Source organism: Cryptomeria japonica, chromosome 5 (assembly GCF_030272615.1).
Source record: "Cryptomeria japonica chromosome 5, Sugi_1.0, whole genome shotgun sequence".
Lineage (NCBI taxonomy): Eukaryota > Viridiplantae > Streptophyta > Pinopsida > Cupressales > Cupressaceae > Cryptomeria > Cryptomeria japonica.
Window position 1 is genome coordinate 805811403 of NC_081409.1, and position 144179 is coordinate 805955581.

The following is a 144179-nucleotide window of genomic DNA, read 5'->3' on the forward strand; positions in this document are numbered from 1 at the left end:
ATTCTTATAACCCATTCTAAATTAGCCTAATCCCCTTCCTAAACATTTGCACAATCCTAATTCCAACTTAATCCTCAACCAATCATCTCACACATTAAGGACTATTACAGAGTCTTAAGTGCTTTGCTTCTTCAACACACTAACCCACATGGGTTTTTGTCCCTTTGGTCAAAGCCTGACCATGGGTAAACTTTGCACAAGAGTTTACCCATTAGATAATAACCTTACCCTTGGATAATAGCTTTATCCCATAACCCCCAACCATGGAGGGTAACCCTCATGTCCTCACAAGCATTAAATGCTTCTTCCCTCTCCTCTCAAGCCCTCTCATGGTGACACTTGTCATCGCTGCATTGGTTTGAAAGTTTCACATGGATCAAGGATCATTCAATCCTAGCCCTTCACAAACCAAATCAATCTTGACCCTCCAATCCACTATTTTGCCTATAAATAGAGCCTCATTCCTCAAGCAAAGGAGGAAGCATTTTGAGCATTTTTATTATACTTGCATAGACATTTTACTTAAGCTTTCTTATAGCAATGTCACTCTTTTGCATTAGCATAGCATTAGTGTTTCACTTTTCAACCATTTCAATACTCCATTTGGCATCCATGGTTTTATGCTAAGGCTGAGATCTACACTCAAGCATAAATTTGGATCTTGGAGAAGAGAAGAAAAATGGAAAGCTATCAAGCAACATGGGAGCATCTTAGGGAGTCTCTTCTCTCTTTTGTTTTCTTTATGCTTCAATTTGTATGCTTAATCTCTTTTGATATGCATTTTGGAGGTTTTGGGTTCATTTGTTTTAGTTTTGGTTGGAAACTAACGTATTGACACTTGAACTTTGTTTGTGACTATGTCCCCTTTTCAGTGTATCACTAACACAGTAATTAAATTTCTTACCCATGGATGAAATTGTAGGCATAACCAGACAAGTTGCTACCTAATCAACTTATCCCTCACATAAGGTCCTTTCCATGTTTTCAGTTGTGACCAATTGTTATGATCTATAATAAACATTTTAAGCATCACATTTTTTCTTTTAAATTTGATCTTTAGCTCTTTGGATTGACAATTCTATGTAAACTTACTAAGGGAATGCAAGAATTAGACAACTAAGACCTCGTAAGTTTCTCCTAACCCTACAACTTAAAAACATCACATACTTTATAATCACTAATGGATAGTTTGAATTGTAAGATTATCTTGGTTTATGGAACAGTGAATGTGTTGGCATTTCAGTAGATAGAAAGATTGTTGATATTCATTAAGGATATTGAGAAGGTCGTTGAAGACTATTTGATATAACTGAAGAAGGATGATAACTATCTTTATAACATTATTTTGTCATTGATGTCAAGAAATTGATTTTATGATTCAGTATGATGTTGCCATATCTTGAGGAGATTGATTTGATGAGTATTAAGTGGTCGGTAAAAGACACATAAAGAATGTGATAAGAAAGGGGAGAAATAAGTTATTCAATGGGCAACTATTACCGAGTTAGACAATGATGAGATCATGATGTTTAGATTGTTTTGATATCCTACATATGTTGTTGATTGTAAGGTTAATACTATACTATGTCATCGAGCAAAGAACCTAGTCGGTAAACCCTAAGGAACCTAGTCGGTAAACCCTAAGGTTATCGGTATCGGTTAATGAAGGTGGAATGTCTACAGAGTAAAGTTTAGTATTTACCGAGTTGCAACCAAGTTATGACAGAGCACATTAGATGAATACAAGCATTATTTAATGAAGGACAATGATGAGTTGGAGATGTATAAATGATTGGAATGTCGTGCATGAAGTTTGTTAAGGATCTATGGCAATAAAAGATCTGCAGGAAGATCTACAACACAAATTGAACTGCAATAACCTTGTACAAGTTCCAAGAAAGGACTGCAAGTCCCGAGGCAAGGTAAAACATTTTCAGATCGAAAGATGCATTGAACTTAGTCAAGATTGAAGATCTGATGGCTAAGATTGATCATGGGAAATGTGATCAAGGAGATTAAGCGGTTGATCATGGGAAATGTGATCAAGGAGATTAAGCGGTTAGCAAATTGTTTATAAATAAGAAATTGTTGGTAAACAATGTATGCGGGCAAGTGTAAGCACAAGGATGCTACATAGTGATTACCGATCACAAAAGCTTGAAGACCTGTTTGAAAAACAGAGTACGAAGCCCAACAGAAGACTAGATAAGTCTTATGACATGATTGTTTTGAGCAAATAAGAATCTACTTTAGCATTTTAGATGTGAAGTTGCAGATATATTTACTACTGTTGTTTATTCTGAATAACAGAGAAATCTCTTAACCGAGTGGACTTAACAGTCTTATTTGTAAACCCTCTAGCAAGGTAACATTCTAAATGAGTGTTTGAAATCCTTTCACAAGGTCACTTCTAACAAAGTGAAGATCCTAACAGATCTGAGGGAAATCCCTTAACCGGGTCACATCTAGCAATGTGTTTGTAATCTTTAACATGATTTTCTTTTAACTGAGCATACTCTAGAAGAGTATATTTCTTAGTGGGTCTGAAATCCCACAGTGGTTTTTCCCTATTTGGGTTTCCACGTTAAATCTGGTGTTATATGTGTTATGATGATTATGTGTTTATGAGTTTGCATGTTTAGCAGTTTTTGGTTATATTGCTGAGACATATGTTACTGAGGTTGAATCTGTTGATTTCAAGGAAGTTTAAGTTTGTATGATTCACCCCCCCCCCCCCCCACTCTCATCTTGTTAGCTATTGGCATCAGTACTTTACAATTAGTATCAAAACTATCAGAATGTATTGACAAAATGACATTGAATATGACAATTTAAGTATTTTGATTTCAACCCCTTCTTAATCATCAATATTTTATGAACTTGTGGGTGGCCCCACTATAAATAAGAAATATGATCCATTGTTCAACTAACACTTCTTGAACTCTAAATGGATGATATCTAAGTGTTCTAAAATAGTTGTAAGTATGCCACTACTTATGCTTGAAATTTAAGCTATAATTATTTTGGCCCATGCTCTTATTTGATCGGTTGTGATTTAAGTTATATAGACTATATGTCATCATTATATACTGTTTTACTATAACGGACTTGGCCCATAATAAGCCATCTATAACCTGTTTCCCACATATCCTTGCAAGATAATCACAACTTCTTTCTCTTTAGTTAATTTCTAGTGTAATCATCCACCCTTTTTATTATAGATCAATGTAGTGTGAAATTTTTAGAATATGAATTGAATCATCGCTTCTAAAAATATTTATTTTGCTATCCAAAGATGAATGCTTTAGTTAAAGATAAACCATTATTATTTAACATAAAAAACTCAGTGTTAAAGCCTTCTTGATACCTTCTTAGAGTAAGGAGGTTGCAGAAGCCTTAGTGAGACCCTTAAGGGATTGAAATACATATTTCATAAAGAGAAATGTGATTCTTTTTCAAATACATTGGTAACATAACTATAACATGATAAAATTTGACAACATATAATTCTACTAATTTTTGTTGTGTGATTCTCGTAAGCTTCCTAAAATTCTTGTTTTCATCTTTCATTCAAAATGGTCCAAAATACTTTGGTGAAAATCCTCTAATATTTGCACAAGGTTATGGTCCTTATGTGACCAAACCATGGTTTCATCAGTTATAAATAACAACCTCCAAGTATAGAATGACAAGTTAGATAACATCTTACTCTCCCATAGGGCTACACGTAAAATAAATTTGTAATTTTTGTAACCAAGCTTGAATGTACATCTTGTTGTTTCCATCAAGGTTGGGAAATTTAATTTGCTTACTTTTTGTTTTAATCCTCCCTCCTCATCATTTTTGCTACCAATAAGGATCTTGCCACCACGAATACTTTTTTTTAAGAATTTTCAAGTAAATGTAAAAATATACTATGATTTCGAATGCTTTAGATTTCCCTTGATTCCCTCAAAATATTTTGTCAACCTCCTCTATGGGATTAGTCTCAATTTATTTTTCTTCATTCTGCTCTTTCTATAAAAACACAAGTTTGACAAATTTTGGTATGAAGCTAGCTATGGATCATTATTTACAAATGTGATTTCCTCCCATTGACATGCTTTTGTATGGTCTAAATCTCTCACCTTGCTTTGAAATTGTAACATTTGTGCCTTTGGTCCTACCATTATTTCTTCTCCTTAATGAATTGTGTGTGAGCTTGAATTTCATCCTCAGGATGTTACCTGTAATAAGTTAGTTTCACAAAATACAAATGGAAATGCTATAGGAAATCCAAATTCAACTAATGAAATTGCATGAAATATATATTAAAATAAAACATTATTTTAACCTTCATGGCTTATGTCCCATTGTGTCCTAACTTCACTGTTCCTGGTTGCAGATGGTGTGCTCTCAAACAATGCACTATTGGCTTCCAAGATGGCATATGAAGAATGGACTGATAACTTGTAGTTAACTGATACTATGATATACAAATGCTACATGATTATGCTAAAATGATTATGCTAAAATGCTATATGATAATTGCTATTGCTATTTGCTTCAAAAACTCACGGATGCATATGATTGATTGAAAAACTATTTTGAAGACTAACTCTCTCAACTGAAGTTCTTGATTTTATAGACCTTGAGAGGGTTAGATGATGTGGCTCAGATCAACGGTCATGATCAGATCTATAGATTTGAATGGTTATGAGCAAAGATGAAGGTTGAGAGAAAGGGGGAAGGAGAAGACAAGTGTCACTCATCTCACCTTGACTGGGTTGCTGACTGAGAGAATCTAGGGATGGTTGGAGAAGATTTAGGCATGAGAGGACAAGTGGACTCAAGTCCTTCCTAAGATGTAGGGGTGTTGGAGAGAATATAGAAAATGGTTAAGAAATATGTGTACGTACACAATTTTCATTGAGTTTGGAAGTTGGAGATAAATGGTGAATTAACTTTTGATAAATATTAATTTCCTTAGCCACATGTTGGATGAGTTGGCAAAGGGAAGATGAAGTGGAGATGGAAGGTGAGTTGGAAAAGAGATTAAATAATTTTGAGAATTATTTAATATTTGAGACTATAGGATAAGAGAATAACTATTAAATATTGGATATTTAATTGATTGGAGCAGATAATTAAATATTAGATATTTAATTAACTTGGTTAGAGGAATAATTAAATATTAGATAGCTAATTAATTAGAAGATTAGGATAAATCAATTAATTAATAAAATACTTCAATTAAATTAATTAATAGAAAGACACGAAATGAATTAAATAAATTAATCTTTTCAAATTAACTATTTAATAGAAGAATAATTATTAAATAAATATAAAATATTTATTTAATTGCTCATAGCCAATTTTTATATGTATACATTTTGCCCCTCTTTGAAATGATGTCGAGACAACATTGTTTCAAAGATTAAATCAAGTCTTGATAATGCACATGATAGAGATTGAGAATCCAGATTGTGTGCCCCCTCAGGAGATTGATCGTGAAATTGTCAAAAAGTCTTGTTTAAATGATTGATCTCATGATAATTGATAAAAATTTAGTCAATTAAATTCATTTGGAAAAAACAAATTAAATTGCCCCATTTAATATTAATTACTCTTCAAATAGTAAATATAAAATTAACCAAGACTAATTTTAACTTCATTGTTATCCTTGTCAGCTTTTTGTTTGAAAATATTCTTGTTGAGGTGGCGAAATGGTGATTCCCGTGGAGTGTCATCGTTTTGAGCGAGTTCGGCGATATCAGCAACCTGCCGAGTATGGTTTTCCGGTATGTAGCTTATCCCGAGCTTTGTTTTTAAGTTTTTGTTCAAATTTTCATGTTTTTAGGCGGTTGTTTCGTTTTTTGAATTTTTTCAATTTTTTCGGCATTAGTTTAGCGCGTTTGTAGTTTGTTTTAGCACATATGCAACTAGGTTTAGCGCAAATGCTTAGTTTAGCGCATATGTTCGATATGTTAGCGCTTATGTTGAAGATGTTAGTGCATATGCATAGGGTAGCGCTAATGCTTAGTTTGTTAGCGCATATGCCTAGAAAGGTAGCGCTTTTGCATGGATTAGCGTTTATGCCTATAGTTTTAGCGTTTTTGTTAAAAAGGATAGCACATATGCTCTAAGTTAGCGCATTTGCATGGAGGTTTAGCACTTTTGTTGTGATTTAACGTAAATGCTCAATAGGATAACGCTTTTGCATAAATTTGATATTTTTGATAAGTACAAAAGCTAAACAAATCACTTTGATGATTAGATTTAATGTGTTTAATATGCATTGATGATGAAAATAAAAGCTTGTTTGCAGGATTACGTGATTGATAGATTGATAGGTAGCTTTGATTAGCTTGATGTGATAGATTTGATAGATAGCTTTGATTAGCTTGATGAGATAGATTTGATAGATAACTTTGATTAACATGATTTGATCGATTTGATATATAGCTTTGATTAGCTTGATTTGGATTGTTTGATAGATAGCTTTGATTAACTTGATTTGGATCGTTTGATAGATAGCTTTGCTTGATTTGGATCATTTGCTAGATAGCTTTGATTAGTGTGATTTGGATCGTTTGATGGATAGCTTTAATTGATTTAGTTTAATTTGATTTCTCTTGACAAAATAGGAGAAACTTGATGTTCTTCAGTGTCGGGAGAAATTACCTGCAGTGCGTCATTTAGTTTCGAAGTTGACCCAGGCTGAGATTAGACACATAGATGCTTGTGGTTTACACCATTTGTTATATATGCCTGAGATTACGCATAACAGGGGTTTGTTGACAGCATTGGCCGAGAGATGGCATAGCGAGCATAACACTTTCCACCTGTCGACGGGTGTGATTAGTGTGACTCTAGAGGATGTCTATAGGATTTTGCATATCCCAGTTACTGGTGAGCTTGTATAGTATGATTATCTGTTGAGATACATGTGTCTCAACCTTGCAATTTTTAGTAAATTGTTCCAAATGTAGTTGGGAGGTTTTCCATGTGTCGGTGCCTTGGAAAAAGGTATGTGAGTTGTCAAAAGATGCTCTGTCCATAGTATAATATAGGAGGGCCTTTTTTAGAGATCATATGACACATTTCATGTTAGCTATGAGGGTCAAAAATAGGGGATAAGAGTTTGAACGTGAGTAACTATATTTAACCTGGTTTTCTTATCTTGGAAAAACAAATGTCAAGGGTGGGCAACACGTGTCATGGAGGTTATGCCCATGGTATTGTAAAACCACAAATGGTTTCCAGGTTGTAAAATTCCTATATAATGAGGGCTTGGAGAGGAGTTTGTATGATGGAGTTTGGTTTGCAAGGCTAGGTGCTAGAAGGATGCTAGTGAAGTCTCTCTGAGCTTGAGTTGAGGTGATGCTCTTGTAAAAACTTGCATTGCAAGTGTATTGTAATCTCTTGTTGATTTGTTAATATACTATGCAGGTTTTAGAGTGTGGGGTTTTTCACCCGTATGGGTTTTCCCCACGATAATCACTGTGTTATGTGTTTCTTGTTTTATTTCTACTCTTCTTGTGATCTCTGTGATAGTTATGTTGAAATTTGCAAAATTGTCCTCTCAAGATTAGCGTAGGAAGCATTTTCGCGCACCTTTGCTTCCTTACAAGTGGTATCAGAGCCTGACCAGTTTTGGTTCTAATTGTTGGGTACAGGGTTTTTTGAGCTAATCAAGGTTTGAGTGGGAGCTTGTGCAGAGTATTTCATTTTTGTATTACAGGATCGTAAAGATGGCAAGTATATCAGGGAGGATTGATGTAGAGAAGTTTCCTAGCACAAACTTTGAAATGTGGAAGCTGAAGATGGAAGATTTGTTGATTGATCGAGATCTATGGGATGCAGTCGATGAGAATAAGTCGAGGCCCGCAGATCTGACTTTAGCTGCACAATATGATGTAATGGATAGAAAATCTAAAGGTCTCATAAGATTGTGCCTTGCAGACTCAATTATGATTAATGTCCATGAAGAATCTACTACAAAGAAGCTTTGGAAGAAGCTAAGTGAGATCTACCAAGCAAAATCACTTGTGAATAAAATTTTCTCGAGGAAGAAGTTGCATTCCTTGAGAATGGAAGAAGGTGGATGAATTTATGAGTATCTAGAAAGTTTTAATATGTTGGTGACTCAGTTGACCTCGGTTGGGGTACCAAGGGATGAAGAAGAAAGGTGCCAAATCCTGCCATGTTCATTGCCAGACTCATTGGACAGCCTTGTGATGGCCATAGGGAGCACTGTAGTCGTCTTGAAGATGGAGGATGTTGTTGGTTCTCTACTTTCTGAGGAGATGAGAAGGAAGGTTTCTCTGAATGCCAAAGAGGCTCTGAGTGTTCGAGGAAGACCAAAAGAAAGAGGCAAGAATGAAAAGCAGAATGGCCGTTCTAAGTCCAAGAATAAGGGGAGATCAAAATCTCCTGGTAAGTCCAAGGTAATTTGCTGGAATTGTGGAAAGCCCAGACATTTCCGAAAGGACTGTAAAGAAGAAAAGAAGAAAAAGAAGAAGAAGCAAGATTCTAATTCTGAGTCCGAGAAGGAAGATGGAGATGCTTTTATTACAGCCTTGGCCACTCGTGCAGGTGACAATGCATGGTTGATAGACTCAAGTGCATCTTTCCACATGACTCCTATTAGAAACTGGTTTAGTAAGTATGAAAAGTTTGATGGTGGTAAGGTGTATTTGGGTGATAACTCCTTTCTTGATATTGTTGGTCGTGGAAGTGTTCATGTTAAATTTTCTGATGGCAGAACTAGAAGATTTGACGGTGTCTTGCATATCCCGGGACTAGCAAGAAATTTGTTATCTGTTAGCAAACTAATAGATGCGGGTGTGCATGTACAGTTTTCTAAAGCAGGTGTGAAAATGGTGAGAGGTGCTATGGTAATAGCAAGAGGAAGTAGAATGGGTACATTGTACCAGCTTGATGCATGCACAGTTCAATGCAATAGCACTTCTGATAAGAATGTGATAAAGACTATGTTGGAAAAGGAGAGGGTGTCTCTTTCAGCAGATGGTCATGGTTTTTGGGTACCCAAGGGTGCTCTGTCTACCGAATCAAAGTTTCCTGCAGAGAAGACAATGTTGTGGCACCTAAGACTCGGTCACATAGGTGAGAAGGGTCTACAAACTTTGAAAAATAAGAACCTTGTTAATGGGTTGAATGATTGCAATCTTGAATTTGATTTTTGTGAGCATTGTATTTATGGAAAACAAAACCGCATTCAGTTTTACTCCAGTTCTTATAAGTCTTCAAGTGTTTTGGATCTAATCCATTTGGATGTATTTGGTCCAGTTGATATTTCTTCTATTGGTAAATCAGTTTATTATGTTTCTTTCATTGGTGATTTCAGTAGAAGAACATGGGTTTATTTTCTTAAGAGTAAAGCTGAAGTTTTTAGTCGTTTCAAAGAATTTAAAGCAATGGTTGAGTTGCAGACTGGAAAGAAAATAAAATGTTTAACGATAGATAATGGCGGTGAATATTGCTCCAATGATTTTGACACATTTTGTAAAGATTGTGGTATTAAGAGACAGAAGACAACTCCGTATTCTCCACAACAGAATGGAGTTGCAGAAAGAATGAACATGACCTTGATGGAGAAGGCTAGGAGTATGCTAAGTGGTGTTGGTCTAGAACAAAAGCTCTAGGTTGAAGCTGTAGCCACTGCCTGCTACCTGATAAACAGGTCTCCTACATTAGCTCTTGTTGATAAAACACCAATGGAAGCATGGTCGGGCCACAAGCCTTCACTTAGTCATCTGAGAGTTTTTGGTTGTGAGGCATATGCTCATGTGCCAAAGGAGAAGCAGACAAAATTGGATAACAAAGCTGTTAAATGTATATTCATTGGATACAGTTATAGTGTGAAAGGATACAAGCTTTGGGATCCTGTTGCACAAAAGGTATTTTATTCCAGAAGTGTTATTTTTAGAGAAACTAAGTCTTCTTTTGTTACAGTGCAGCCAGAACAAAAGGAAGAAAAGAAAGATGTGATTCAAATGCCTACTACACCTGAAAAAGTTGAATCGAGGCCCTTAGAAAGACAGGAAGTTGATGAGAGCTCTACGAGTTCTTAATCATCAGAGGAAGAAGAAGAACCTGAACCTGAACTTGTTCGAAGGTCTACTAGACAAAGAAAACCACCTGAAAGGTATGGATATTCTCCTGATGATTGGAGATGCATATTCGCTTAAATGCTAATATTGATGAACCGAAATCTGTAGAAGAGGCTCTTGGTATGAATGATTCAGAGTCATGGAAAATTGCCATGGATGAAGAGATGGCAGCTCTTAAGAAGAATGACACATGGGACCTTGTACTATTGCCTGAAGGACGAAATCCTGTTGGCTACAAATGAGTGTTCAAAAGGAAGATAGGTTCAGATGGAAGAATAGAGAAGTACAAAGCACGTTTGGTTGCAAAAGGTTACTCCCAGGTCGAGGGAGTAGATTATGGTGAGATTTTTTCTCCTCTAGCCAAAATGACATCCATTCGTTTCTTACTTTCTATTGCAGCAACTTATGATCTAGAGGTCGAACAAATGGATGTAAAAATTGCTTTCCTTCATGGAGATTTGGAGGAAGAAATTTATATGTCACAACCAGAGCACTATGTGGTAAAAGCTAAAAGTAATTTGGTCTGTAAGTTGAAGAAATCCTTGTATGGTTTAAAAGAGAGTCCTAAGATGTGGTACGAGAAGTTTGATACATATGTATTGAGTTTGGGGTTTGTGCGGTCTAAATCTGACGGTGATCGTTTCCTGGTTATTGCCTTGTATGTTGATGACATGTTGTTTATTGGGAAAGGAAAAGGTTTGATTGCAGAATTAAAATCTCAACTCTCAGCAAAATTTGATATGAAAGATCTTGGTGCAGCAAGACACATTTTGGGAATGGAGATTGTAAGAGACTTACAAAACAAAAAGCTTTGGCTAGGCCAGAGTAAGTATGTTGGTACTATTCTGAGAAGATTTAATATGCAAGATTCTAGACCATTGAGTGTTCCTGTTACAATGGGAACAAAGCTTTCTAGTTCATAGTGTCCTACATCCCCATTGGAGATGGAAGAGATGAGTCAAGTACCATACCAAAGTGTTGTTGGAAGTTTAATGTATGCTATGGTTTGTACAAGACCAGATATTGCCGAAGTAGTGGGAGTTCTTTCCCGTTACATGTCTAATCCAGGAAGAGCACATTGGGATGCAGTAAAAAGAGTTTTTAGATACTTGCAGGGTACCTCGGAGTACTCTATATGTTTTCATGGATCAGGAAATGAACATTCCTTGGATATTAGAGGCTTTGTGGATTCAGACTGGGCAGGTGATGTTGATAGAAGAAGATCCACTAGTGCATATGTGTTTACATTATTTGGTGGTGCAATTATTTGGATGAGCAAGCGATAGGTTGTGGTCGCTTTGTCCACTACAGAGGCAGAGTATATGGTAGCTACTCATGCCTGCAAAGAAGCCATTTGGCTTAAGAGATTGTGTTTAGATATAGAGTTTAAACAGGGTGCAGTGACAATTTATAGTGACAGTCAGAGTGCAATCTACCTAGCAAAGAACTCAATTTTTCATGCCAGGACCAAACACATTGATGTACAATATCATTTTGTGAGAGATATGGTTGAGGATGGCAGGGTGAAGTTGGAGAAGGTAGAAACTTTGGTGAATGTTGTTGATTCATTAACTAAGCCCGTGAGCATAGAGAAGTTCAAATGGTGTTCAGAGTCTATGGGCCTCTTGGCCCCTGACTGTTGAGTCCGTGGTAATATGGATCCCCTGACTCTTGCAAGGTATCCGACAATTGGGAGAATGTTGAGATACGTGTGTCTCAACCTTGCAATTTTTAGTAAATTGTTCCAAATGTAGTTGGGAGGTTTTCCATGTGTCGGTGCCTTGGGAAAAGGTATGTGAGTTGTCAAAATATGCTCTGTCCATAGTATAGTATAGGAGGGCCTTTTTTAGAGATCATATGACACGTTTCATGTTAGTTATGAGGGTCAAAAATAGGGGATAAGAGTTTGGACGTGAGTAACTATATTTAACCCAGTTTTCTTATCTTGGAAAAACAAATGTCAAGGGTGGGCAACACGTGTCATGGAGGTTTTGCCCATGGTATTGTAAAACCACAAATGGTTTCCAGGTTGTAAAATTCCTATATAATGAGGGCTTGGAGAGGAGTTTGTATGATGGAGTTTGGTTTGCAAGGCTGGGTGCTAGAAGGATGCTAGTGAAGTCTCTCTGAGCTTGAGTTGAGGTGATGCTCTTGTAAGAACTTGCATTGCAAGTGTATTGTAATCTCTTGTTGATTTGTTAATATACTATGCAGGTTTTAGAGTGTGGGGTTTTTCACCCGTATGGGTTTTCCCCGCGATAATCACTGTGTTATGTGTTTCTTGTTTTATTTCTACTCTATTTGCTTCTTGTGATCTCTGTGATAGTTATGTTGAAATTTGCAAAATTGTCCTCTCAAGATTAGCGTAGGAAGCATTTCTGTGCACCTTTGCTTCCTTACATTATCAGGGTCGAGTTGGGATAGAGGCTTGCAGAGTCGTGTTTGTTGATGAGAGCATCAGTAGAGGAGAGATCAAATGGGTTGATATGGTGATGTATTATGAGGCTCTGCTTGTGATTCTTGTTGGTTTGATTGGAAGATTCATATGTCCTAATAGGAGGTCACGAGGTTTTTCCATTGGATGGGGTGAGATTCTCTAGAGCATGATGCAACATCGTACTCGATATGCTTGGGGTGTTTGCATGTTAGCTCATTTATATCATGATCTACATCAGGTAGTGTATGATGAGAGTGCGAGTTTGTCGACAGGATGCATGTTATTGCAGATCTGGTGTTGGGAGCACATTGCTATTACTCGGCCTGTCCATCATAGAGTTCGTGGAGAGAGGCAACCATATGTATATTTCTATGCAGGTATCCTTACTCAGCATAAGTTGGGTAAGATGGAGTATTGGCGTTGGGTGCTAGATTCTTTGGACAACATTATTTGGAGACCATATCTTGATTGTGAGCCATGGATGGATGATGCTTAGACTTTACCATGTATCATGCAGAGTAGATATCTCATTGGTTGGACACCTTTTATTGTTGAGCGATAGTTGATTGGTCAGATTTTGAGACAGTTTGGTATCATTCAGCCTATGCCTACTGGTGTGACGATATATGCTCGACGGTACAGAGATAGATGAGATTGGGGACCATCATTGTCATTTGAGATTGCTCGTGCAAAGTTTGTTGCTACTCCGAGAGTGGCATATGATATGAGATTGCACATTCTTGATCCAGGGGTTACTGTAGATTATGCCCAGTATATATTAGCTCATCCTTTTCCTCGTATTACTGATCCAACAGATCCTCCTCCCAGCTTAGGAGATGAGGATGATGATTCAAATGATCCAGTGTCTAGGAGATGGAGATAGAGATGAGAGCTTAGAGCTTCTCATGAGTTTGGAGGAGGTGGAGATGATGGTGGGGATGGTGGTGGTGGGAGGAGACCTAGATGGAGAGGAGGTCGATTTAGAGTCTGTGGAGGACCATTTGGACCGGCTGGCAGGATTGAGAGAGCACATCCTACGGGTGGGAGAGATGTTGGACAGATTGGGAGAGATCATGGTAGGATAGGCATGAGATCACCGAGAGGATTACCATTGACAGGAGGGAGGGTGAATGGACAAGATGGGGGTTGCGAGAGAGGTATTGATTTTGGACAGATTCAGCAAGATCTTGGGGTTATTTGCAGTGCATGGTGGGGATGATGAGGATCCCAAGGATCATGTTCCCTTGATTAGACGACGGGTTCAGAGAGTTACTCGTACTGAGATTCCAGTAGTTGGATAGGTTGGTGGTGAGGGGATTGGGGTTCATGTACTACAATAGGATGTACCAGAGCAGGATGCACTAGTGCATGATATGCCAGATGTGGTTATACCAGAGCATGATGTGTCATGGCAAGATACTATTGACAGTCTGAGAGTACAGATTGATCAGCTTCGAGCACAGGTGCAGACTCTTATTACTGAGTGGGATAGAGTTGTTAGGAGACAACAGGATACTCAGGGTCTTCTAAATCATATTTAGCAGGTTGGTTCAGGTACTCTCTCAACTGATACTGTTAGAGCATTGGTTCGGGCCAGGAAGGAGACTTCCTACTGGCGACGACGATATGAGGAGGTAGTTGCAGAGAGCCAGAGAGCAGGTAGTTATCATACCACCGTGTTGATGGACACTAGCAGTGGTGGGGTCATGGGACCTCCTCAGAGGAGTGGTGATCAGAGGAGACAGGCATCTGGAGGATATTCTTGCCCACAGCCACAGAGACGAACAAAGTCAGGTGGTAGTGGTACAGGACAACCTTGACTTGATTTGTATTTGATGAGGCAGTTGTATTGTTTATTTGATATCATTGTATACTTGGACTCTTATTGTTTATGATGATCTATGTGATGATGACGCTTTATTATGCATGTGACTCTATTTTATGATCTATATGCTTTGATTATATGGATGTAGTGATTAGATGGATGATGTTATGATCTTTATGCATGTTACTTTATTTGATGATGATGCTTTATACGATGAGGAAATGATAAATGCTTTTGTTGACTTTCAATTTTTTGATGATCTTGGATGCAAATGGAAATGATTTCTAACTTAAATGATATGAATGCAATGATCTATATGGAAATGTTTTTTATAAACAAAATGTTTTTTATGTTTATATGTAATTTTCATGAATCTAAGTGCAAAGATACAATTAAATGATCGTTATGGAAATGATAATGAAAATAATAATGATGATATGGTACATAATGAATGAAATACACTTAATTAAATGCAAACTAATGTAATTTTTTGAAATGCAACTAAATGAAATGGATAATGATAAAAAAATGATTCTAATATGAACGCACCTATAATGATTAAATGCAATTTTTTTTTGTTTGTCCAAGTATACTCAATCTTTATTTATGACCGTTGATCTGTTAATGAAATGATATGCTTATAATGCAACTGAAAAATGAATGCTTATAATGCAGACGAATAATGAGCCAATGAAATGATCTAACTAAAAATTATATTGCCATTCTGCATATACGATCTTGTAACAGTGCTTGATTTCATCATTGAGCTGTAAATGTTGTAAGAAAATACAAGCAACTTGACATAATGATTCAAGATGACCTGAGTATTTCTTGCATGGATTTTGATATAGCAAGTTAATACAAGCAACTTGATATAATGGATCAAGTTGATCTGAGTATTGCTTGCAGAACAAACAAGGATTATCTCCTTTCATGCATGACTTGGAACGTCCTCCTTGATCTTTTGTTGATCATATCTCGAGACAAGTTCATACTGTAGTAAGAGATAAACCACAGACAACAATCAAAGAAAATAATCATGCCTCATCATAGCTTCTCTAGTCATGGACATCCTTGAGTCGCATAGAGTACATAATTAGCAATAAAATCAAGATATAAACACTGAATCTTGCATGTCATTCACATGTTCTAATGGTCAGTAATTGATATAATCATCTGGATGAACGATCTTTGATAATCCTTTATAGCTTGATGGTCGGTTCTTCATTTTCTAAGTTTGACGATTCAGTTGTTGATGAGATGCCTTGATTGATTTGTTGCTTTATTGCTTGTTATTTGTTTCAAAACCCTAGATGTTTTTGGTTTTTCTAAGTTTTTTTGAATGTTTTGGGATTTTTAAAGATTCAAAAGATCACCTTAGCAAAAGGAATTAGGGTTTTGCCCCCAGTGGAAACAAAAATTTATTATGGATGTATGAATTGATCAAGATCCAAACCATGGCGAGATACAAATGCGGATTGGTTGATGCTGATAAAATCTAAGACAGTGACTACGACAAGTATGTCAAAGATTGATAATTGTTGGTAAGCTGCATATTTCTTGCTAATGGTTCAGAGCAATCGATGCGAAAGATGGAATGGATAAGCTAGGATATGATGGAAGCAATAGATGTGATATGATGGAATGGATAAGTGCGCAAAGCGATCTCATAGATGGAGGAACTCACTTTTTAGATAGTGCCTGTTTAGCAGGTTTTCACCATCTAAATTTATTGCATTTTGTTGATTTTATATACTTTTTTATTGATTTTTTCAGGACTTTATATCTCAAGCATAGAATTTCTTGAGATGGATAGAATTGATAGGTTCATCAAACCAATCACCCTCAGGGGTGGATAACTTGTATGCTCCTGATCCATATGCTGCTACTATGACAAAAGGTCCTAGCCAATTTGGTTCAAATTTTCCCTTCTTTTCTCGGTCTTGCTGATTTCTTGGATTCTCCCTTAGAACTATATATCCAATTTGGAAAATACGTGGCTTGACTCAGTGGTTATAGCTTCTTGCCATTCTTTGTTGGTATACCTTCAAATGTTCTGTTGTATTTTGGCGACGTTCTTGGATCAATTCTAGTTCTTGGAGTCAAGAAACTCGTTGTTCTTCTTCTAGTATAAGACCGTGCAAGGATACACGTAGAGAAGGTATCTCTACTTCTATAGGTAATATAGCTTTAGATCCATAGACCAAACAATAAGGAGTTGCCCTTGTTGGAGTGCGGATACTAGTTCGATATGCCCAAAGAGCAGGATTTAGCTGAATGTGCCAATATTTTCCAGCTTCATTGATTGTTTTCTTCAAGATTTTCAAAATAGTTTTGTTTGATGCTTCAGCTTGACCATTACCTTGTGGATAATATGGGGTAGAGATCCTATGTTGGATATGAAACTATTCACATAGCTATGTTACATCTTGATTTTTGAATGGTCTTCCATTATCAGTGATAATGGTCACAAGAACGCCATAGCGACAGATTATATAATTCAAGATGAATGATGATATTTGTTTTCCTGTCACTGTTGTTAAAGGCACTGCTTCAATCCACTTAGTAAAATATTCAGTAGCTATCAGAATGAACTTATGTCCATTAGAAGATGAAGGATTGATCTTTCCTACCAAATCAAGGCCCCACTGTGAAAATGGCCATGATCCCGTCATAGGATATAACTCTTATGCTGGTGCATGAATTAGATTCCCATGGATCCGACATTGTTTACATTTTCTAGCATAGGTGAATGAATCTATTTCCATAGTAGGCGAGAAGTAACCCATACGAATAAGTTTCTTAGCCAATGTTAAACCACTTGAGTGTGTACCGCAAATACCTGCATGAATGCCATTAAGAACTCTCCCAAATTCGTCTTTTTCAAGACATCTCAACAATGTACCATCTAGACCACGTCTATATAGGATATCAACAATAATGGTATAGCGAGAGGACTGACTGATAAATTTTCTTCGTTGATTACGAGATAATTCCAGAGGAAGGATATGATATTTCAAATATTGGTAGGTTTGACCGTATAAGGATTCACTGGTTCCTGATATATGGCAAATTCGATAGGTATGTTGGGATTGGATGGTAGGGGTTAAGATATCTTCCACGAGAAATTCGTAGCGTTGTTGATTCTCTTTATTTTGCAAGAGAGATGCTATTGTAGCCATTGTATCCGCTGCTTTATTCTCATTTTTGGGAATCTGGGTGAATGTGATTTCTTTAAAGTGTCCTTTAAATTCCTCTATCAGCTATTTGTATGGCATAAGCTTGTTATCCTTTGTTTGATAGTCATCATTTATTTGATTTATGACAAGTTGTGAATCACCATAGACATGTAGTTCTTTGACATTCCATTCAATGGCCATTTTGAGCCCTATAGCCAATGCTTCATACTCTGTAGTATTATTGGTGCATGGAAATCGTAGTTTATACAATTTCGGAATCGTATGTCCTTGAGGTGTGATGAAAAAGATTCCTGTGCCTGAACCATATTGGGTATAAGAACCATCAAAGTACAATTCCCAAAATTTTGTACTTACTGTCAAGATATTTGCATCAGGAAATTCGATGTGCAAAGGCATGTTATTGTGTAGAGGTGCATTAGCTAATTGATCAGTGATGACGTGTCCCTTGATAGCTTTCTAGTTAACATATTCTATGTCAAATTCACTCGGTATCATAACCCATTTGGCTAGTCTCCCTATCAATGTTGACTTGCTTAACAGATATTTGAGAGGATCTATCTTTGCTATTAGTTTTACAAAATGAATCAACATATAATGTCGTAGCTTCTGGGTTGCAAATACAACTGCTAGACATATCTTTTCAATTGAGGAATAATTTAATTCGTAGCCAACAAGTGTTTTGCTGATATAATAAACTGCTCTTTCTTTTCCTTCATCATCATGTTGAGCTAGGAGTGCACCTAATGACACACTTGTTGCTGAGACATAGAGTAACAATGGTTTCCCTCTGGTTGGTGATATTAGTACTGGAGGACTCGTAATATATTCTTTTATTTGCAAGAAAGCTTCTTCACATTTTGTATCCCATTTGAATGGAACATTTTTATGTAAAAGATGGGTAAATGGAAGACATCTATCGACCAATTGAGAAACAAATATCCTGATTGATTGCAACCTTCCTTGTAAAGATCGCAATTGACTTATGTTCTTGGGTGACTCCATCTCCACGATAGCTTTAACATTTCCAGGATCTACTTCGATGCCACGAGTTGATATAATGTACCCCAGGAGCTTTCCAGAGGTTACTCCAAATGCACATTTTTTTGGATTTAATCTCAATTGATATCTTTCCAGCCTATCAGAAATCTTGCTTAGAATGTTCAAATGTTCTTTTCTTGTGTGAGATTTTGCAATCATGTCATCGACATAATATTCCATGAATGTATGCATCATGTCATGAAAAATTGTTGTCATAGCCCTTTGATATGTCGCTCCTGCATTCTTAAGCCCAAATGGCATAACATTCTAGTAGTATGTTCCCCATGCACAGGTGAAAGTTGTCTTCTCTTGATCGTCAGGTGTGATTCTTATTTGATTATATCCTGAGAAGCCATCCATTAATGAAAACATCTCATGTCCTGTTGATAAATCTACTATGATATCAATGTTTGGTAGCGGGAAATCATCTTTTGGACATGCTTTATTCAGATCTCTGAAATCTGTGCAGACTCTTATGCTCTTATCTAGTTTTGATACTGGTACAATACTCGAGACCCATTCTAGATAAGCAACTGGTCTTATGAAAACCACTTCTAATAATTTCTTGAGCTCAGTTTTGACAAGGAGAGCAAGATGCGGATGCATGTTTCTTAGCTTCTGCTTAACAGGTTTTGCTTTTAAATCCACATTAAGATGATGCATGATAAGATCTGGATTAAGTCCTGGCATATCTGCATAAGACCAAGCAAAATTTATTTGTCTTTGCTTAAAGAATTCTAGATACTCTTTCCTCTCTTTTTCCGATAATGAGGTAGCAAAATGAAGCATTTTAGAATCTTTTGATGTACCAATGTTTATTGCTTTTGTCAGTTCTATTAGTATAGCAGATCTCTCTTGAAAATATGCAGAAAGAATGTCAAACTTTCCATCTTCTGGCGACTCAAGGAGGTTTTCACCATTAGATACGTCCTTTGTTTTCTCTTTTAATTGATCTAATGTTGCCATGAAATGGTTTTCAACAATAGGTCTCTTTCCTTATTTTATTTCACTTTTACGACTGGAAAGTTTGGCATTCTCTTGATTACAAGAAACATCACTTGATTCTGCAATGGAAGATATCTTAGGATGGATAGGTTCAACAATGTTAAGGTACACAACTAAGTCATGGTCATTGGAAAAGACATTCAGTTCGGGGTTGTCTAAATTATCCCAATCAATTAGTTCAGGATGTAGAAGGGGTAAATCACAATCACCGTCATCATTAGGTGTTTCAATGTTCATGACATAATGATCGTAGCTTGGCATAGAATAGGTATTGTCATGGATTAAATATTTTTGAGAATTGTCTTTCTCAAGCGTTTCTGAATTAGTCTTAACAAAGTTGATATTAGCATTTTGTAGTTCACACTCAAGTGGTTCTTCAACTGACGTTTGTCCCTTAAATGAATGGATTATATCTACATGCACATCTTTGATGCTGCAAATTCCTTCTTGATTGCCCTCATTTGCATTTAGAAGTTGACATATTTGTGTACATGATAAAGTAGATTCTTTTAATAGATTTTGTCTCCTTTCAAACTCAACTTCTTCTGGACTAATAGTTAGTCCAACTTGACTATCTCTTATTTCTTCTATGGTTCTTGCATATCTGATCTTTGTTTGCACTTCTTGTGGCATTGCTTCTCTGTCTTTGTCATTTCCTTTCCTTTTTGTATACGTCTCCTTTCTTTGGATTCTGAGTTTTTCTTGTCTTCTTTCTAACTTCATCTTTTGTTCTGCAATAGACAGGTCTTCTTTTGTGATAGTTGCTTGATCTTCATTGTGTTCTTTGCTTGATGTAGTGGATAAGGCATCTGGACCCCATTCATATTCATTGGAATCTGTTTCTGAATCCTGATCTAAGATTACTCCACTATACCATACTGGAATGTCGTATGGTGCAAAGAGTTCTTTAATTTCTATCCTCTCTATTTTTACCGCTTCTGGAATATCTTGTTCATATTTTTCCTTTGTTTTTATTTTTAGGACTTGTTGACAAGATTTTTCTTCATCTTTGATGGTAGTCTCCTCTTCTTTCTTTTCATGTTCTTCTTGCTTCTTTTGTTTATTGGCTACTATTTTGGCTGCTTGATGTAGCTTTTCTTGCCAATCTTCTTCTTTAGAGACTGATTTCTTTTTCCATTTTTGCTGCTAATGATTATGTTGCTTTTGATTTGATTTTAGATATCCCAACCCAGATTTATCTTCTGTGGATTGTGAGTGCAGATAAATAGGTTCTGAAATATCTTGATGTTGCTTGCCAATTGGTCCTTTTCCTTCATATCCCATCTTTTGCATGATTTCATATCCTTTGCCATATTGTTTTATGGGAATATTAACTTCTGTTGCTGTTGCTATAGTTTTATCTTCATCTTTGTACAACCAACCAAGAATATCTTTGTCTTCATTTTCTTCTTCAAGAGTTCCAACACTAACAAAGGTTCCTTTAAACATATGTTTTGATTTTTGTGATGCCTTTGATTGAATATTTGTAGGTTTTCCATATGATTTAGGGGAAAGTGGGAAATTTTGCAAAGAATACTTTCCCATTATTTCATCATTTAACTTGAGCTTTTCTTCAAAAGTTTCCCATAACTTTGCTTGAATTTCTTTGGTAGGATATATTGATTCTTTGTTATGTGGAACTCTTGTATCTTATGTAGGTTTCAAATTATTGCAATATTAACTGGAGTTTGCAATTATAGTGATCTCTTTTCCTTCATGAGGAAATTTTACACATTGATGATAGGTAGAAGGAACCGCTTGCATCTTGTGAATCCATGGTCTCCCTAGAAGAATGTTGTAGGAGAGGTTTAAATCTAAAACTTGACACAATGTATCCTTTTCCACAGGTCCTATCCTTATTGGTAGCACCACAGTTCCTTTAGAAGAATGTTCTGCTTCATCATAAGCTTTGATGGTTATTTTCTTTTTCGGGTCTATTGCATTCTCTGAATATCCCAAAGCTTTTATCAAACTTAATACACAAATGTTTAAGCAAGCTCCTCCATCTATGAGCACATGTTTGACACGAGTTTTGTTTATGGAGACTTCAACATGTAAGGGAGCATTATGAGGATGTTGTAAGGACGCATCATCTTTCTCAGAAAATGATAAGCAATGAGGAGCTATAAGGTGTCCTACCATATTTTGGAATTGATCTACATCCAAATCTTTTGAATCTGTTGTTTCCACTAAAGCTTTCTCCAAAATTTCCTTATGCATAGGTGAAATCTTGAGAAGTTATAGAATTGATATTTGAGCTGGTATTCGCTGTAATTGCTCTACTAGATTGTATTGTTGTGGATTGGGTGGTGGATCTTTTTCTACCCTTGGAAAGGTAACCTTTGCTTTGCTTCTTGTGATAACATTGATTGGTTTCGAAGATGAGTTTTCGTTAACAATGATTACATTCACCACATCATCGTATGTATAAGTGTAATTCACTTTGGTTTTTCCTTTGTCATCTTTTAATTGGGATGATTCGCCTTTGTCATAATTTGGGAGTGGAGTTTTGAAAGCCAAGTGTGATTCGTTTGTTTTATAGCTATCCATTGTGATGGTTCCATTATCAATTAGATCTTGGATAAGGTGCTTCAATCTCTGACAATCATTTGTTAGGTGTCCTTTATTCCAATGATAGTTGCAAAAATGATTGTCATTCCACCAATTAGGCTTGACTGGTGGTTCATAATTTCTTGCTTTTGGTAGATAAATTAATTTGTTGGCAAGCAAAGTTTTTAGAGTTGATTCCAAAGATTCTCCAATGTTTGTGAATTTCCTTCGAGGATTGGAGAAAAAGGATTTAGCTTTATTGTTTTCTGGATTGTTATTGCTTGGGTTTTGACTTGATAGATTGAAAATTGGTTGTTGTTGAACTTTGTATTACTATTATCGTCATTCACTTCATTGCTAACATTTCTATATTTTGACCAGAACTTGAGTTTGTCATTGTCATTGTCATTGTCATTGTTGTTGTTGTTGTTGTTGTTGTTGTTGTTGTTGTATGAGTTATTGTAAAGTTTTAGTTCTCCTTTCTTTACCATTGCATTTTCTATTTTCAGACCATTCTCGATCATTTTGGCAAAAGAGGGAGGACATTGCGTCTTTAGTTGATAACTCATTTCGCTGATAAGATTATCAATGAATATGTCCATTTTTTCTTGATTAGGTACATCTTGGGGGTACCTATTAAACATGCGTTTCCATAATTGTAAGAAAATCATAAAGGATTCACCATTCTTTTGTTTAACATTGCGAAGATCTAGCATTGTTATTTCATTCCTTGTATTGTAGGAATATTGTGAAATAAACCTATTCACAAGTTCTTCAAAGGATTTGATTTTAGATGGTAATCTTGAAAACCACTCCATTGATTGTCCATTTAAACTCCTAGGAAAAAGATGCAGAAGGTAAGTTTCATCATGAGAAAATTCCATGCTCATAGTACAAAACTCCCTAATGTGATCTTGAGGATCAGATTTTCCATCGTATTTGTCATATTTAGGAATCTTGCAATATTGCGGAAATGGTATCATATTCAGATTTTTATCAAAAGGATATGGGCATATATCTTGTAACGAATATTTCTTGGAGCTTGTCCCATTTTGCATGTCTTGTATTTTTTGTTGAAAAGTTTGTATTTGTTAAGTAAGGTTTGATAAGGGATTATCTACATAGTCTCTCCCTGTTTCTTCATGAGTCTTTTTGTCTACGTTCTTTTCTTTTATCATCCCTTTCTTTCCTTGTTTCTTCGTTGTGCATATCTTCGTTATTTTGCTCATCTGTGTTTTGGGTGTTACTTGTCTCCACATCTTGTTTCAAGCTTTCCGTGTTAAAGTCTTGTGGTAGTTTAGCCCCAAATTTTGCCAACATCAAGAGATATTTTTCTTTTTGTTTTGCCAACAATTTTTCCATTAGCCTATCAAATTTGAAATCTTGCTCTAGGTCTCTAATGGTGTTATTGACCGCTTCTTCGTCAACAACAGTAAATCCAAAAGTGTGGAATATAGGAGTATCTTTTTCCTCCATTTGTTGTTGTTTTCTAAGTTGTTCGTGTTGGGCTCTAGTCCAAACTGGCATGTGTTTATTTCAAAGTTGTCAAAAGTTCCCAAGGACAAGGTCAATAGGTGATTACTAGTTTAGGAAGATATGCTTTATTGATCTTACCACTATTGTTTGTTCGTTGGGATAAAGCGTCTCTTTGTTGAAAATCACATCTTTGTAGAGTTTCACCATCAAATTCTGTACCGCAACCACGTAAGTAGTGACAAAAATAGTGTAGGAATGTCCTATGTTTCAGTAAGATCTTGCGATTGATATACAAGAATCTTATTCTTTTATGAGTAGCTTTGTAACTGGGTTTTCTTTTCTTAAGGTGATACTTAAAAGTCATATAAGCATTTGACAATTCACAAGTTTGTTTGATTCCAATGTTGGTGAGATTTTGGTTTTGATATAACCTAAGTTCGAAATAGGAAAGATATGTCCAAGATTAGGAACCTAGTATGATTTGAACAAGCTTCGTGATAGAGGATTTGATTATCTTGATGAGAAACTTGACAAAGATGATGATTTTTGCACTTAAGATAGTTGAATTGATAGCTTGTTAAATGTTGATGTTTATAGAACCTTTTGAGTATAACATGTTGGATTAGCAACCTAGTTGTTTGAGCTAGTTTGAAAATACGTGATGGTTTAGAGACAAACCTACTTCAAGAATTATTTTGACATTGATGTTTTTGACACTTTGAATTCTTTTGATCTGATGTTTCAAGTGTTGGAAAGTTTTTGTATTACCCTTTGACCAAACTTTTTCAACAATTTGTTTTATTTTTGCTCATTTATAGATGATAAGTTTCTTCAATTTTTGACCATTTAGAACATGTTACAGACATAAAAGACACAATGTCTAATAAACAAAATGCACAAGCAAGTACAATCCCTATGGCAGGTTGGGACAATAGTTGTTGAATCTCACGTGGAGTTTCCCCCGAGGCTACGCTTATTCAAAGCAGATATTTAGATGCTTGACCCCACTGGCTACACCCTCGACACTCACTTCTTCGGGGCAGCCAAGCATCAATTTCCATGAAAACTCCCCATGACAAACTTTATATCTCTACTAGGAACCGTATGTATGTGAGCCGCTTCAGAGGTCCGACCTCCTACGCCAACAACTAGAAGGATTTTGGCAACTAGTACAAGTGGTTTTTAGTAAAGGCTTCCGGTCATGTGGCCATACATGTGACACTTTCAGCTCTATAAATACAGAAGGTTCCTAGCCTATAGAGGTTACGCTCCATAGGGTTTATGGGGAAATATAGTGTCGGTATGAACTTATCAGCACATGTTGTTTGAGACTTTCGTCACAAACATGATTTATTTATAGTGGATTGGAAGGACTCGGTATTAGCCCATTTCCACTTTAGGTCATTCCCTTCTCACTGGCCCCCTCAAGGCAGCTCGGGAAGGCAGACCCTCTAAAGGATTAATTGCTTGAAAGTAAAGAAAGCGTAAAAGAGTGGGTTTGGCTTTTTTATCACCCAATTAAGGGGAGAGCATATACCTACCACTTTCGAGACACGGAATACAAACTTTCTTTTAAACCTTTTCAAAGCAATTTGTTGGCTAAGTCCTATTTGGAGATGCTGCTCCAACAAGCATGGTGTTCATTTTAGCCTTTTTAAAAGTCTATGTGCAACTATTTTAGAGAAAATACCAAAAATGCAAGTTGCATGCTGTTAATTCATCCTCTTAGTTAAACTAGGTGAACAAAATATGGTATATTACTTCCCAAATGAAGATTTTTAATTAAGTAGATGAGGAAGTGCATAAAATTTGCCTTAAATGCCATCCTGCACACGCATGTTAGTAATCTGAAAAATCTGATTTCTTGGACTTTCGGACCTACAAAGAAATTTTGTCAGTTTTGTAAACAGAAGCGCTAACCTAACATATGCGTTATTTTTTTGTTCAAAAGCGCTAACCCGCGGATTAAAAGCGCTAACTTAGACTACAAAAATGCTACTCTGTGGATACAAAAGCGCAATTTCTTTGACATATGCGCTAACCTATGATGCAAATGCACGAACCTGCATGACATATGCGCTAACCTATGATGCAAATGCGTAGTTTTTCAGGTAAAAGTGCTAACTTGCATGACAAATGCGCTAACCTATTATGCAAATGCGCTAACCTATTGAACAAAAGCACTGTCAAAATTTACACATGCATGAATCTGCATTACAAATGTGTTGATTTAACTTTTTGTGAGATTTTTAAAGGTATATGCGAGGTCCTGCCCCACAGTGGGTGCGAAAATGTGTGAGCTTGAATTTCATCCTCAGAATGTTACCTGTAATAAGTTAGTTTCACAAAATACAAATGGAAATGCTACAGGAAATCCAAATTCAACCAATGAAATTGCATGAAATACATATTAAAACAAAACATTATTTTTACCTTCATGGCTTATGTCCCATTGTGTTCTAACTCCACTGTCCCCGGTTGCAAATGGTGTGCTCTCAGACAATGCATTGTTGGCTTCCAAGATGGCATATGAAGAATGGACTGATAACTTGTAGTTAATTGATACTACAATATGCAAATGCTACATGATTATGCTAAAATGATTATGCTAAAATGCTATATGATAATTGCTATTGCTATTTGCTTCAAAAACTCATGGATGCATATGATTGATTGAAAAACTATTTTGAAGACTAACTCTCTCAACTGAAGCTCTTGATTTTATAGACCTTGAGAGGATTAGATGATGTGGCTCAGATCAATGGTCATGATTAGATCTGTAGATTTGAATGGTTGTGAGCAAAGATTAAGGTTGAGAGAAAGGGGGAAGGGGAAGACAAGTGTCACTCATCTCACCTTGATTGGGTTGCTGACTGAGAGAATCTAGGGATGGTTGGAGAAGATTTAGGCATGAGAGGACAAGTGGACTCAAGTCCTTCCTAAGATGTAGGGGTGTTGGAAAGAATATAGGAAATGGTTATGAAATATGTGTACATACACAATTTTCATTAAGTTTGGAAGTTGGAGATAAATGGTGAATTAATATTTGATAAATATTAATTTCCTTAGCCACATGTTGGATGAGTTGGCAAAGGGAAGATGAAGTGGAGATGGAAGGTGAGTTGGAAAAGGGATTAAATAATTTTGAGAATTATTTAATATTTGAGACTATAGGATAAGAGAATAACTATTAAATATTGGATATTTAATTGATTGGAGAAGATAATTAAATATTAGATATTTAATTAAATTGGTTAGAGGAATAATTCAATATTAGATATTTAATTAATTAGAAGAATAGGATAAATGAATCAATTAATAAAATATTTCAATTAAATTAATTAATAGAAAGACACGAAATGAATTAAATAAATTAATCTTTTCAAATTAACTATTTAATAGAAGAATAATTATTAAATAAATATAAAATATTTATTTAATTGCTCATAGCCAATTTTTATGTGTATACAAATTGCTATCCAAGTCTCATGGAAGAAACCCTCCTTTTTTTTGTTTGCTAATTTATTTTTTCTCTTCCTTCTTCTACCATTTCATGCTCTTTATCTAAATCTCATGTTGGCTTAATGGTTCATAACAAATTCTATTATTCTCTTCTCAAATATATTATTTATTTTTCATTAGGTAGCATCGACACTTTTGTTTACCCTTTAGGTTGGCAAGACCAAAGCTTTGATAGGTCTATAGTGACCTCAAAAAGGTTTTATAAAAAAATATTTATGATTTTGATCACTAAGGTCCTTTTAAAGCAAGGTAAGGGCATATTATTATTTATCAATTTTTTATCACCATTATCCTTTGAGGATAAGATGAGAGCATATGGTGAGCGAAATATGCTATTATGACATTATGGTTAGCAACACATACTATTATGGGATGAATCAAATATGCTATTATGATATGTTTTCTCCAAGTACAAATGCTTAATAGGAAATAAAATAAAGATTTTGGCATAGATATAACACTTGAATAAGATTACTCGTAAGAAACCAAATGGATTTCATCCTCTCACCTCTAAAGATTTTAGTTAAACATAAAGCTCAAACTATGACATAAACGACTAAATAAATTGGTAAATGTTTGAAAGCAATCAAACACATCAATATATAACACTAACATGACACAAGTTTCTAGCATCCCTTCCCTCTTAGAGAGTATTTAAAATATTAATAAGTTTTTTTTTCCTAAAATAGTTTCACTTTGTTATTGAATACCAACTTGTAACTTGATATTAATTTCTTGTCATAGAATGTGTCATGAACAATAAACAAAGTACATAGAAATTAAGCACTAAAAAAAGATATATAAGAGATAACACAAACTTCTTAAGAGAAATCTACACTTTTATATTATTTACTATTATTTTATTTATTGTTAATAAATCAAGACTCTTTATTAAAATATTTTTATATTTCTATTATGAAAATAAAGATGGGTGTCAACGAGTCTTTGGTTTGCTTGTGGAGTTGAAAGGTTCTAAATGAGCCCACTAGGGATCAAGTCTTGTGGAATGCAAGGCTTTGACACCATAAGGGATGAGGTTGAGATCATGCCCAAAGCAGATTATAGTGAAATGGATACCCTAGCTGAAGGGAACCCCTTAGGGGTATCTCCAACAAAAAAATAAAATAAAGACGAGATCCACAAAGATCAAACATGTTCTAATCATTCATTTCTAATTTTGAACCTTATAAATAAGATAACTAGTATACCTATATTCTGAAAAACATATACGTAAAATAATGCCAAGAGATATCACATAATTATCTTGCATGTTTATTAGTTGCTAAGAAGGACATGGAGCTGAATAATGCTGCACTCTTTCACTTTCATTAAAGAAGTAACAATTTCATATACTTAGAGACAAGTGACAATGATTCTATTTTATTCAGAGTAATAAAATAATATTTATAGAGAAACTGAAACATGCATGCATTTACCTGTCATCTACACGTCAAATTTATTCAAAATCAATTTTTTATTTACGGATATTTGTATGTCATTGTAGATGCCTCTCGACATAACAAGTGGCAATGATTCTATTTTATTCAGAGTAATAAAATAATACTTATAAAGAAACTGAAACATGCATGCATTTACCTGTCATCTACACATCAAATTTATTCAAAATCAATTTTTTGTTTACGGATAATTGTATGTCATTGTAGATGCCTCTCGACATAATTAAAAAACATATCATCATTCTCACCAATAAAATTAATCAATTAAAACATTAAAACATAGGGGAAATGACCCAGTAGTTGTGCACCCTAACTCCGCGCTTCTCAAAATCCTACTTGGAAATTTCAAATCACTCCGATTTTTTTACAACAGCTTACTTGGCAAGTCCCCTGCTTATAACTAAGGTTTCAGGGCCACATCATCAAATATGATGCCACATCAACATGCTTTTTGCCAAGGTGTCCAAAATAGCCCCCAAAAAAGTGAGACTAATAGACGTGCAAAAGAGACCCCAATAGTTGTGCAACTGATATGGCATCACCTGATTGGTTACTTTTTACAATATTAATACATTTCTTAACAACTATTGGTACATTTCCTAACAACTTTTGGTACATTTCCTAACAAAAATTGATAATTTTTATTTGTTCAATAATTTTTGTTTGAAACAATAAATTTTATTTATTCAATTTTTAGAACAAAAGATATCAACAACCCTCACAACAATTGATACATGCTCAGCGGAATCCTTTCCCTACATTATTTTTTTCCCTTCCATATTTTGAAAAAAAAAAAACAAAGCCAAAAAAGCATGCAACGGACGCCCCCGGAGGAACCCCTAAGAAAAACTAAACGGCCATATGATTGAAGTTTATCTTATGACGTGTATCACTTGGGCGGCGTGCGGAGCAGAGCGAGGCAAAATGTTGAAGTTTCTGTCAAAAGTGAAGATCGATTTCAATGCATTCGATCCGCGAGCGGCATCGGCGCTTGAATTCCTGGCGCAGTGCAGCTCCCTGAAGGCCAGAGACTCCAACCCCAGCTGCCAGGTTATTGTCAACAGACGGACGGACGAGCACCATCCCCAAATAACCATCACATACAGCAATGGCATCGAAGAATCAATCGACGGCTCCATAACCAACGCGCAAACCATTCGCAAAAAGATTTTGGAAACGGGACGGATGTTGGAGACGCAACAGATGTTCAAGGAAGCTGGTCAATCATGGCCCGTTATGATCCCTGAAGAGGAGCTATATCAGTTTGCCAAGCCCACCAAGGCAAGGATTTAACTCCTAACACCTTCTGCAAATTTTTTTGAAATGATTTTCTTCAAGCATTTATTATTGTCGTTTTAGAACATTTGAATCTCGTACTAGCTTCGGTGGCGCTCAAGTCGATGTAATTCAATTCATAAAATCCCTTACCAATGAAAACCCTTAGCACTTGAAAAACCCAACTCATTAAAATCCTTGATGGTAATATATTCAAATCTACTTAAAACGCTGATTAGCTTAAGAATCTGGGCAAAACCCAGCCAGTCGTATGCTCAAATCCAATTAAACTAGTAAGTAGCTCTGGAAACTGGGCAAATCCAGCTGGTCATATGCTCAAATCCAATTAAAAAATTTGGACGATTATCTTAAGTAATTCAATTTTACATGTGATTATGAGCAAAAGTATTATATAGGAACAGAAAATGCTAATAATTCAGTTAAGAACTAGCAGATTCCATGAACTGTCTGATCTTATTCACATCATTAAATTTTTTTATTTCATTTCATTCTGTTGTATCGTATTTTTAACCGCCTTTTTTTGAAAAAAAATTAACTATGATAGAATGCCATTGCCTCTTTTCTAGGTGTTACTGCAATGTATTATAGGAGCAATTTCAGGCAGGATACCTAACAAATCAAATAAAAAAGAACTGGATTAGGGTGGTAGATTCTTCGTAATAGGCATGAACCCGAGGAACATTTTCTTCATTGTTACCCTTTTCAAGTAGAGATTTATCATCTTGCAAGAAGAACTGGAACATTTATTATAATCATGTTCAAAGAAGTAGAGGATTTGGTATACATTCACTGTACCTTTCAGACAGTTCTGGAATCTTTGAGTTCTTAACTGAACTATTAGCATTTTCTGTTCCTATATAATACTTTTGCTCATAACCACATGCAAAATTGAATTACTTGAGTATCTGGGCAAAGCCCAGCTGGTCATATGCTCAAATCCAATTAAACTAGTAAGTAGCTTTGGAAACTGGGCAAAATCCAGCTGTTCATATGCTCAAATCCAATCAAACTAGTAAGTAGCTTTGGAAACTGGACAAAACCTAAATGGTCATATGCGCAAATCCAATCAAACTGGTAAGTGTTAGTTTTAGCAATCAGATTTACGGTAAGAAACAGAAAACATGAAATGCACACATAACACAGTGATACCCTGGGAAAACCTCCCTCTTGGAGGTGAAAAACCCAGCAAGAAATGTCTCAGATCAGATTGAACAATAACACAGTGGCAGATTACAACTTCACCCGTCCTAGGGCACACATCAACTATAGCAAAACTTATCTGAATCTGGAAGACAGAGTGTATATGCAGGTCACTGTCAATCTGAGACAGAATTCGGCAGCCTTGACATACTTCACAAGCCCTTGAACAAGTTCGGCAGCCCAGGATGGTATTTGCTCAGCCTTAGGTAATGTTCGCCCAGCTTGGTATGCAAGTTCACTCAACCTTGAGGATGATCGCTCAGCTTGAGAACTCCAATTCGCTGCCTTAGACGGATTTGCCAATGCAGATATAATTCGCTTGATGATGCTGCTATTAATCAAAGATAGTTCGCATATGAGAGGATAGATAATCGCTTGTGTTGTTTCTTGTGATCCTTGGTTTCATTGCTTATATATGATATGATGCTCATCATTATCCCTTGGTTGGCCTTGCATAATTTGGTGCCAAGATATAATTTGAATTCACAAGTTACTTATGGGTCAGGACCCATCTACAAGATACATAACAATGAGTCTTACAAGTTACAAGTTAAATCAATCGCCCAAATAGGGCCTGCCCCAATTTGAGTTAACATACACAGTAAGCTACCAAGATGCTAAGGCCGACAGGCCAATTAGCATTTAGGTGTACTAGGTCGGCCCTAGAAGGGATCCGACCTAGCTACACATCAACAGTAAGTAGCTTGGAAAATGGGCAAAAGCTGGTCATATGCTCAAATCCAATCAAACTATTAAGTAGCTTTGGAAACTGTACAAAACCTAAATGGTCATATGCTCAAATCCAATCAAACTAGTAAGTAGCTTGGAAACTGGGCAAAACCCAGCTGGTCATATGCTCAAATCCAATCAAACTAGTAAGTAGCTTTGAAAATTGGACAAAATCCAGCTGATCACATGCTTAAATCCAATTGAACTAGTAATTAACTTTGGAAGGTGGAGGAAATGTGGATAAATTTGCTAATGAACTTTGGAAGCTGGATAAAATCTAGTTGGTAAAATGTTCAAACCCAATAAAGCTCTCTTGCTAGCTTAGAGAGCTGAATAACTGTAACTGAGCAAAATCATTACTAAACCAAAGGCGAGAAAGTAGCCTCAATCATATTTTGCTACCTTTTTGGGAAGTAACTATTTGTCACATGAAAATTGTACTAAATTTGATGGCCTTTAAGTGGATATTATTCAATTCATAAAAATCATAACTAATGAAAAATTCCTAGCTCATAAAACCCCAACTTGTCAAAGCCCTAGATGGTTGTGTTTTTAAGTCCAACAAAACTAGTAACTGCTTTCATAGTTAGATAAATCTTGTTAATGCATGGTAGCTTATGCAAGATAAGATCTTCCTAACCTTCCTTGTTCTGTTATTTATCTACATGCTTCATGTCTGATTTATATTGCATATGATTATCGGATTGTACAAACATTGCTTATCATTATGCTATCGGGCTAACAACCCGATAGCATATTAATGTCAATTGTTAATTGGCATTAATATGCTATCGGGGTATTAATCCAATAGCATATTAAATGCTATAAGTTATTGGGTTAAATTCGCCGATACATACTTGCTATCGGATGCATAAACATTGGCACCGATTCACATCTGTTATCGGGCTTAATTATATCGAGCATATTTGTTATCGGGTTTAATGAATACACCGCTTCATTTGGCATTAACATTGGTTAACAAATGCACCGGTTGGATTATATTCATCGTGCACTTTGAATCATCGGTGTTTATATGAACCGATTCATTAAATTGATCAGTCATTATATTATGATATTACAATATGCTATCGGTGGTTTTTGAACCGATAATCAGCATTGTGTTAATGGTATAATTGTAAAGGCACCGATCAATGGGTGCATTGATCGGTCATGCCTAAAAGGCATGACCGGTCAATACACCAATTGACCGGTTGCCTAAATGATATATATGCCAATTGAATTCATTTGGAGAAGACAGAGAAAATATTAAATGATCTCTCTCCTTCAGACCTGCAGATAAAAATCAGAATTATTAGACATTGACATAATTCCTCATATCCATATATAGCATTCATAGTTCATAACTTGTTCTTTAATTAAAATTGAAATAACTTTACATGGTATCAGAGCCAAGGTAATCGAACCTAAGGCTATTCAATTTTGACAAAATTCAAGGACTAAGTTACAAACTACATCACATTTCCATAATGGCCAATGCTATCAGATTCGAAGATAGACTCGGAGGTAGCGAAGATTTTTTAGCTTGGAAGTTTAGAATCAAAATGATTTTAAGAGAAAACAAAGTTGATTCATATGTCCAAACTGAAAGTGCACAACCAGAAGATGAAACCAAGAAATCCACATGGATCGAGGGAAATGATAAGGCTATTAAAATAATAGTGGATGGGGTAAGAAATAATATAATGCCCATCATTAGAAAGCAGGAGACAGCTTATAAAATGTTCAAGGCACTTGAAAGGACATTTGAGATATCAAATGCAAGTCGTACTCTGGCATTAAAACGAGAGATCAACCATATCAGTATGAACAAAGGGGAGACAATTAACTCCTACTTTATGAGGATATCAAGCCTAAGAGATGACCTAGCTTCCCTTGGATACGACATCCAAAGCAAAGAGTTAACACTCATTGCTCTAGATGGATTGCCTAGTGGATGGAACACATTCGTCCAAGGCATCAGTGCTAGGTCCAAATATCCTAAGTTTGAAAGACTAAGAGATGACTGTCTACAAGAAGAATCTAGATTGAACAAGGTAGGAATAAAACAGAAGAATATAGATGAAGACTTGCAAGTCCTAAATACAAACATCAATAATAAGTACAAAAAGAAGCAATTCAGGAAAAGAAGAGCTAAACAAGGCAAGAACACTTCTAAGAAAGACCTATCACATGTTCAATGTTATAGGTGTGACAAATTCGGACACTATGTTGCAAACTGTCCGGAGAAAGGGAAGCAAGCCACATTTGCAAAAGTGAGGAAATCTAGAAGAGAAAATGACTCTAAGAACTATGTCCTCTACTCAGCACTTACAAGCCATGCTTCAAACAAATCTAACTCATGGGTGATCGACAGTGGTTCATCCAGACATATCAACGGCTTTAGAGAAATACTAGACTCCATGATAGAGAAAGATGATGAGGAAGTAACCATCGGAGACGATTCTTCACATCTAGTCAGAGGAATTGGAACCTGCACCATCAAACTGAAGACAGGCATGTCACTACGACTTGAAGAAGTACTATATGTTCTAGGCATCAAAAGAAATCTAATCTCCATATCAGCACTAGAAGATCAAGGATACAGAGTGACCTTCATGGAAAACAAGGTGTTGGCTTGGCCAAAGAGATCCTCCATCAAAGACGCTAAGGTCATTGGTCGAAGACAAGGCTATTTGTATGAGCTATGTACAGAGCCCAATCTAGCATTGATCCATGAAGCAACTAATGCAAATGAAGTATGGCACAGGAGATTAGGCCATCTGAATTATAGAGCTTTGTCAATCATGGGAAACCTTGTCACAGGTCTACCTAAGTTGAAGCAATATCATTCAGAGGCATGCAAAGGGTGTGCCTTAGGTAAAAATACCAAAAATGCATTTCAGAATAGTACTAGGAAAACTAGCAAAGTTTTGGAGTTAATTCATTCTGATATATGTGGACCTATGTCCGTACCCTCGCTAGGGGGATTTTTGTACTATGTAATTTTTGTTGATGACTACTCAAGGAAGACGTGGATCTACTTTCTGAAATGTAAAGAATCAGAAGAGATCCTAAGTAGGTTTAAAGAGTTTAAAACATTAACAGAAAATCTCTCTGAAAACAAAATTAAAACCTTAAGAATTGACAATGGGGGGGAATACACATCAGGACTATTTAAAGACTTTTGTAAAAATTCTGGGATTAAGAGGGAGTTGACAATACTTTATAATCCACAACAAAATGGAGTAGCTGAAAGGAAAAATAGGACCATAGTAGAAGCTGCCAAAGCCATGATACTAGATCAAAATCTAAACTTGAACCTTTGGGCAGAAACAACTAACACTGCTGTGTACATACAAAATAGATGTCCTCATTCACACCTTGAAGATAAAACTCCTGAGGAAGTCTTTACCAAGACAAAACCAGATATCAGCCATCTTAGGATATTTGGGTGTCCGGTCTATATTCATGTACCTAAAGAGAAAAGACTAAAACTAGAACCCTCTGGAAAAAGGGGAATACTTGTAGGATACAGTGAAACTTCTAAAGCCTACAGAATTTATGTACAAGGGCAGAGAAATATTGAACTCAGTAGGGATGTAATCTTCGAAGAAGATTTAGCCTTCAAAAGGGCCCAAAATACAATAGAACTTGAAATTCATAATCCTACTCCTAACCTAGAAGAAGAACCTACTCCTGAGCTTCAGAGGGAGTATCTTGAGGAAAGTATAAGTGAAACACAAGACCCACCTATAGATAATCGCAAGAAAAGACCACTATGGGCCACCAAAACTATAGCAGAAGCTCAGAAGTTCGCTGCTCCTTCAGGAAACTTCAGGGAAAGCAAGAGGCCTAATAAATTCATCAACTATGTTGCACTTATGAATGATCTCTCTAAAGTTGAACCTAACAATGTTTCAGATGCACTCAAACATCAAGTATGGATAGATGCCATGACTGAAGAATATCAGTCCATTATGAAGAATGATGTTTGGGAGATTGTTCCTAGGCCAACCAAGAAGTTTGTCGTGTCTTCTAAATGGCTGTTTAAAATCAAGCATGCTGCAGATGGCAGTATTGAAAAACACAAGGCCAGATTTGTAGCTAGAGGGTTCTCACAGAAGGAAGGAATAGATTACGAAGAAACATTTGCACCTGTTGCCAGGTACACATCAGTAAGAGCTGTCCTAGCCATTGCAGCAGCAAAGGGGTGGAAGGTACATCAGATGGATGTTAAGACAACATTCCTAAATGGCGAGATCGTGGAAGAAGTCTACTTAGAGCAACCTGAAGGGTTTGAAATTCATGATGCAAAGTCTCATGTGTGTAGACTCAAGAAAGCTCTTTATGGGCTCAAACAGGCTCCCAGAGTTTGGTATGAAAGAATTGACACCTATCTCTCAAAGCTGGGTTTCTCTAAGAATGATGCAGATCTTAATCTCTACCTCAAAAGAAATAAAGACCCATGACCTCTCCTATGGAAACCAACTTCCATAAACTTAAAGAAGCAGCAGCAGAATCAAGACCTACTGACCCCACTCAATACAGGCAGATGATTGGGTCCTTGATGTATCTAGTAAATACAAGGCCAGATATCTGCTATGCTGTTAATGCCTTAAGTCAGTTCATGTGTGAACCTAAGGAGATACACCTGGTTGCAGTAAAGCATATAATGAGATATCTACAAGGTACCCTAAAGCTTGGTCTTAAATATGAAAAGGTTGACATAGATCTACATGGTATCAGAGCCAGGTCCAGGCTAGGAGCCCCAAGCACATGAGAGGTGTGGCTTAAGGGGGGGTGTTGGTGTTGGAAATAAGCCACACCCGGACCAACGATGGACTGGTCCAAGAGGGGCCAGTAGCTCAGTGGTAGAGCACTCCAGCAGTGTATGGAAGGTCCTAGGTTCGAGTCCTAGCTGGTCCATGTCTCAACAAATCTGAGCTTGTCATATGTTCAAATCCAATAAAATATCTTGCTAGCTTTGAGAGCTGAAAAAAACTCTCATTAAAATCCTCACTAGATCTACCAACACATGAAATTAACCTCAATCATATTTTGCAGTTTTTTATTTTTTCAAAGTATTTTTATTGCCATGCTAGATCATTTTGAATGTTGTGGTAGTTTTGGTAGCATGCATGCTGATATAATTCAACTCATACAAACCTTAACTTATGAAAACCATGCTCAAAAAAGCTCTAGCTGATCATTTGTTTAAATCCAATAAAATCTCTTTCTAGCATTGGTAGTTGGACAATCCCTAGCTTAGAATAGCCTAGGTCGTAAAAGTCCTCATTGAATCAACCAAGGAAAGATTTTAACATAAATTATCTTCTACAGTGATTCCACGTGGTAAAATTCAATGTCATATTGGCTTTGATATTATGAAAGTTGATAAAATTCAACTGTAATGTCCCCACTTGGGATTTCCCTTGATTTAAACCTGAGACATCCATTCTAACCTCAGTCACAAGGTTCGAATTCGAATTCGAATTCGACAGCCATGAAATTCGGATGAAATTCAACAAGGGAAAATTTCGAAAAAAAATTCGGATAAAATTCGCCTTCTATAATTTTGTTTATTTTTAAATATCAGAATAGCGACCCTTGTTGGAGAAAATCCGAGGGCGACCCAGCAGTTGCAGACACCCATGACCCAATAGGTACAAAGCATATACAAAGAATACCCACGACCAGCTGAGTTGTGTTTAGAGGCGGATAGCAGTGCTTTATAGAGGAAATTCGATTAAATTCGATTTTTTTTATAGAAGTTTGAAATTCGATTAAATTCGAACCTCATCCATGAAAATCGCTGTATCCTGTGACTTAGATTCTAACCACAAATTAGAATAATAATATATTAATAAATACAATTTTATCAGAATTAGATATATTTTACTATAAAATTTTAAGATTAATTCGAATAATGGAACTTATCTTGATCAGCTTTCCGGATTTTGACAGTTGACGATATGTTATGACTGATAGAGTTAATGATACTAGCAGTTCTGAAGGCTTCATTCATTGATATGAGTATGCAGTTTGTGTCTATGACTGATTTTGTAATGGCAACTGTACTGTTGTAGTTTGCGTTGTAGTTCTTTGTCACTATGCTACGTATATACTGTCATCCCTGACACCAGTCCATGTATTCATGCGATCTGGTTTACTGACTCTGTGCATATAGAACCACCCAACTGGGCAATGATGGTGGTGTTCTTCCGGTTTTCTATCCATAAGTATATATAACCACTTTATGCCAAAATGTGAATGAACAACTCAGCTCATCCCCACGCATACCACTAAGAACAAAGATGTTACTGCTTGTAACATAATAACAGTTCTGATCTTATCAATCCATGATGATCTTATTAGATGCTTTGATTCCTTTCCTTTATATATCTCAATGTGAGGGAGAGGTCACACCACTTCATCATGTATACCCTTTGGCAAGAGACACACCCTTTAAAAGAGTGCAACTCTTCATTATTTCTGCCCTTTGAAAGGGACACAACCTCTCATAATCAGGTCTGCACTTATTATTTAAATCCGATCTGCACCTCTCATTTTCAAATTATTCCCCCTCTCAAATGAGGTTCTCTTCTCCCTTTTATATATCATTGTTGAGGGAGTCACAACTTTTCCTTTCATGTCTTTTGACTTTTCATTAACTTAATTAATTTTTAATTAATCATATTTAATTATATTATTTTATATTTTAATTTAATTTTATTATTAAATTTTATTTCAAAGTGGGGACATTACATCAACTCACGAAAACCCTAGCCGTTCGTAAGCTTTAATTCAATAAAACCATTCAATGGGCTTGTTAGCCAGAGAAACTCTAGCTTGTCATTTTTCAAATCCAATGAAAGTTCTGAATATCTAAGATAGTTGGAAAAGCCCTGGCTCAAAATTTCCCTAGGTGACAAAATTTCTCACTAGATATGCTGAGGCAAGGATACAAAATTTTAATATCAATCATATTTTGTAGTTTGTTTTTTGAATATTTCTGATTTGTGATTCTAAAGCACTTGAATATTCTATTAACTTTTATATCATGCACGTTGATTAAATTCAATACACAAAAGTGTACCTCATAAAAACCCTAATTAACCATGTGTTCAAATCCAATAAATCTTCTTACCAGCTTTTAGTTGTACAACTAGATCAGAAAAGTACTAGAACATAAAAACCCTCCCCGATCCCACGAAGGCAAGGTTTTAACTCAATTTCTTGCAGTTTTTTGTCTTGGAAGTATTAATGATTCTAGAGAACACTTGAATCACATACTAGCTTTAATAGCATGCTGGTTGATAAAATTCAATCGAGGAAAATCCTTTGTAAGGAACCTAGCAGGGCATGTATTAAATCCTATGAAATCTCTTAATAGCTTTGATAATTGTACAAAACGTAGGTCATAGAAATGCTCACTAAACTGCCAGGCGAAGGATTTAGCCTCAATCATCTTTTGCATATTTTTTTTCTAACTATTTTGATTTTTGATGCCAAAGCACTTGAATCATGTATAGCTGTATTAACACTAAATTTTTTTTCCACCCTGTTTCTCTTATTGTTATTGAACAGAGATTGTGAAAATCCTAGCTTATATTATTGCTGACTTAAGCTACACCACTTAGCTCATATACTTAAAGTTATATATGTATATATTGTAGGATATTAGGCTAAACTCAGTTGTACGAAACGTAGGAAAAATTTAAATCATTGAACTTTGGAACTTGAACCCTGGACTTAGCTTTAACCTTTATTAGGTTTAAGGTGTTCAATTCATTAAAATAAAAAGTCATATTTCTGTATCGCTAAGCTGACATTTTGGGCACAGAGTTGGGTATGGGTTAGCCAGTATGGCAATGTTTTTCCCCTGGGTTTGGCAGTGCCCAGTTTGGCCATATATATATATATGTATGTATGTATGAAAATACCTATATTTTGCCCCAAAAGAGGTTCAGAATTGAAAACATAGTTGATAATGGTAAAAATAACTGAAATCAGTCATCCAGATAAAAAATATACAGTTAAACTTTATCCTCCAGAATGGTTGTGAAATATTGAGGGTAAGTATAAACTTTATAAGTCCTATGTGTGTGTGTGTGGGCTTAAAAAATTTCAAATTTTAAAACTGTTTCCTACACCATGATGTGTTGGTACTGTCTGCATCTGATGAAAAACTGGAAAAACAGACATACTCCTGAAACACCTGAAAATGGTGCTGTCAAATGCCATCATTTTAATTTTAATATCTGAAGAGAACCTGTTTACGAGGAATTACTATTGAGAAGTTGTAGTCACATTCATGACAAAAAGTGAGAGGAAAACAATGGATGCTGCTGCTACTGCAATTGGAACACTGCCACTTCTGCAATTCTTGACTGGCTCTCCTTTTCATTATCCACATTCTGCTGGTGCACAAAACATGTATTGCAAAGGTTATGCCCTTCATGCAATTCTGGGTGGTTTATTTTTAATTTTGGGCATGAGTTAACCCTGGCCTGCCCTGGGTATGCCCAAGGCATGGCCCTGCTATCTTGGGTACCTTGGGCATATCAAGGCTAGACCTGTGCCCATACCTGTATCGTCATGGTGAACCCAGTAACATAGCTTTATTGGATTCAAAGTTGGTACAGATGATTAGCTCAAATGAACTGGAGTGTGGAAAAACTCCGAGGAATGGTATTTAATTTCTGGAATAGGTTCATTTTAGTTAAGTTTGGCAAGCTGCAAATCAATCTCATTTCTCATTTTTTTATTCTTGTGGGATGCATTGGTAATTCCATATGGATTAGACTTGGCTATGAAAATCCTAGTTTGGTACATGTTGGACTCCATAGCTAAACCAACACAATGGATTTGGTGTAGTTAGGATAGTTTCAAGATTCTAGGTAGGGTTAAATGTTTTTATGGACTTGTCTTAGAGTTTTCTTTGTGCGTATAGTTCATGGCTTCCCCATTTGGGCCTTGTATGTAGTCTGAGTTCCGCCCTTTACCCATATGCAACTTCTATGTTATGGGTCATGCAATTCATCATATAGTCTTTTCACTTCTAAGAATCAAAACCTGATCCTTACATTTCATTATATATACAGTCAATACCTTGTTTGCTGGCAAGACCATGCAATCTTATGCTGGTGTTATCTAAGCAATTATTTCAAATCGTGTGGTGCAGGAGCACCTTGGTGGTCATATGCTTCTATAAGGTCATTACGAGTCATGTCAAGTTTCATGTCATGTCTAGATGGGAATAAGGTCATGAAAGACCATTCTTTATGTAATAAGGGTCCTTGAGACCATTATGTAATGTTTGAGTTCAATTTGTAGTCTTTATCAATCATTTCAAATCAATTGTAAGGCCTTTGATGCCAATTGTTGCCATAAAGACCTATAAGGTCCTAGTTGAGTCAATGATAGTCAAATCACTCAAATGTGTTAATGATGGGTGAAAATGATGTAACTTGTGTCTTGAAGTCATTTCTAGCATGTTGGAAAGGTTTTTGGTGGGTTTGAAGTCATTTGGCAAAATGGTGTCACAAAATGTAAAAGTTGCTTGAATGGTGTCACAAAATGTAAAAGTTGCAAGCAACTTTTACAAGTTGTCAAGCAACATTATTAAATTGTAACCCCAACGGTTAACTGAGTTCCAAAATATGGTTATAACTGTTGGAAATGGTCAGGGCATGTATAAAAAGCCTCCCTTGGATTGGGGAGTGGTTGTTGTTGTTGCCGTATGTGAAGTTTGGAGAAAGAAATCATTAAAACTAGAAGCATGTTCCAGCAGATTTTCTGCAACAGCGCTGCTATTTTGTTCATAACTTTTCTGTACGGTCAGATGAAGGCATGAGACCAAAGGCATTTGTTAGCACCGTGAATCACCTTTCGTTTGATACCAATTTTGTTTAATTTCATTGAGTTTTGAGCCCGGTACAAGTATCTTCCTGAAAGTGGGTCAGAAACCCTTGTTTTGAGGGTTGTTACAAAGAAATGAAGAGATCTCGCCATCCCACTAAGATCTGAAGCCCAAATTTGGTGGGATGGTAGGTGTAGAGGTCCTTCAAGTGGGTTTTCAATCATTTTTGCAGGAGATGTGTTTTGGGACAGAAATGAAGCATTGATTGCCTAACATCATCATGTGTTAAGCCAAGTAAGCATGAGAATGAGGGTTGGAGTAGGTCTAAGACAAATTTGAATGCTTGGGCACCAAAAGTTGGTGGAATTGGTGGTTTGGAGACAGAATACAAGTGTTGGAACCATTGGCTTGGTGTTTGTGTAAGTTTTTGGGGTATCTCCTTTGTAAAAGTGACCTAACTGCCCCTTAAAAAGGACAGCAATTTTTTTGACCTGTTTTATCTGAAACAACCCTAGACCAAATTGATCTATTTTGTATAAGTCTCAAAAGGGTATCCTAAACAAGTTTTCTTTTGTGTTTGTGACCCGTGGTTCAAAAGTTATTGCCCAAAAACCCCAAAAGTAGGGCAAGTAGGCCTAATAGGACAGTCTAAGGGAAGGACTTTGTGAATGACTTTGGGACCTTGTAAGTTGGAGTTTTTGTTGTATTTGGATTCTTCCCAATATCAAAATAACCCTGAGATTAGTGTGCCCAAGCAATGGAGATTGGTTTCTTTGCGTTGCTCTTGTAACCTTGAAGACAAGACTCCTCGTGTCACTTTAGAGACATGATTTTGAGTCCCACCATGTGTTCTATCACCTTGACCAGTTGCAAGTCTATTTTTTGATTTCAGATTCACCTCGAAGTCCTCTGCATCATCGTGGCAGATTTTTTCACATTTTGTTGTACTCTAGTTTTATTTTGTCAAATTTATCTTTATAGGGGTATGGGTAATAACTATTAAGCATTTCAGGAAACGATTCTTTTAGCATTCTAAAATATCCAGTACAGAATCTTCAATGTTTGGGACATTTGTTGAGGTTGACCATAATGCAATGGCTTCTACTGTATGAAGATATGTGAAAAATTCCTAAATTTGAGATAATGTTGAGCTGCTTTAACCCAAACATGTAATCTATAATAGAATCTACATCAGGTTTGTGAAATGTGGCAATGGGGAATTTTCAAATTTGGACACAGGAACCCCTGTCAGGAACATCAGTCCTCTCATCCTTGGGGCTTTTTCATCTTGGAGTGGATTTACTCTGCCTCTCGCTAACAGCACCCGTCTCTCTTGGGGAATAGAATTAAAATTGATTAAGTACTTAGACTGTGAATATATTTGTCTTTCAATTATTATGAATATATAGGAAATTAAGTATGACTGTCATACACGTTGCAGTCTATATTAATATTATTAATACTACTAGTAAATTCTGCATAAGAATATTATTAGGCTTTATATATTAAGCACATCCCCATGCATACCATCAAGAACCAAGAATGTTACTGCCTGTAACTTAATAACAGTTCTGATCTCATCTGATCGACGGTGATTCTGCATGCTTTGATTCCTTTCCTTTATATCTCTCAATGTGAGGGAGAGGTCACACCTCTTCATCATGTATGCCCTTTGGCAAGAGACACGCCCTTTAATCATTAGCACCCGTTGAAAGTGTGCAACTCTTCATTATTTCTACCCTTTTAAAGGGACAAAACCTTTCACAATCAGATCTGCACTTCTTATTTAAATCAGATCTGCACTTCTGATTCCCATATTATTCCCCTTCAAATGAGTTCTCTTCTCACTTTAATACCTCATATTTGGCGGAGTCGCAACTTATCATTTCATGCCTTTTGACCATTCATTAACTTTAATCAAATTTTAATTATAGTAAATTATATTCTTTTATATTATTTAATATTAATTTTTATTCTTTTATATTTTAATTTTATCATTATTATTTATTATTAAATTATATTTGAAAGTGGGGACATTGCATTTGTCTTTAAGTTATTTCGTTCTGATAATGATGATGTGTGTGTGCACAAAATACTGAGCCATCAAATCTACTATGTAGAGATAAAAACAATCAAGAAGAAGCCTTCTTTTTGATTGTTATTAGTGTTGGTAATTTGTCATTGATGTCAATTAGGTTCATTAAGTCTCATCCTTTCAGATTTCAGTCAGCCTTATAAATACAGATGGTATTAACAGTGATATATATCCTTGAAATGCTGTCTCAATTAAGCCTGTGCAACAGAGAAATGAATAATCAGATATTTGCATCATGTTAAAATATGTATCAAGTTGATGATAAATATGTGTACTCAGCAAAGACAAATTTGCAGTAATACCTGATCACAGTATGACTTTTGTACAAAGTATGTGTGAAAAGTTCTTGGACAATATGTTCAAATTAAAACAAGTCTCATGGTTGGTTGCAATTGAAGCAGTTATAACTTCTTCATTCGATGAGATTAAGTAATTTATCTTAAACATTTGTTAGTGGGCAGTTAAAACTGTGGAAGTTAAGTTTTAGTTGGAGGCAGTTTTATTTGAGTGGTTCGATTTTCTACTGATTACATTCACTCTTTCTATATATATGGTTTGGAGTTTGAATGGTTGAGTGGATTGGAGTATGTGAGAAAGAGAAATTCAAATATATTTATTATATCATCGCATCTACAAATAACAGAATCGGATGCTTACTGTTTGAAAGAAGCAGACATGCTGCAGTAGTACATGTGTGGAAAATGGTGAAACATAGGGAGTGGTGATATGTTTTGAAGAGGAGAATACATGCTCTGTTCTGAGAAATTCCTGTGCACAAGAAAGACATATGTATTTGTGACTGATACAAGATAATTACAGCAGAAAATGAAGGTGATATAACATGCTATATGCCTAAGTGTTTTACATTCTGTAGAATTCTGGTGAGATTGGATCATTTTATTATTGTGGATCAGTTTTCTAGATTCATAACAGTAACAGAAGTGTTTATTACAGTTTGGCTTTTTCCTGAATGTGTTGAGACAGGGGATATTGAATGATGTGTCAAAACAGGATACTGGACTTTGTGGAGACAGGATTATTACAAGATTTGCTTTAAGAACAGGAGTTATAGTATTTCAAAACAAGTCTTAGATTTTTATTCTTTTCTGAGTTTGTCTTGCAGAAAAACAAAGATTTGATTATTATTTTCAAGATAAAACTTTGCAAATATAAAGTATCATGATTATGCAGAAAGATATCTGATATACAGATCAGTTTCAGATTCAATGAGTTTATGGTTTCAGATCGTTCAGTTTGCACAAAAATCAGTTTGATTCTTCAGATTTGTAAAAGAATATTTGTGTATTTGCTTCTGAAAGTGATAGTCTGTTTTAAGACTTGAGTTGGTGTTCAATGGTCTTGGTATTGAAAGTGTTGGTGCACTTTGAGACGGGTTTGGTGACTCCTTAGGGTTGAAGCCCTCAAAACATCGTAATTGGAGTAAAGATTGTGAGGCTGGATTAGGACAGTAGATCCTAGCAGCATTTCTCACCGTGGTTTTCCCACATCGGGTTTTGTTGACGTGTATTTTGTACACCGTCATACACAGAATAAAATACCAATAGGCATCTTATCCTCTCTTGAGAAAATAGTCTCTAACTGCTGAAGATTCGCGTAAAGGATCAGTTAGGTAGACTCCAAGGTTCTTTGATGGCATTTGGTAATCTTCAATTTATCTTCAATGAGTTCATTTCATCTCCTTTCTTGCCTTCAAACATAAAACTTGCTTGATCTTTGCCCAGATCGTACCTTATGAAGAATTTCGCTCTGGTCCTTCAGTGAGGGACAGGAGCGAATTTGACCCTCTAGGCAAAAACTTCATCATTTCGTTGTTTTTGATCAAGTCTGGATGCTCTATCATGCTCATTTCGTCCTTCACCATGCCTTTGATGTCTCGATTCGTCCAAACAAGATCAGGAATGGCTCAACTAAGCATTTTCGCTCTGGTCCCTTGGTGAGGGACACGAGCGAAATTTGACTTTTCGCACTCTCTATCAGGATAATTTTTATGGAATATAACATTTAAGTATAAGAAAGAAGAAACATAACTTCTTATACTTTAAGTTATATTCCATATATACTTTCAGGATGTTTGAGAGTGGTTTCAGACCTCCAGGAGTTATATTGCAAAATCTAGTTTTTGGAGGTTTTTTCAGTTTCCAGACTTAGTCAAATTCAGGATCAGGGCATTCCAGACTTAGCCAAATTTCAGGATCAGGACCTCACTCAAGCCGGACTTGCTATCCTATGTGATCCCCTGGGCAACGTTCAAAATGCAAAGGCTAGCTAACAAAACCCTAAAAAACCGAAAGAACAAACCCTAAAAAGCAAAAAACATGGGTCCCCATTTGCAATGGGGCGATGTGTGAAAACGTCACAACAGGTTTCCACTTAAAATCTTGTGTGTTGTGCTCTTGTTGTTACATCTTTTCAGTTTCTATTGTTGCATCTTTCAAAGCTTTCATTGTGAGATTAAAGCTTGGTGAAAACTTTAAGATGTTAAAAAGAAGTAATGTGTTTTTGTACTACTGATTCACCCCCCCCATCTCAGTAGTACTTCTGTGTTCTACAAGTAGAGGGATCTATTGGGCATCCATTTTTTTGCACCTAAGTTATAGGAGCCGTTGAGAAATTATGTCATAGGACAATAGAACACGTGGATAAAATGGTTGCACTTGGGTGACTATTGCTATAATACCACCCACCACATGTCAATTAGGATGATTCCATTTAAGGCCTTATACGGATATGAGGCAATCTCTTTTGGAAGTTTGGTTCTCCTAGAAAGCTGAGTACTAGGAGCCAAGGATTTTGTGCAACAAAGTGTGGATATCATGAACACTCTCAAGGACAATCTTTTACCATGCCCAAAACCAGCAGAAGATCTATGCCAATTGAAATATCATCGAAAGAACATTTGAAGTTGGAGATTTGGTTTTTTTAAGGCCACAACCATAAAAACAGTTTTCAATGAAAGGTTAGTGGAGCATTAAAGCTAAATCCCCAATTTTATGGGCCATACAAGATCCTAAGAAGGATAGGTGAAGTAGCTTATGAATTGGAGTTGCCTAAGAAAAGCAGAGTCCAAAATGTCTTTCATGTATCCTGACTTAAAAAGGTCTTTGGGCAACATGTTACTTTGTGTGTGGAATTACCCCCACTTGATGACGAAGGCAAACTAATCTTAGAACCTGAAACTGTCCTCAATGTGCGAGAGGTGAGGTTGAGTAATATGACTATTTCTGAATTCTCGGTTAAGTGGAATGGTCTACCCGTAAAAGATGCTATATGGGAAGGAGAGGAAATCTTCAATCATCCCATTTTGAAATTGCTTGAGGACAAGCAATCCGGGGAAGGGTGGACTGTCACAACCCTACCATAAGAAGAACAGGTGCAGTGTAATGCCCCGCCAGAAACCCTAAGGAAAAACATCACAGTCTATGCAACTAAGGGTGAAATATATTTTTTTTTAAAAGAACAAGTGCACTAATTATAACCAATGCACGTTTAATAACACAACGGAAGACTAACACATGATTCCCTAAGGGTTACCAACGAAGATTACTTCGTAGATTATATTAACACCACGGAAAATCCTATTGCTCAACTATTTAGGAAAATTAAACGTTAAAGATAAAAACTACACATACATCTAAATTCCATAGTGAAAGAATCAAAGTACTCCAATGCATTCATTTTATAAATACAAAAGATTAAAACAACTGAATTAACATACATTCCAATGATTCCTTTTTACAATATCCATAAATACATGTTTACAAAAATACCATGAATTACAATGTTACAATATGAAGGTTACATAAAAGTTTGATGCAATGACCAAAAGGTTTCAACTGAACAATGATCACGAACAAGAGCTGGTACATGAACCCCGAACCAAGAACACCAACGAAGCCCTTTCTCGCCTGAAGATACATTCTAGAACATCCGATGGGAAGTGACACTACCACCCGACCATGTGATCCCGAAATGGAACCACCCCACCGTGCTAGGAGATAGTAGAAAACCCTCAAGCAAGAAAAGTAAAACAAGTACGAAAGAAATACATGACTCCGCAAACATTCATGTGACTCACTCACAAACACTAGTGACTCTAAGGAGAGAGTGTCATTGCATAGCTTAAGATGGATACCATGGTACAGCCTCCTAGGTCCCGTCTCTCTGTCCTAGTAACCTCTCCTGGCTTCCAGCTCCAATTAAGTCTCATGCGGACCCTACCATCCTTTCATGAAGACAAGGTGGTAAGTTTGCCATTCCACGGCTTCTTGTAACATTATGAACCCTGTACAAGCACTACACCTATGCACGAGGCACATTATCTTAATTAATGTTTATCTCACCCATCCCAAATCAATTTTTAGGTTATCACTTTTTAACTGACTTTCGACGGGTTATCCTATCATCCACTTCGGGCACGACCCCCGCTCGAAAGCCACTCTCACACATAGGACACTACAGGAAAGGTCTCTCTACGAGAACTCTATGGCGACACAGACAACCATACCTATTCCTGACAAACCACAGGTGAAAGAAACACAACTTACTAACCCAAGATTGACCATGTGGACAAAACACGCAATGGCTCATAAGGTTATACAATCTACACCTGACCAAGAAACATTGGACACTTATGACAACTTAATCCGAACTACGACAAAATTTAGACTTGACTGCAACCACCATTTAAACAAGGCAATCTTTTCGTAAAACATCCAAATACATAAATAACTTGTAGTAAGAATAAACGTTGCCAAAGAGATAATTTAACCCAAGACACATAGGATAGTTTAGACGGTATAAATTCAGAATTTAAAACCTTATAATATGATTAAGAGGTCAATTACTCTTATTAACTATTATAGGGAAGCAACATTATTTTATGGCAACCTCGATAATTTTCAATTCCACTTTATTCAAGATTATACCATAATTTAGGATCAAAATATTTATATTTATTTCTTCATAGAAGTCTTACAAGAAGACATAGTACATTACTCAACTTATAATAGAAATGATGGTATCTTTATTTCTTGACATTAGAAGGGATACAACACGTTACATCATTCTTCCGAAGAAGATGGGAAAGTGCATTCGTCAGACTCTATAGGATCTAAAGGAGCATAACTTTCAGATTTGCTTTCACTCAAGGAAAAATACCCCACGGATTCATTATCGCTTAAGGGTGTATACTCCTCCGACGAGTCAGAATTTATGACTATCGGCCTCACTGGCGAGCACTCTAGCTCAGGCTCTTTTCCTTTTACAGTAGTAATTTCTTTTGTTGGATATTGAATAGGGTCTTTTCCTATCACTTTGCTCTCTTCAGGAGTTGAGTTCACTTCAGAAGGGACGTCATCCAAGACAGGTTTGACAGGCGTCAGGGAATCTTTCTTGACTTTTAGATAATGGGCATACCTAGCTACGGATTTCCGAGCTGTCTGTTTGACACACACCATCTCTGTAATGTTTTCAATAGGAAGCTATTACTCTCCAACCTTATCTAGAGAAATGACTAAAAAGTCCTATAACCTAGGTTCTTAAAACACAAGCAAGAATTTCCTTCTATTTATCAAAAGTGTGCAATATGTTCCTAAATTGCAAAATAACCAATCATTTAGACTATTATAGTAATTAACTTAATTACATCTATCACCCAATGATTTTTCATTCATCTCGAATAATAATACCTTTCCATAACCATAACATAAGCAGGATCATACTCATAACTTACAACAAAAACTTTTGTAAATAATAATAAGCCAACAATAAAGAAAATTTCTAACCTCTTGTAATCTTGACCGGTTTGCAAGACCTCGACGCCCTTCCGCCAAATAGTAACGCGCCTTGCTTGCGAACCTATCTCCAATATACTCCCAACTCTATCTCAAATCTAACTCTCTTTGATACTTCAAAAGTATCCTCTCTATCTCTCTATCCTATTCTATTTTTCTCCTTTATTCTATTATTTCCTCTATTCTATTCTTTCCTCTTGAGTCTTCCGTCCTTCCTTGGATGCGAATGAATGTCTCTTTTTCCTTTCTCCGACCTCTATTTATCCTAAAATTCCTTATAACTTCTCCCCACTCATAGGCTCGATGATGGTGATTGATGAGGAGTCTTCAATGAAATACGTTGAGTTGCAATTTGACTTTATCTCAACTCTTTAATTATTCTAATTGTTTGTCCATCCTTTACCCTACACGTCTAACATGTTATTGCAGTTCGTAGAGCATGGGTCGACTATGCATCTCTTCCCATCGTTGGCTTTACTATTTTCATGGCACACGTGCCTTCTAACTCATCTCTCTGTGCAGTTATAAATCATTTTCTTGCAGTTGTTTACCATGATAGAGGTCTATCTCCATGTGATCTCCTCGAAATGAGTCCATTTCTATGTTATCTACGGCTTCTACTCTCCTTGATCGTGATTATAGCAGCTTATCGGTTGAATGGAGAGGTTGGTAAAGTGTATCAAACACTTATGTGTTTGTATTCGACAATTTTCTTGTTATATCTGCCAGGTCTACGCCTTGGCATACACGTTGAGCCTCACTATGCATAGTTTATGCCATTACTGAGTGTCTTCTTCCAGCTGCGTGGAATGGAGGAGTCTAACGTGTATGATAGCAGATCTATCCATGGCCACGTTTCCTATGTTTATGCTATAAACCGTTTGCATGCTATTACTCTACGTTGGAACTTCAAGATTCTGCATATAATGGCTGGTTATTGTCCAGTCTATCATTGTGATCTCATGTCAAATCCTCTATCTTCTGCGTTAACTATCATTTGCCTTCGTTTAACCTGCCATCATGGTGTCTACTGCTACGTAGTCGGTGTTATCGCCATGTGGTCTTGGTTTTATACAAATTGCCTTTAATATGCCTCCCACCGTATTCACCAACGTGGAGTTTGGTTTGCAAAATAATCGGTGCGTCCCACCGTATTGATTTGTTGACGTGGGGTATGAAAAGTAAGAAGGGAGGAGGGCATGTATAACAAAAAGGACACCGTGATGGTAGGTTAAACGAAGGCAAATGATAGTTAACGTAGAAGATAGAGGATTTGACATGAGATCACAATGATAGACTGGACAATAACCAGCCATTAAATGTAGAGTCTTGAAGTTCCAACGTAGAGTAATAGCATGCAAACGGTTTATAGCATAAACATAGGAAACGTGGCCATGGATTGATCTGTTATCATACACGGTAGACTCCTCCATTCCACGCAGCTGGAAGAAGACACTCAGTAATGGCATAAACTAAGCATAGTGAGGCTCAACATGTATGCCAAGGCGTAGTCCTGGCAGATATAACAAGAAAATTGTTGAATACAAACACATAAGTATTTGATACACTTTACCAACCTCTCCATTCAACCGATAAGCTGCTATAATCACGATCAAGGAGAGTAGAAGCCGTAGATAACATAGAAATGGACTCATTTCGTGGAGATCACGTGGAGATAGACCTCTATCATGGTAAACAATTGCAGGAAAATGATTTATAACTGCAGAGGGAGATGAGTTAGAAGGTACGTGTGCCATGAAAATAGGAAAGCCAACGATGGGAAGAGATGCATAGTTGACCCATGCTCTACGAACTGCAGTAACATGTTAGACGTGTAGGGTAAAGGATGGATAAACAATTAGAATAATTAAAAAGTTGAGATAAAGTCAAGTTGAAACTCAACGTATTTCATTGAAGACTCCTCATCAATCACCATCATCGAGCCTATGAGTGGGGAGAAGTCATAGGGAATTTTAGGATAAATAGAGGTGGGAGAAAGGAAGAAGAGACATTCATTCGCATCCAAGGAAGGATGAAAGACTCAAGAGGAAAGAATAGAATAGAGGACAGAATAGAATAGAGGAGAAAAATAGAATAGGATAGAGAGATAGAGAGGATACTTTTGAAGTATCAAAGAGAGTTAGATTTGAGATAGAGTTGGGAGTATATTGGAGATAGGTTCGCAAGCAAGGCGCGTTACTATTTGACGGAAGGGCGTCGAGGTCTTGCAAACCGGTCAAGATTACAAGAGGTTAGAAATTTTCTTTATTGTTGGCTTATTATTATTTATAGAAGTTTTTGTTGTAAGTTATGAGTATGATCCTGCTTATGTTATGGTTATGGAAAGGTATTATTATTTGAGATGAATGAAAAATCATTGGGTGATAGATGTAATTAAGTTAATTACTATAATAGTCTAAATGATTGGTTATTTTGCAATTTAGGAACATATTGCACACTTTTGATATATAGAAGGAAATTCTTGCTTGTGTTTTAAGAACCTAGGTTATAGGACTTTTTAGTCATTTCTCTAGATAAGGTTGGAGAATAATAGCTTCCTATTGAAAACATTACAGAGATGGTGCGTGTCAAACAGATAGCTTGGAAATCCGTAGCTAGGTATGCCCATTATCTGAAAGTCAAGAAAGATTCCCTGACGCTTGTCAAGCCTGTCTTGGATGACGTCCCTTCTGAAGTGAACCCAGCTCCTGAAGAGAGCAAAGTGATAGGAAAAGACCCTATTCAATATCCAACAAAAGAAATTACTACTGTAAAAGGAAAAGAGCCTGAGCTAGAGTGCTCGCTAGTGAGGCTGATAGTCATAAGTTCTGACTCGTCGGAGGAGTATATGCCTTTAAGCGATAATTAATCCGTGGGGTATTTTTCCCTGAGTGAAAGCGAATCTGAAGGTTATACTCCTTTAGATCCTATAGAGTCTGACGAATGCACTTTTCCATCTTCTTTGGAAGAGTGATGTAACATGTTGTATCCCTTCTAATGTCAAGAAATAAAGATACCATCATTTCTATTATAAGTTGAGTAATGTACTATGTCTTCTTGTAAGACTTCTATGAAGAAATAAATATAAATATTTTGATCCTAAATTATGGTATAATCTTGAATAAAGTGGAATTGAAAATTATCGAGGTTGCCATAAAATAATGTTGCTTCCCTATAATAGTTAATAAGAGTAATTGACCTCTTAATCATATTATAAGGTTTTAAATTCTGAATTTATACCGTCTAAACTATCCTATGTGTCTTGGGTTAAATTATCTCTTTGGCAACGTTTATTCTTACTACAAGTTATTTATGTATTTGGATGTTTTACGAAAAGATTGCCTTGTTTAAATGGTGGTTGCAGTCAAGTCTAAATTTTGTCGTAGTTCGGATTAAGTTGTCATAAGTGTCCAATGTTTCTTGGTCAGGTGTAGATTGTATAACCTTATGAGCCATTGCGTGTTTTGTCCACATGGTCAATCTTGGGTTAGTAAGTTGTGTTTCTTTCACCTGTGGTTTGTTAGGAATAAGTATGGTTGTCTGTGTCGCCATAGAGTTCTCGTAGAGAGACCTTTCCTGTAGTGTCCTATGTGAGAGAGTGGCTTTCGAGCGGGGGCCGTGCTCGAAGTGGATGACAGGATAACCCGTCGGAAGTCGGTTAAAAAGTGATAACCTAAAAATTGATTTGGGATGGGTGAGATAAACATTAATTAAGATAATGTGCCTCGTGCATAGGTGTAGTGCTTGTACAGGGCTCATAATGTTACGAGAAGGCCTGGAATGGCAAACTTACCACCTTGTCTTCATGAAAGGATTGGTAGGGTCCGCATGAGACTTAATTGGAGCCGGAAGCCAGGAGAGGTTACCAGGACAGAGAGCCGGGACCTAGAAGGCTATACCATGGTATCCATCTTAAGCTATGCGATGACACTCTCTCCTTAGAGTCACTAGTGTTTGTGAGTGAGTCACATGAATGTTTGCGGAGTCATGTATTTCTTTCGTACTTGTTTTACTTTTCTTGCTTGAGGGTTCTCTACTATCTCCTAGCACGGTGGGGTGGTTCCATTTCGGGATCACATGGTCGGGTGGTAGTGTCACTTCCCATCGGATGTTTTGGAATGTATCTTCAGGCGAGGAAGGGCTTCGCTGGTGTTCTTGGTTCGGGGTTCATGTACCATCTCTTGTTCGTGATCATTGTTCAGTTGAAACCTTTTGGTCATTGCATCAAACTTTTATGTAACCTTCATATTGTAACATTGTAATTCATGGTATTTTTGTAAACATGTAGTTATGGATATTGTAAAAAGGAATCATTGGAATGTATGTTAATTTAGTTGTTTTAATCTTTTATTTTTATAAAACGAATATATTGGAGTACTTTGATTCTTTCATTACGGAATTTAGATGTATGTGTAGTTTTTATCTTTAACGTTTAATTTTCCTAAATAGCTGAGCAATAGGATTTTCCGTGGTGTTAATATAATCTACGAAGTAATCTTCATTGGTAACCCTTAGGGAATCATGTGTTAGTCTTCCGCTGTGTTATTAAACGTGCATTGGTTATAATTAGTGCACTTGTTCTTTTAAAAAAAAAAATATTTCACCCTTAGTTGCATAGATTGTGATGTTTTTCCTTAGGGTTTCTGCCGGGGCATTACATGCAGTATGAGGAAGTTGACTTGATGCAAAGCCTAATGATTTCCCAATCAGAAATCTATACCAGCGATAATATCACTCAACAAATGAATGAAGGATTAACAGGTTTGATTAGGATTAGTTATGGTAGGGATTAACTAAAGGATTAGCATGTTTGATTAGGATTAGTTAGGGTAGGGATTAACTAACTCCAATTGGTGCGATTGATGAGAAGTCAAAGGGCATAAAGATAAGGCACAACCGTTGCAAGTAGTTACCCTTGTGGAAGAGACATGCCTCTTCAAGGCGTGAGAAGGTATAAAGGACAAGGATGAGCATTGGAAAAGGGATCATCATCAGCTAAGAATCAAGTACATCAATCAACGAACAATATGCAGACTCAGAAAATTGTGTAAACAGCAGAAATATAATTAGGATCAGATTCTTATCAACCTTATTCAGATCTGCTATAATCGGCATCTAACAATTTGAATAATTGTGCTTATGCTATATATTTACTTATAAGTACATCAATCAACGAACAATATGCAGTCTCAGAAAATTGTGTAAACAGCAGAAATATAATTAGGATCAGATTCTTATCAACCTTATTCAGATCTGCTATAATAGGTATCTAACAATTTGAATAATTGTGCTTATGCTATATATTTACTTATGCGTTAATTGTCAATATTTATTTCCTATATACTTATATTTATGATTGGAAATGAATTGCTTATGTTTGATTAATAAATCTGTTTGTAAGCCCCCATCATGTATTGAAGGAAGGAGTAAGGAAGAGGGGAATCACGAGGATTGCCATCTAAGTAGGCCACCTCGAGTGGATGTCCATGTTGCTTGCCACCAGGCCAAGAGGGCCAAAGATGTGCTCTTGGGCTTAGATAGTAATTGTCAATATTTATTTCCTATATACTTATATTTATGATTGGAAATGAATTGCTTATGTTTGATTAATAAATCTATTTGTAAGCCCCCATCATGTATTGAAGGAAGGAGTAAGGAAGAGGGGAATCACGAGGATTGCCATCTAAGTAGGCCACCTCGAGTGGATGTCCATGTTGCTTGCCACCAGGCCAAGAGGGCCAAAGATGTGCTCTTGGGCTTAGATAGGACAATCTGGAAACCCTCATTACGATCTCCTCTCCGACTCTACAAGTATGGCTATTGATCTTAGGAGATGAGGCATGGATAGGGAAAGTAGGTACAAGCACTCCACTAGGTAGGCCACCTCAAGTGTATGTCCATGTTGCCTGCCACCGGGGCCAAGTGGGCCAAAGTTCCGCTCTTGGGCTTAGCGTGGGATGGCTTCAGGCAGACCTATGACGCTTCTTCCCCCAAACACTAGTGTGTTTGTATAATATTATAGATATCATGTTAATATGATGTGGTCTTTTCTAACCCTAATAATTGGAAGTTTGAATATATATATTATCTAAAAATTCTTTTTACTTGGTAAGATATAACCCTAACCTTAATTTGTCGCAATTGTGATCTTAGGGGACATTAGGAAGGGGACATTACATTAAGGCCTAGGATGTCATGTTGCTTAGGTCTACACACTTGATCCCAACTAATTAGACTTCATTTTTTAGAATCCAAATGGCTTGTCAATAAGAATATCCTAGAGAGAGCATCATGTAATGCCGGCCTAGGATGTCATGTTGCTTAGGTCTACACACTTGATCCCAATTTAATTAGACTTCATTTTATAGAATCCAAATGGCTTATCAATAAGAACATCCTAGAGAGAGCATCATGTAATGCCCCCTAATGGGGCCCTCTTATATTCTGACCTAGAATCACAATTTTATTGCATAGTAAATATAATAGAGGGACACTATTGTCAACTATAGCTTGGTTTGGGTCTTGCACAACAGGTTACTCAACATTTCCATTATGTTATGATAGATCATATATTCAACTTACTTTATATATTGCCCAGTTTATATGAAGGATTCAACAACCCTTTCTCTCCCTACACCTGTCCCCATTATGGAGCTCAAGGAGAATCACACAGTGCGCCTCGAGTCTATCCCTCTCCAACAAGCCCAAGAGTACCAAGGACCTTGTCAACTTGGACTCTTGGCCCACACTTGGGGTTGGAGTACCTGCTGGAGCCTAGTGCTCTTGCTTCCTTGTATTCTTCCTCCATAATTGGATGGTGAGATTGAAAGGTATTCCAAACTCCATCATATAATTTACTTAATCGTCATATGAACAGTTAGTGATAGAAAGGCATTATTAAACTGTCATACATATTGCATTCTATATTAATATTATTATTTAATTCTGCGTAAGAACAATATCAGGCGTCACATATTAGGCATACATCTTAAGCACATCCCCAGGCATACCACCAAGAACAAGTATGTTACTGCCTGTAACTTAATAACAGTTCTGATCTGATCTGATCAATGGTGATTTCAATGGATGTTTTTGATTCCTTTCCTTTATATCTCTCAACGTGAGGGAGACGTCACACCTCTTCATCATGTATGCCCTTTGGCAGGCGACACATCCTTGCACCATTAGCACCCTTTGAAAGAGTGCAACTCTTCATTATTTCTGCCCTTTGAAAGGGACACAACATTTCACAATCAGATCTGCACTTCTTATTTAAATTAGATTTGCACTTTTCATTCCCAAATTATCTCCCTTCAAATGAGTTGCCTTCTCCCTTTTATACCTCATATTTAGGGGAGTCACAACTTAACATTTCATGCCTTTTGACCATTGACTAACTTTAATCAAATTAAATTATATCTTAATTTAATTTTTTGATTTTTATTCTTTTGTATTTTAATTTTATTATTATTATTTATTACTAAATTATATTTCAAAGTGGTGACATTACACATTAAAATTATGCAAAAGCTTTTGGGTGTAGATAACACAAGGAGACTATAGATAGGAAAAGCTTGTAAGGTAAACTTTAGGATAGTCAATTGGTTGACAAAAGACAACCATTGGAAGGTCCAATGACTAACTGACTTTCTAAAGTTGTCAACAATCTTCTTCCATTGATATATTTTGGGGGTACTAATTGATAAGGGGATTTAAAGACACCAAAATGAAAGCTGCCCTATTTTAAAATGTAGGATGTGAGCTATTCTTTTCCAAATGATTTAAAGAAGATATTGGACTTGATCTCATTAATTTGTGGCTAGAAGTAGCCAAATAGATATATAAGGATTTGTTAAGGTTAACTACTACTTGAATTTTAACAACGCCCAACAAAGCTAAGTAATTAACAAATTGAAGATGAGTATATGAGTCAATTTATTAAGGAATAGTCCAAACATGGATGTAGCCATTAGTTTTTTGTTGAGTTACCGGGTTTGGCCCCCTAGACCCCTGGTACTGGTTCGGTACGGTCTTGGTTTGGGGTTCGGGTCCGGTTCGCCTGTGGTTCACAGACCTGGTTCGTCGTTCACAGACCTGGTTCGAACCAGGATGAACCCAAGAGGACCCAGGGTCGACCCCACAAGGGGCTCTGCCCCTTGACCCCTTTGGGGGCGTTGCCCCCAGATCCCCGCAAGGGGTGCTGCCCCTTGACCCCGTTGGGGGCGTTGCCCCAAACCCCCATTAGAGAATCCATTTGATGATCAAACTTTAAATTGTTGAAAGTTGAAACAATGATACTTGAATATTTTATCATTTTCATATTAAACTTGATGTATATGATGCTGTTATGGTATGATCATGATGCTATGATTACAAGTTTATGTTGGTTTTGTTGTTTATATGATGCTATGGGACATGCTAATCTTAATTCATGCTTATAGGCTGCATATATATATAATTTACATGTTTTTGTACTAACGAACCCAAACAAACCCAAACCCCTTGTGAGATTTTGCCAAGATCAAGGGCACAATGAAAAGCATAAAAAAAGAGAATAAAATGACAAGAACAAACTGTATTCTCATCAATAAGCAAATGATCAACTGTATTAACCAATACAATGAATATAGGCCTGCTTATATAGGCAAGGCCATATGGATGTACGAGCACACAATCATGACATGTGGCTCAATGAGAAGCAAGGGTAGGTAGGAAAAATAATATAATATTCCACAAGAGGTGGATGACCCACTGAATGTGGAGTGTAACAACAAAACAAGACCACAAAAGGTGGAATTTCTCCTACAAGCTCTATCCCTATGTGCACACTTCCCTAAGTGTCTCAAATCAAAACTACGAAGAGATGCATTATCCTAAGTTAACTTAAGTAAAGTGTAATAATATCCATAATGAATATTTATTTACACCAACACCCCCCCTTAAGTGCAACTTAGGGGAATGAAGACTCAAGTCAACAATGCAAGATGGGTCCTGGCTACTAGGCCATGATAGGTACCCATGTACAATATGCAAATGCAAGCAAAACTATGCAATGCAATCTCTCACAAATAGATAAAGGGAGAAAACCCAGTGGGAAACCCCCCCCCCCCAAAAGAGAGAGGAATGTACAAAAGACTCCCAAAGAAGAAGGACAAAACCTCAAAGAGGAAAAAGTCCCCCCATAAGAGAGGAAGGAGAAGTTAGCTGACCCCCCCTAATGACACATCCTGCACCCCCAAGAGAGCTCGCAACTGCTGGAACTTACTTTCGGTGAAAGGTTTGGTGAATATGTCTGCAACCTGCTCCACTGTAGGACAATACTGCAAATCAATGACCTGCTCCTGAATTAGCTCTCGGATATAGTGCATATGGATCTCGATGTGTTTGGTCCGTTGATGCTGGACCGGGTTCTTCAAGATTGCAATAGCTCTTTGATTGTCGCAATGTAGAACTGTCGGTCGTGGAGTGGTGAACCCAAACTCTGTGAGAATCTGCTGAAGCCAAATGGTCTCAGTCGCTGTGTTAACAACTCCTCGATACTCAGCCTCAGTCGAAGAGAGAGTAATAGCATGCTGCTTCTTGCTCTGCCAACAAATGGGGCCTGAACCAAGGTGAAAACTGTAACCTGAAGTAGACTTACGATCATCAAGATCGCCAACCCAATTGGAGTCTGTGTAACCAACCAAGCGAAGTCCGGTGCCTGCTGCATAGTGAATCCCATAGTGATGTGTACCCTAGATGTAATGAAGGATGCGTTTGGCGGCTTTCCAATGAAGCTCATGTGGTTTTTGCATGAAGCGAGAAACCATGCCAACTGCAAATGAAATATTAGGGCATGTATGGGTCAAGTAGATGAGACTACCCACAAGCTGACGATACAAAGTGGCATCAATTGGTGGAGAAGAACAATGAGCCTCAAGCTTGACTCCTGAAGGAAAGGGAGTCGGTTCAGGCTTACAATCAGCCATATGAAAGCGTGCAAGTAGATCAAGAGCATACTTGGGTTGCGATAGTGTAATCCCGGAAGATGACTGTTAAATCTCTATCCCGAGAAAGTAGTGCAAAAGACCCAAGTCAGTCATAGCAAATCTGTTAGGCAAAGTAGATTTGACCCTACTAATGATGGATGCAGTACTCCTTGTAATGATCAAATCATCAACATAGAGCACAAGTATCAAGTGAGAGTCATCCTGTCACAAAATGTAGACATTCGGATCGGAATGACACCTGGTGAACCCTGCTGAGAGAAGAAAGGAATCCATCTTGGCATACCAAGCCCTGGGGGCCTGCTTAAGGCCATAGAGAGATTTCCTTAGTCTGCAAACCAAGGAAGTATCCTAGATGAAACCCTCTGGCTGCTCCATATAAATCTCCTCATCAAGATCACCATGAAGAAAAACACTCTTCACATCCATCTGATGTACAACCCAACCATGAGCTGCAACAATAGCAAGTGTCAAGCGAATGGAGTTCATCTTGGCTACGGGCGCAAAGGTCTCAGTATAGTCAACGCCTGGAACTTGAGAGAAACCTTTCGCAACAAGCCGAGCCTTATACTTATCCACACTACCATCCGCTGCAAACTTGGTTTGATAGATCCATTTACATTGAACCATCTTTCTCCCCTTAGGGAGATGGACTAAATCCCATGCGTTGTTCCTCATCAAGGAACTATACTCTTCCTCCATAGCTTGGTCCCACTCAAGAACCCTTGATGCTTTCCGAAATGTCTGTGGATCGGAAGCGGTAGCAATGAATGCATGTGGTAGATCCTGATGTTGTGATCGAGTCCTCTGTGTATATGAAGGATCCCCAACAAGAGAACCTGCGGACTCAAGCATCTGTCGAGCCCAACGAGGTCTAGGTGGAGGTGGAGAATGAGGCTCCTCAACTACAAGTAGACCCTGCGGAGGTGTAACCCTGCGAGTCAGAGTTGAAGGAGTCTCATCATCTGAATCACTAGCATCACTATCCATAATGGAGAGAGGTGGAGGAGGTAGAGAGGCTAAGCTAGGAGAGCTTTCCTCAAAGTGAACACTCCTCTCAATGAACACCTCATGTGTCTCAGGATCCATCAATCTATATGCCTTAACACCCTCAGGATATCCAACAAATATGTAAGGCTGACTCTGAGGTTCCAATGCCTTGCGTTTCTGCGAAGGTATGCGAGCCCATGCTGGACACCCAAAGAGTCTGAAATGTCTCACAATTGGTTTCCTACCGGCCCAAGCCTCAAAAGGAGTAATACCTTGCAAAGCTTTCTGAGGAACCGGATTCTGGATGTGTGTGGCACAACTCATAGCCTTTGCCCAAAAGGCGGGATCAAGAGAGCGTGCATGTATCATACAAGCAGCCATTTCTTTGAGAGTTCTATTCTTGCGTTCTGCAACTCCGTTCTGCTGTGTAGTGTATGCTACAGAATGTTGAAGATCAATCCCCTCAAATGTACAAAAATCCTCAAGTCTCTTGTTCACATATTCCCTTCCATTATCTGTACGAAGAATCTTGACCACTTTCTCGGATTGCTTCTCCACACGAGTCTTGAAGTCCTGAAATCTGTCAAATACTCCACTCTTATGAATGAGAAAGTAGACCCAAGTGAAGCGGGAGTAGTCATCAATGAAGGTGAGGACATAGTGGGCCTTGCTAAATGAAGGTGCTGGAAATGGACCTGCTACATCACTGTGAACAAGTTGAAGAACTTCCAAAGCTCTCCAAGCTTTCCCCTTATCAAACTTCTTCTCGGGATGCTTGCCCCATGGAACAACCTAAACATACACCCTCTGAAAAACTGATTCGAAGTAGACCTGTGACCATGTCTTTAGTGTTGAGCTGTTGAAGATAGCGATAGTTGAGGTGACCAAACCGCTCATGCCATAGCTTACTTTCTGAATTTGAATGAGTAAGCAAGGCCCTAGAAGGAAAACTTGGCACAAAGTGGGAGAATGAATAAAGCCTTGAGTTGTCATTGACTAGTCCCACTGTAACCAAGGCATCATCATCAAGTTTCTTTACCACAACTGAATCTGGTGTAAACAAGGTTGGTAGACAAGTTAGGAACATAGAGAACATTTTCAAATGTTCCATCTACCATGTCAACTGAACCTTTCCCTTCAACCTCTACTTGTGTATCATCACCTATGTAAATGTGAGGTACCTTAGATGGCTCCTATGAAGAGAACTGTTCCTTTGTAGAACCCATGTGATATGAGGCACCCGAGTCAAGTATCCACTGTTGTGAAGAACCTGTTGTAGCCACAAATGCTTGCCTTTTTCCCTTAGAATGTGAGGAAGAGGAAGGAGATGAATCCTTCTTTGTGTAGGTGGATGGCAAGTTGATGTTGTTTTTCTTAAGAAGATTAGTTAACTCATCAACTTGCTTTGTGTGCCATCGATGCTCATCATGATCATGCTTCTTGCAATATGCACAAGTTGGTTTATCCTTCTTAGGTGTGTCCCCTTCTTGGAAGAGGATGAAAAATCGCCTTGTGATGGAGAGGATGATTGTCCTTTTTCCTATTGTGGCTTTGACTTAGATCGCTTCTTGTTGTTGTTGGAATCTTTGCCTTGACTTCCTTGATTCCCTTGATTAGCCACCAAAGCTTGGGACTTTGAAGACATGAGAAACCCCATGTTCAACAACTTAGATTGTTTCAATATCAACATTTCTGTGAAAGCATCAAATGAAGGCATAACATAGGAACTCCACACTGTCAAACGATGAGTTTGGAAGCTAGACACAAATGTTGCATATTCTGGTGCAAGCTTGTCGAACAAGTTGAATATCAACTGAGCATCCTTTTTGTCAATTCCACAATCCTTAAGCGTTGCTCTTAGCTCATTTGCTTTGGTGACATAATCTTGGATTGTATCAAAACTCTTGGGATCCAAGTTGGTGAGCTCATTGTCAATCTTGTAACCTCCGATTTCATCAACTTGACCATACAATTTTTGAAACATATCCCAAGCATCTTTGATTGTAGTACACTTCTCAATATGAAAGATGAGGTCATTTGATACATACTTGCGCAAAGTTCCAAGAGCCATGCAATTCTTAGTGAGCCATTCTAATTGAGCATTAGGATCAGCCTTAGGATCAGGTGGTGTTGCTATTGTTCCATCTATGTAATGTGTGAGACCTTTTTCCATTAATTTGCTCCATACTTTAATTTTCCATGATGCATAATTATGTGGAGTTAAAGGTGGAAATTTATGAGGACTCATTGCAACAAAAATGAAAGAGCACAAGGAAAGAGAGGCACAATCACACAAGACACCCGCCCCCAAATTCACTCAATCAAAGAACACTCCCCCCCCCCAAAAAAGGTGATGATTTGGCACTTTATACTTAGTGCGTGTACAATGGGCCACTTGCAAAAATTGACAAAGTGGATTTCTGATTTCAATTTTACAATTGCTTCAATAAGGTCAAAAGAGACTCAAACTAATAGTGCAAGAGATCTAAACTAAGATCCAAGTAATTTATAAGTACCAAATAGGCCAAATAAGACCAATATCTGAAAGTACAATTTCCACTTAAAATCTTTGAAATTTGATCATAGATTATGAAATTAGATGAAAAAACATGCACTTTCAAAAAAAACGGCACCTGAAAAGGAGGTCGTATGAGCTCAAATGAGGCCTTTGAAGTTGCAGAATTGAGGATTGGACAGGTACAGCTGAGAGAATCTGAAAATTCCGAAAAACCTGTGCACCAAAACCAGAAAATAACCACACTACTGCGAAGAGCATGAAAAATTAGCCCAATTAAAAAAAAATTGCACCCAAAAAGGAGCAAAATTGAGCAAGTTATGGGCCTCCAAAGTTGACCCAAAAATCCAAACTGCTCAACGGAGAGGAGTCTAAAAATTTCCAAAGAAAATGCTGACTAGCGCTGACTGGGCAGAAGGTACGGATCCCAAAAACAATTTTCAATTTTTTTTTTGAAAAAAAATCCAAAAATTCCGTACCGTACTGCCCGAATTGGGCAGAAAATTTCCTCCACACCCAAAAATCGATTTTTGCCAAAATAGGTTGAATTTATACTCGATTTTTATGGAAACGGTCTCCCGGACGCAATGGTGAGGTAAAAAATGCTCTAAGATGCCTCAAAAGAACGTAGTCCCTCAAATCGGAAAATAGAAGCCTTCCACGATGTCTCCAAAAACCAATCAATGAAGCCCCAATGGCTCTGATACCATGTGAGATTTTGCCAAGATCAAGGGCACAATGAAAAACATAAAAAAAGAGACAATAGAATGACAATAACAAACTGTATTCTCATCAATATGCAAATGATCAACTGGATTAACCAATACAATGAATATAGGCCTTCTTATATAGGCAAGGCCATATGGATGTACAAGCACACAATTATGACATGTGGCTCAAGGAGAAACAAGGGTAGGTAAGAAATACTAGGGGTAGGTAGGAGAAATAATATAATATTCCACAAGAGGTGGATGACCCACCGAATGTGGAGTGTAACAACAAAACAAGACCACAAAAGGTGAAATTTCTCCTACAAGCTCTATCCCTATGTGCACACTTCCCTAAGTGTCTCAAATCCAAACTACGAAGAGACGCATTATCCTAAGTTAACTTAAGTAAAGTGTAATAATATCCATAATGAATATTTATTTACACCAACACCCCTTTTCAAAATTTTGCCGTACCGGGTTCTTCGAACCCGAACCGGTAACTTAGGTTTTTTGGTGCTTTAGTAGTTTGCCTAGCTACCATGAGAATGAAGAGGTAAGGAGATAGAGGATTGTCTTGTTGCAGCCTCTTGAAATTATAGAAAAGGGGGAAAGGAGCACCATTAATTAAAATAGGGGGAGAACAAAAACAATTCATGACTCAGCAATCCATTTCAAGCTAAATCCAAAGGCCATAAGAATGTTCTTGAGGAATGACCATTTGAAATTGTCATAGGCCTTGGACATATGGAGCTTGGCAAATGCAGGTTTATCTTTGGAATGAGACACAAAGTGAATGGTCTTAGTGGCTATAATTATACCATCAAAGATTTGGAGCCCCTTCACAAACTCCCTATCTTAGGAGAGATTATAGAAGCCAAATTCCAGTTTAGACAATCCGTAACGCCTTCACAAACCCCCTAGCTTAGGAGGGATGAGAGAAACCAAAATCTACTTCAGAGAATCCACGATGAGTTTAATGATGGTCTTAGAGCTAACATTGTAGAGAGCAATAGGGAAAAATAAATCAAAAGAATTTGCCCCCTCTTTAGGAATCAAGGTCACAGAGGTGGTGTTAATTACTTTAAGCATTTGCTTATTAGGTTGAGATTTGTGAATCACATCTAAAATATCTATTTACAACCTAACTATACCAATTACAAAAGTAAACAAAAATACGAGTATAGAACAATTGTGCCTTTACAACAGTATATGGAAGATATGTCGTAGTGCTCTCTCCCTGGCCTTGTTAGCTTCCTCAAGAGAAGCTATCACTCATTGTAGTCTATAGAAGACATCCTTGTAGGAAGCCTCCATGTGGTGAAGTGCAATGAGTACTCGGTGTTGTTGTCAAACCGTAGTGGGCTTGGCTGGATTCTTTGTTGCCCACATTGTTGGTGTCTCCATGCCTGACCACCCATGAGATATGAAACATCGAAAGAAGTCTCCCTCACACTCCAGTTACATGATTGCCAAAATTCGCTCAACCTTTGTAGCCACTAGGGGATTGTGGACAATGTCCATTTGGTGGGACAACTTTGCGACCTCATTCACACCAAGAACATGTCTCGCAACTCACCCAAGTATTGTTGCATGGTGCCAATTATGTTATACGAATCTGGTTGGCTGATCTCAATATGTATCCTAGGAGTCTCATCCTCATTGGATGAAAAATCCTCCCTCTTTGGAATGTTTGCCTCATTAGGCTGCTGTGTGTTGTGACCTTTTTTCACACATCACTCCATTGCAAATGGGGACCCCCAGTTGTTTTTCGCTTTTTAGGGTTTTTGAGTCACCAATCTTTACAAGTCTAGAGATAGGGATTTTCAAGAATTTTTCTAAGTTAGGTCAATTGGACCAATGATGATCAAATTGGCATTTTTGACGTCATAGAAGTTCTAAGGCAAAGCCAAAGGACGAGAAACGCAATTGCTTGAGGTTAATTCTGACAACTTACAATTTTTGTGGAAATCTGCTTTTTTGCTTTTTGCTTTTTCATTTTTGGCACTCTGGGACCAATCGAGGAAGTAGCTTTTTTGTTTGCTTTTTCTGCTTTTTGCTTTTTTAGGCTTTCTGGAAAGTTGACGTAGGATTAGGTCACTCAGGTTATGACAATGAGGTTCTTGTTTTTGAAATGAAAAGTTTGTATCTCCAAGATGAAAAAGCAAGAAAATTCTCAGACAAGAAGTTCATTTGAAGAAAGGCGTTGATCTAGAAGTTCCAAAATGAACATGCTAGAAATCCATGGTGGTGAGCAAGAAAATTTACGAAGTGTTCAAGCAAGAATGAGGAAATATCCTTGTTCAATGGTGAAGGCCGCTCTATCAAGACTAGATCATCCTTAGAAAGACATGAACTCCTACCTAGGAATCAAGGAAATTCCTTGATCAAAGCCCACCTTGACACATGAAGAAGTTCCTTGATCAACACCCAAGTCTGCCTAGGAAAGGAAGTGTTGTGACCTTTTCACACATCACCCCATTGCAAATGGGGACCCCCCTATTTTTTTAAGGGTTTTGCCTTGGCATCGCAACTGCTAAGTCTAGTTTTTTTTGCAATGAGGACTTAAGAGTTTTTGAGAAGTCATCCAGGTCAAATAGGGAATTCATGCTCAGAATTGTGTCTGGACATTGTCAAGGTGCTTAGAAGGCCCAAAGGACGAAGATCGCAATTGCTTAGGGTCAATTCTGACACCTTATTTTAAAGGAATTCAACTTTTTTGCTTCTTTTGCTTTTTCTGCTTTTTTGATTTTTGGCACCAATTCGGGAAGCAACTTTTTTGGCCTGCTTTTTGCTTTTTTGCTTTTTTCTGCTTTTTTGAAAGTAGACCTAGGATTGGGCCCCACAAGTCATGGGGACAACGTTCATGTCTTCAGAATCAAAAGTTTGTATCTCCATGTCTAAAAAGTAGGGTAAAATCTCCAGGCTAGGGTTTTGTTCCAGATATTTCAGATAGGCAACATGGTGGATCAAACATCAACATGGTGATAGGGAGATTGAGTGAGAAGTTGCTCAATAGGTCTAAATCGGTTTAATCTAGCAAGTGGACCCAAAGGATATGTTTTTCTTTTGTGTTCAATTTGTGTTTGTAAGATCAACCTTCAACACCCACACCTCTTCTCAACCAATCACCCTATTGTGTTGCTACACTCCCTTGCTCAAGCTTATATTCCACATTGTTGCTCAAATCCTCCACCATAGGTCCACACCCCAAAATTTTGTCTTAACTGTCAAAATTGATTGAAATAGGCCCATTGTGTGTCTTTCAACTGTTTTTCACAAGTTTAGAAGGTTCATACACCCTTGGGCCAATCGGGTTCAACTTTTGGTGAAAACAAGGCTAAAAGGCTACTAGCCCGTGGAGGCCTAATTGGGTGAATTTTGCTTGCACAGGGAAACGATGTCCATAACCATCATGAAACATGACTTGGAAGGTGTCAACAATGTCCAAGCTCAAAGATTATTATTTTTTTGGCTCTTGAGAAGGTGGTTTAATGACTGTCCATATTTTTAGGCAAGAAAGGATGGTTTTGAGAGGGTTTTGCTCTAGTAACATAGGAGCTCACTCTTACACCACAAACCAAGCCTCCAAACTCTTGTAGAACCTCTGCCACATCATTTTGAACTATTCTCCAACTCTGCCCTGCATGACATTACACCAAACACTTGCCATACAACAATAAAATGACTGTTAAAAGCACTGTCACTGTCAAATCACTGTTTTATCTGCACTTTGCAAGGTTAGATCTTCATGGAAAACTTCACCAATGCATATATCAACCCCCAAGCAACTTTGTTAGCACTTGTCACAAGATGCCAAAGCATGAATATTTTTATAAAGCAAACTTGGATTTAAAAAGGCATTAAATTCCCAAAACTGGGTACTTGCTGCCAGCCACAACTCACATTTTCAAGATGAAAAACACACTGTTTGGAGCTCTAAATACATCTACAACTGCAAGAAGACTAGTGCAGACCTCTGCCTCAAGTGTGCTCACTCAAATTGGTCTTTGAGCACAAACAAGTTTGGTCTTATTCACATTGCTAGCCAAATCCATCTCCAACTTGCCTAGCATATGCTCAAGAGCACTTCCTTTGCACAACCCTGGCCAAAATATTGAATATTTACACTGTACATGTGCAATACAACTTGTCTAAGTCCACCCATGGGAGCCCAAACCTGGATTTAGACAAGTTGATGCATTTTGGAGGCCAAAACCCTTGACAGGGCAGTCAAAGAGCAAAAATGAAACTTTTTTTTACAACCAACTTTCAAATGCAAAACCCGCAATCTAATTACATGAAGAGCATTTAATATACATCAAAATCACTGTCCCAGAGGTACAATACAGAAATGAGAAGTCCCAGTACGGATTGCTATACAAATGGAGTGCAAAACATGAGAAAAGATATAAAATTGCTGCTCTCTCAATTGATTTATGTTAGAAAGTACAAAAGCCAACCCTATACCAAGAAGAGGGAGGCATATAAATAGCATTTTGAGGTGGTTATCAAGTCCTGTACAGACATAAGGCATTTTTGTCTTCTTTTTACAAAAAGTGTCCAGAATGACAACTTTTACAAGCAAGAATGACAACTTTTGTTGCTCCAAGTGGCAATTTGAGCAACCTAACTCAACCAACCTTCCAAAATCACCTAGGAATGACTAAAAACACTTTCTAAACATGTTTCAATGCTTTCAAAAGCATGGCTAAGCCTATAAGGCAATTTTCCACTTTTTAGCCTTATTTGGCTAGGAGCACAAAACTGACAACTCAAACCTTAAGAAGCAAAACTTGATCTCTCAAGCACAAAATGAGATCAAACACTTATGAAATAACTAAACACAACCTATAACAACATTCAAAACCTATTATAAGACTCACAAACACTTGAGCATGAAAAATACCAAAAATGGAGAGTATAAGCAAAACTAGGTGCTCCTGCACCACATGGCATATCAAACTTGAAGATGGCGATGGGAGCAAGTTTGAAGGATGGCAGATCAACTTCCGAGTGCGCCTTGGACTGTCCGATCAACTGCAAAGTCTGCCCAAGGGGAGCTATTCGATCAAATACCAAGTCCGTTTTGGACTGTCCGATCAATTGCCAAGTCCCCCAAGGGGAGATGTCTGATCAACTGCCAAGTCCCCCAAGGGGAGATGTTTGATCAACTGTGAAGTCCGCCTTGGACTATTCGAAGAGACTACTAAAATTATCACCCAAGGTTTGGACATGTCCAATCAGTTGTGAAATCCGCCTAGCCATTTTGCACAATGTCTGACACAAGTTGAAGTCTGCCAAGGAAAAAGTCAGAAAAATGGCTAAGTGTTGAGACCAAGGGGAAAAAAAAATTCAGAAAATTGGCTAAATGTTGATACCTTGGAGAATAAAATTTTAAAATTTGGTTAAGTGTCAAGGAAATTCCCTAAGCAAGAAGCAAATCTGCCCAAGGAAGCTGAAGGAAAATTTGGCCAAAGTGTTGGTGGATTGAAAGAAAAGTTGAAAATGTCCAATCTATGATGAATTTTGCTCAAGAAATGGCCAATTTAAAGTCTGCCCAACTATGTAAGAAAGTGGCAAGGTATCTGCAAAGTTTGCCCCAAGCTTGGCAAAGCTATGATAAAGTCCGTGAAGGAAAGAGTCAAAAAAATGTCCAAACACTTGTCAAGTCCGCCCCACCCAAGGAGAGAGAGTAAGGTTGAATGGCAAGACAAACCCAAAGTCTGTCCAGCTAAGGAAGGTGTCCAAATATTCATGAGGTTCGCCTATGGTTGGAAGACTATGAAGTTTGGCATGGACACAAAGATGATCAAGTTTGCTGAAGAGAAGGAAAACATGGCTTGAAGAGGTTAAAGTCCACCCAACACTGAGAGAAGTTGGCCAATCAACCTACACATGACTAGACATCTACAAAGTTCGCCTAGGGGAAATTGAAGGTAGCAAGGTAAAATGGCACAAAGTATGTCCAAACATGTTGAAAGTCCGCCATGACTAGAGAATGATGGCAAGATGACCAATTCGGCCTAGCAAGAGACCAAATTCGCCATGAAAGAGGAAAATGGCTAGAGGAACAGACAAATTGGACAAGAAGCATGAGATCCACCATTGAAAAATCAATCAAGATTGAAAGGGTTGGAAAATAAAGCTCGACACGTAAAATATTTCACTGACAACCACCATCCTGATGTGTTGCATAAATTGTTGTCGTGGTGGATGAACCCTCCCGGTTCTAAATATAAACTTTGTAGGCTGAACACTTAGTCACATACTTGACTCCCATATTCTTGATATCTTCAACAGTCATCACTCTCCCATCTGACATTGACCTAGTTAGGGAAGCAATAGTGTCATTATTTACTAACTTCTTAACCGTATCTTGTTCATGCACAAACCAATTAGAGCCCTAATATATCTCTTGTAATCTTATGATGTTTATCCAGATACATAACATATTCATGAATTTGACTAAAAATAATTCTTACCCAAATTATCTCATAGGTGAAATTAGGAAATCCTCTCCAAATATCTAACCCAAATGCCAAAATGTTCTTGTACTTATTTAAAAGTCAAGTTATTTTCATTAATCTTGTCCCAATCACCATAGAACTTAGAATGACTCACCTCTTCCATGTCGAAATGAATGTATGCCCTTATATCTTTGGTGTAAACATACTAGCTTGACACCCATAGAGAATTATTTTCAAAGGAAAAATAAATTCAACACAGAGGAATTTTCAAAAAAAAAATTCAACACTTGAAATTTTTTGAACACATGAATTTCTAAAGACTCTTTGCCAACACATTCACCTACCCAAGGAAGGAAAGAAATGTCCAAAGTCGGACCTAAGTGTTGGAATTTGCCAAGAGAGAATAAAATAAAAAATGGCTGTGTGGAATTTTCCACAACAAAAGAATCAAATTTTGACTGTGTTGCAAAGAAAACAGGAAGAAAGAAGAAGAATAAAGAGGAAAAGTAAAGAGGAAATGAATAAAATCCTTTTCCAAGGGTGGAGTTTGTCCTACTTAGCACAAGCCAAATTCAGAATTGAAGGCAAATCCACATGCAAAGTTCGTCCGAGCATAGAGATGGCCAAAACCTTGGCTAGGTGTTGGGAAGGTTCACACGAAGGTGTCACAAAATGAAATTGAATAGCCAAAATTTGGCTAAGTATGGGAAATACTTGAATAGAAAAAATTCCAAATTCCTGCATTGTGGCGAAGGCCTAGGGGATTTCTTCTCCAAATTTAGGGCACATTAAAGAATTTCAAGGCATCAAGAAAGAAGAGTCTTCAGAATTGGTGAAAATATAGAAAAAAATTCCAGACTTCTTGGAGGATTTTATTTACAATCCCAGACCTATTGAAGCAATCAGGGCAACTTCTTGAAGGATTTCATCTCCTAAAGAATTAAAGACAAGCTCCCAATCAGAATCAGGTGGTGGCAAGAAGAATATTCCAAACAAATTTCCATACAGACAATTTCTCGACACAAATTGGAGAATTCAGGGAGGACATTCAACAATCAGATTGTTCCAAGTCAACATGTCCAAGTTCAATGAACTAGACTTACCCAGAAGCTTCTAGAAGGCGTACTTCACAATGCAACAACCTTCTATTTTATTATTGGTTTATATTTAGCAAGAAGGACAAGTGTCCTCAAATGTATTTTTCTCATTGGTTGAGGGGTATCTAGTTGTAGCAAACCCCAATTAGGGTTTTATTTTGTAATCTCGGTCGTTGATTTGAAATCAATCCTGGCCATTGAATTGTAATTGGGGAACCTATAAATTGAGCTCGCCCCTCATTTCTAAATCATGGGAGCATGTTGCAAGACATGTTGAGATAAGTAAATTGTTGTTTACGACTGCCAAAGTAATAAGTAATGTATTGTTCAAATTGATGGTGATTACTTCTCTTATTTTGGAGTTTGCATGGTTCTTATCCCTCATCATGTTTAGATTTTATTCATGTATGTTAGACAAATGCAAGATCTGATAAGTATTGATTTATGGTGAATCTTCCGCTCATACTTTTGATGAACATATGATTTTTGTTCATTGTGTAAAGTTAGTCTGAGCTTACTTTGTGGATGCTTAACTTTTGTTTGGATGAATATTGTTTGATTTGATGGTAGTTATTCATGACGTGAAAATCATAAGCACATCCCTTGAAGATTGCACCCACTTTGTGTAGTTGTCCTAGTGTGGTGAAGCAAAGCGTGGTTATTGGTTTCACTGAGTCAATACTGTCTCTTGAAATAGATTAAAACTTCTAAACCCTTATCTCCTTTTTAGTTTTCTTTAAGTCCATGATCCTAGACCCAAACGATAGAGCTTCATTGTCTAGATTATCATTGTGAATTGAACGAGCCAAGCGTAAGTCCCCCTTGTATTTCAGCATACATAACCATGGTAGCTATCCAACACAAAGTCGCTTGTTCGCACATATAAACCTTGGAGTCGTCGTGTGGTCTTTCTTGCAATCTTGGCACACGTAGTGATTTTGTTCAAGAGGGGGTAGAGTATGCTTGGATATTTTATTTTAATGTTCGGTGAATGATAAAACGTGAACCAACATAAATTGGTGCTAGATGGAAGGCTGGACATTAAGTCATTTATTTTCACAAGTGGAGGAATTCAGTTGGATGGAACCGATATGAACTTTGAAATGCCAAATCAAAGATATGTTAGATCTCTTTTATGTCTAAAAATCCCCAAAAAGTGAAAAGTTGAAAAATTGAAAAATTAAAAAAAATAAAATAAAAGAAATAGAAAATCAAATATCAAAAAGGATTTCTCAATGGATGGGTGGCCGTTTCATATTTCTTGTTGTCGGGACAGTTTCCTTGTGGACATCACTCAGATTCAGGAAGATTTGAATGCACAACTACACCCCAAGAATTTGTCACGATTTGCCTTACTTGGGAGGTGCCAAATTCATGAAACGACCAAGCATGATGAGATGAATTGCTTGACATTCTTGTCAAGGATAGAATTGGTTCTACAAGGAAAAATCTTCTTTTGGGATGTTTTGAAACCAAAATTGTGCATAAAGCCTCACAATGAGGACAATGGAAATGATCTGTTTTCAAGATTCAGGTTGAGAATTCAAAATCAAATAGAGGTGGGCAATCAACGACTTGAAGGCGTGTTGCTTCCTCGTTGATGTCGCATTCACTTGTTTTATATGTGAAGAGGCCATCAATCAAGCTAGATGTCAGTTGGGATTATCAGATTTGCCAAGGAAATGCATCTGGAATGAGCATCTTAGCCCTGCAGAACAAAGCATTGCAACATCATCAGGTTGTGAAGGAATAAAATTGGAAGAAGATATTGAATCAAACATTCAAGTAGATGAAGATTGTTCCTACATCACACTAGAACGAGAGGCCATTGGAGTAAAGATCAAAGAAGCAATGGAATACCTCCAAGCAAGGAGAACCACACAAGGCAGCTGTCAGCATATGGAAGCAAATGAATATATGGAATTGCAAGTTAATGAAGATCATCAGGAGCCAAAAATGGAGGACTTAGCTCAAAATAGAGATGGTGTCAGAGGTTCCAGTGCACTTCAAGAAGGAATAGTCCTTGATGAAAAAGTCCAATCATGCATGAACAAGATGGAAGAAATGATAAGAGGCAAGATGGAATGTTTGACGATCAATGGGCTACCAAGATGGAAGCAGAATATGAAATGCAATTCACATCGGCGCTTGATCCAACAATCATAGTCATGGAGGAATTGCTAGATGAAGTTGAAACAAATGGAACACTACCCGATGAACAAATAACTATGACAAAGACAGAAAATGAAGAACAATTCGGGTTGGGGCTTCATCCATTGTTAGCGGTTCAAAAGGAGCCAACACATGAAATGTTCCAAATTTCCAAATTCCCCTTTGAATCCAATTACTGCCACACTCCACCCAGTTTGGGATGTGATGTCGATCTGCATGTTTTAGATGCAAGTGGTATGGTTCACCATCAACTTCGACTTCCTGATGAAGCAATGGACGACGAGCAAGAATACTTGTCTGCGAATGAGGACAACCATGTTGTATCTTTCCCTACTATTGACTACAAGCTGGAATATCATTTTGATTATGGAGATTTAGGAAAGAAAACTTGCTTATGGATCAATCATGGTCCGAACGAGTTGCCCCAGCTACTAATCTTTCTTGAAGTTTTGCTTGAGTCTCAGGTTTGTACTTTGAACGAATATTTTTCCTAGTTTAAAGATAAGTTTGCAAAACTTCGGACTGTGACCGCTGCTTTGCTGTTGCTATACATCTCGAGAAATCATGCTAGGAGTTGTATATACTTAGGTATTTTGAGTGTTGTTCGCTCAATTTTTTTGTTTTTGTTTAGAGTTTTCTGTCATGGTTTTTGTCAGTTTGCTTTGTTTGCTTTAGATTAGTTGTTTTGCTTTCAATAAAGGGATCCCATTTGTAAAGGGTGTTGTATCTTAAGAAGTCTAGCGTCTGTGCTAAACTATGTTCAGTCCATTTCTTGGATAATTATTTATGAAGTACTTTTGAATCCAAGGTTGTTCTTTTTCGGCTTCATCATTTGCTTAGAACTTGTACTTGACTTGGAAGGGGATCATTTATTGTGTCTCGACGACAATATCCTATGCTTATTATATTCTTACATGATCAATTAATTGCTCTGGGTCATTAAGGTTTGCAGGAAAAGTCATGGTAGGTGAAAAATCTCAAGTCTTGCTTCAACGCCATTCTCATTCTCAAACCCACATGTGAACTTCAGTGTTTAAAAGCTAAGAAAATCAAAAGAAAAGAAAATGAAATAAAAAGTATCAAAGTACTTGGATTTGGGAACATGTGAGTAACTCCGTTGGGGCTATGGACGCCTGACTGGCAGTGGAGTAGTATTCGTGAGATCACAACGATAACCTTGTCAGGGCTATAGACTCTCGTTGGCAGCAAGGCTCTATCCAAGATGCTTTTGGAGTTAAGATACTAACATAGCTCACCATGACAGATTCTCAAAGTCTTACTTTTCCTTTAAGTTGGAATTAACACAATTGTACACACTTGGGTAATCTGAGATGAAGTGCCTTGATCCAATCTGAGATTCTGCTTCCTTTTTGAGTATGTTTTCTAGTCATTTGATGGACTGGAGGTAATTTTCCAAAGTTTCTATGTATAGATAGGTTTTATCTTTGAAATGTTTAGGAACATTTATTTGGGTTGGCATTAGATGTTGTGAATTTTTCACACATCACCCCATTGCAAATGGGGACCCCCTTTTGTTCAAGGGTTTTGCCTTGGCATCACAACTGCTAAGTCCAGTTTTTTTGCAATGAGGAATTAGAGCTTTTGAGTAGTCATCCAGGTCAAATAGGGAATTCATGCTCATAATTGTGTCTGGACATTGTCAAGGTGCTCAGAAGGTGCGAAGTATGAAGATCACAGTTGTTTAGGGTCAATTCTGACACCTTCCTATTTTTAAGGAATTCTATTTTTTTGCTTTTTCGATTTTTGGCACTTTGGGACCAATCTGGGAAGCAATTTTTTTGGCCTTATTTTTTCTTTTCTTTTTTGAAAGTAGACCTAGGATTGGGTCCCACAAGTCATGGGGACAGCGTGCACGTTCGTCTTGAAGTGGAGGCTTAGCAGAGTCGTCCAGAGTTTTGTTTGTAGCTTGTTTGCTTAGTTTTGTATTTTGTATCCCCTGGCTCAATCAAACTCCCTTCCCTTAATGTAAGCTTGGTCTTGTGTCAAGGCCTTAGGTTCTTGCGTCAGTCTTTGATGAGTTCCTCGTAATATGTTGGTGATGTACATCAACAATGCATCATTCACTCGCTTGAAATGAGATTTCTTCTGAAATTGCAATTGCGGGTAACAATCATGTACATTAATATCATTTTCACCATTACCCACTGTGCTTCTACAAATTAATCCTCTGTACCTATAACTTTTGGCAAGTAGCTAAATAACATAAGAATTCATATAGAAAGATTTTGTTCTTTCCAAGTTTCTTAGTTGTTCATCTATAGTATCACTGATTATTTTCACCCAATTGATCATCTTGACACCGGTAGTGATTTCATCAATGAAATAATACATCCAGGTTTCAGATGGTGCACCTTGAGAGCTGCCCATGACTCTCTTGAGCAGCAAGATGATATCTACATTGTCCTCTTTAAAATCTGTACGAAGAAGTTTCTTTGGCATCTTGGTGTGGCGAGGCCTTGGTTTCTACAACCATAGCCTATTGATATTTGCTGCACAAGGTTCAAGTTGTGGTTGGTAAAGCCTTGTAGTCTCTTCTTTCGTTTTGAACATGGTTGCATGGTAATTAGGAATCCCGAATGCTTCTTTGATAACAACTTCTCTGAGGTAGGCTAGTGTTCTTCCATCAGATGCCACAATCCGCCTTTCCTAGGCATTGCAGTGTCTGGCACATTCTACAGTTAATTCATTACATTGAATTGCTGGTGGAAATCCAGCTGCTTGAACAATACCGTTCCTCATCATCCTCCAAGCGATTGCTGTAGGTAGTGTTGGTGTGCGTTTTATCACCCACCAAACACACAAGAAAATGCCCAAGGACACTCTATCCTCTCTTGAACAAAATCACTACGTATGCCAAGATTGCGTGAAGACCATACGACGACTCCAAGGTTCATATGTGAGAACTAGTAGCTTTACATTGGTTATAGCTTCCTTGGTGATGTTTGCTGAAATACAAGGGGGACTTGCGCTCAACTGATATCATTCACAAGTTAGGACTTAGACGGATTTGACAATGGATTTCATCTTTTTCTCTAGGATTTTCAATTTTGGATTTCAAAAGAAACTGAAAAAGGGGGTAGGGATTTAGAAGTTCTAATCTATTCCTAAGAATTCAAGAGAAGGTGTTGACCAAGGCAACATGAACCTTACTTTGGCTTGCCAATTTAAACAACTCAACAAAGCTGGTGCAATCTTCAAGGGTTTGTGCTTGTGATTTTCATATCCAATGTAAATACCATCAATTCGAACAATATCTACCTAGATTGAAGTTAAGCATCCACAAAAACGAGCTCAGACTAACTTTGCACGATAAATAGAAGTCATCTACTTATCAAAAGTATGAGCAAATAGTTTTTACCATTAATCAACACTTATCAAATCTTGTATTCATCTAATAACTTAAAACAAATTCTACTCTTTTTTTGGAAGAAGATAGAAACCGTGCGAACCACTTAGACAATATATATTTCAAAGCCCATAAGCACATAAGAAACTTTTATTATCAAAGCAGTCAATTGCAACAATTTCACAAAACCTCACACTCTCAAATGAGAGGAGGGAGTCTTATATAGGCACTAGAAAAGAAATGAACTATCGAGATCAAACAAAGATCAAGGGCCCAAATTAAAGTATCAAAACCCTATTTAGGGTTTCCAAACCATCAAACTTAAGCAAATAAAAAACAAGACAAGTGTCAGTCGATGCTATTTTTGAGGAGGATGCACCCACTTTCCTTTTTTGAGGCGGCATATCAATGAACTTGGACACAAGATTATAGACCTCTTCCATGGTGACATGTGGCAAGTTGCCAATTTTGTTCCCAACAATGTCCAAATCATCAACACACGTGGCCAAAACACTCTCCCAATCAGCAACCTGTGGTAGAAAATTCCCATCAATGAACAAGAAACTTGATACTTTGGCCAAATTTTTCTTGAGAATTGGCCATGCAAATTCAAAGAAATTTTCCTGAATTTTGATCTTCAATTTCTCTGCCTGCATATCATTTTCTCTCACTAAATCCTACTTAAGCACCTCGGTTGCCACAAGGAAAACCTTGTCCTTTTTTTCTCTGACCATCTTTTATACCTCAGCACACTCGACCTCTATTCTTTTTAGGGACTCAACTCTGGTCATCAGCGCGAAATACCAAGTGTTGAAATCATAAACATTTCCCTCCTGAATCACACCTCCATCGACCAAATCTTGTTTGGGAAGTCCCCTCATCGCCTTCAAGCATGAAATTATTCTGTTTTGGATATTTTGAAGATCTTCGCATGTTTTGGACATGTCCTAGATTCTACATAGAAAAGAAGATGTGGATTCATACGCTGACATCAAGTTCTCAACTAGTATGGTAGACTGCTTTGTTGTTTATGAAATCCACCCTTTGGCCTCTCCAAATGTAGTTTTCATATCCTCGAAATCTCTAATAGATTCCCGTGGAAGGGCTAAAGGTGGGGGAATTGGCGCCTCCTTTCGATCAATGGGATTGATCAAGTGTTGGACATACGTCCTCAATTGTTCATCTTCAGCTTTCATTTTAATCTAGCTAAGAGGCTTGCTGTGTCTTCCTCTTGGTGTATTTCTTCAAGCGCCTTAGCCTTCATTCTGTCTCTCAACCAATCAAGAATGATTATTTGCTCAATGCCATTATCATCAAGTTCATCCTCTATTCCCTTGAGCGTTGAAATCATGCCATCCAAAAACTCTCCTTCAGGTTCAGTGTTCTCCAACTCTACAACCTTTGGGCAAGTGGGTTCCAAATTCGGCTCTTCAAAGATATGAGAAGGAATTCCCATCTCATTTTCTGGGTTATGTTCATCCATCAAAGGCCTGTCTGGAGCTATAGATGAGGTGCTAATGGTAGATTGAGCCTGATTTGGCTTCTGTCATTTGTTTACAATCTCCTCATTAGCAACCTTCTTCCCTCTTGCCTTCTCTGAACTTCCTGTTGTTTCTTTTCTTTTCCTTGAACCCAAACTTTCAGGACCCATAGGATTATGAGACATTGTATCATGGTTTGAGGAAAAAGACTCATCTGCTTCCATCAAATCATACGTGAGGGGCACATTTCTCGCCTTGAGCTCATTGGTTCTTTGGGCAGTCCACCATTTGGAATACTCAATCACTGGCCTCATCAAATTGCCTAAGTTTGCCCTCTCAGAATTTGACCAATCTATTGGGGAAAGAGGCTCATTCTTTAAATCTGCATAATGTGGTTGCACATATTTATCATCTTCTTCAATTCCTTCTCCTATCTTTGAAGAGCAGAATTTGGAGAGTTGGAGAACACTGAGCCCGAAGGAGAGTTTTTGGATGTCACGATTTCAGTGCTCAAGGGAATAGAGGATGATCCTAATGATAATGGCATGGAGCAATAAACCATTCCTGATTGGTCGAGAGACATAGTGAAGGCTAAGGTGCTTGTAGAAATACACTAAGAAGAAGACACAACATGCCTCTTAGCTAGATTAAACAAGACAATGGACAGAAAATCAGCAAAGAAGTTTTTCTTGATTCAGAGAAATAATGTAGGGTTTAGATCCATTTAGGTGGCGGTTTCAAAGGTCGACCAAGCGTAGGAGGATATTACTCCTAAAGAGTATGAGATAACGACCATTGACTTGGGCTGAACAACTAAAGTACAAGAGGTCCAAGAGTTCGATGGTTCTGTCAAGACTATCATGGAGAGATTAAATAAGGAAATTGGAAAGAACGAAAAACTGAAAGCTGAAAATGAACAATTGAGGAGGTACGTTCAGCACCTGATTAATCCCATTGATCGAGAGGAGGCGCCAGTTTCCCCATCTTTAGCCCTTCCACAGGAATCTATTAGAGATTTCGAGGATATGAAAACTACAAGTGGAGAGGCTAAAGGATGGATTTCAGACACAACAGAGCAGGCTGCCATACTAGTTGATAACTTGATGTCAGTGTATGAATCCACATCTTATTTTCTATGTAGAATCCAAGACATGTTCGAAACATGAGAACATCTTCAAAATATCTAAAACAAAATAATTCCATGCTTGAAGGCAATGAGGGGACTTCCCAAACGGGATTTGGTCGATGGAGGTGTGATTCAGGTAGAAGATGTTTATGATTTCAACAATTGGTATTTCGCGTTGACAACCAGAGTTGAGTCCCTAAATAGAATAGAGGACGATTGTGCTGAGGTAGAAAAGGTGGTAAAAGGAATTCAGGGCAAGGTTTTCCTTGTGGCAGCTGAGGCGCTTAAGCAGGATTTAGTAAGAGAAAATGATATGCAGACAAAGAAATTGAAGATCGAAATTCAGGAAAATTTCTTTGAATTTGCGTGGCCAATTCTCAAGAAAAAATTGGCCAAAGTATCAAGTTTCTTGTTCATTGATGAGAATTTTCTAGCACAAGCTGTTGATTGGGAGAGTGCTTTGGCCACGTGTGTTGATGATTTGGACATGGTTGAGTGCAAAATTGGCAACTTGCCACATGTCACCATGGAAGAGGTCCATCCTCTTTCACCCAAGTTCACTGAATATGCCGACTCCGGAAAAGAAAGTGGGCACATCCTCCTTGAAAGTAGCATCGAGTGACACTTGTTTTGTTTTTATTTGCTTAAAATTGATGGATCTTGGAAACCCTAATTAGGGTTTTGATACTTTAATATGGGCCTTTGATCTTTGTTTGATCTCAGCCGCTCATTTCTTTTCTAGTGCCTATACAAGACTCCCTCTTCTCATTTGAGAGTGTGAAGTTTTGTGAAATTGTTGCAATTGACTGCTTTGATGATAAAGTTTCTTATGTGTTTATGGGCTTTGAAATATATATTGTCTAAGTGGTTTGTGTGGTTTCTATCTTCTTCAACAAATAGATTAGAATTTGTTTTAAGTTATTAGATGAATACAAGATTTGATAAGTGTTGATTAATGGTGAAATCTATTTGCTCATACTTTTGATAAGTAGATGGCTTCTATTTATCGCGCAAAGTTAGTCTGAGCTCGTTTTTGTGGATGCTTAACTTCAATCTAGGTAGATATTGTTCGAATTGATGGTATTTACATTGGATACGAAAATCACAAGCACAAACCCTTGAAGATTGCACTTGCTTTGTTGAGTTATTTAAATTGGCAAGCCAATGTAGGGTTCATTTTGCCTTGGTCAACATCGTCTCTTGAATTCTTAGGAATAGATTAGAACTTCTAAATCCCTACCCCCCTTTTCAGTTTCTTTTGAAATCCAAAATTGAAAATCCTAAAAAAAAAGATGAAATCCATTTTTAAATCCGTCTAAGTCCTAACTTGTGAAGGATATCAGTTGAGCGTAAGTCCCCCTTGTATTTCAGCAAACATCACCAAGGAAGCTATATCCAACATAAAGCTGCTAGTTCACACCTATAAACCTCGGAGTTGCTGTATGGTCTTCATGCAATCTTGGCATACATAGTGATTTTGTTCAAGAGAGGGTAGAGTGTCCTTGGTCATTTTATTTTGTGTTCGGTGGGTGATAAAACGCACACCAACAAGTAGGCACTTATCTTATCCATACATTCTTCTTTTGAAGTCCTTGAAGTCAACATGACCGAGGTTGGTGTGTCCAACCTTCTTCCACTTTGAAGTGATATTAGATTTTGGCTGTGCTCCCTTGCTGGTGAATTTCCTTTGAACTTTCCTTGAAAGTCCTCTTTGAGTGGTCATCTATTGCCTGAAAAAGACAAAAAAATTAATTTAACATTTCTTTCAACATGTGAATTCTGTGTTTGTTGAGAATTTTATTCTTGATTTCAAACTTTGTTGTCTCAACTTTGCACCTTCAGCCTGTTATAATTCTAAAATTCTATGAAGAAACCAGACTATGAATGAAAAGAATCTTCTGAATACGCAGTAAAATTTGTGAAAATCAGCCTTGGAAACAAAAAATGAATGGAAAAATTCAGTCCACAACTCGAACTTTGTACTGAGAATTATACTTTTAGTTTTGAAAATTGTTGGAAAATCTGAAAATAGATGGAAAATCTGCCTTTATTTCTGAAAGAAGATGAAATCCTTCAAAAAATTGATCCAATTCCTTCACAAAATCAAGGAATTCTCTTGTTGTTGCTGTTTAAATGCCTTCTTTCTTTTTGAAATTAGAGAGAAGGCTCTTAAATTTTGAATTTAGAAGAAGTGAGTGAAATGATATGCCAAGTTGAATTAATATAAGGCTTAGGAGTTCAAACTTTTTAGCATCCTTTTGTTTTTTTGTAGATTCAATGAAATTAGTCTCTTTCACATTCGATGAACTTAGTCTCTTTCACACATCTTCTTCCTTGTTTTTCTCTCTTAAAGATGGCAACTTTATTTTTCTAGAACATTTCAAAGAATATTCTCTTTTTCTTCGTTAGCGTAATTTCATACTTTGCAAATTTTCTTCTTATCTTGATCCACCTTGGGTGGACTTTGCATGAGATTAAGGAATTTTCGCCTTTTTGAGGGTAGACTTTGCATGAGATGAAGGAATTTTCGTCTTCTTGAGGGTGGACTTTGCATTCTGTAAATTCTTCACCAAGGAGGTGGACTTCATGATTGAACAAGGATTTTCCTCATCCTCCTAGGCGGACTTCACTTCTTGGTTGGAAATTTCTCATGTTGCCATACTTAGCCAAATTCTTTCTGTCTCCTTCGGCGGGCTTGGTGCTTGGAGAGGGAAAATCCTCATTGGAAGGGGCGGACTTACTATGACTTAAAGGAATCTTCCAAATGCTAGGTGGTGGACTTCATGATGCCACAAGGAATTTCTTACAAGCATGGGTGGACTTCATCATGCATCAAGAAACTTTTCCTAATCTTCAGGGCAAATTTCACATTGCAACAAGGAATTTCCTTCCTTAACTAGGCAGACTTGGGCTTTGATCAAGGAATTTCCTTGATTCCTAGGTAGGAGTTGATGTCTTTCTAGGGATTATCTAGTCTTGATAGGGCGGACTTTACCATTGAACAAGGATATTTCCTCATTCTTGCTTGAACACTTAGTAAATTTTCTTGCTTGATATCAACACCTTTCTTCAAATGAACTTCTTGTTTGGAGAATTTTCTTGCTTTTTCATCTTGGAGATACAAACTTCTCATTTCGAAAACAAGAACCTCATTGTCATGACTTGAGTGATCTAATCCTAGCTTAACATTCTAGAAAAGCCTAAAGAAAGCAAAAAACAAAAACCAAAAAAAGCAGGTGAAAAATTTGCTTCCACGATTGGTCCCAAAGTGCTGAAAATGAAAAAAGCAAAATGCAAATTTACTCAAAAATAGGAAGTTGTCAGAATTGACCTCAAACAGTTGCTTTTTTCGTCCTTTGGCTTTGCCTTATTACTTTTGTGATGTCAAAAATGCCCATTTGGTCATGACTGGTCCAACTGACTTGAGGACGTAGAAAAACTATTTAAAATCGTTATCTCTAGTCTTGCAAAGATTGGTGACTGAGATAGAGTAGCCTTCCTCAACCCTATCCTTTTTTTTTTTTTTTAATCAAGTGGAATCCCACGTTCCCGCATCATTCGAGCATTAAAGAATTCAACGTAATTCCACCTTGTGATCCCAACAATATCACATCATATACAACTGAGTCTATCCAAGAGCACGTCAAGACCTGACAATCAAGAAGATTGGAGTCATCCCACTTGATCACGCAACTTAGCATTTGGGAGTCTTTTTTCAAGAGAGGATAAAATACAGTATTTTATTTTGTGCTGCATAGTGCATAAAAACGCCATCAACAGTCTCTTTTTTCTTCCAATAGTAGCAAATGTGATAATCGTATCTGAACTCTCTCTTCCGGGTCTAGGTAGTCTTGCATGAACTTCAATGTTGGAATCCTCAGTTGGATTGGAAAAATAGGGTCTTGCCTATGAACTAAATGATATGGGGAGGTCCCTAAAGATTTCTTGGCCCATGTTTTGTGTGCCCAAAGTGCAAACTTGAATTGAGTATGCCAATCTCTTGAGTTTTTATCCAAAAGTCTTTTTATTACACTGAGCAAGTTCCTATTGGTGGATTCTGCTAAGCCATTAACCTGGGGATAGTAGTTTGACAAAATTTTTAATGTAATCCCATGATTAAATGCCCAATTAGAAAATTTCAAAGAAGTAAATGCAAAACCATTGTCACAAACTTGGTGATAACGTTTTCTTCAAAAAATTTGATTACGACTTCAGTTGTTGAAAATTTTAAAGCTTGGGCCACAAACCATATAGTAAAATAATCAGTGATGGTTAGAATGTACTTGTGCTACGTGGAGGAAGGTGGATTTATCATACCAATAAAGTCGAGTCCCCACATCGCGAATGGTCGTACTTCTGTAATTGGTTGAAGTGGCATGGCAAGATTCTTTTAACGGATATTAGTGTTGGTGTCGATTTTATCATCTACCAAACATTAGAATAAAGTACCCAAAGATAATTTATCCTCTCTTGAAAAATCACCGCTTATGCTAAGATTGCTAGAATATCATATGGTGATTCCAAGGTTTCTTTTGTCAGGTCTTGAGGTTTAGATAAGCTCAATGGGCATTGTGATATGCTGGTAATACACAAAGGGACTTACACTTGGATCATTCTATTCACAATGAAGGTTTAGACAATGAAGCTCTATCATTCGGGACTTGGATCATGGAAAACTGAAAAGGAGACAAGGGTTTAGAAGTTCTAATCTATTCCTATGAATTCAAGAGACGGTATTGATTCGGTGAACTCAGTAAATCACACTTTGCTTCGCCTCACTTAAGACAACTACACAAAGTGGATGCAATCTTCAAGGGATGTGCTCATGATCGGAAGTTAAGCATACACAAAGGAAAGCTCAGACTAACTTTGCACAGTGAATGAAAATCATCCTTTTACCAAAAGTATGAGTAGAGATTCACTACAAATCAATACTTATCAGATCTTGCATTCGATCTAACATACATGAAATAAAATCTAAACTAATGTGTTGAGGAAATCGAAAACCTTGCTAATCATTCAGATAAAAGAGATTACAAGGCCTTAAGAGAAAGCACACAAGTAATGTATTATCCAAAAATGACCTTCTTGCAACAATATTTCAAAAACCTCACACCCTCCAAATGAGAGGAGGCAACCTTATATAGGAGTCCAAAATTTTTGAATGGCCGAGATCGAACAGTGATCAAGGGTCCAAATTGAAAGATAAAACCCTAATTAGGGTTTGTAATGGCTAACTACCCCTCGACCAATGAGAAAATTACATTTGGGGACACTTGTGCTTCTTGCTAAATATGAACTAACAATTAAAATAGAAGGTTGTTGCATTCTGAAGTATGCCCTCTAGAAGCTTCTGTGGATAAGTTAGGTTGATTGAACCTGGACATGCTGACTTGGAACAATCTGATTGGTTGGAAGATGACAAGGTGCCACCTCAGCGTGTTGGATGTCTTCTCTGAATTCTCCAATTTGTGCGAAGAAATTGTTTAAGTATGGAAATTTGTTTCTTCTTGTCACCATCTGATTCTGATTGGGAGCTTATCTTTAATTCTCCAGGAGATGAAATCCTTCAAGAAGTAGAAAATTTATTTTCATCAAGTCCGAGGACTTTTCTTTTTTGATGCCTCGAGATTCTTTCAAGTGCCTTGAATTTGTAGAAGAATTCCTTTATGCTTTTGCCATAATGGAGGAATTCGGAATGTCTTCTATGAAATAATTTTCCCATAGCTAGCCAAATTTTGGCCATCTTTATGCTCCAACAAACCTTGCTCGTGGTCCTGTCTTCAATTCTGAATTTGGCTTGAAACTCCAGTTGTGTTTTCTGCGATGATCCCGCCTTCAGCTGCCATCCATGATCTGCAAAACCAAAAGAAAATTAAATTAGAATCCTCATTTTGAGCGTGAATTTTGATGGTTTGATGGCAGAGTGTGCTCTGATTCTCCAATTCCTCAGAACTTTTAGTCTTTAACAAGCTGTAATCATTTAGAAATCTGAGAAATAAGAAAAACTCTGAGAAACTCAATCTGATTTAAAGGTTTGTGACTGAGATTTGTGTTTGATTAATCTGAAAATGAATAACTTAGTCCCAAAATTTGTGAAATGAATGTCAAAATCAGATTTGGATATAGGGAAATGTCTGAAAAATAAACTAAGTTGTGAAAACCAACTCCATTTTCCATGAAAATTTCATCAAAATTTGAAAATTAGATTGAAAAACTGAACCAATCTGCCTTGAATACCCCTGCCACCTTCAAAATTTTGGATAGGAAAGAGGTTGAAGCAAAGTTTTAAAACTCGGACTCGCCTCGTACTCGGTAAACCAAAAATTTGGACTCGGACTTGAGCTCGTGAAAGATTCGCGAAAGACTCGGCAAAAAAAGAAATTGTAGTTTTACAAAAAAAACATAAAGAAATTAATGCATTTAGAGAACATAAGAGCCATAACTGAAACATTACACGTCATATGATCTACAAACATGCAATATTTGAAATTTCATCATTCATACTCTAGTTTCAACTTTCAACTCTAAAATGTATAATAGCAACATAAGTTTATAAATGTTTACAAAATTACATATAATGATATGTACAACTCCAAATGTGAAAAACAACAATCAACAAACTAAAGAGAAGACTACATCTTCCTCTTTGTATTTCTCCTCCTTCACACCCTACAAATCTGTCATAACCAAGCAAGAATGCCAAATGAGGGCAAAAAAAAAAAACAAACCCACTTTTAAAGCTTGCATGACGTTTTTTCTGGGTCTTGTCGAGTCCAATCTGAAAGACTCGCAAGTCCGTGCAAAAGACTCGTGTGAGTCCTTGAAAAAGACTCACGAGTGTTTTAGATGGACTCGCCAAGACTCGCGAGTCCTTGGCGAGTCGACTCGCGGCTCCCATGGACTCGCGAGTCCGTGGCGAGTCCACGAGTCTTAAAACACTGGGTTGAAGGAATGCTTGATCTGAAGATCTTCACTACTTCCTCTTGCGAATGCCTCAGAAAATTTCTTCGAATTGTTCTTGAAGTCTCAGAAAATATGTGAATTTGCTCTTCAAAACAGTCAAGAATCTTCCTCAAAAATGTATGAACTTGTGAAAAATGTTGGAAATCTCAGACTTAAACTTAAAATCTCCTTCGAAATTACTTCAATCTACAAAATTCTTCAAAATACTCTCAACCTGCACAATACTTCTCTCAAAATGCCTCTCAGCTTGTTCTTGAAATTCGAACTTCATATGATGAATTGAGAGAATGAAAGGCATTTGTATTAGTTCGAATTTCATAAAGGGTCTTCAAAATTTGTTTCTAATTCGCTCTTCATTCATCGAACTTGGACATTCAGTCTTTAATCTTTCAAAGGAAGTTTCTATATTTAAACTCGGTGAACTGTCATACCTTTGGCAAGTTCGAACTCCCAATTTCAGTTCAAAATGAAAGTTTCTAAATTGGTTTTCAGTTGAGTTTAGTCCTTCAAGAAATTTCTAATTTCGAATCGAGTCTGAGTTTATTTCAATAAGAAACTTTCTATTTTCAGTTTGAGTTCATGAATTGAACTCCATCTTTCTTTCTTTTTCCAAATTTTGAAACTCTCTAAAACTTTCTTCCTTCCCTTAGTTCGAACTTAGGCAGATTTTCTTGACAGTAAGGGGGATTTTGTCAATCTTTTCCATATAAGGGCGCACTTGGTTAGATTTGTGCACCATTCTTGCTATTACTTCACACCCTAAGGCGGACTTCATCAAACCTTTGCACATTGCCAAGGAGACTTCATGAAACTTGTGCACCATCTCTCATGTTTGACCTCAGCTTGTTGTGTTAAGCGGACTTCCTTAATTTGTTGCACTTTGTTGATTAGTCCTAGGCAGACTTCCTTCATCTTATGCACTTGGACTTGTAGGAGGGCGGACTTGGTTGATTCCATGCTCCTCATGTTTACTGCTTCTTTCACCTCTTGGGCGGACTTAGACATGCTCTTGCACTTCTTTCCTTGCACTTCACAAGGCGGATTTGAGGGGAGTTGAGAACCTTTATAACATGACAAACTTGATGAAATTTATGCACCTTCTTCATGGGCGGGGTTCAAGAGACTCATGCATCTTATACTCAATCAAGGGTGGAGTTCATTGGCTTTGTGCACCACATCATGGGCGGACTTCCTTGCTTCCATGACTCAGCTAAGTCTTTTTCGGAGCGGACTTAATGACATTTATGCACCAAGGAGGGCAAACTTCATTGAGTTTGGAACCATAGACTGGCAAGTTGGGCGGACTTCACTAACTTCATGCCACGTTGCTTGAGGGCTGAGTTTATCATGTTTGAGCACCAAGAATGCGGACTTCACCACTTTCATGCACCTTCCACCATGAATGGGTGGACTTTGTCAACTTCATGACCCATTTTTCATCACCTCCAAGGCGGACTTCATGAATTTCATGCACCACGAAATCAAAACTTCGAATCTCCATAACTAGTGCAATTCTTGCTGGATCATCTTGAAATTTGAAAACTATACTTCATCCATCCATTGAATTCCTCATGATCCCTAAAATTTAGGAAATTGGCTTTTTGATCAAAACTTGATTTTGGAGGAATTTGACGATTGTTTTTAGTGCATCTTAGTGTTGATAGTGCAAACCCTAGATTCCCTTTCCAAAAATAGAAAAAAGCAAGCATCCCAAAAAAAATAGGAAAAACTTTCTAAAAATATCCACTTCGGGGATCGTGCTCAAAATGCCAAAAACGAAACTAACTAAAAAATAGGAAAAAGCGAAAAGCAAAACTTTCTAAAAATAGAAAGTTGTCTCAATTGATCCAATTCAATTGCAATCTTCATCCTTCGGGATTTCTAGGCACATTGAAGACGTCTAGACTCTGTTCTAACTTAGCTTGCACAAACTGACTCATGACTTTCAGATTTCAGACCATTCAAAACTGACAAACTTTGGCAATGCCGATGCAGGAAGGTCACAATGCCCTAACAAAAACCCTAGAAAGTAGGAAGGTCAATGGGGTGATGTGTGAAAAAGGTCACAACAAGTAGCTACTTGGCAAGTGTGACAAGTTTTGACATGCTCATACGTGTCTTCAAAAATCGTGGGCCAGTAATATCCTGCCCTTAGGATCTAGTGAGCTGTTGCCAAACTCCCTTCCTGACCTGTTCCGAATTTGGAATGAAAGTGCTCCAAATCTGCTTAGCTTCATTTTTTCCAACACATCTTAAATATATTCCTTCATGGTTCTTTTTGTATAGTACTAATCCTTAGAGCTTATATCGTTGACTTCTCATTCTAAAAGCTCTTTTCTGCACAACATTCATATGTGGAGGACACTTATGGTTTAGCAAGTAATACACAATGTCATAGTACCATTCATATGAGGAGATATCAGTCAATGTGTAGGTCTGTTGTATCAGTCCTAGTCCTTCAGTGACAATTGTTTGGGTCAAGGCTTGTCCACGAACTAGCTTCATTGGTTGTATCTCGATGTTGTATTCTTGAGAGTGGCGACCCACTTTCCTCTTCTCTCTCCTAGTTCATTTTGCATTAGGAGTGTTTTCATTGCTGCATCACGAACTATGGCATTCACTTCACTTCTCAGGATGTAATGCCTGAACTTCTTGATAGCTTTCACCAAAGTGTATGCTTGTTTCTCAACGTTTGAGTATCTTAGCTCTGCATCTTTCAAAGGTGCACTCATGAAGGCAATTGGATGCTCATCTCTCTCTTATGTTGTTTGAGTGAGAAACGCTGCACATGTGTGCTCTGAGGCAAAATAATATAAGTAGAATGATTTGGAGTAGTTAGGATTGATGAGCACAGGAGCATCTGCGATTGCTTGTTTCTCAACATTTGAGTATCTTAGCTCTGCATCTTTCAAAGGTGCACTCATGAAGGCAATTGGATGCTCATCTCTCTCTTATGTTGTTTGAGTGAGAAACGCTGCACATGTGTGCTCTGAGGCAAAATAATATAAGTAGAATGATTTGGAGTAGTCAGGATTGATGAGCACAGGAGCATCTGCGATTGCTTGTTTCATCTCCTCGAATGCCTTCCTTATTGGAGGTGTCCATTCTATCTTCAAACTTCATCATGTCATTCTTTGGTTTCACTATCTCGGCAAAAATTATTTTGCCGAGAAAATATTTAAGCTCTTTTTGACTTGCTGGAAGATCGATCCTTGAAATAGCCTCAGCATGATCAGGCTCAATTGATATTCCGTTTTCCAGAGATCATGTGGCCAAAGAGTTTTCCTTCAGTGACGCCAAACATGCACTTTTTTGGGTTTAACAATATTCCATTTCTTCTGGATCTTTTGAATATTTTTCTCAGGTCTTCGATATGGTCTTCTCGTTTCTTTGAAAACACTGTGAGCTTGTCCATGTATATAATGATACATTTTCCAATCAAGTCTTGCAAAGCAATATCCATGGCTCTCTAGAAAGTGGCTCCTGCATTATTTAAGCCAAAAGGCATTCTTCTATAAATGAATGTTCCCCACTTGGTTGTGAAGGCCGTCTTCAGCCTATCTTTGTGTTCTACCATCACTTGATTTTATCCTAAATATCCATCCAAAAAGGAAATCATATGGGATCCATTGACAATTTGTAGTACTTCATCTAATGACGACAGTGGATAGTTATCCTTCTCCTCGGTTAAGATTTCAAAAATCAACACAATATTATCTTGCCATTTTTCTTTCTTACTAGCACTAGATTGGTGACGCACGTGGAGTGCCTTATTGGGAAAATGATTCTTGCGGATAGCAGTTTTTTGACTTCTTGGCAAATTAATGGTTCCAACAATGGATTGACTGGTCTTTGCCTTTGTCTAAAAGGATTGCTTTCTAGTTGAAGTGGAATTGTATGTGTGATGAGAGAAGTGTCATAAGTGTTTAAATCATCATATCCCCATGCTTTAACGTTAGGGAATTATCTCATGTTTCTAAGGATCCCTTTTCTTTCTTCGTAGGTGCATACCTTCCCTATTAAAACATTTCTTATGTGCTCATCCGTTCCTAAATTCACAGTGTTACACTTCCTTCGTAACTTTGGTATTTAAGAGCACTTATTTTCAAAAATTCTTTCTAGTTGCACCATAGCCTTGGGGATGGTATTTGACTTTAAGTTCATTATCCCTTTTGTATCAAATTTTGTTTCTTTAGTTTCTCCTTCGTCGATGATTTGAGCAACAAAGACATTTGAGTTTGTCAAAAAATCAAGTATATGTCTGACATCTTCAAATACTTGAAAATTGGTGATATTGCCAAGGATTGAAGGTATTGATATCAGCTCGATTGTAAATTTCTTCATGCTGTCCATAACAAGCATATCACAACGAACCAATTGAGACTATTTGTACGAATTTGGGAACCTTGGAGTCGTCTTTTTGATAACATAGTTCAGTTGTTTAGCACATAGAAGATTTTGATCAATAGAGAATAGGATATCTCTGGGTATTTTATTCTGAGTTGAGAGTGCATAAAAATCACACCAAAATTGTGGTCCTAAAGGTGTGGTATCTCTTGTGACCTGCTCTCTGGGATCCTCCAATTGTAGTCCCTCGGGTGGTGGCCCCTCTGGCAATGGTCCCTCTAGCTAGGAATGTACAATCACGAACTTTGGCTCTACTCTTGGAACTGCCTCGTTTGGCTGTACAACTGACTTTGGTTCCCTTGGCTGAATTGCCTCAAGTGCCAAGGGTTCCAGGTTCTTGTCCAAGAGACTCGGTGATGGTGGTCGTTGAGTGTCGGCTAGTATCGCGAGCATACCCAATCAACCATCAATCTTCTTCCCCTCAACTTTCCCATGCGTTCTTGCTACTGCCACTGCCACTTGATTGCTACAACGATCAATGGTACTGCAATTGGAACTATTCATGCCTTAGATGATGGTGATACTCAAGCTACAAGTGAGAATGTGATTGGCGGGTTTATGTTGGGCGAAGATGAGATTGTCATCGTGGCAGTGGGTCTTGTTGATATCTCCACTTTGGATGGTATGGCCAATAATGTAGTCTCTCATAGTGGTGTTTGCACTAGTGATTTGATTGCCTTCACCTCAACTTGTGAGTAGGCATTCGTTGCTATGACAACCTGCTCAAGAGTGGCAATCTCGGGAGTGGTTGCCCCTTTGTGGATGATATTAAATCAATTGCCTCATAGTTGCCACTCTCCACTAACCGCTCTCGTTTCCTCTTTCTTGGTGGCTTTGCTCTCGGTTGATCAACCTCCTCACCACTTGCGTGGACCCCTAGATTGCTCCAACAAAATGTCATTAGCCACGTGGGATCCAACTGTCCTGCTAGTTGCAATCTCCCTATGTGTTAGGGGGTACATGCATGTGTATGGCGTCCGACAACTCAATGGCATCTTGGATTTATGTAGAATGCTTTGTGTCTTAGGCACAAGAATTTGTGTATCCTCTCTGACAACACTCTTGCCCAGATGTAGACCTTTCCTACAATCAAGCCTATCATAAAATTTGTCATCCAAAATGCTATATCTGATGGTTGGCTAGCTTTCGTAAAATTGCACTTTATAAGGTCCAACACCCATCTCCACTTGGCCGTGGCAAGGAAATTCTTCTTAAGACCTCTATTCCTTGGACTCCAGATACTATCAATTTCCTACTACGTCAAATCCTATCTGCATACTTGCATGATAAATGCCTCCTTATGTTGACAAATAACTTCTATAGGTTTCCCCTCTAAGCTCCCTATCGAGGGTATGTAGAACACTTGTGAAATATGAGAGTCTATAAGTGCTGGTAAACTGGAATCCCTTGTAATCTTGGTGGACTTGCAAGTCACCCTGTTTTATCGCACAACCATTGCTTGTAAGTACTGTTCAAAGTCCCTCAAATAAAAAGCAGAAGTTCTGCTGTTTTATCAACCTAAGCATGATGAAGTGCAATCTATAGTACATGATCATCTTGTGTATTTTGCCAACAACTACGACACTCACTTCTTGTGAGGCTCTCCTAGACAATTGAATTTGCTGTAACAATAATATCACCCTTTGCCTTCCCTATGTTCTTGTTGTGATTTGAGGCCTATAAAGTCTGTTTCCCTTACTGTTATTGGCATCCATACTCTTGAGTGAAATTGATGAGTTTGCTTGCCTAGATTTAAATTTATAATAATGTGAGAAATAATTATTCACACCTTTCAACTGTCTTCGTACCACTTGTAGGTTTTCTTCTTTAGAAAACTTGTTCTTATGCACTGTTCGCATAATTGTACTCTTGTAAAACCTAGAACTTTTGTAAATTTTCCTATTGCAGTATGGTTTCCTCACCATCCATACTATGGTTTCACCTCATGATTGCTGGTTCGTACGGTACAATATGATGCATCAACTTTCTCATTGTGTCCTTCCTTCTCGATGTTGTACATGTTTTTTGCTACTGGCATCCATACTCTTGAGTGAAATTGATGAGTTTGCTTTCCTAGATTTAAATTTATGGTACTTGTGCGAGAAACATTAATGCACACTTATCAATTGTCTTTGTACCTGTTGTAGTTTTTCTTTAGAAAACTTGTTTTTGTGCACTGTCTGCATAATTGTACTCTCATCATACGGACTAGAAGTTTCGTAACTTTTCTTGTTGCAGTATGGTTTCCTCATCATATTGTGGTTTCACCTCATGATTGCTGGGTCATATGGTACCATATGATGCATCGCCTTTCTCATCGTGTCCTTCCTTCCCAATGCTATATATGTTTTCTACTTGCATCTTGTTGTATGACATCTCCAATTTGTATGACCTCACCTCTTGCTAATACTTGGTCTCTTTCTAAGCTCTAAGCTATAGGATGCCTCTCATACGATGTTCTTTGCTTTGTTGTATGGCTGTTGACTACTGCCATACATGACCTTTCTCCAATTGGGCCATGTGATTTCTCTTACTTCATCGTATGGAAGGTTGCCGTACACTACAGGGTGATTGATTTTGTTGTATGACTTTGGCCTTTGTCTATTTATGTCACCATACAACCTACTTTCGAAGAAAGTTTGTTGGTTTCTTGTCCTACAAACTAAGTTAGCCATTTATTCTTTTTCGTATTATATGGTTTTTCGATGCCTACTCCCTTCGTCGTATGCCCTAAATCCCTTCAATCGACCATATAGTATAATATTCTTTAATGATCTGCTGAACTTGTTTGCCTTCCTTAGCAATTTCGCACTCTTCACCAATCTTTGCAAAACGTCTTAGTTACTCTCTCCAATTTTACTCTTGGTCTTGGTCTTGCTTTTGATAGGATACAATGACTCAATTTTTTAATTTATAAATGTCTTGTTTTACATTTTTTCTCTCGATGAGTATTTACATTATATATTTAATCATTCTCACTTTAAAATGAAATAATACTTTTTTTTTTTGCAAAACTATGCCTGGTAAACTATTTAATGTTTTGGTGACGTGGACACGACATGTCCTTCGGCTCCATGTGAAACGCTTTTAACCCAGAGCTATGAACCGGTGAGGCCACAAATGGGGGACCTCATCCCCACACTTCACTTGATCAAACCTGCGAGCAGAACAACCTAGCAAAAGCACAAGGCATGCGAGCTCAATGGCCCAGCAGGGATTTGAACCTTGCTGGCCGCTTCACCAACAAAGTGTTTTAACTACGACACATGTCTGAAGACAAAGCGAAATGATACTAACTTTTGACACTTGACTATATATTTTTTTCCTTGCTTTTTTGCTTTTTTGCTTTTCCTTTTCTCAAAAAATCTTTATTATAATTTTTCTCCCTTTTAACACTTAATAAATTTTATCTTAATTTTCTCCATTTTTTTCGTTTTAAATTTTTTCTCACCTTGGAATCTTTTTCCCATTTTCTCTTTTTGCGTGTTTTTACTTTTTCTTTTACTTCCGTGTCAAATCACCAAAAGCAAGACGTATACAACCATTTAATACATTCTTGCTGACAACAAGTAAAATCCTCTAGATCAAAAATATTGTCTATCATCATACATTTTTTGACGTTGCTGCAAGCATCTAGTAATCTTGGTCCTTGCCGTTGGTTCCATAGGACAATATCTCCCTACACAACTGGAGTTCCAGTGGGTTTGTTTACCACTCACTAGATTTTGGTTGAAGGGTAGGGGTAGGGGTGGTGGTGGTATCAATGATCATTTCGTTATACCTAGATCTTTCTACTATTATCATTGGAGGTTCCATTAGTATCAATGATCATTTAATTATACCCATATCTTTCTACTATTTATCATTGGAGGTGCCATTAGTATCGGTCTAAGCTTTGGTCCTTCTGCTTCTTTGGCAAACTTAGACCATTCCACCTCTTTCTGGCTCTCCCTTGGCTTTGTATTTGCATTGATTTATTTGGGTCACAGGCACTTTATTATAGCTTCCCTACTATCTCCACATGGATCAATTGTTGAAAGGAATTAATCATAAGAGATGAGAGGTTGATATGATGGAGGGGAATGGTGTAAAGCCCTTACTAGGTACGCCACCTCATGATGATGGTTGAGGACCATCGGTTAAGGACCACACGAGGCCAGAGAGGATAAGGTTAAGGATACTTGGGGCACCTCATCATGTCTTCCAGCCCTCGTTATGGTTGAGTTTCCATGTAATTGTTGATATTGGTTTATAGTTTATACATATCCTAACCCTAGAATTGGATGTATTTCATGAGTTATATCTACATTGTTGTCCAATCTCATTGCGGTTTTCGAAAAATAGGCTTATCTCATCTAATTTTTAAATGAAGATTATATCCCTAACTATGTTTGCTGTTGTTTCATTCTTGATTTATGAATTTAGGGCAAAGTTTAAGGTGATCCCAACGAGTGGACATTACAGCCCCTTGACATTCGCCAAATTTAAACATTATTTTAATTCCTGTTTTTTATACTTAACTATTCCTTAATGAAATTACAGATACCTTCCCTTTTAAATATAAGCACTACATTTAATTATTTTGGAGGACTTTACTCTTAGCCATTGCTGCCCAATGTTTCATTTTGTAGTTAATTATTTGTTTACTTGGTGCTTTAATTTTTTTAATTTTTGTGGGGGCATTACATTGGACACCCCAGTTCAAATCCTTGGGCCACCCTTTGTTGTGTCCTCTTGGGTCTTAGTGGCAACCTCTTGTTGCCCATTTGAGTAGCTGCCAACTTTTTGCCACCGGGCCTCTTTGTGCTCCTTCATGCTTCTTTGCTGCTTCTTTTGTACTTCTGTTGGTTGTTCATCTCTCTTGAGCACCCTATTTGTTCTTCCGCTATTTTAAGAAGTGTGCACCTACTCATCCTAGCAAGGAAGTTGCCCTTGGCATTTTGGCCAACATATTTGATCTAAGATGCTATGGCCAAAGAATAAATTGGGACAATAAGAGACAAGGAAGAGGTAGGAAACAATTAAAAGAGTGTAAAGTGAAATGAAGGAGAATAAAAGGTAAAATGATGTATGCTAGTACATTGAGAAAAGATAAAAGTATACATGAAAAAAATGAAGAAATTGAAAAAGGAGAATGAAAATTGTGCACGAAAGAGAGTGAGTTGAAGATGGGAGAAACTAGGAAAATTATATTAAGTATTAACAATGAGAGAGGACAAAGGAGCGACATGGGAGGGTAGAGGAAAAAAGGAAAAAATATGGGCAACATCTGTGGGCCCATGTAAAAGCTCTAATCCTCAAGAGCCAAGCACCCGATGATTTCTTTTCACAAGCAAGGAAGAAGCATTCTTCAAATTCAAATATTTCAAAGCTCTTGTGGATATTAAACTTGAAGGGAAGATAAAATGCCTTTGGATAGACAATGGAGGCAAGTATGTTAGTAGAGAGTTTTGATTATTTCTTATTGATCGTTAAATCACATGCAATACTCCATATGATGGTTTGATTGTAGGAAAAATCAGATGTTTCTCATTTTTGAATTTTAGGATTCAATGACTAGGCCCATATTTTGGAGAAGATCCGTCACTAGCTAGAACCTAAGAGCCATTATTTGTGTATTTTATTTATCTCTCACTTGTTACATTTTTATACTTCTGAATTGCGAAGGTTCTCTTTGGGTGGGTTTTATGTGTCTACCTGGTCCTTGGATGAATTCAATTGTACATGTTTCCATTAAATCCCTTTAGTTCCTCATTGATTATTTTTTGCTGCCCTCTTTTTTGGCAATTTCTCTTGATTTTAAGTTTGAGGCGCTCTTTGGTTGTCATCAATTTTGGTCAATTTTAGAGGTTTTTGAACCATTGATTGTGGAGCAGTATAGACTTTGCCATTGATTAAAGTTTGCCCAAGGATGCTATTTTGTTTCATGAAAAATGAAGTTTTATTATGAGTATATGGTGCTATGTAGTTTTTTGGTTAATTTTAATGTAAATAATAATTTTTTCAGGCACAAAATTTCATAAAAAATTAGAATATTTTTGTTGTTGAATCAAGTACAGGTTTGCACTGTACAAAATTCAGCTTTTTTGCAAGTTGTGGCTATGTCCTAGGTGGCTGTCCCTGTGTTGTCCTTGTTTCCTTTTTGTAGTCTTGCTTCGAGGTGCCAACCAGACATCTTAGCTGCCTTTTTCAAACCACTTGTGGCTAATTCTTTTTTCATCTTCTCCTAGGACACTGTTATCCTTGTTTTAAGTTCCTGCTATTGTCTATGACCCCTATTGATGACCTGTTTTTAGTGCTTGCTACTTGCTCTTTGTTCCAGATTTCCCTTGGTTTGTAGGTCATGGCAATTACAGGTTTCTTTACTGGACTCAGACCTGCCTTGATTGTCTTGCATCATGGTATACACATCTACCCTGCATCGCAGTGCCTGCCTTAACAAAGTTGGGTCTCTTCTGACCTCTCTATGTTCAAGCTTCTGAGCACACTCAATCAACATAACTACATTGTTGAAGACAGTGGTGTGGGTCCACTTTTGTAGGAGCTAATTCACAATGTTTGTCTTTGTTTTTGATGAGGATAAAATTTGCAACTTTTAGAAAGTTGATAAAATTTGGAAAAAAATTGTGACAAAGAATATGAATTTGTCTGTGTAATTAAGCCGAGAGGCTTCTTACAATGGCAACAAAAGTATTAGTTAACATTTAGATTTTTGAGTAAAATTGATGGCCATTTGCATGTCTTGTAAAATGAGTAGTTGAAGTAGTGAAAGTGGTGGAGGTGAGTACTGAAAGAATTTGAGCATGAGCTCAACAGCCTGACACCACCATGAGGTTTTGCAAATTGAAGTAGTATTCTTAATTTTGATTTCCATTACAAATAATTTTTTAAAAAAATTACAATTATTTTTATGACTCTTTTCATAATAGGTATCTCTTGGCTTCTTATACATAAATTTTTAGTTACTTTTATTTTCAAAGCTAGAAATAAATGGATAATAAAGTTAAAATAGATAAATATTATACTTCTGTATGTTATACTTATGTACATTCTGTTGTTGTTTCTTCAATTTCGTGTAATTCATATTTTTAGGAATTTGGAAATCGTAACAGAAAATTATAAGCTAAAAGAGGGTTAAAAATTTGATAATTTCTTGGGAACATAGTATTGGTATTTGGTACCATTGTTTGTGCCATAGAAGCAATTATTTTTTTCGGGAATTTCTTCAGCATGCGAAAGGATAATATTTTCAATTTCTTGGGATATTATTGAGAAAAAAGTGGGAAAATGCCAAGAACCCAAAAGCATAGAAAAAATTTAAAAGTGGGAAAAATAGCGGATTTTATTACATTTAGATAAATAAAGTGAAAATAAATGAATTTACCCTATGAATCTTGAAAATTTGTTTTTTCTCATTAATTTTGAGATTGCTGATTATAGATAATTGAATAGTTATCTTGACATGGGGGGGGTGTGTGGGTTCACACTGTTATACAAATTGTATTTGAAAAAATAATTATAAAAAGATGTAGAAGAATTACAATTTTGAATTTACAAATGAAACTTTGGCCAATTATTAAAAATACTTAATACTACTAAATTTGAAGTGAAAATTTAAGAATTTAACATTGAAGTTTGAACAATGAAAATGTCGAATTCAAAATTTATGATGATTATAATGAGTAATGATGTCAAAATAACAAAATGGAGTGAAGTGAAGCCTCTAATCATCGTCAAACACTTCATAACTACAATTGCTGGGCTCCACATGGTCAAGGTCCTCGAAACTAATACCAGTCAGCCCTACCTCTGTAACTACAGGTTGCTCATCAATCTGTGCTAGCTCCTCTAGACCTACATCCCATCATGTCGCTGGACTCTTTTTGTACAAAAGTGTCTTGCAATAAATGAGACACAAAGCACTATCTACAACCCCAAGCTTTTTTGCTCTCCTAAAGGTAAGTTTGTTCCACTTAAGAGAGTGGATGAAGCTATAAGCTGACTAGTTCCTCTCAATAGTTGAAGAACTAGAAAATTGAGATAGTAATTGAATGGCTAGAGTGGTAGTCAAAGAAATCAGTCCATGGCAATTTCACCACAAAATTGGGTCCTCCTATGCTATAGTTGCCATATCCATCTTGGCCACCTTAGAATAACCCCTAAGAGTGTCAAATTTTGTCCACTCACTATGAATGATGCTGGCATATATAGGATCATACCTCTTTTTGATGGCCCTAAAGAATCCTACCTTCACCTCAGCATCCTGTATGGGTGTAAATCCAACAGGAGGCCTTTGCTTTTACCATGTGGGGTTCGATGCATAGGTGGCCATGTGCAAGGGAGTGTTGAACTTATCCCATCTTCGATGAATGATTGGCTTATTGTGCTCATTGTAGAATGCTAATGTGGGGTATTCCTATCGCACGGCAACCCTCCTTTGGTCAAGCATAGTATCAATGCACACACAAACCTCCCCAGGCTAGGTACATCGACATTCTTTGTCATTCTCCCGATCATGTCATAGTGAATATAATAACAGCACTCACGTCATATCAGAAATTCATAAATGGATCAAGAGAATTGTCCAACCGATAAGACACATTACCAACAATCTTTAGATGACATGCGCCTACCACGAAAGAGATATTTATCATAGACAGTTGGGCTGATTATGAATAGCAACAGCCATGTTGTAATGGACACCCTAGAATGCCCAAAAACTAAACCAACTGCTGATAGGAATTTAGTCAAACAGTTTGCATCCAACTCCTTATTTCTCCGTTTAATGTTTAAATCCCCTTATAGCTTCGGAAATGAAATGTTTGTTTGTTTTGAAGTCTTTGCATAGATTTGAAATCACATAACATGAACTAGAAGGAAATTACAATAATATGCAACATGAAGATTGAACTACTGCTGATATGATATTATTTCCAGAATTAATAAAATCAAATACATAGCAGATTTTTTCAACTCACTAAATACTCCAACATTTTTGACATAATGTTCCAACAATGACTTCCCATCTTGCTGCTACAGTAACATGAATAGTGCTGTGCTACAATAAAGTGAATAGTGCCGCACTAGTGCTGCGCCTGCGCTACAGTATTAATTAGTCTTCAATCAGTCCAATATCTTCATAAAATCATCCCTTCAGAATGGCATAAGCATTGGACAAGAAGTGAAGAAGGTATGAGCAAAAACACCACATCTTCTTGTAGCTAGAGATGCACCCAATCTGCCTGTTAATGAAGCTGATAGCAATGGATTCCAAAGGCCAAACCCCAAGGGAATGACATCTAGAATGTCACAAGAGAGGATAGACGTCCTCTAATGCCAAGAACGGATCTGCAAGTCACATATCAATTTCTTCTCATATTCAACATGCTGAATGAAGCCACAAAAGCTTCCTTTTATTCTTTCTCCAAGGTACGACCCAACTCACTTGAGCAATGTGGGATAAAAGATGTGCAATATAAAACATATTAAAATATTCACTTATGTCTCCCTTGGGTGCCCTTTTGATTTGCACACATCCTCATAAAATAAATATTAAAGTAACACTTTAATATTTTACAATTAAATTAAATGTTACTTTAATAACACTTCAGGCATTAAAATATATTAGCAGATAGGGAGAGAACAACTATTAGGGCACCCTATTACAGAGTGAAAGGGAGAGAACGGCTAAGGGCACCCTGTTGCAATTTCCCTTCCAACCCCTACGTTGAGGGACTGTTAATAAACATAAGGATTTCTAGCCATGGATGTGTGGTGGAGGACTGCATGGAGGGAGAACATCTGTCTTAGGGAACCTTACCATGACTCCTTACTCCATATCTTCTATGACTGAGATTCACATACAAATCAGATTTGCTGTGTAATGATGAATATATAATTTCCTTGCTCTAACCCTAGCTTTATTCACGAATGATGTCTGCAATATTACCTAACCATAATGCTTCATATATATATATATATATATATATATATATATATCATGATGTGATTGCAGGATTGAAAATCCCAGCATCACATTATTAAAGAGTTTTATTCGGTATGATGTAACCCTAACCCTAATATGTTGCAATTATGATTTTAGGGCAAATTCTAGGGCAAATTAGGAAGGGGACATTACATTCTAATATCTAACTACCTAGAAAACTAGAGCAATCATGGAGGCTACATATTGGGTGATGGAAACTTGATTATAAGCTCCTCCTTTTGTTGAAGGCCGCTGCAGAAGTCCTAATGCATCTGAGTGTGCTTTCCCAGCCTCCTTGCTACTACATGCACCAATAACAAGGAATTTTCCTACAAAGGACTGTGACTCTCAGATCGCCCCAAAAATATTTTCAGCTCTCCTCTTGACATGCTGCTTTGCCTTCCTTTCTTCCTGTCTTGCCTGACTGCTATCCTCTCCCTCCTCTGTGTCCATTTCTGTCCATCTTTCCTGGCATGGTAGGCAACTCACTCCTTCATGACACCCATCCTTTCATTTATTTGCCTTTTCCCTTTGTTATGATTTCTTTAGACAGCTATTCTGAGTTTGGTGTTGAACTGATGGGATAAATCGACTCTTTCACTTAACATTTATTTTGTTATTTATATTTATATTTTATTTTATCACTGGTTTTAATATTCAAATAAAATATTCAATTTATTGGGTCTTTAATTTGATGGTATTAAAGATTAGCAGGGAGAGTAGGTTAGAGGCTAATGATTTTAATTAGGCCTATGCAATTAAGCTCACATTAAGCTACTACCTGACTATCCTGATTTTGGATTTAAATCGTACTATTGAGCTAATTATGAGTTAAATATAATCCCTTGATTTTGTTTACCTTATATATGTCTGGGGTATGGGTGTAACAAATGACAAAATTTTCTGGTTTCAATGACTATACATGCTCCTTACTAACAAACACAAGTACATGTGAAGTGTTTATTGTTAGTCAAAGCTCCGAATGAGGCTCAAATAATTCAATGTACATGAATACATAGGTAGTTTTAGTCAGGCATTGAGAGTCTCTTTGACAGTTCCTTGCACACAGTTGATCAAAAGAGCATCAATAATTGTTAGTCATAAAGGTAAACATATCATTTAATTGCAATGTAACATTAGAAATCGTGGATATTAGAATCTTAACACATGGTCATAATCATCACAATGAACAAGTCATTAAAATACGAATAGATATTAAAATAATTAGGATTATAACAATTAATATCCGAGTCATTATCAACTACAAAAATCGTCAAAATGCAAGTAGATATTAAACTAATAAAGTCTCCACCTTGGTCCAAATTACATCCAGACTTCAGTGTCTAATAAGAACGCTGAGTTTGTGGGGACATGATAAATCCATGCCACTGTAGTGGGTTGGTCACACTGGTGGGAATTAGTGGAGCCACAAGGCTGAGCGAGAGGAAGTTGGGAATTTGAGTGGAAATGGTGTGTGAGAGAAGTGCCACTTAGTTGATTAGAAAAAAAGGTGTTTTTAACACCAATTTAATATACATTAAAATAATAATAATAATGAAATAAAATCAAATATTTGAAACATAATTTTGGCGCCTAGTTTTGGGCCAACTTATATTAAATAAATAAAATAAATATTCTCTTAGTAGGTTGGCCTCTTTCGGCCCTAGCGCAATATCCCATTCTACTATTTATATAAGTTTGAAGGTTGGGTGCCAATGGCTGGAAAAATTGATTGCAATTTTGGGAGTTTTCTTGAACTGGTTGCTGGGATGAAAAGCCCAATAACTTGCAAGGTTTAGATGCAAACCCTAGCCTTTCTGATCATATGCCACTCAAATCTGCAATTACAAACCTTATTATCCTTGCTAATTTGAAGCAGATCTGTCCTACAGGTGGTCCACTATTTGGTGGGTCTGCAAATAGGGCGATTACAGTCAAGAAACTCAATTTACTTGCCTGAGCTTACCTTGCTGCTGTTAGAATATTATGAAGTGTGCTGGGCAAATTTTCGTAGGTTTATAAGGAATAACATTGGAGGCTAGGTAACTGCAACAGTTTGAAGTAGGGTGCACTAGTTTCACCAGCTGGCCTTGGGAATCATTGCCATATTTCAGATCAAGGGGAGGGTGCTGATCATCTGCAATAGACGATGTTAAGTGTGAAATCAGATCCAATCCTACAATGTTGAGGTGATTAGGGTACTATTGGCTAAGGGTTTCATGCTTCAACTCTCTAGCAACTTGAAGATAGACTCCAACCATTGAATTCAGATCCCATACACCTCCAACAAGACAAACACCAGCCACAGAGCAGATCTGGATCTGAGCTTGAGGAGGCTTGGCACTTGGGACAGCATAGGGACATCACTTGCAGGTATCATATATTGCCTAGTAACAATATTTATAAATTTGTAGCAAATATGGGTCTATCCCAACTGCCCATTGATTTTTAATAATTGATTTGTATCAAGGTTGTACTGAAATTTCTATTTGGAATAAAATTGTTTTTGAAGTTGGAGGAATTTGAATGCTATTATTTGCAGCATTAATACTGTTATGAAAATTTGTTGGAAATTATAGTTTGAAAAATGGTTGATCAGCTAAAAGAAACCCTAAGCGTAACAGTGGTATCAAAGCCACTTTTTCCTACTAGCTTGTGGATGTGTGTGATGCAGGTTCATGCAAGAAAGTGAGGGAAATCAGGTACTTACGAATGGAAAAGAGGAAAGAAGAAACTATAGGTGAAAAATGAGGAAATCAACATCCAGGAAGTCATTAGGCATGAGAATTCAAAATAGAGAGCTTGCCGGAAAATTTTAGTGCACCATGAGGGAGTTTATTGCAGAGATTGTGAGGATTTGAGAGGAATGAACCAACTATGGAGTGTTGGAAGGTCAAATCCCAATGGTATTGAAGGAAGTCACTCAACTAATGATGGAGTTTTGGTCAATCCACCAACTAAGACAATTAGAACCGAATTTTTGCAAAGAGAGGAAGAGGACCTGTTTGATGAAGAGGTGCAAGTACCACCTAGATCTGATGATGAGATGACAATATATCATGCTGATCATAGTGCTCTAAGCCTAGCCATCTTCCGTGACATGTCATTCATGGAGTATTTTAACATGAAAACAAGAAATGATTATCATTGGGGAAGAAGATATCGTGATTAGTCCATGAGGGATATACAATGGTTGAGAAAGATCATTATACCCACCTATGATGGTTTAATGGGGTTACAACTAGCGCTTGGTTGCAAAAATTGGGAGAAGCAATCAAGTGTAAAACACTTCGCCTAGAGGTGTGGTTCATGAGTGGTGGTAACTATTGTTGCGTGTTTTGTGATACTCGCCAACACAGAATAAAATACCAAGTATTCTATCCGCTTCAACAAGGAAACATCATATGCTAAACCATGTGATCAAATAAGGCAACCCTAAGGTTTACAATGTGAACAATTTGACTTTATGACGAATAAACTCAATGAATGATGTAATTTTGTTGCTATCACAAAGGGACTTACGCTTTCATTGGAACAAGAATACCAAAGTAACTTGAACTTCAAATAAAAATCAAAAGGTTTAAGGGTTAGAGAATCTAATCTAAACCTAAGGACAATGATGATAATGGATGATGCTTTGATAGATGGATTCCACAAATCAAGCTTTGCTTCGTCATGAGGAAACAACTACACAAAACTGATGCAATCTCCAAAGGTAACGAAAGATTTTCATATCATAAACATTCATCCAAATACCCAATATTGGTGTAATCCAAATGAACATCCACAATAGAACTAGTGCTAAATTAGGTTCAGACTAACCATACACTGCAATTTGCAATCAACAAACTAAAAATTGCATGAATCGGAATTCCATCAAACATCTTCACATTTCTCCATTACGATCAATGAACTTTAACTAAAACTTTGAGAGTAGAAACCATGCAAAATGTTGAAACAATACACAAAAAATCCACCATCTCTTCAATGAAAATTATGTATTTATTTCATCATAGTCATGACAACAATTTCTAATCTTCGCTTCCTACTATTACTTCTACTTCCAAGTTCTAACTTCTCTATCCTACTAAACTTTACAAATGAGAAGAGCAAGCCTCATATAGTGCTCCTAATTACAAATGAAGGGCCTAGATTGATTCTAAATCAATGACCAGGATAATTCTATAAAATCTTAAAGTGACATAGTTATAACTAACATCTCCTTACATTCAATTCCATCCAATGGGAAAATTACAAGTTCTTGAATGTACGCCCTTTTGAGAACGGACCAATGATAATTTTCATATAGCCACAATGGCACAATTTACAAGGAATAGATAATGATACTTCGTCCAATGCATCCACATGTCCACTTGTTGATGAGTTAGGTTCGATGAATCTAGACACGATCTTTAATTATTTGATTGGTTGATGATGAGTAGACACCACCTCAACATGGATATCTTGTAAATTTAATCCTTATCACAAAGAAGTTCTTGATACTCAACTCTATCTACTTTTTTTGACTGATTGTGATGGTTCATATTCCCAAATTGCATTATCTTGATCATTATTCTCTATATCTCCATCAAATGAGTCTCTAACTTTGATTCACTCTTCCAAAATTATCTTCTTTGCAATTTCCTTGTCCATGGACTTCATTGTGCATTTCATCTCCACCTTCATAGTAATTCTTCATGATGTCTTGGATATCATCTTCATCTACTTGTAGGGTTCTTCTTAATTAACACTCAGCTTCCTCCTCTTTCATATTTCATCTTCATCATTTGCCATCTTCTTCTTGATATGTTGGATGTTCTTGACCTTGGTCTTGGAAATCCAAGGTCGTTGTAGAATCCTCCATTTGTAATGTTCTTCGTTATCGCTTTCTTGAACATGTCTTATTTTTCCTCGCATTGTTGAGACTTCTTCTATCAGCTCCTTGCATGTCTTGATCTTTTCATGTTGTTGAGGTATCTTCTCTCCATTGTTTGTAGTTGTATCCTTCATTTTGTCATCTTGAATGTTTTGAATTTTGCATTATTTAAAGCTCTTCATCTCATTTATCTCCCTTGCAATCACATGAAAATAAATTTTGTATTATGATGGTGAATAAAGTGCAATATACTTTTAATGATAAGAGTGAAAGTTTATGATCTTAAACTCTAAATTTATCCTGTTTGAAAAAGTTAAACAAACCTTCAGGGGAAGATGATGAAATACATTTCATTATGACCAGCAATTCATAACAATGCTTCATGAATTCTTCCACAAATCTGGAAAATAACTCAAAAGTTCTGGAAATCATGTTTGTAAATCTAGAATATGTTACTTTCAGATTGGAGAATCCTAGAAATGAAGGTGCAAATCTGAAAATGATGCTTATTTTGCCGATTGAAAATGGTTCAGGTCTGAAGGAAAATGAATTTGTTCCTCTTCAACAAACACAATCAGAAATCTGATCTTTGTTTCACCTTGCTCACAGTTTGATCCAACCCCTTTTCATCTAACTCGCACCTCACCTTTTCTCCTCTTGCTATCTGCTATGAAGTTGAGAATCTGATTCGCATCCTCATTGGACAAGTTCTGGAGTTTACCTCTGGTCTGCTCTTTGGATTAGCATATGCAACACTGAAATTTGTTTTCTCCTTCTGGAATTTGTCTCCTCTGCTATGGATTTGCTGTTCTGCTTCTGAATTTAATTTGTAATTGAGTTTGGATGGTGAAGAAATGTCCTTTAATTCTTGTTTTTTATATGCGTTACCAGTTCCTAAGCAAGGGTCGGCTCTATTTGAAAAGGCTACACATTTCAATCTTGTCTTGATTTTAATTTTGCTTGAATTCTAATCTGGTTGGTTCCTTTGATCTTAAATTCTTTTCATCTGGCTCATATGTTTGTGAAACTTCAAACATCAAGGTCGGCTGCATACGTTTCACCTTTCATTTTGTTTGAACCCACACGTTTCATGAATTTGATTTGAAATTGAGTTTGGATGGTGGAAAAATATCCTTTAATTCTTGTTTTTAAATGTGTTCGTAGTTCCTAAGCAAGGGTTGGCTCTATTTGAAAAGTCTACACATTTCAAGCTTGTCTTGATTTTAATTTTACTTGAATTATAATCTGGTTGGTTACTTTGATCTTTAACACTTTTCATCTTGCTCATACATTTGTGAAGCTTCAAACATCTAGGTCGGTTTCATACGTTTCACCTTTTATTTTGTTTGAACCCACACATTTCATGAAGGGGTTTAAATTACACGTTTCATCCTATGCTTGGAATGAAGTTGGCCTTGTATGTTTCTTCTTAATGTTTTCTTGCACTCACACGTTTTCCTTTGCTTTACATGCTTGTGAAGGGGTATTTTCAAATTTGGCTTGGTTTATTAGGCCTTAACTCTCCCCTAGCAGTATTTACATGTGTCCACAGACAAGTTGAGCGCAAATCATAGGTGTGCATGGACAACTAGGGTGGGATTAAGGGGTATTCCGGGACTAGAGTGCGGATGTGAGGATGAATTCCAAATTAATGAGTGTTGGAGAGGTTTAGTCCTGAACTACTAGGTGCTAAACAAGGTTTGACAAGGAATTCCTAAGCACAAATCTAACTTGTGCATGGACAAGTGAATGTTATGATGAATTGCCAAAAAAAATTAAAACTTGAATGTGGATCCATGCTTGAACCTTGGAATTTGATTTTAATTTTGGAATTCTACACTTGAACTAAGGATTGATCATTTTAATTTTGAATTCCATGTTTCACCTTAGGATTTTTAAATGCATTTTGTGAATTTCCACACTCAACCATGGAATTTAATCTTTGAATCTAAGAATTCTCTATTTAGCTTAGAATTTTAACATTTCATCTTGAAATTCCATATTTCAAACAAGGTTTGAAAATTACGCTTTGTCAAAGGATTTTTCACAAAATTTTCTTGATTTTCCTCTCCTGTCAAGGTTGGAATATCTGACCTTGAGAAGGAATTTTTGTTGTCTTGGTATCACATCCTTGGAATTTTCCTCATTTTTCCATACTTGGCATTTTCCAAATTTTCACACTCTTGTCAATTTGTTTTGACAACATTTTACAAGATTTCTTGCATTTTTGACAACTTTGACAACATTGATAACATTGACAACTTTTTGCATTTTTCGCCCTATATTTACAATCTCGAAGTTCATTCATGGATTTAAGACTTGATCACACCCTAAGGACAAAACTTTGCACTTTAAGACATTTCAAGTGTTGATCAGACTTGTAAGACATCACTTTCTAAAGGCTAAAAGATAAAAAATATTGCCAAGCTAAAACAAAACTAAGCAAACACTAATCTAAGATGCAAAAAATGTGAGGATCTTGTTGATGGGTGTTTAATGACCACACCAACACACAACAAAGTTTCCAAAGGACACTCAATTCTCTCTTGAGCAAAGACTCCTCGTATGCTAAGATCGTAGAGGCGACTCCAAGGTTCCTATGCGAACTTGCGACTTTATGATGAATATAGCTTATTTGGTATGATGTGTGCTGGTAATCCAAGGGGGACTTACGCTTTTATTGTTCTTCGATTACAATGAGGACATGGAATGATGCACTCTCCAAGCATGTATGGTATGAAAGATATAGCAATGAAGGTTCTCTTTTTTGGATTTTGGATCACAAAATTAAAAAAAAATGGAAAAAGAGGATCGGGTTAGGAATTCTACTCTACTCCTAATAATTCAAGAGACTGTGAATGATTGGGTGAGATCAAACCACACTTAGGTTCGCCAAAAGAAACAACTGGACAAAGTGGGTGCAATCTTCAAGGGTTGTGCTTATGTTTTACATACCTTAAAAAATTACCATCAGAATGAACAATATTTATCTAAGGTTAGAAGTTAAACATGCACAAAACAAGCTCAAACTAACCTTACACAATGAAACAAATTCATCCATTCATCAAAGGTATGAGCAAAGGATTTCACCACTAATCAAAACTATCAGATGTTTCATTCACTACACAACTTTGAAAGAAACAAACTCTACTGTACTTTGAAGGATAGGAAACCATGCAACTTCAAGATAACACAATTATTCACCAACGAACCAATGAATGAATTATTATTATCTTGAGAGTATCTTAACAACAATTTCACAATATCTCTCCTTATTACAAATGAGGGGGGTAAATCCCTTTATATAGGCCTTCAAAAGGTAATTGGAGAAAACCCTAATTAGGGTTTCAAAGTAAATGACCACCTTTTATTCAAAAAGAACTAGAGTAAGGAACTAATAACTAGTCAACTAAGCATTAAACAACTAGTCTCTAGAAGTGTCTCTTATCTCTCTCTTTGTTGGAAAATTCAATGAACCTAGACACCACTATCTCGAGTTCATCTACAGAGACACTTGGCGTAGTCTCATGCTTGTACTCCATGATTGTTGTATCCTTTCACACTGGCTGAGAGTCTTATCCCTTGCTGGCTTGAGTATCTAAATCTTGTTCATGAAATTGATGAATATGGAAATGTCATCCAAGCGACTCTCCGAGATGGAACTCATGTCCATGAAAAGGTGTTCCCTTGACCTTGCTCTTCTAATTATTTGTAGTTATCTCCTTATCTCCCATTTCTTGCGCAAACGATGCCTCTGTTGAGGAGAGGATTTCCATCTGAATTTCTTTGAGTATCCTCCTTAGTTGGGCTGATTCTTCATTTGATTTCTCAAAGACTTCCTTTCTTGATATCACTGCCCAATACCATTTGGAGAATTCATATGCTTCCTTTTCCTTGATCATTGTCTCAAGGAATCTCCATCAATGCTCCTAGGTGTGGAATAGTCTTGTCTTGGTAGATATGAGTGTCTTCTCAAGCGTGATCAATATCTTGGATTAAACTGAGGATGGCCAAAATCTTGTTATACATCTGCACTAAGTCCTCAATGAATGTATCTGCCTCTTTGTGAACTTTCTTCAATCGGTATTTAGTTCCCTGAGCAATCACCTTCATTTCTTCAAGGCCTTGAATTAATTTCCTTGGAAGGGCAGTGGGTGGAACAAATGTCTCATTTTCTTGCCTAACTAGCTTCATTAGGCGTTGCACATATCCATCTAAGGCTTTATGGTCAGTCATTAGCTTTTTATACTTTTCTTCCAATTTCTTGATTTGATCTTTCAATGCTTGAGTGGAATCATCAAAATCTTCAATGACTTGGGCTTTTGAAGTAGGTCCTAAATCAATCTCTGTTACATCATATTCCTCTGGAGTGATCTCATCCCTTGTCTTGTCTACTCTAGGAATAACATGTCGAATCCTGGACCTTGATTTTCCTCTTATCATCCAGGAGATCTTCTTGGCTGTCTTCTTTTCTTCTGGCTTATTTATCCAATCGAGGAGTTCTCCAAATTTTGTTGCTGGATCACCATACCTTTAGCCACATTGGTACTTTTGACAGCTGACTATGCACTTCCATTTGTTCTTGCTGTCCTAGCAAAGTTTCATTCAAAAGAAAATCTTTGCTGGGGAGGGAAAAATTGGGATCCACTTTTGTTGTCATATCATGCTGGTCAAAGAAATCCATGATGTCAAAATCTTTATCTTGATGAGATTCCTGTTCAAGATTTTCTTGTTGGGGAGGTTCCATGGAAGCATTTCCACTTTGCTTCTCAGGTACACTAGACAAAATCTCCATTTGGCTTTCATTCCTGGGATGAGATATCCTTTCTCGTGTAAATAAGTCTACTTCTACGCTTGGAGAATTGTTTGGTGATGGTTGAGGTGTCACTGTCTTCTGCTTCTTCGAGTTTGGTCCTTTGCTTGGTGCATTTTGCTTCTTTGCCTTCCTTGAACTTGGACTTTTGGCAATCTTTTCGCCTTTTCTTTGACTATTATCTTCTTGTTGGCCTTGTTCATACTCATTTGTACCATCTTATGTTTCCTCAGTAATTCCATCCTAAGTGGATTGTGATTCAGGATTGCCCATCAAATCATATGTCAATTGAGTAGGGCTTGGAATCTGCTAACCTACCTATCAATTCAGATCTTGGTTCTTTTAGTGACCTGTCTTGTTAAAGTGTTAAAGATCGGATATGCCTGGATTAGTCCAATTTAATGGAAAAATGGGCTTGTTCTTTTCCTTCTCAAAGTTTGGGTGCACTCTATTTTCATCCTCTCCTAATTGATCAGACACTGAAAAGAGTTCACACGTTTGCAATAGATTCGACAATGGTCTAGAAAACATTCTTCTTCTAATCTCAAAATCATATCTAGTGTTTGCCTAGTAATCTTCTAGGTGTGCTGTATGCCGGCGTCTCCAACCATGTGCAGTCTGGATCCTGTTATATGGATCAAAGTTTGCCCTTGCTATGTATCTGGTGAGCTTGTAGAACTGCTACTCCTTAGCTGACTTTTCCATTGCTGAAAGTGACAGACACTTCATTTGCATCTCCCATGATGAAGGGAAATTGTAATCCTTGCTTTTTCTTCTTCTTCTAAATTTTGTCATATATTGTCAATTGCCTTGTTACATTCCGTAGGATTATTTTATCTATTGGGTCCCTTGGTAGCCAAAGAGGATTGCCATCAAACCCTTGGACTCTGATATATGTGAACCTAGGAAATTGGATGAACCATGCACCGTACTTTTCCACCAATTTTCTAGCCTTTGAGGATAACCTTTTATGAAAACCTCCTTGCAGACTCCGAACAATATGCATTGAAAATGCATCGTTCACTCTCTTGTAATGATTGATGTTGGTCAGTTGTAATTGAGGAAAGCATTCATATATTTTGAACTTTCCTTCACCTTGTCCAATCGGTCCTTGGCATATGAGTCCATTGTTGCAAGGTTTGTGCCCTTGGTCTCCTTGTGCTGTGCAGTGCAGCGGTTGGGTTTGTGACATGGCTTAACCACCTCCTGTGGATTCTATAAGTCTAGTGGTTGTTTCGGGCATTAACAGGTTGATCTTTTGGTGGATCGACAACCGCATTTGTAACAAGTGGTTTCAGAGCTTGGTCACAGGTTCAAACCCCTTGCTTGCATTGGGGGGGGATTGTTGCAATGTGTCCACCCTTGGTCTCCTTGTGTTGTGCAGCGCAACGCTCGGGTTTGTGACATGGCTTAACCGCCTCCTGTGGATTCTATAAGTCTAGTTGTTGTATCGAGCATTAAGAGGTCGATCTTTTGGTGCAACGACGACCGCACTTGTAACATCCATCATACTTCTGAATTCTGGCAATCAAGTAGATTAAGTATGAAGGCATGTAGAAAGAACGAGTTTGTTCCAAGTTCCTCAACTACTCATCCAAATTGTCACTTATCAATTTGGACTACTCTATAGCTCTGATTCCTTGTATAACTTCTACAATGTAGAAGACATCCATGGTTCATAGGCATAGGCATGTTGACTTCCCATGAGTCTCTAGCTACACATTCATCTGCCCCTGTGTGGTAGAACTTCAATGCTTTCTCTTTATTATTATACTTAATAGAACGGTATGTGGTGATTCCAAATGCCTTTGAGATTGCTCTTGGAGTGAGGTTAGCCAGTAACTTGCCATCAGGAGTTGGGATCGTTCTTCTCTCTGGATTGTAGTTTTTTGCACATTCAACGATCAATTTTGGACATTGGATGGAAGGAGGAAATCCAGCTGCATGGACGATTCCACTCTTGACCATTGTTCGCGCCATTGCTGAAGGAACTACGCCATCATGCCTGAACATCCTTCACCTGAAATCTTCTAAGTCGAATCTCCCAAAGTTGATGTTGGCAACAGTTCCCCACTTTGATTGGATTTTGGATTCGGGAAGAAATCCTTTCGTCTCCTTCTTGATCAGTGCCTGCTTATACTTAGCTGCGATCTTGACTTCCACCATTTAGTTTCCTGGAATTCCAAGGATAGATGATGTTAAAATTATTTCCTTTTTAAACTTGAAAATTTTATCAATCCAGATTAATTCTTTAACAACTAATGAAAAGACCCGAAATCTAATTGTATAGAATTTCTGATTGTTGACTATATATCTAATCAGAAGAATACTGTTTTCAACAAAAAATGCCACAAAAAAGTGCTTTAAAATATAATTCCTCTAGGAAAATGAACTAAATGGAACTCTTGTCAAACTAATTGTGTGAAGATAGTGCCATACGAGAACACAAATTTAAGACATACGGTTATCCATACAGAATTTGAACTGGAATAAGAAATTTTTACAATTCACCCGCAGAAATATAAAGTGCAAGAAATGAAATGGATCAAGAGAGGAAAATGACCCTTCCTTTCCAATCAGGGCTGATCAGTAACTCAAAACTTCAAATCTGATTTAGGAAAAAAATGCTCACAATGTCTTGATTGTGTTGAAGGATTGAACCAAATAATCGGTCTTCTAGCTTTCTAGAAAGGTCACTATTCCAAATTTTCTTTTTCTTTTTTGAGAGGTATGAAGTTAGAGATAGTTCAATTGATTTCTTGTTTTTGATGTCTACTAATTGACATAATGTTTAACACTCTGAATTTGAATCATTTCCAACAAATGATTTACATAATTTTACTTCTGCATTGTGTAACATAAGCATATGTGCATGAAATATTATAAAAATCCATCATGCATGCTATAAATAACTAAGGTGCCGTTAGAGACTTGATGTATGGCTGAAATGGACTTCTTGCATGGAGACCACCATGAATGTGTCATTCAATCCTTTAAGTGATGCAAATATTTCAAAGTCCTGAACTGGCTGCTGGAGAACAAAAGCTTCTCCAATTGTTGGTTCTAACACGTATTTGTGATCTTCACAAAGGTATGCAGGAAGCTTTTTTTTGGGGAAAAGATGTATTCTTCATGGATAAGTTGCCGGAAGAGTTTGTTTTAATATGAACACGTAGTGACAGTATGCCATTTGGCTTCCGTAATGTTGTGTAGGTCACAAAGATGCAACACTTGTAGGCAAAGCTATTGTTTTGCTCTCTTAAATAAAGTACAATCATATATGTTGTGTAGGCTGTGTTAATGACGTGAGCAATGAAATTTCGAAATTTTACTTGTTTGTTTCGTATATTGGCTATATGTGTTTCTAAAGAATTAATGTTTGCTTGAGTGAGGTTTGATGTAATTTGGAATACTGATAATTTTAGATATATCGGATATATGGTTTGTTGCTTCATTCATTATTACATTGCTTGTGTACCATTATTTTGTTTGAGACGGTGTAAGAACAGGATTTGCACATGGTATTTACAAGAGTAGTAGTTCCTATATATTTATCTATTTTCACCCAATCTAAATATCATGATAGTATATAGTTAGCCTCATATTCTTTGTTTTATTTGTCTATTAGAAAAGATAGTGCAAGATAGTGGTACGATTACAGTTCACTTTGTAAATTGATTAAGCTTCCATTATTTTCAGGCGAAGAAAGCACAAGAGAAATGAAGGGTCTCGGAAATGGGTTATTCTATATTCAGGCATGGAAGATGATGGTCTTTCATCAAGAGGTCCAATGTTAAATATATGAAATCTCTTTTGATTTATTCCAATTTATTCCTATATTTTAATTGGTTCATTAAAATCTTCATTTCAATGTTTTTAATCTGATAATGGACAATGTAATCTTATTAGACATGCCACCATTTCGAGTCTTATGTTTTTCATCATTTTTTAGTACTTGCGGTTAGACTAGTACTATCTAAAAGAATATTTTTAGGCAAATTTTTACGTACATTAACATTATCTTTAGTATGTTTAAAAATTCTTTTCAAATTTATTTTACACATCCAATAAACAAATATTTAACAAATTATTCACAATATATATTTAGATTTTTTAAAGTTTTATATTATATAAAAAAATAAAAAAATAAAAATTAACAGTATTATTTTAGTTATCCTTGTGCAATTTAATAATATAAAAGTTTGATAATAAAATAATGTTATTATTAATAATATAATACTAATATTTTAAATAGTAAATTAATAAATAACAACATAATAATATTAAATATTTTAAAATTTATACAATTATTATAGTATAATTATAATATAATAATTAAAAATACAACAATTTAAGAATACTAATATTTATTTATATTAGTGTAAACCTAATCTTAAAACTAATCATATCTCTAATTGAACCTTAACATATTTAACCTAAGTCTAACCTATGACCAACTTAAAGACTCTTAATGATATTAAATTTTGTGATGAACTAGACATGAAATCTGTACAAACTATTCACTAATTTATGTATATAAAATGTGACATTTTGATTTCTATAAGCTCTTTTTAATCCTCTCTTAATACTTTTATCTAAACTCCTAAATTTACTTTACTCCATTTTCCCATAAATTTTTAATTTTTAAAATGTGTAATTATTATGAACTTTAAATAATTAATATTTTTATATATACATTATTTGTAACATTTGATCTACAATATTTAATCTTAATTTTTTTATATATACATTATTTTAATATTTTTTATGGGAGTTAGGTTATGCTATTAATATGTAGCAATTTTAACTAATGTGTTGTAAATAACAATTTCTTTTAATGAATTAGGTTATGTTGCTGAATATGTGGCAACTTTAACTGTTTTATACGATCATTTTTTTAATATGGTTAAATTTTGTTTCAATATATATTTCTTGTAGTATCTTATATATATTTGTAAAAATATGGGCATGCTAGTATAATAATATTAAAATTATTTATTTTAGTTAGATTAGGATATTATTTTAAAATAGATTTAATGCAATTCTTATTAAATAATAATATAATAATATAAAAAACTTAATGGTTTTGATTAAAAAGTAGCGTTAACTAGGGCGTTGACCCTTTAACATAGTGACAGACTATCAACAACACTTTAATAACAACCAAAAATCAAAATAGCTAACATGGGAGCAAGCCTCGAATAAACAAGGTTGGATAAGAGAAAGAGAAAGCTTGTCTAACTTTCAACAACCCAAACCTCAAGGAGGGGAAGGGACACCCAAGCCTTGACAAGGAGGGGTTTGGGGGTGAGGGGTGGAGAGGACTTCCCCTTTCGATTGCGACAAACTACAGTCCAGGTGATATTGCCATTGGGACCATCAAGAGAATGATTAAGCGGTAAGGACCCTGCTCGAATACCATCAATAGAGCTAATAGAGTGCAGCTGTAGGACAAAAGCTGGCTACTGCAGAACAACAGGTGATTGTTGCAAAGGAGTGACATCAGGAGTAGAACTAGTAGGAGTAGAGAGAAGCTGCAAGTTAGAGGCGAGAGGAGTTGAAACTACCAGGGCTGGAGGAGTCACTACATAATTGACTGCAACATCAACAACAATAAGAGGCACCTTAACCTCTTGAGAGGAGCCATTTGAATCAAGATCAATGACATGGATGGTCAAGTAATTAGCAGTAGCATCTTTCCACCTGGTAGCAACACCTTTGTGGCGTGAAATAGAGTAGTCCGAAGCAAGATGACTTGTAGAAAAACTTTTGCAACAGTGAAAGGGGAGGTCTTCAAAATCCAATGATTGTGTCCAATGTCGATCCCCAACCATGAGAACCACATCTCGTAGGAGAGGCGAGGAGATGTCAATATCAACTAAGATACAAACAAAGGTAGTGTGGTCCATTGAAGACGTAGCATCATCAACCTTTAAGAAATGACCAATAGAGTGACCGATAGCCTCATAGCAAGAATGCTCTCAAAAATGAAGGGGGAGATTTGGAAAGCGAACCCAAATTGGACACACATTAAGCAGTTCAGTGTGAGGGTTAAAAGTAGCCCAAGGCTTAATAGAGAGGGATTGCACTCCCCAAACCCACAACTTGCCCAAAACCAAATCTCGATTAGTCGAAGATGTAAAAGAAGCAATGAAAAAGCTTTTAGCACAAGGAAAAAACACAATATTATGAGCTACCAAAGGCCTCCAAGAGTCACTCACCCAACGGTGGAGGTCTGGTAGTGAAGGCCATTGTCATATCCCCCTTCTAAATTTAACAATTTACTATTTATAGTGAGCCTAGTTATCTAAAATAGTCAATCACAACCTTCAAATAAACTGGAAAACTCTAGTCGCCAAAAGGAATTCTTCAAATCTGAATAAATGGAAATTAATTTGAAGTGTTTCTAATAATAAAAAAAGGGGCATGAGTTTGGAAATAGAAAGTTTAGTTTGTGAAGGGAAATAGAAGAAGTTAAATAAAGAGAAATGGATTTTGGAATGAAATGTTGAAAGGTGGTTGACAAATGGTAAGTGAATGTTTTAAATTTGAATTACAAACATATTTCCCTCCTAGGCGTTGGATTTGGGCACCAAGTTTGAATTCAAAATTATTCTGGGGTTTAAGTATCGTTTTGGTTACAGTTTCGTTCATTCTATCTTATCATTTTTAATAGGGTTTTGTTGTTCTTCTTTAGAGGCTGAGAAACCATTGAAGGAGTGATCTTTCAGGCTGATAAACCAGGGGGATAGAGGCTTGCAGGAAGTGTGTTTACAAGTATCCAGTGGCAATCACATTTAGGGGTTGTAGTGTGTTCAAAGAGACTTTATGTGTGTTGTTTTGACAAGGGTTGTAAAAGATAGTGTGTGGTAGTTTTTTAGTCCATTTTCAGATATGTATTGCTGGTAATAACAACGTATATTGCTGTTCTTGGCTGTGTTAGGCATTTATTTCATGCATCTTTCTATTGTGGCAAAGTGTGAGGAGTTTCGAGAGTATTTTGGATTTTATAGTAGATTTGTGAAGCTTTGAGCTCCATTTTTGGAGTCTATTTTGTAATGGTTCATTGCAGATTTGTAGACTATCATAAACAAATATTTGCATGCTGTTATAATGCCAAAATATTTGTAGAATCTTCTTCTTATGTTTTTATGAGGGTTTTAAGTGTTTATAAGTTCATTGGTGCAATTTTCGGCATACCCAATTTCACTGCTTGGTTGCAAATCGTAAATTTGAGTTGGATTATTAGAATTTTGTAAATCTGATATAAAATTGCAGCAAGGGTTATTATAGTGGTATCAAAGCTAAGATCTTGCCAGCTTGTAGGGTTTTGAGTTGCAAATAATGGGGGGAATTTTCAATTACTTCATGAGAAGTAGCTCTAGAGGGAAGAAGTCAATTCTCAACATAAAGACAACCAAGGCCATGGTCCTACCTGATAATGAAGGAGAAGGAGCTACCCCCATCATCTCAATAGAAATATCCTTGATTGAAATAGCTACCGAATGGTACGAGGATTATATTAAACAATCTGATGCTTTCAAAGCAATTGTTGCATTTGAGAAAATTATAGATATTAATGAAAAGGATCTAAAGAGAAGAGAACAAATGAAAAGACATTATCCTACAACTATACTGAATACAAGCACAATTATTACAAAGATGAAAGAAAACACTAGAAGTGAACTTAGAAGAAAAATGCTATGTTTTACATGCAAGGAACATTGGGAAGCAAGTCATGGATGTGGGAACAATAAAGAAGCGAAGGGAGAAGCATGTATGAATGAGATGGTGGAACCAGAAAGGATGATGGATACATCATTACAAGACCAAGATAAGAAAGAAGAATCAAAATCGAAGCTTGAATATTTTCATAAAAAATGCATATCAGAATCAAAACAACTTACTGAGCAGGAGCCAAAGAATGAACAATCAAATTTGGAAATATGAGACATCATGAACAAGGCTGAAATTACCAAAAATAATATTTTAGTTATTATAATATTAAAATTATTTATTTTAGTTTTGTTATGGTTATTCTCATGTAATTCAATACTCTATCACTTATAAGTGGAATAAAATTAGAAAACACTACAATATATCTTACTATTATCTAATACAATCTCATTTTTTAAAATCAAAATTAAAATCAAATTACAATACATTTATTCGAAGTTACAATTGTAATTCAAATCACATTGACTATTTCTATTTCTAAATCATAACGACAATCTTACGATTTACGAATAGACTAATGATCAACTAATTCAAAATATCATTCTTATTTATTCAGATAATAATAGTTACATTTATTAATTCTATTACAATATTAAAACGACAAGTGCTCGCCACAACATGGCATTTGTTTTTTCATGAAATGATCAAATGTCTAACTTATATATATTATTTAACATTTAAGATTTACTTTTTGTTCTAGAAGTACGAAATGTTGTGTTGCCTAAGTAACTCTTCCAAACATCAAACAAAGGTTCTTGCTGCCTTGTTTAACTAGAAACAAAATTGTTTGTTTTTTTCCTTATACCACCTTAATTATGAAAAAATTCAAATGGCAACAAATCAACTTTAAACCATTATATTTACTGTAAAAATAACATAAATTGTTTAATAGAAATTAGCATATATGTACGAAGAGGACAGGCTACTGTTTGAGTTATCACATCATTAGTATGTTTATATGTTATTAGGTTAATGTTGTTGGGTCTGTTAAATAAATAAATTTTAGTATATCAGTTGGGTACTTATAGGAAAAATGAGGCTTTATAGAAGCCATTAAATATCGTTTGTAATCAATAAACTCCAGTAGAAACAATATACATTATTTTTATTGCGTTCAATCATGGTGTAGTTTGTTAATCTTTGTGCTCACCATTTCAATTGTAGCCTCATTTTGAGTATTTAGTGATTTATGAAAATTAGGATATTAATCAATTAAGGTGGATGTCCAATTTCAATTTTGATTTTTGCACACTCAATTTATTATAATCTATTGTGCCCCTTTATGAGGTATGCATGTAGATTGCTGTGTTTAAGAGTTAATAGAGCAGTATGGTCATCCACAATGTTTCAAAATGGTTTGTATCGAAGTCATGCCATAGAGCATACTAGAAGGAGAATTGACAAGGGAGATGGTAACATGAAGAATATTAGAAGGTAGTGGAGTGACCAATGGTGGTAGCAAAAAAAGAGTAATATCATGGGTCGTGTTTGACAATATTTTAACAGTAATATTATGGTGGGATTTTAGATAGTAGTTGAAATTTGCCACTTCACGCCACATTTATGGGGGTTAAATGAAGTTATACGAACACAAAATTTTATAGGTAAGTGGCCCTTGTTAGTTTTCTAAAAAATATGATTTGTTTATTGTTTAGTATTAAAAAAAGTTTACAATCAACATGGATATGTTATAGTAGGAAAAACTAATGGCATTGACTCAGGGTCCTACTATCATTGTTCTTGCTCCTATTCCAATTAATGATTCTCTTTCAGCTTTTGTTTCTATTTCAGCCCCTATTTTCATTCCTGCATCTCCTTTGGTTCCTATGTCTCTCTCCCTTTCTGTGTTTGTGATGGGTATAACTAAGAATGACATGGTTTCATTGCGGATTTTGGGTTGAAACTTTAATTTGTGCTACCCAAATTTGGGTGCGGGTCTGCTTAGGGAGGCATGGCCTTTTCTTCTTTAGTTGTATTTCAACAAGCCACAGATTAAAATGGGCTTTTCTATATGCTAGGTTCACTTGAGGTATCTTCATAGGTGGAAACACTAGTTCCTACCTCTCCTGCTCAAGTGCCTTTTTTGCTTGGTGCCACTCTTGGCCGGCCTAGAACTTCCAACTTTGGAAGTTATGTGTTATCGGTCTAGTCCGTCCTTTTACAGGTGCTCCTGGCTATGCTCAGGTGACCATAACTTGACTTGTTCAACCTTTATGTAAGTCCTATCCTCTTTGTTGTGGATGTGTTAAAAATGTAGATTTCTACTAGCTTAGAGCTCTTGTGTTTCGTTTTTCAACCTCTACCCCTCTTTGCCCTACGTACACGACTAGGTTTAAGATTCTTGGAAGCCCTTGTGGTTGGTAAGATAGATCTTTTCCCCCTAGCAAAAGGTTTTTTCATTCCTTCTTTTTGTGACATTCAAGGTTGAACACTTGGTGTTGGGTTAGCTTTGGGCTTCGGGAGAGTACTCCCTCTCAGTCAAACCTTGGTCTTATTTTTTTAACCCTCTTATTTGTTGACACACCCAAGAGCTTGTGCACCTCCACCAAACAATGAGAAGCAACCACAAGCTATTCACTAATCAATGTACACAATGCATTGAAGAGTATGCGATGTTTATAAATGTACATACCACATGCTTATAAAGTAGAATTCAGGAGAGTAGTGTACAGACGAGGACATATGACCCAATTAGCAAGAAGAGTAGGTATATAATCACTCTGGCACAAATAATAATATACCTAACTTGATAGTTAATATACAACTATGCATCTAGAAGAATACCTATACGTAAGTAAACTTAAGAAATTGTTTGTACAACCTAAATGCATACACTAACACCCCCTTTAAGTGAATCTTAGGGAGAGATATGCAAGAGTTGCAATTAGTGAATGAAAATGAAACATGAGAAGCATTATGGGTCTGACCACATCGCCGTATTAGGTACCTGATGTGTAGTGAATGTCAAACTGTGTAGTGCCTTGAATGTACCTCAAGATGCGCTTGGCTGCCTTCCAATGACTTATGAGGATCTTGAGAGAAACAAGAGACAAGATCAACTCCAAAGGAAATATCAGGATGACTATGTGTCAAGTACAAAAGGTTGCCAACAAAATGTTGATACAAGGTAGCATTAATTGATGGAGTAGTGCAACTGGTGGACAACATGACACTTGACTGAAAAGGAATAGGAGTTGACTTGCAATAATCTATCTCAAAATTTTGAAGCAAATCAAGAGCATACTTCTTCTAAAAGATAGAAATACCAATAGAAGACTAATGATCATGGAGACCAAGAAAGTAATGCTAAAGACCAAGGCCAGTCATATCAAAACGCTCCATCAAAGCTTGATGAGTATCCTCAATTATGGCAGGAGAACTCTGAGTGAGATTTTAGTTATCCACGTAGAGGACATGAACGAGAAGATCCTCCACATGCCTTCGAATGTAAACTCTAGGATCAAAGTGACATCTAGTGAATTCGAAAGCAAGAAAAAAATTGTCCATCTTCTCATACCAAGCTCCAGGAGCTTGTTTGAGACCATACAATGAACGACGTAGCCTAAAAACAAGTGAAGAATCCCGTACAAAGCCTGCTAGATGCTCCATATAGATCTCCTCATGAAGATCACCATGCAAGAAAGAAATCTTCACATCCATCTGATACACTAACCGACCTTGAGTGCAACAAAAGGAAGTACATGACAAATTGATGGGATGGGGTTAGGGATAGACTAGCCTAGTCTATGCTCTTGGATCCTTTCCTGGGATCACCTGGTATTCTCTACACACCCTAGGGTCTCTAGGAATTCCCTTTGCTTGAGGAATCCACTGACCATGCCCAATCCACCCACCAATGAGTTGCAATACTGCTCCTAGGGTCTCACCTACTCATGAGACTCAAAACCCCTTACTATGGCTAATAAGGGCTAATCTTGTTCCACACCTTCCAAGGTCTTAGCAAGGTTGTTTCAAGTCTATCTCATGGTCTATCCACCCATTTATGTGCCCCCTAGAGGTTTCAAGATTCTAACCCCTTACCGGTTTCACAAATTTGGGTTTTTGCCTTCAAATAGGGCTACAAGGATTAGGACCAATTAGGCCTCCTACCCGGTCTTCTAGGGCTCCCTCTCACAAACGATGCACACACAACCCAAACTCCCAAAATGGACTGCCATTCAATTGGCAAGGGCTCAAGGATTTTCTAGGTTTTGGGCCTCCAAGTGGCCGTACACTGCCTAGGGCGAATTTTTGGGGTTTTCAAGGGTTTTGTGAGGGTTTCTAGGGTCTGCCTGGGTAACAGTGAGTGTTTTGAGTTTTAGCCACCTTGTTTGGATTGGTGGAGGCTCCTCCTTCACACCAATGATGCTTCACTCACTCCTCTGCACCTCCTCCAAAGGATGCACTATCCACTAACCAACCTTGCTCTCCAAGACCTCTGCAATTTGACCTCTCCTAACCGGGCACTGTCCAGTCTCGCCTAGGAGTGGGTCTTTGCTTGGCCTTCCTGCATTTTCAAGGGCCTTGCCTGCTTGGGACTATAGTACATGGTCTTCACATTCATTCTCCATGGTTTCATGGTGGTTCCACAACGGGGAATGGAGTTAAGACTTCATTTGCTCAAACCAGTCCAAAACTAGACAGTGAGACTGCAACTTACAAATTATTTACAAACACACTCAACCGGTAAACAAAAAGCTAATCTAGTCACTCACAATGAAGATATATACACCAAAGAAGACATTTCACACAGGTTTGCTTGCAAATCAATCCAATAGTTTGCTTGGTAACTTCATTCAAACTGACTGGTAACCCAAAAACAGTCACAGTCAAGCTTTTTCTTCCTTGGCCGTACAATGTCTGACATCCAACCCTTTAACTTAGGGTTTGCAACATCTTATACTGCCCATACCTCCGTTGGTGTGCCACATTTGTCCACGCCAACCTAAGGATTTTGACATCATGGTGGAAAAGTTGCTTGACAACTTTTAAAAGTTGTCATGCAACTTGCAACTTTTGAGCAACTTTCCCAATGTTGCTCTTCATGACTCCTAGACCCACAATGGGCCAACCTAAGGACACCACCATGATATGAAGGACCCCTAAACACCTCCAGGACACACATACCCTCCATTTTCAAGAAAATCACAATCTTGACTTATGACCCCTAAGATCTCCTCTAAGACCCTACCTAGGACCTATGAGCACATGGCTCATTATTTTATGTACAATGGCTTCTAAAGAAGCATAACACCAACAAGAAAAAGAAAGAGAAAGAGTCTGGAAGGGTGTTCCTGCACGACAAATGGAATCCATCTTGGCTATAGGAGCAAAAGTCTCAGAATAGTCAATATCCTCAACTCGAGAAAATCCCTTAGCCATTAGATGAGTCTTATACTTATCAATAGAACCATCAGGTGAAAATTTGGTACGACACACTCACTAGCACCAAACCAACTTTCTACGCTTAGGAAGAGGAACCAAATCCCAAATATGATTATTCATCAAAGAAGAATAATCCTTTATCATAGCACTGTCCCATTTTAGAACACCTAAAGCATCAGAAAACTTCTAAGGATCAATAGAAACTGCATAACTTAAAATATTGATACCTAAAGTGCGAGAATGAGTGCAACGTGTAGCATTAGAATCACCAACAAGAGGACTAACATCCTCAAGAATTGTACGAGCCCATAAAGGTTGATTGGGTGTAGGTGGAGTAGGAGAATATGGATTGATGCCAACAACAAGATCAATACCATCCTCATCATAAATACCATCATCATCTACAAGAGCATCATCATCGTCATCCTCTTGATGCAAGACATCCTCAAAAGAATAACTGAGAAGGGAGGGATGGAGAGACGTGTGATGAGAATCCTTTGGAGTGAAAGAGTCATCATATTGAAAATCATGACAAAAATATACCTCTCGAATGTCAGGATAAACAAACAATAACCCTTCACATTCTCACAATAGCCAATAAAGATGAACCGCTAACTTTTAATCTCCATTGCCTTATGCCTACCATCTGGAATGAATTTCCACGCATCACTGCCAAATAATTTGAGGTAGGAAACCTTGGGCTTGACTTCAGACCAAGCCTCCTCGGGTGTGATATTTTGCATTGCCCTGTGAGGCATACAGTTCTCAATTTAGTTGGCACAATTGATAGCCTTTGTCCAAAATGTTGGAGCCATGTACCAAGACTCTAGCATACAATAGGCCATCTCCCTCAAGGTTCTGTTCTTCCACTTGGCCACACCATTTTGCTGAGGAGTGTATGGAACTATGTGTTGATGAAGAATACCTCGAGCATGACATAAGTTCTAAAATGCCTGATTGACATACTCCCCCCAATTATCTATGTGAATCATTTGAAGGGAACTTCTTGACTGCTTCTCCACAAATGCAAGGTTATGAAATGTCCAAGAAACTCATCCTTGTACTTCAAAAAGTACACCCATGTGTGCCTAGAAAAGTCATCAATGAAGGTGAGCACATACTTGGCCCTCGAAAATGAAGGAGTGGGGAATGAAATGAGGTCACTATGCACCAATTCAAGGGGAGTTGAAGCTTGTGTGGCCACACCATTAGGAAATTGATCCCCATGATGTTTTCCAAGAGCACAACCCTAACAAACTCCATTTGAACAAGATATCTTAGGTAGACCAATCACCAAGTTCTGTGTGCTCATCTGCTGGAGATATATGTATTTCAGGTGCCTAAACCATTCATGCCAAAGCTTGGTCATAGAATTTGCATGAACAATAAGACATGATCTTGATGAAGAGTCAAAACCATCAAACCTATGCAAATAGGCTGCATGATCAACTATACCTATAGCAATGACCTCCTCGAGATGCTGCATCTCTCAAATAGTCACATTTGTAGGAGAGAACTCAACAAGTCTTCCATCACCATGATGTCAAATTTGATAGATGGAAAGTAGATTCTGTGAAATATCAGGGTCAAGAAGAATATCCTCAATGCCATCATGTTGCATCAAAACTAAGCTTGTCCCCAAAACTAGAATATGAGAATAGTTCACAACAACAATATGTGAAGGACTATCATAATGAGAATCAAGAATATCAATAGTATGAGTCATGTGATGAGAAGCACCAAAATCAAGAATCTAACTAGAACTGGTAGAGGACAAAGCCCTAGCTGAAAGAGCTTGCTCTTTTCCCAAGGAAGAAGACCTAGGCACGACAATATTGTGATTCCTCCAATGCCGCTAGCCATATAGAAGAACGTGCATCAATATGTCTTGGTTTGCTACAAAAGGAACAATTCTCCTTCTTGCTAGACTTAGAAGATGATTCTCTTGAGTTAGGAGGAGGAGCAATCTTCTGATCATACTTCACCTTAGGCTTGGAGGGAGGCTCACTTGTTGTAGACGAATCTGTCTTGGGCTTCTTATTGTTACCCTTGCTCTAGGAAGATTGATCCATCAAAGCATGGCTTTTAGGAAGAGCATCCATTTGAGCCAACTTGGCTTGCTCCCTAGTCAAACGATCATAAAAGACCTCAAAAGAAGGCATCTTATGGCCTTCTCCCACAACATCCATGGTAGAATAGAAGGTAGAGGCAAACACTTGGAAATGGCCTTTGAGAGGAAGATAAATTGCTTATCATCTTTCTCTTGACCACATCCTTTCAACTATGACAAAATCAGTTTGAACTGTGCAAGGTAATCTTGAATAGTGGGAAATGCATTTAGAGTGAGAGAGGTGAGATCGACTTCAAGTTGCAAGATCTTGAATTGATTGATCTTACCATACAACTTTGCAAGCTTATCCCGCACCTCTTTAGGTGTGTCACACTCAGCAATAAGAAACAACAAGTTATTAGACACATGAAGCCCTATGAGACCTTTCGCCTCATCCATTTTGTTTAGATGAGAGAACTTGTCAAATTCTTTAGTGAACTCGGGTTGGGTGGCATCCCACATTTGCCAAAAACCTCGGGATTGCGACAATTGGGCCATCTTTAGATTCCATGTGTGATAATTGTGTGGTGTGAGTGGCTCAATGCTTGGGTACATGATTTACAAGGGCACACACAAAGGACTAAAAAGCACTATATACACCCACCAAAATGGATATAAAACAAATTTACAAATTCCAAAACACCGATTTTGCCAAAAGAGTAACAATAACAACTTGCAACTTCAAGCTATAAAAGATGGCATAAAATGACAATTTTTTAGAAAGTACATCCACCATGGCATAGTTTGTAGAAGTAGCTTTACAACGATATCTTGTTCATTGGAAAAGGATCCCATATGCAAAAGTTTAAGAGTTTGAAAAAATGGCCTATTTTAGGCACTTTTGGGCATCACAATAGCCCCTGTTCGCTCTCCATGTGACCATGAGACCACCTCCAAAAACTAAAAAGCCCTTGCCAAAACAATAGAATGCAATCAAATCTCAAATCTTAGGGAAAATCATTGAGCGGGAAGGGGGTACAGTAATAGAAGCTCTGATACCATGTCGATGCGCCCAAGAGGTTATGTTGCAAGCCAAAACACAAAACCTGGACCAAACAATGAGAAGCAACCAAAATCTATTCACGAGTCAATGCACACAATGCATTGATGAGTATGAGATGTTCACAAATGTACAAACCTCATGCTTATAAAGTAGAATTTGGGAGAGTAGCGTACAAACAACGAGGACAGATGTTCCAATGAGCAAGAAGAATAGGTATAATCACTCTAGCACAAAAAATAATATACCTAACTTGATTGCTAATATACAACTATGCATCTAGAAGATTATCCATCCCTAAGTAAGCTAAATATGTACACAAACGTTATCAAACAACTCAAATTTCTTGTGTCAAATTTTGAATCATTGAAATCAATGTTGGACAGTGGAGACAATTATGGATAAACATGTTTCCAAATCTGAACAATGTTTTTTTTTATGGGTGAGGTTTGAAATTTCTTTAGTCCTTGAAATTTGTTTCTAAGAATTTGATCAATTAAGTCTTATGATAGTTTTTTAAATTGTAAAAATTCTTCAATCTTTGCAACTAAAATTTAGTTCAGAATTTATGTTTGTATATTAACACTCAAATCTAGACAACATTTTTTTAAATTATAAAAAATTGTATCCATCTGTAGTACCCCTACCCTAATCAATCTCTAACCTGGGTTTAATCTTGATTAGTTTATCTTAATATTATGTTATAGTCAGATGTTGATTTAACGCATAGCTGTTGATGTGGGTTTCACACTAGTTGTATGCAAGTTGTTAGTGTTCCTATTCCGTGGTATTAATATTGAGCTAATGCTTTCATTAAGTTTCTATATGTATGCATGTATGACTCTTGGTTGCAGGAAATTTCAGGTACAACGCCGCATGAGTGCGAGGTTCGTCTTCACCTGGATTTGCAGGTTTGAGTGTACCTCTTTAATCCTTAGAGTTGGATTAGGTGGTCGTAAGACCCTAGTTGACCTTAGTCGTGCTCAAGTGAGCATCGTCAGTTGTCGTCGGTTATCCCTTTTTGTTTGGGTTTGCGAGTCGTCTGTTTGGTTGACCTTCTCGGTTTGCGTGCTTGGTGTGCATGGTTAAATTGATTAATTAGTCCTTAGTAATTATTTTGATTAAATATGTATTTGTGCATTAGAGTTTAATGGGCTAAAGTAATCGGGATTTCGTTATGCGATTTTCGTTGTTATGAATTGCTTATTTTAAATTGGAAGTAAGTTCGATTAATGACTGATTTTGAATATGAAATGCATTTTATATATGTTGTTGAAAAAGAAAGTTTTGTATTTTATCGCAATAGATTGATTGTATTCTGTGGCTTTTGAAATTAGAAAGGCTAAATTTAATTAAATGAGGAAATCGATTTTGGATTTGAAAAACAAGTTAATGTGTTGCTATAGTTAGAAAAGTATTAATTTGGAGAGTTATTTTTAAACAAAAAATTTTTAATTCCAAAAATGGAATTTTTGGTCAACTCTTCCATATAACCCAAAATTTGGGGAAAATTTGAGGATGGACATTTTTGGAGAATTTTTGGTTGGAAAAGATTTTGGAGATGAAATTTGAGGGTTTTGGATGGAGAAGGAGGGTTTTGGTAGCTGGAGATTGGAACTCTTCAGCAGATCTTGCCAAGAACGCGAGATCAGGTAGGATCTAATTCTCCATCTTAGTTATTGTTTAAAATGGAAATGGGGGTTTGAATGTTTTCATGCTATCTTGGTTCCAGATTCTCCATTGAATGCCATGCTTATGAACTGATTTAGTAAATTAGTTAGCTTGGCTGGAAATGTATTTGAGGTGTTGTTAATCGCTCTATCCTTTTTGGGTGTTTGAAACCCTTGGGTGTTTGTAAAGGATGAAAAACCATCAAGAAAATATGATATCAAACGCAGTTCTTATTAAACTGAATTTATATTGAATCGAAATTCATTATCAAGCTTTGTAGTGGGCGTTTTGTTTTAGAAGTTCGAACTGTGTTTTAAAGGGAAAGGAAAACATTTATTTTTATATCGAACTGGGCGTTTGTGACCATTTCCGAACTGTGTGTTATAAAAATTTATACATTTTTGTGCTGGGCGTTTTTGTTGTGTTCAAACCTGTGCGTTGTATTATTTTAAATGAAAGTGTGCTGGGCGGAGGTTTTATGTAAGACGAAGCCTTGGTTTGGGGTTGGAGGGTGGGGAGCGGAGCTCCCCCGCTCCTCCTCCCCTCCCCCGCTCGCTTCCCCGTTGTTCTCCCCCGCTCGCTTGTGTAGATAGCTGTGGCCGCGGCACTGCAGTGGCCGCAGGGACCGCGGTGGCCGCAGGGCGCCGCGGACCTGCGAGCACCGCAGTGGCGCCGCTTGCACTTTTCCCGCGGCTAGGGTTTGGGCGCCATCCATCCCTGTTGGGAGGTGGGCCCCGCCCTCGTTGTTTTTAAAATGTTTTTTTTTTATTAGTTTTTAAAAATGGTTTTTTTTAATGTATTTTTTTATCACTCAAAAAAAAATGCATATGATATTAATATCATTTTAATGAAAGTTATTATTTAATGTTAAGTTTAATTAGCTTCTTAATTATGATTAAGGGGGCATATCATGATAAAGGTTAATTTGGTATTGATTAATTTTCATAATGGAGTTTATAGGTTAATCATTATTCAATGTCATCTCATGACTTATGTTCCCTTCCTAATTAAGTTCCAAAACTGATAATTTCGCAACCGAATATCATTGATTTCATTCTGATTGATCTTGGATTAATAAATCTAGATCTTACCTTCTAGCTGATTAGAGCATTTGGCTAATTAAGGTAGTATCTTTTAAAAACAAAATAGAGAATAATATGTTATTGAAAAATTGTTAAAATGCGATGTAATTACTAATTGATGATGTTAAATATTATCGTAGAACATATCATTTGAGTAATTGAGAAGTAAGTGAGATTTTTATCGTTGGGTATTTGAATTTAAACGATATGCTTTGGAAATGATTATCTCCATTTAGATTCTCTTTCTACATTTTTATTTCCGTAATCCGTATAATGCATCTGGGCTTGAGAAATAATATGAAACTGTAGAGTTCGGTTTTAGACCAATATGTTAATGATGTTTTGTTGGAGATTAAATATCTTATTTATTTGATTAATGGTTGTCTGAGTTTAATTAATATGAATTGGTTTGGAAACTCATTATGGCTTATATGTATGTTCTATGCTTTGAACCTTAAAGAGTTAGAAAACCAAGAACAACTTATCCCTTGATGAGGTAGATAACTGTAATCGGATTTAGATCTTGTAGAAAACCTGATCGACTTTTAATGTTTAGATCAATTCGGAAAGATTGTATCTGTTGGATTATTGCCTATGCGAGTTTAATTGCTGTATTCGCTTTTGCTTATGAAATGGCAAGTTTTGCTTTGTTTGGTAGGACCCTGTCGTATGGAATGATTTGGGGTACCTGTTTCAGTCCTCTGTTTTGAGTTGACTGTTGTTTTGTGGTGTCGTCGTAGTTGGTCATATCCTCTTTGTGTGAGTCGAATGATGATTCATGGTTGACCTTAGTTTGTCAGGTCTCTAGTTAGAGTACCGTCAGTAAGTGTTCATCTTTGAGTCGTGTTTGACCAAATGGTTGTCCTCTTCTTCTTGAACTCCGTTCGTCTGACCATGTGTATTCCCTGGTTTTGAGTTCGTCTCAGTTTAGTCTAGTGTCGTATGGGAAAGTGGCTTTCGATTGGGGGCCGCGCCCAAAGTGGCTGCTGGGTAACCCGTCGAAAGTGAGTCTAATAAGTGATAACCTTTAAGTAGATTAGAATGTAATTTCTAAGTAAGATAAATGTGCCTCACACATGGGACGAGTGCTATCATAGACTCGACATGCTGTGAGAAGGCCTGAAATGACAAACCACCATCTTTGTCTTCACGAGAGGATGTGTGGGTCCACATGAGGCTTGGATGGGCCGGAAGCTCGGATTAGGTTGCCAGGGTAACCCAGTGTATGGGGCCGGGACCTATGAAGACTTGCCATGGTATCCATACCAAGTTGTGTGATGACACTTGTCCCTATGTTCGCTAGTGTGTTGTCGTTTTGTCCTGTTAGGAGTACCTTTGTGGGTCGTCCTTTTGTCTCTGCCCTTGTAAGTATTGGTTTCATGTTAGACCTTGGGTGGTGATGGCTCAGTTTTATGGATGCTCTCTTGGACCTTTGTATTAGCTTTGATTATGTTCAGCTGGATCCTGTTCTTTTCAGGGATCGTTATGTATTATTTGACCGATGTGGTCGTTTGTATATTGTTTATGTATCGCCTTGATGGCCAGATTGTAATGGTGTAACCTCTTGTATTCTTGACTTTATTAATTATCAGAGGGGTCTTGCAGTTGAGCAGACCCGGAGATGTAGCCCTTTAGGGGTGAACTCCGAGATCATTATGGTGTTATGTGATGTATTCTCTTATGTTTCCTTTATTCAGCTTTGTCATGTATGATTAGCTTATGTTAGAATGGTTAAGTGGATAAATGGAATTAACTTTAAATGCTTTTATTCAGTCCTTTCTTGAATGCCATGTTGATCGAATGCATAAGTAGTTTAGATGAGATTTAGCGTAGATGCTAGTATGCAATCGTCTTTTGAAATGCAATAAGTTGGAGTATGAATGAATGTATCTTAGAGTAATGAAATATACTCAGTTGTTGTTAAGGAAATTAAGTATGCTTGAAAAGATCTCTTATGTTTAGGATGAAATTCTAGTGTGTTAGAATATTAGATGTATGGCTTGTAATTTTAAATGAAAAGCTTGATTGAAGATTATGAATAGATCTTAATGGATGAATCTTTGCTTGTGATTTATATTTCCATCTTCTGAAAGAAATTATCCTGAATATGAATTATCTCGTTGTTAAGATAATCAGCTTACTAGATTAATTGTGTGAGTTAAGTGAATTGTGAAATTTAAGTAATCTCGTTGGGAAACTCTTTAGGTGTTAGTTGAAGTCTTCCGCTATGTAATCTGAATCTTTGATATCTCGTTGTATCTTAATGTGGTGTAACTAAAAAAAAAAAATTATTGCACCCTATTCTTGTGTTATGGCTTAATCCCTTCGGGGTTTCCTGGCGGGGCATTACATTTGGTATCAGAGCCCATGTTGCAAACATTGGGATCTCTGGTGTCGCGTGTGCCTTCTATTTGTGTGAGGTGTATCGACCTTATGTGTATGCTTGTCTTCCTTTTGCATGTGAGTGATTGAGCAGACCTTAGCTTGCGTGTAACGTGTGTGTGTTCACACCTTGTTTTCGCCTTCTTGATGTTGGCATTTGAGTGTTTATATGTGCATTGTGTGCTTATTGATGTCTTGGTCTACGATTACTCTTATACTGAAAGAGAGTCGTATGTACCTTCCCTTATTGAGTGTTGTACTCTTTAGACTAATCCATTTGGGTTGGTCCGTGCTTGTCTTGAATCTGAAAGTGCGAATTGTGTTTGTTTAAGATTATGATCTAGCTTAATGTTGTCCACTTGAAGGACTAATATGGCAATTATTGAATGTTTATTTTGTAGAAAATTAAAAGATTATCACCATTCCTCTCTCTCTCTCTCTAGAAATTTAAATTGATTAGGATATGAGTAATTATCTTTGATTCGAGTTTTTCCTGTTTGCAAGAGAGAAAAGGGTGTGACTTCTTGAACCCTTGTGTGAGCATTATGTCGCTTATGTTTTTAGATTATTAAAGGGGTTATGGGTTTAAAACTTTATTTTGGCTATTGGGAGAAAACTGTATGTGTATGTTTAAAGAATTCTCCATGTGTATGTTGTAGGAGTAGCATGATTAAATTCTACCTTAGTAAGGTGCATTGCTATGCGAATAGTTGAATTATGTGAAACTGCTTGGTTTGTAGAAGAAGTATTAAAAGGAGCATGTTATTGTAGCTTCAAGAGAGTATTAATGTGTTCCCCGAAAGATTGTTTTATGTGTTTCATTAAACCAGCTTGATTGAAGATTTATTTTAGCAAATGCTCCATTGAACTCGCTTTTGGGTATATGTAATTACCTTAATGTGGTTAGAAAGTGCGAATGAAAAGCTTGTTTGATGTGCACGCATTAATATGTTTTAATTGGGTAATAGCTCTTTGCTTATCTTTGATCGTAATGTGATCTTTTCTAAAAGGTTGCAAATTATGGCATGTGTCTATATTGTATTATTATAAGTGAGTGTTCTTAAGAGGTCTTGCATTATCAAAAAAATTGCCTCTCTCGATCTCGGTTTTGTTGGAAAACTAGAACCTCCTGTTGCAACCATAATTATTGGAAATGTTTTGTTAGGCTGATTGTCATCCTTCAAAACGGTAGCGAAATGGAAAACCATGTAATTAATTGATAGGCTTATAGTGAGAAATTTTATAATGTAGCGTGATCTTGTTTGATCTTGCGTTTTTTGTAGGAAATAGTTTGGTTATCAAACTCTCTTTCCCTTCTCTTAGCCTAATCCTAAGATTTTTAGAAAAGATATTAAAGAGTACATTGATTTAAATAGAATGTTTATAAAACATGTGAAATTGTATGTTTGCTTTTGGCTTCATAGTGATAGATGAAAGTCTTAAGCTTTAGAAATGAATTTGCTTAGCTAGTAATTTAGTTATGAATGCTTAGTGAGATTCGAGAAAGATATAGGAATGATGTTATTTCCTTATGCAATTGTGAATTGTTAATAATTTCAGTACTTGAAGCTAGAGTAAACTTGATTCAGTTATTTATGTAGAAGCATAATTGAAATCTTCCTTGTTTAGATGTTAGCGTACTGAAAAGTACTCCTCGTAAATGTGACTAAACCAGTGCTGGTGTAATTGTGTGTGTTGTAAGAAACCAGTGCTTATCTTGTGTGCCCATGGATTGGTGAAGTAATCAGCCATGGAGGATATGTTGTTTATGAGTATGGGAGACCATACTGTTTATGTGATGTTGCTTATTTGTTTCCCTGCTGAGTACCAAACCTCGGGTTGTGGGTAACTTAGTATGTTAAGGGGTAGTATTCGAAGTAACCGTTCCTTGAATATTATGGATTGGCGTACGAGTAATGTCGGCGCGAAGCGACGTTAACTTCTCTACTTCGAGGAATGATATAGTTGTACTACTAAACTGTATCAAGGTGTACTCAATACTTTCCCTTTGATGAATCTATTTATAGGTTTATATGTGATAGCCTGTTCTTCTCCTTTATTTGAGCATATGGATGGTGATTCTTGTGTATAGTGATGGTGTGATTTGGAGGATCCTTTGCCTTGTCTTCATGAAAGGTAGGTTTATTCACATGTGCTGCCAATTAGTATGTGTTGGTGGGCATGTGGGTGGACCATAGTCATGTATACCGCTGACTTACGGCGAGTATCCTTCTAGATACGTCGCTATGCGGGATGTGACCTGCGCGTGCTTTTTCCGTGAGGTGCACTACCATGCGGGATACGTCCATTGTGTGTTTTCTCCACTTGGGGTATTGGCATGCCACGTGATGCGGGGTGATGTCGAGGTGCACACCGCCATGCCATGTGGGTAGTGTGACTATGTCGCACCACATGATGAGCTACTGCAATAGCTAGTCAGTTGTTCCTTCCTTCCTCGTTGGTGGCTAGATGTTAGTCACATAGTGATGTTATGTGCAGTTGTGATATTCTTTATATTTCTTTGGGGATCAGCAATTTATTTTACTTTGACTTTGAAGGTTTGGCCACGATCTTGTGATCTTTTGCACTTTTGATTTGGTGTTGAAAATTCCGGATTATTTTCTTACCTTACTGTTGGAATTGAGGATTTATTATCTTTATTCATCTGTACTTTGGTGGCTAAACTGGTTTATCCTTATTGTTTTCGGATGCTGGTCGTGTGTCGAGATGTGAAATTCCTCTCCAAGGACGTATGATACGGAATTGGTAGAGTGTGTGCGAGGAAGTAGATGTAGGGAACCTTGAGGATGGGGGTATGTGAGGCTGTGATGTAGCTAGTACCCACTACCTACCTATGTGTGGTGACTATCTCTTGGAGGCTAACCACCTTGCTCAACAAGGGATAGTCGCAAAGGTCTTGTATGGAAGGTAGCACCGCTATGGTGTGCCTAGCACCATCGAGCCCTTGAGTGAGATATTGGATATTTATGATCATATTGTTGTTCTGAGATCAGGCATAGAGATGCTGATCGTGCATGTTGCCTTGGACCGAGCATTAGACATGCTCACATGTGGCCTTTTCTGTTATGCATTCCAGTTATGTGGATGGTTATTGCTTGTATCATGGAGTAAATTGTGTTAACTTGTCACTATGTTATGGGACATAGTCTTTGGAAAGGTTTTCTTATGCCTGGCAAGTGTAAACAATTGAGTTATTTTGTTGCTCTTATTTCATGAAAGTTAATTTGGCTTTAGAAATTGATATTTTAAGCTAGTTCTATGTTATAAATTTTATGATAAAGATGGATTGGTAAAAGGAAATTGATCTTGATGGCATGTTTTCTTGGCATGTTTGATAGATGATTATGGTAATTGTTGTTTACCTCTTTGTAATGCTTTAATTTGGTGTAATGGAAGGAAGAAAATTCTTGTTTCTCTGCTATGATTGTGGATAATTCCTAGAATATTTTAAGGAATGTATGGTTTTAGATGTATCTTGCCAATGGATAATGACATTTGTAAAGGATTTTGCAATAATATTTCATTTATTTATGGAAAGATTTCTATGTGCAATTTGATCTTTGTTGAATGAGTTCAGGGCTGATGCGTACGACATGTTCTCCATCTAGCCTTACGACTTCCAGGAGTAAGTCGGAACCTAGGGGGGGAGAATGTAGTACCCCTACCCTAATCAATCTCTAACCTGGGTTTAATCTTGATTAGTTTATCTTAATATTATGTTATAGTCAGATGTTGATTTAACGCATAGCTGTTGATGTGGGTTTCACACTAGTTGTATGCAAGTTGTTAGTGTACCTATTCCGTGGTATTAATATTGAGCTAACGCTTTCATTAAGTTTCTATATGTATGCATGTATGACTCTTGGTTGCAGGAAATTTCAGGTACAACGCCGCATGAGTGCGAGGTTCGTCTTCACCTAGATTTGCAGGTTTGAGTGTACCTCTTTAATCCTTAGAGTTGGATTAGGTGGTCGTAAGACTCTAGTCGACCTTAGTTGTGCTTAAGTGAGCACCGTCAGTCGTCGTCGGTTATCCCTTTTTGTTTGGGTTTGCGAGTCGTCTGTTTGGTTGACCTTCTCGATTTGCATGCTTGGTGTGCATGGTTAAATTGATTAATTAGTCCTTAGTAATTATTTTGATTAAATATGTATTTGTGCATTAGAGTTTAATGGGCTAAAGTAATCGAGATTTCGTTATGCGATTTTCGTTGTTATGAATTGCTTATTTTAAATTGGAAGTAAGTTCGATTAATGACTGATTTTGAATATGAAATGCATTTTATATATGCTGTTGAAAAAGAAAGTTTTGTATTTTATCGCAATAGATTGATTGTATTCTGTGGCTTTTGAAATTAGAAAGGCTAAATTTAATTAAATGAGGAAATCGATTTTGGATTTGAAAAGCAAGTTAATGTGTTGCTATAGTTAGAAAAGTATTAATTTGGAGAGTTATTTTTAAACAAAAAATTTTTAATTCCAAAAATGGAATTTTTGGTCAACTCTTCCATATAACCCAAAATTTGGGGAAAATTTGAGGATGGACATTTTTGGAGAAGTTTTGGTTGGAAAAGATTTTGGAGATGAAATTTGAGGGTTTTGGATGGAGAAGGAGGGTTTTGGTAGCTGGAGATTGGAACTCTTCAGCAGATCTTGCCAAGAACGCGAGATCAGGTAGGATCTAATTCTCCATCTTAGTTATTGTTTAAAATGGAAATGGGGGTTTGAATGTTTTCATGCTATCTTGGTTCTAGATTCTCCATTGAATGCCATGCTTATGAACTGATTTAGTAAATTAGTTAGTTTGGCTGGAAATGTATTTGAGGTGTTGTTAATCCCTCTATCCTTTTTGGGCGTTTGAAACCCTTGGGTGTTTGTAAAGGATGAAAAACCATCAAGAAAATATGATATCAAATGCAGTTCTTATTAAATTGAATTTATATTGAATCGAAATTCATTATCAAGCTTTGTAGTGGGCGTTTTGTTTTAGAAGTTCGAACTGTGTTTTAAAGGGAAAGGAAAACATTTATTTTTATATCGAACTGGGCGTTTGTGACCATTTCCGAACTGTGTTATAAAAATTTATACATTTTTGTGTTGGGCGTTTTTGTTGTGTTCGAACCTGTGCGTTGTATTATTTTAAATGAAAGTGTGTTGGGCGGAGGTTTTATGTAAGACGAAGCCTTGGTTTGGGGTTGGAGGGCGGGGAGCGGAGCTCCCCCGCTCCTCCTCCCCTCCCCCGCTCACTTCCCCGTTGTTCTCCCCCGCTCGCTTGTGTAGATAGCTGTGGCCGCAGCACTGCGGTGGCCGCAGGGGCCGCGGTGGCCGCAGGGCGCCGCGGACCTATGGGCACCGCAGTGGCGCCGCCCGCACTTTTCCCACGGCTAGGGTTTGGGCGCTAGCCATCCCTGTTGGGAAGTGGGCCCCGCCCTCGTTGTTTTAATTTATAGTTTAATTTGTTTTATAAAAAATGTTTCAATGATATTTAATTAGTTTAAAATGAAGTGTCCTTAAAATATAAATGACTAAATATTTCATACTAGTGGTTCAAATTGGCTTTAATCAAAACAAGTTAAAAAAGTTGAAATAGTTTGTTTATAATTGAACACTAATACTTTGTGTACTGTGTTAGCTATCGTAGCATGTGAGTGAAAACTCACTAATTTTTAGATATGGAAACCGTTATTTGTTGGGTCCATTGGGATTCATTCTTCTAGACACAGTGCATAAAACATTTGATGTTGTTGGTTAAGTATGAGACATAACACTTGTTGAAATCAATTTTCAATTATATAATTGTTTTATGCAACATTAGAAAATGGATTTAATTATTAATTCCACACGAGGGCTACCGAACATGACAAAGACGACTACTTTGAGACAATATGAAGAGTCACAAGTTGGGTGCTAATTTCTAGATTTTGCTTGTCCAAGGAAGGTGAAATATTAGTAGATTATTTGTGGTTTTCTTGTTTCATTAAAAGACTTGGAATAGTGGCTTGATATGGTTTGTTTTTGGAGTAAGGAGGTGTCATTAAAATATTGTTAAAATTTTTCTATAGGTAAAGCCTAGAGTGGAGACACCTAAATTAGCTCTCTTTGTAATATTGATGTTTTTGATTAAATAAGCAACAAAACAAGGGTGTTGGCCCTTATACAAACAACCCATAGGCGAAACAAGAAAGGCAACAAAAACAATGGTGTTAACCCAAAACAAACTCAAGCCAGACAGACGTTTAACAACAAGACAAAACCATTGTTAAAGGCATGCCAAACTAGTAAAATCTCAAAAGGATTCAACTCAAGAGTGAGGAGAAACACTTGAAACTTGATAAGAGAAATTTGGTGTGGGGGAAGACTTCCTTTTCTGCTTGCAACAAACAACAGTCCAGACAATGCTTTCATTAGGAACATCATAAGAAGGATCAAGCTAGGAGGATGCCTCAATGAATTTGCCCGCAACTGGAGCACGTTCTTGCTGCGGAACAACATCTGGAATGGATTCACCAGGAGTAGACTATTGCTGCAAAACATGAGCAACCAGAGAAGAAGTTACAAGGCTAGAAAAGGCTCTACTAGAATCAACCTGGGGCTAGTATAGACCACATCACCAGTTAGAGGCACAACCTCATCCCAGGAGGGTTCCTTCTCCTCATGTGAGGAGACATTATCATCAAAATCAGAAGCAATGACAGTCAAGTGATCACTAGTAGTGTCTTTCCACCAAGAAGGAACACCATTATGGCGAGGGAGAGAGTAATCCGAAGCTAAATGACCCATTGAGAAGCATTTGCGATATCGAAAGGGGAGGACCTCATAATCCAACGATTGAGTCCATGGCCTATGCCCAACCATGAGCACCAGATCCTCGAAAGTGGCATAGAGATGTCAATGCTGATTACAATGTGAGCAAAGGTAGAATGACCGATGAAGGACGTTATGCGAACTTGAATAATGATGTTATGTGAACTTGATTTATGATCGTTTTTATATTCATTATTGTTTTGCATATATGTTTTAGATTTCTAGTGATTATAATTTGTTGTTGCTACTCTCTTGCAAAACCCACCTTTCATACTTTGTTTTTCATGTTTCATTAAGATGTTTATTGATGTGTTGGGTTTTATAAGTCAAAATATCACCACATTCTATTTTTTGAATGGTGTCTTCCTAATCCACAAGGAAAATTGTTTATCATTATGGTAGTTTGTGTCCATAGTTAAAAATGTATGTAGAAGAAAATGAATGTGTGTAATATATTTCAGATGACGATGAAGTGCCCTTAAAATATCATGTGCATCCATCTAAGTGGTGAGCATCAATATGGGCAATAAAAGTGTTTTAGCTTGAAGCAAACAAAAATATTGTGTGACTAGCAATAATCATGACAACACACACAAAAATATATGACTCAGGTACTCATTAGTGGAAGAAGTCATTATTCCATGCAACAAGGAAACTATTGATGATACAAAATTCAAAATTGTGCCACTAAAGGACACTTGAAATGTTTGAAACCTAAAAAATGTGCAACAAAGATATTACTAAGCTCAAGTAGTGATAGAATTGGATGAATTGTAGTTTATTGCCATTAGAAGATTATCTAATCATGTGATTAGGCATGTTATTGGTAATGACCATTGAACTACATATTAAGAGTGATCGAGGTGGACAAAACATAAACATTGCACGAAGAGAGATCAAAGTGTCATATATCAAAATATTGCATGATACAAACTTTCATTAGTGGTACAATAAAATAAATCAAGTAACATGCTTAAAAACATTGACAAAACAAACGAATTTGAGACATAATAATAAATCACATGATTAAGGCTTTTGTTAGTGACACAACTCAATAAATCATGCAATAGACATATAAGGATTGGCAAATAAGAAGATTTTTTGTTGCAATTTAGGGTTTTGTTAGCCTAAACAATTGGTGTGGCCTCTTCAAGCCTTGAGGTTTTTACTCTTGTTTCTTCTATTCTGCAACAACAGTCTACTCCTTGTGAGTTTGTTCTAGGTGTTGTTTTGCAACAATAGACTACTCCAGGTGTTGACAAACAATCTAAGGGGATTTCCTCGGTTGATCCTACTTGCAATGATGTCAAGTTGTAGGTAATTTTTCCCTCTTGAGTTGGGATCCTAGCTTTCTGCTATTGTGTTGTTGATGGTTTTGGTAGGCCTTTTAACAATGGTTTGATGACCTAATGTTAATGGTCTGTTTGAGTTGAGGTTGTATAGGTTCAACACCCTTGTTTTTCTACCTTTCTTTTATGTCGGCTATGGGTTGTTTGTATATAGGGTCAACACCCTTGTTCAGTTGCTTTTAATTTAATAAAAATATATAACACAAAATTTCAATACTTGACCTTTGCAATGTAAAACAACAAAATGGTGAGAGCTTTGCTTCCTTTCTCGAAAGATGGAGAAGTCGCACTATTCATTTCTCATAGGCTACACCAAAAAAATAACTTGTTAATATTTTCATCATAATCCTTACCATATAGATGACTTTTTATTTACAAGTTCATTGTTTCCCAACCTTTGACAATATTATTGACAAAGGAGTCACCATAGAGAAAGATCTTGTCTCCAAGGGATTGATTAGGATCTACCAAAGGGATAAAGATAATCTATCCAAACTAATGATATCAATATTTTGGCCCAAGAATAAAATTATTATAAGTGATGAGGTTAGTAATTCTAAATTTGTCCAAATTGTACCAACAATGTAAAATCAAGCAAAACTTAATCTACAAAATATACTACAAAAACTCCTATCTCTATACCACGAGGACAATAAAGAACCCTAAAAATCAAAGACATAAATATCTAGGGGAATCTATAGAAATAATATTCCAAAAACTCATCAATGCAAACATGATTAGATATCCATATACTATATCCTTCGATTGAAAAAAAACATAACACACATGGTATAGAGAAAATGAGTATTGTAAATACTATTGTGTTATAGGTCATACCTTTTCCAAGTGTGTACATCTTATAGTGGGAGGTTCCTCAACCTTTTTAGGTAATAAGAAATTGGGTATTTTTAGCACCCTTTTCCTAGGTATGACCAAATTCAACTCTTGATATCAAATAACAATCCATCCCAAAATACTTGAACAAACAATGTCAATGTCACAACCTTCTCATATGACTTGGTAGTTGGTTATATTGAATAATTCTATCCACAAGTAAACAATATCACAATCAAAATTCCTAATTAAGTCATGACTACTAGGCATGCTTAGATTACCATATGAGAGATGCCCTAATCCTCTTTAGAAGCCACCTAATATGACTTCCTTGAGCATCTCAGGAAGATTTTAACATAGATTTCTGTCTTAGAGCTCTTAGATCATAACCTCTTTATTAGGACATATTTGACCATGCCTTGAAAGAGTTACCAGTCCTTGTGATGTCAATCTTGATCAATTCTAACCCTCGTAGATCGCTTGTCTTTTTTATATTATGTTGTATTCACTCTAAATGGCATATATTCTATTGAACCATTCCATACCAAGGCTCTCCATATAGAGGTTATTATTAGCAAACATCAAGTAAAATGACTCCTTTAGATGACATGTTTTGTTTGAATATATATCCATACAAGATAATATAACAATTGGGTTATTAAAATGATAACATGTAACCCCATAAGAAAATAACTATTAGAGCATACAATGACATAGAAATAGAACCCTAATTCATTATTTGGCCTTTAGTGCAAATGAGTATAGTACTATAAAACACCTTGTTTCACGTTCTTGACAATGAGCTAGCATATAATATCCTTCTTGACAACTGTGTGTATACACCTAAAAATGGTCTGAAGATAGTTAATTAAATATGCAGTTATTTGATTAATTCCCCTTCCCAATTAATTGAATTCACAAACAATTTAATTAATTTCTCTATTCATCTACTAGTAAATAAATCTAAATGATTTATTTATATAGTTCATCTCACATCCCCCTTTGATTAATTAATTCTAAATTAATTAATGTCTCCCCATATTAATCAATTCTTCTAATCCCTAATTAAGATTAACAAACTCAAGTTTGTTGATATTAATTACCATTTTCCAATTATTTGAATTTATAAATTCAAATGAGCACATGGCTCCTAACTTTAACCACCCAACCTAATCATCCCCTAACTTAACCCATTCAATCTAATCTTGGGTCTAACTAACCCTATCCTATCTTGCACATTCTAACCTCCTTATCCTAACCTCCCATGGCGTGGATATTCTCTCCTTGAGACACATGGCACTTTTGGCACATGTCTCCTCCCTTGGACACATGCCCTCTCATGAGCAAGGCTCCTTGACACTTGTCACCACAGAGATGACAAGTGTCCCTTCCTCCAACCTCTTCTCCAACTTCCTCAATCTTGGCCCTTGATATCTTCAGATCAAATCTGGACCGTCGATTCCTGCCACCTCAGCTTTGGCCTTGGAATTCCTATAAATACCCCTCATTTTGGAGCAATATGGATCCCATCTCATATCAATTTAGGCATTGTTACTATAGGAAATTTGCATTTCAATTATCTAGTAATTAGCTTTTGGATTAATCATAGCATGTTAATCTAGTTTCTTGAATCATGCATTTCATATCATCTCCATAGTTAATCATGATCAAATAGATACTCAACTCTTGAGTTGTCACTTTGGAGGTCATTGCTTCGCTGAGAGCCCATCAATCCAACACCTTCAAGGTCCTCAAGAATAGAGGAAAATGGGACATTTCAAGGAAGGCTTATGGTTTGCATCTTTAATTTAGTTTTGAAATTAAGCTTTTCAATTGCATCTTATTGTCTCATTATATGTATGCCTATCTTATACCACACTTTTAGCATCACACTATGCATCCTAGGCAATCCAATCCACATGTCATAAATGTATCAAATTTTTGTACAATGATGTAGAAGTTGAACTATTATTGTCAATCCTAATTTATTTCAATATTATATATTATTGGAAGGTCCTTATAATAATTCATATCATTACCCTAGTGCATATATAATCATTCCTTCACCATCATTATTGTTTTCATCCTATCTCGATCCAAATACTTTGCAATCGACATCATCCACAAAACCCAATTCCCAAATTAAGGTCAAGATCATAGATAAAGGGTGTAGGGAGTATGAGCCACATTATGCCTTTCATGCGGGACAACTTCCTTTTTCTCCAAGGTCGTATGTTAAACCACAAAATCATAAACATAAATATCCAAAACTTGTCTAATATTGAAAAAAGAAACTTTGTACACAATGGATTCCTTGATGACAAGATCATAGATAACGACATAGCTTCCTAATTATAAAATAAAAATAAGAAAAACAATTTTTACCATGCTTCATTCAATAAACCTCGAAAGGAAGCTAAGGTGTGGAAAACACTGAACTTAACACTAATTTAGTGGGCGATATAATGCATTTTTTTTCAAATCTTAAAAGGTTACATAATAATAAACACATATAGAAGGAGATATACAACATGCAAATTGATAAAAAATAAACATAAGATATACCATGGGGAAAACCCTTTTAGGAGAAAGCCCCACACTCCAAAAGCCGCCCAATATACTATTCAAAAATCGACAACATAATACAATATAGCTGTAGAGGAATCTTCTCACAAAAGTATCACCAATAAGAGATCCAGAGAAAACTCAGTAGCTATAAGACTCTTAAATATGACCTCCATCTCAGACAGCTAATATATAAGATATACAATACATGAAATTTTTAAACAATATTACAAAACTATGAGCTAAAATCATCCAAAAAAGTGGTGCCCAACTTATCTCCAATCCAAGATGTCCTATGATGTGTCAACACACACACACACACTAACATGCGTAGTTCCCTTTTACAACTCATTTATGTGTCAAACACCTTTTTATATTTTCTATTTCAGGAGACCCAACTATCAAAGGTGATAACTTTTGAACTAGGTGTCTGATTGACAAACTGTTTGAAGTGCTCAAAAGTTTGTAACGTGCTCTATCAAGTTGTAACAAACTGCACTAGATATGTGAAACTTTTGTTCACAAATTTCAAAAACAAAAACTTTAGTATCTTTAAATCTAGACTTGATCTTGCAATAAAAATTTATCGACAATGTGCTTATCTAGCCAATCCGTGACTTTGGAAAAAAATTTGGACTAATTTTTGCTCAAATAAAATCTTACCA

General features: G+C 36.9%; 1 protein-coding gene across 1 annotated transcript; it reads left to right on the forward strand.

Annotated features, from left to right (window-relative positions):
* Window positions 1-29478: 29478 nt before the first annotated feature.
* LOC131042165 (uncharacterized) lies at window positions 29479-114532 on the forward strand. The gene is made up of 2 exons (XM_057975503.2): window positions 29479-29906; window positions 114278-114532. Exons 1-2 carry the CDS (start codon window positions 29487-29489, stop codon window positions 114299-114301), a joined length of 444 nt encoding a protein of 147 aa, XP_057831486.2. The 5' UTR covers window positions 29479-29486; the 3' UTR covers window positions 114302-114532.
* Window positions 114533-144179: the final 29647 nt, after the last annotated feature.

Coding starts and splice junctions, on each gene's coding strand:
- LOC131042165 (XM_057975503.2), top strand. CDS start 29,487: ATGATTGAAGTTTATCTTATGACGTGTATCACTTGGGCGGCGTGCGGA. Junction 29,907..114,277: donor AGTTTGCCAAGCCCACCAAG/GCAAGGATTTAA, acceptor CATTATTTTCAG/GCGAAGAAAGCACAAGAGAA.